This window comes from Harpia harpyja, chromosome 4 (genome assembly GCF_026419915.1).
Source record: "Harpia harpyja isolate bHarHar1 chromosome 4, bHarHar1 primary haplotype, whole genome shotgun sequence".
NCBI lineage: Eukaryota > Metazoa > Chordata > Aves > Accipitriformes > Accipitridae > Harpia > Harpia harpyja.
The window spans coordinates 58,862,156-58,980,956 of NC_068943.1; the positions used below are offsets into that span (position 1 = coordinate 58,862,156).

General features: G+C 45.1%; 1 protein-coding gene and 1 long non-coding RNA gene across 7 annotated transcripts; one reads left to right on the top strand and one right to left on the bottom strand.

Moving 5' to 3' along the window:
* Positions 1 to 12,963: 12,963 nt before the first annotated feature.
* On the bottom strand, positions 12,964 to 13,970 carry LOC128141113 (uncharacterized). Its single transcript, XR_008234915.1, has 2 exons — positions 13,909 to 13,970; positions 12,964 to 13,826 (listed from the first exon to the last, which is right to left on the bottom strand). It is a non-coding gene; the product is annotated as an uncharacterized LOC128141113 (long non-coding RNA).
* A 633-nt stretch (positions 13,971 to 14,603) lies between these two features.
* SERTAD2 (SERTA domain containing 2) lies at positions 14,604 to 100,687 on the top strand. Of its 6 annotated transcripts, XR_008234746.1 has the most exons (3): positions 77,627 to 77,902; positions 95,126 to 99,619; positions 99,740 to 100,687. XR_008234746.1 is itself a non-coding variant. In XM_052784192.1 (2 exons), exon 2 carries the CDS (start codon positions 95,130 to 95,132, stop codon positions 96,072 to 96,074), a length of 945 nt encoding a protein of 314 aa, XP_052640152.1. In that variant the 5' UTR covers positions 14,604 to 15,064; positions 95,126 to 95,129; the 3' UTR covers positions 96,075 to 100,687. The 6 variants fall into 6 exon arrangements, 5 of the variants coding, with proteins under 5 accessions (XP_052640152.1, XP_052640155.1, XP_052640153.1 ...); XM_052784192.1 differs by lacking the exon at positions 77,627 to 77,902 and adding an exon at positions 14,604 to 15,064 and having other exon boundaries at positions 95,126 to 100,687; XM_052784195.1 differs by lacking the exon at positions 77,627 to 77,902 and adding an exon at positions 15,487 to 16,923 and having other exon boundaries at positions 95,126 to 100,687.
* Positions 100,688 to 118,801: the final 18,114 nt, after the last annotated feature.

The window sequence follows — 118,801 nt, forward strand, 5'->3', positions numbered from 1 at the left end:
ATCATCATCATCAAAATCATGCATACTGCTATTATACTTTCAGGATAATAGTGAGAAGGACTGGGATATGGCAAAAATCAGTCATTAATCGTTGTCTTCTCAAATTGAGGGAAAGCGTTTCAAAGGCTTACTCCCCCAGGCTCTAATTCAGCAAAGCACGTATGCATGGTGTGCACGCTTATGGGTCAAACTCCCAAGGCTGTTTCATCCCTGAAGATACAGCGAGGAGCTCGGTAGAAGTTTGCTGTGGGATGGGAAGTTCCAAAAGCATCTAAGCCAGTTCAGCACCTAACTCCCTGTGCTGTCAGTGGGATTTTAGGCATCCATTTGCACTTCCAGGCCCCTAAATACACTCAAAGCATCTAACCCATGGTTACCAGGGGCTAACGTGAGGGGGATGGGATGGAGTGGGGGAGGTGTCCCTTGTAAGAGCAGGCGCTGGCTGCTTGCCTTCTCTTTTTGGCAAGGAGACAAGGATCTGAGTGTGCTCCCTAAAATCACAGCTCGCCCAGCCCAGAGAGGGAGCGAGCAAAGAAAGATTACTGCCCGCCCTTCCCAAATTTGCAGGATATCCCTATCTGTTTTGGGGGGTACCATCAGACCTTCAGGCAATGGAGTGGGTTTGCTGGGAAGAGCAAGCGAGGAGACCTGACGCCGCAGTTTCCCCTTGGCCCTATCCACGTCTCCTGCTAACGCTGATGGGATTTATCCCAGGTGATGGAGAAGAGCCTGGTGCCCATGTCAGGATCAGTCCCAGCTGGTCAGATGCGCTGCCCTGGTGTCCGGGACATGTGGTGTCGCATCAGCCGCAACGTAGAGGAGTAACCCATCAAAAGTGAAATGATTTGAAATTAAGCAAACAGGAAAATGGCTTCCAAAAGGCATGAAAATTATCTTGTTTCATGCTTAGAATAACCCCATTACCACAATATCCTGAATGAATTATGCCAAACTTCCCATGCACACACACACAAAAAGAAAAATCCCCCTTTGGGCTACTTAACAACAGTGAGAAATTTCAGAAGGGGAAGTTCCTGAAAAGAAGGAATTTGAATAAGAAGTATCCTTTGGAACGTAACTACAAAGTGGGCATCATCACGCTTTGATATTTATAATGGCGATCATTCTTCTCATTGCGAAATATGTTTCTTTTGTACCAGCAAATTCTTGAAAAAAGCTTAATCTTGCACACATTGTGCATTAGGAAACTACTCAGATTAAGACCTCTTTGAGACACTGATCAATGCAGCAGCTAAGAAGGCCAGGACAAAAAAAAAGCAGCTCGGAGAGGAAAAATTATTTCCTCCTGGCAAGAGAGGGCTATTTATTGTAAACACGGGTGGGGGTAGCTTACGCTGCATTATGAGAAATTATGTTTGTGTCTTAAGTTTTCCTATCCAGGACCATAGCTGGTGGATTTGCACCCAGGCAACGTACCCGTAGAGGTAATCGTGCTTCGAGAGCATTTAACATCCTCCTTGCATACCCATGTGCCATTAAACTCCGTGCATCTAACGGAGCTGATATCACAGAGCTGGAGAAGCGATTAAATCACAGTCATCGCTACAGTGTCTCAGTGGCCAATTGGGCTGTGATGACGGAAAAATGAAGCCCTTGCAAGCAGGCTGCAGAAAGAGATGGTCAGAAAAGAAGAACAAAATCTCACCTTGTTTCATTAGCTGGCTCTCGGCGGGGGGGGGGGTCTATCACATCAGCACACTTATCGAAATTTATAGGTGCTGCCCAAAGCTACTGAAATATTGACTGAGATATGAAAACATACGGGTTATTAACACAAAGACCTCCTTGCTTTGTAGAAAGCTAATTTGGGGGGGGGCTGAGAGTGCAGGTTCTCAGGGAATTGGCAGGCACAGCTGTGACCTCTTGGTTTCAGCAAAAATAAATAGCAGCAGAGGGGAGATGTCTTGGAATTAACATCATGACCTGACACAGGTAAAATCAACCCTTCAGGATGCAGGACGGATCTGGCTCCTGCATAGCCGGTATGTCTGAGTGGTGTGCGAGCCCTGCGCTGCACCCTGCTCTATCCTGGGCTGAAATACTGCCAGTGGAGAGGGATGGGCTGGGACCCAGGCAGCCCGTGAACTCCCCAGGCCCCTTGAAATCAGGCTGGCAAGCCGAGGGTTGGCCGGCAACCAGGGAGAAAGCTGCCTTCAGTGCTGCTCCTGATGGAGCACCTCCCATGGACTGCGAGGGCCAGAGCTAAGTAGCCAGGTCCCGCCAAGTCCCTGAGCAAGCCCACGGGCAGATCACACCAGGCGGGTATTCAGCTCATGCCTGGAAACCACATCTAAGCAGAGTGTCAGCACTATACTGGAAGCAGGGGTGCTGGTCCATCCTATGCTTTCAATTTAATGGAAGTATTCTGGGTTTCTGTGAAGTTTTCTCAAAAGTAATTGGGTTTCTTCCCTTTTTTTAGTTTTTTTTTTTTTTAATGTAGCATCTCCTTTTCTTTTTCAGCAAGGAAAACTGCAGAGGGAGAGAGAGGCCAAACCAGGTGAATAAACAGAAACCAAAATGCTTAAAAAGCTGTTCATGAACATTTTTTGTTTCAAAGCAAAATAAGCACAGAGTAAAACACTGGACTTGTATGAAATCCTTGCCTTTTCCTTGTTCTTGCTCTGAGTTTCTTCATCACGTGTGACAAAACCATGAGTCCACTTTTTTCATCAGAGTCATCCCAAAGACTGCGTACCATCTGGAAATGGCTGCATGTCAGCACAATCCTTATTAGACATCAGAGAATCCCTAACAGCAAATTGCCCCAACCCTGGAAAAAACTTCTGTCAGCTCTTGCATGGAAGAGACACAAATCCCAGGTGAATTTGGCTTTATTTTTTCCTCCACCTGCAGAAATTCGTAGTTTGGGTAGTTTCTCCCAAGTTTGAAGGAATGGGTGGCAAACGGGCAGAGAAGGCTGGGGAAGAAATGGAAAGGACAGGATGAGAGAACACATACAGCTCAGGGAAAGGGACGTAGCAGGAAAGGTGATGAATTGGTGAAAAAAAGCAAACCAACCAAAAAGTAAAATAAACTTACAGAAATGTGGAGGGGTTCCAGTAAAAGGGGAAAGAGAAACAATCTGGAAATGGCAGGCCGCGATGCGGACGGTATATTTAGTTGAGCCACTGGCACTTTCCTCTGGTGGGAAAAGTGACAATTGCAGGGCTTAGGTCTTAATCAAACAAGGGAATTTCAACATGGGTTTATTTTTAAACATGTGAGTAATCCTCATGATTTCAGTTCAGAAAGGTAGATCCCAGCTCATATCAAGCCTGTTGCCAGCGTGGACTTCACTGTTAGAAAAAAAGATGTTTTGAACCTCTTTTAAGTCACGTTTTATTTTTCCCCATGAAAAGACGTACATACCCAAATTTATTTGGATTAACAAGGACATGGAGGATGCTGCTGTGAGATGGGGAAACCAGGTGTGAGGTTTCCCCAGGACTGAGACAGGTCTGCCTAAGGAGGCTGCTCTTGCTCCTCTTTGCTTAGAGCAAACGCATCAGTGTGATGGAGACATTTCCAGCATGATGGAAAAACGAAAGCGGCCAGCAGGACATAGCACCCAAGACATCACATCCTTGGGAATGGGATTTGCCTGGTGCAGAGAATACAGGGCAGGGCACAACCGTCTCCGTCCCAGGCTCTTGCAACCTGTACGGAGCTTGGCTTGGGTGCAAAGGGATGCAGAAGAGCACATCCAAGGGTGACCCTGGCTCCCACGTTCAGAGCTCAATTTATAGTAATTATATTTTATATAACATGATATTATTATAATAATTTATTGACTATTCCCAAATCCACTGTCTCCTCTTAAAAGTCAGCCCAGGCAGAAGTTTCACAGCAGGAATTTTATTCACTGGATTTTAGGGTGGTTTTGGGCAGGGAGGGGGCAAGACCGCTAGTTCCTTCTGCACCAGTCCTTTCAAAATGCTCACAAAACCAAGTGTTTTGAAGCTTAAAATTTTTGGACACTGAGAAACCAGTGATGCTTGGAGTCAAACGCTGAGCTTGGGAGCAAGTTGTTCCTATGCAAGGATGGTCCCACTCTCTCTCAGTAGCATTTTATCACTTGCTGCAAGCACTCCAGCCTCCCCTAACACAGCAGAGCCCACCACGTGCTGCTCCTTAAGTGCCAGTGATCTCTGTCGATACCCAAACGGATTAACCATTATCCTCATCCCCCTCCCTCTGTGCTGGGTTTTGTACTGATAAACCCAATGGGTGTTCAAACATCCATGGAGACCTGCGCCTCCTCTTGCAGAGGCTGCTCTTAGCCAACTCCACGCTGCTCTGGAGCTTCAACTTCAGGAAATTTTGGAAATTAGGATGCCTGGAGGGGTTTCCAGTTGCTGAATACAGTGCGATTTCATGGAGAGATGGTTACTCCGCTGGACATTGATGTGGCGCTGGTAGACACCACAGAGAGCCCCAAATCTGGGAGAAATTGCCATCTTCCTTGAAAAGGAGCATATCTCATGGCATTGGCTCGGCAGAGAGACCTGCCTGTGACAGCCTGGCATCTTCTTGTTTAACAGGTCGATTTTTGAGCAAAGAGATCCAGACAGGAAGAATTCACTAGCGGGTTACTCCACTTCTTTCCATCGGATTGAGGTGAGCAATTTCCACAATGCTCCATAATGAAGAATTTATTTCGGAAGACAGTTGAAACCAGTGAGATTTGGCCATTCTGTCCTCACCCTTTTATTAGTGGCATCATAAGTCACTGAAACTGGTGTCTAATCAGGAGATCTCCATTAACTGTGCTCCCGCAAATATACATCAAATTGCTTCCGAGTTTGCAAAACCTTCCAAGGGGCATCAAAGGAATACAAAGCAGATGGAGAAGAGAAATGACTGATATGAAACAGGTCAGGATGCTCAAAAAATATAACAGTGTTGCAAAAAATGGGAAAATGATTGGAGTCTCATTTTAATTAGCATAAAAAGTCCTCCCCATATTTATGCAAGAATTTTATACAGTCTTACGTACAGGTTCTTTGCAAAGAGTGCTTTACCATAGCTTGCTGCCGTGGGGCTGATAGTGGGAGCTCAGAAAATGAAGGCACCAGGTCCTCTAACATCCCAGTCCTGAAATCTGGATTAGACAGCAGTGGTTTAAAAAGACCAGGCAGGAGCAGCAGCCTTATTTACAAGAGGGTTACCTCCAGTGGCGTGAGGTGGTGGTGACAGGGATGGGAAATTTGGGCTAGAAATCCCCTGTAACATCCTTCAGACTTTTGCCTTTAGTTACTTTTGAGAGCAAGGAGAAGGGATCACTGGCTGGTGGTACTGAACCAGCCTGCCCGTTTTGCCGAACTTACTCCATCACCTCTTCTTCCTCCTCCGACCCTTACTATGGAGTAAGGAGGAGCGAGGCGGGGGAGCGAACAGCACAGCAGGACTTCAGAAACCTCCCCAACATCCAAGTCAGGCGGAGACACAGACCTCGGACGCCCATTTATTCCGGGAAGAGGCATTTCCCCAGTGCCAACCAGGCAGCCACGAGAGCAAGAACTAGAATATGCTTCGCAACGCCCGGGCGAGGCAAGGAGGCTCGTAAGGACACGTGGCTTATTTCCCCCCCCCCCTTTCTTCCCGAGGCAGACTGCGGCAGACAGCGTGCAACCCCCTTTGCACCTCCTGGCCACCCTCTCCCAGCTCGGTCTGTGCCAAGCCAAGCCGCTCGGCTCTGGGTGCTGCAGCAGCTCCCGCTCCCACTCCCGCTGGCAGGGCTGCTGCTGAGCGGAGCCGCGGAGGGCCATAATGACGCACCCTATTGGTATTAGAAGACTTCACTGGCTATTTATAGGCCCCCGCCAACCGCAGAAGGCTCTCGGCCTCTCTTTTTCTCCCTCCCTCCCTCTGTCTGGCTCACTGGCTTTAGCTCAGCGCAGGAGGGGGAGCAAAAGAAATGCTGTAAATAAACCAGTGGGTCCAAGTGCGACATTCCCGAGCATGGCAAAGCTTCTGCCCCTCTGCTATTGAAATCACCTGGCAGATTCAGTCTGAACAAATTATTTCCAGCACACTAGCTTTTCGCTCTGGTGTTCTTTCCTCCCAGCTTTTCAGCTTGGATTTCTTTCTCTTTTTGCTTTTTTTTTTCTCTTTTCCCTCTCTGTCTTCCTGCAGTTTCACTTTCCAGTTCCTGGCATTGGCTTGGCTATTCCTTGGCAGGGCTGGATAAAGCCCAGAGAGGGGGAGACCTCTCTATTGAGCTTGGCAAATTTCCCCAATTCCTGCCAAGCGCTTCCCCGTGTGTCTCTTCCCATACCCAGGCTGAGTCCTGACCCTTATTTTGGCCCACGACATCTTCTGATGCTCTCCTGACCGCTGGGCCAGGCTACAGCTCCCATGCTCTCTCTCTCAAGGGCAGACCCACCGGTCCAGCACCCCATCATCCACGCATTCATCCAGCCCCTACCCTGTTCCCGTGCCGGTGGGTGAGTCGGTGAGGACCAAGCTGAGCTGTGGATGGATATAGCATCCGTGCGTCAATCCTGGGTACTCCTTCAGCTTGGATAATCACAGCAATAAGTTTTGAATTGCTGTTGCAGGAGCACAGCCTGCCCCAGCTCAGGGCAAAGGCAGCGTTTGGAAATGTGAGTAAAAAATTCAGTACACCTGGATATGGGCAGCGAGGTAAAAACAATGAATAGTGTCCACAGCAAAGATGTTGATGGAGAAGTAAAGCCATTTATAATCACTTCAGTGAAGTGAAAAATAGAGGTCACTGGAGGTGCACATCCATTCTTTTTTTAACAAAACAATACTGATTTTCACAATATTTATTGTCAGAAGCATTTCTAATAGAAACACTCCTGCCTGCATGCAGGCCCTCAGGTTTACAACAGAGGTAAAAGAGGACAACTGTGGGAATTAAATCTGTAGCAAGACATTTTCCTTCTGCTTTCTCGTTGAATTAACCATTGCCCTACCTGAGACACTCCATTCCTTGCAGCTCCATCAGCACCACAGAGATAAAGCGATCAAGGGGTGGGGGTGTCTTCTCAGGAGAGATGAGTCTTATCCTTAAGTAAATCACTTTACCTCTCTGTTTTTGTATGGCACCCTGCTCCATGCTTATCTGTTTGGACTTGCAGGCTCCGGGATTGTCTCCTGCTGCTGGGGAAGGATGTACAGCACCAACCCCAGCCACATCCCCTGGGGGGGTTTGAAGCTTGCAGCAATGCCGGCAAACAAATAACGGGGCCTGGGTCTTTCTCCTTGGAGAGGAGCCACATACCCAACTGCAAACAGCTAGTCTCAAAGCTAATGTATTATGCTTTTTTTAATTATTATTTTTATTTTTAGAAAATAGCTTATTGAAAAAGGATACAGATAATTCAAGAGGTATATCTGAACTTGGGGATGGTGCCTAACATTTGGACTCAAAACAAGATCATGTCACCTACTCTTGACAACCTCATCCCTTCACAACTTTCTGATCACATTTTTAAATCTCGATGTGCACAAGGCTCTTGCTAAAGACATCTTACTGGGAGCTGTGTCATGACCTGGTCTTATGGGCTATGCGGAACTGGGTCTGAAAATTGGGTAAGAGAAAGAAAATTCTTATTACTGCTATGCAGCTCCTTTAGAGGTCTCACAAAATTGTGTTTGCTATCCCTGCTAAGGTGAGCAGGCTGCCACCAGTTAAAAACAAGTTGATGGAAAGGGGATGGGAAGTGTCCCGGCACAGGGAAAGCACCCCTTCTCATCTGATGATGCTGGGTGGTGCACGGTGTGATACTGAAAAGCCACGTAACCCATCATCCTCCCTCCTCACACCATTCCTCTGTGGAGCTGAAAGCCTACCGACCCTTTTTCAGAGGCGGATCAGCACATACGGATTCCCCTTGGATTGCCTCCTGCACGTATGGATTCCCCTCGGCATGCCGAACACTGTGCCACAACTGACAGCCAGGACACTTGGGTTTTGCGTCCTTCTCAACTTGGAGATGCTCCAGCCCTGCCTTAAGAACTGCATGGTCACCCTGGAAATGTGGGGCAAGCCAGTAAAATTTCAGGATGCCTCTGGAAGGCTGTTTTAAAAGTGGATCAGAACCGACAGCCTACAGAGGAAAATTTTGTTTTATTCTCCAGTTCTCGGTTCTTCAGTTTTCGAGAGGCACATTCATAAACCATAAAAGCAAATTATCCCTCCACTGACACGGATCCAGCCTTGACCTTTCTGCAGCATAATTAAAATGTAAAAGAGCTTTGCTGGATTGTCACATGTCTAAAAGTGTTCCTTTCATTTATACCCCACTTTCTGCCAGCACCAATGTGTAAGGAACCGATGGAGAACTGGTAGTTCTCCTACGATAAAATCCTGATTTTGAGGGACTTGCAACTCCAGCTGGACAAACACCTCACAGGATATAATTCACTCTTGAACTCAGCGTGCTTGTCCACTTGCAGCTTACAGTTTTCTTGTTTGAAATTTTCTCACCAGTTATTTCCTACCACTAAATCCTGTTCTCATGGACTGCACAAAAGCATCCCTGCTACAAGTACTTGACACTTGGCATTTGACAGAGGAAGTGTGCTTGGTTCATTGCTACTATTTATTGTATTTTTGTCAGTGTTCCAGTTCTGCCACTCCATTCCTAAGCAGGAAAAACCATATGGCCCTTCTCCTGAACGGGCTGCAGTCAGGTGACAACTGGCAATACCTAGGTGCTGCAGGTAATCTTAATGCTTCTAGCACACTTGGCTGTGGAAGTCTGCAAACAAATACCCAGTAGGCATTTAAGAGGCCTGTGTAAAAGTTCTTCTAGTTTATGCAGTAAATGTAGGGACAAAAAAAAAAGAACATATTTAAACTGTGGTTTGGACTTTGGACTTAAGAGTGAAGTGGTCAGTATTGTATTTTAATATAATAAATGTCATGTGGTTTCTGGTAATGGAATAATACAAGCAACTCAGTGCATTATACATTCATGTATTAGATCAGAAAAGTTTGTAAACCAGGCAATAAAGGTATTTGAGCAGACGTACTTACAAGATATCAGTGAAGTAATTTCAGTTTTAAAATTACATGAAAAGTTGGTGTTTGACAGTGCTGTGTGGGGACACAGTGACACCGGACAGCCGAAAGCATTAACCAACAGAAGCAGCACGGTGTAAGGTGTAGGAGCAGCTTACAAACTTGTGTGTAAATGGCATGCTTTAGGGATAAAAACCATTACAGAATTTTTTTTCCTTTAGGTAAAGGAGGGTCTGTTTTCTTGCAACAAGAGCTCTGGATCTTCTCTCAGTCATCTGCAAAGCAAAAGGATTTGGAACGTGATGCTAAACTGCTGGAACCCGCACATTAGGCTGCTTATGTGATGGTAGTAATGACATTAAACTTCAATCTCAGTCTTTTAAACTGCACAATTATACTGTATGTCCCATAATAAACCCAATAATTTTCATAAAACTATTTAGAAAGATGAACCTCATTTAAGAAAAGCAAGTATATTACATTGGCATACCTTTGCTCCCAGTTCTACCTAACAATCACCAACAGAGAAAGAATAAAAAGTATCCTTTTGTTTGTTGTATCTGTATCTCAGCACACAGTATTGTTATTTCTTTGCTAAATTCAGATGGTCTCCAAGAATCTGTAAGCTTATTGCAACTGGGCAGTGTTTACAGACATATGGCAGAGGATGGTTTTCAAAGGAATTTAAATATTGCAGGGAGCGGTTTTATATTCCAGGGCCCCAAGTTTGCTTTGTGATAGTGGTTTGCTTTCACTGTTGCTCAAGAAAGGAGCCCTCTGTTCAGAGGGAAATGCAGAAGGTGTGAAGTGAACAAATAAAATGTTACATTTTCCATCCCTGGCATAGCAGCGGAATAGGAAGCAGCCCAGCAGAAAAAGAGATGAGACTGGATAAATAGGAAAGATACATGACCTGAACAAATCAGACATATAATACTGATTTGCATTCCCTGAGTTGATGAACATAAATTAACACCCAATAAGATGACTGTGTTTTTGAGATAAAATTTTGCTTTCCATGAATACCCTCTAAAATGGGCTTAAAATTCTTTCCATAAACATTTTCAGCTGCTAATCTAATTGACTGGAATGTTTTCAAAAAGCAAACACAGCTGAAGGAAATTCATTGCTTTTATTCACATATAAGTGAGTATTTGCAGGTTTTTAAAGGTATTCCCTGGGGCCAATAACTAACTAAACAACCTTATTTTGTAAACAACTATGGTGCAGTAAAAGACTCAGGCTCTGAGGTCTTTGCATGAAACTATCTGCCAAATCATCTCGATTATGCTCAAAAGAAAGAATATTTTTAGCAAGTGTTCCCTTGAACACGACACACACCTCCTGACACTCCCTGGAAGATGTAGCTGAAAGTGAAGTTTATGTCACCAGAGCACCTGCCTGGGGATCAAAGATTTCTGACTGCTTGAGATGCTCATGGATGCAAGTGGGGAGGGATTGGGCCCCTCTTGCCAGAGCCTGATTTGATTTGGGCTTTGAAACCTCAAATTCATGGGCTTCAGGGGAATCACTCCCCATTTACAAGAGTGGGAGAGCTGCATCAAGCTCCTGGGACCTAGCCCCGCTACAGGCACGCTACACACCTCGAACAGACTTGGTTGCCTGAGCTCCTTTTACTTCGAGTTTTGTGGTTTGTTTCTTTCTCTCTAATGACTTCTGTAGCAGCAGCTGTGAAACCTTCAGGTAAAGCCAGAGCCAAACCCAAGACGTGCAACCTCACTCCAGAGTTTTGCACCACACGCAAATTATGGAGGGCAAGCTACTGAATTTCCAAGCCAGGGACGACAACTATCCCTGCTGAGCTGATGCGGATCCTTGTCTAAGCAGCACTAGTTTTATTGTAAGCAGTTTTGAAGCAGTTTGGTAGAAATGCTGTAATTTCTAAACCCAGTCTAACTGAAGAGTAGCTTGGCTCAGTTCAGCTGAAGCAAGCATGCTTCTAAACAGCTGACCCTAAACAACCAAACTTGCAAAAACCAAAATAAACCACCTCAAATAGAAATCACCTTCGGCAGCAGGCTGTGTTTTCAAACTTTTCTCTGTAACTGTGAAATTGAGATTTTAAAAGTAAAAGCCGAGATCTTCATATAATCGCTTCCTCGCCAGCACTGGCCCTGAAGAAAACTGATGTATATTGGGAAAGCTGCAGCACCGTGATGGTATGAAATATTACCTTGGTTGCTGTCTCTGGGAGCACGCGCACGCGAAGGCCCCGTAGTAGGTTGTAGCAGCAGAGCAGGAAGATTGCATATAGACTTTCACCCTCCAGAAGCAATTGTGCCCAAATTCATGAGCTCAGTTTCTGTCTCAATTCTGTTAGAATACTGCTGTTGAAGATAAAACTACAAAAAGACAATCTACCCTGAAATTCCCACCCCTTTCAGTTCTTTGAAGACGGTGTGTACGTATACATATATATATTTCTCTATTATTGAACAGTAAATACTCTGTGCTTCATTTTATTTGCCAAATTGCACAGAATCTGATGCAAAGCCCTCTTTTGTGCAGCGTTCAGAAGTCGCTAAGCATGAATCAGGGCGTGAGCATTGATTGCTGAAGGTTGCAGAACCTTGCAAGTATTTTAACCTCTTACTATGGCAGGGGAAAAAAAAAAGACAGATCTTAAATTCTCTGCTTTTGCTATCAATTCAAATATGGGGATCACTTCTAAAAATCCTTTGTTATTTCCAATGATTAGCTGAAGCGAATCCCTTATGCCAAGGTAACTGTCCTGGGTTTCAGTGGAAACAGGTCTGTGCCAAACAAAATGCACGTTCGTATTCATAAATTTTAATGCAAAGAGCCAATCACTCAGAAGAAGAGCAAAAGGCAGTATGCGTAAAACAAAACGTAATAAAAGAACAATAGGGTAGATTCAGTTTGTTCTAATCCAACAGCAGTTAAAGCAAGAGCATTTACAATAGCAGAGCTCAGCAGATTCCAACAGGAAAGGAAATATTAGTCAACAAATCCTCAAAGTTTTATGAACGCACCAGGTGGGGTGAGGAAACCTTCAGATGATTTCAAAGCAGACTGAAGAAACAGGGAAGATGAGGTAGTTATTAAACAACTTTATTTTCCCAATATTACCTTAGAATTGAAAGATTCATGGCTTTAGGCAGCTGACGAGCAGAGCGGTGCCACCACCCAAGGAATTCTGCATGTAAGAAACTCCCTGGACCCTCAGCAGGATGAAGAAGGTGTTGGGAGAAAAACCCCAGAAGCATTAAGCCAGGTATGTTTCATAGTGTTGGGGGGTAAAATTGTAACATAAAATATTATAGCTAATTTCTTAAACTTCACTGCGTGCCAGTGCTAGATGCTCAGGAAGGTATAAGACCCCACTTCTGCTCGCTCTTTGATGAAAGAAAAATCCCACTCAAACCCTACTAAATCTGTATGCCACTACCTTTTTTTTTTTTTCTTCTTCCTTTTTCCCTGATATGATGGCCTTACTGGTCTTATTTTTCTTCCCCTTTCATATTAGCACAATCTGAGTACTGTCGATCCTGGATTTCTTGCAAGACACTATGGACTATAGGACAGCTGGTGGGATGATGCCTTAGATGCTGAGAGACAACTCTGAAGGCCATTTTTTGGGTGTGTGATTTAACATTACTGCTTCAAATGCGGAACTGTGAAATCTTCACTACAGCTCCCCGGATCTCGATAAAAGCAGGCAGGAAAAAAATGTAATTAGTCCCACTATTTCTAAAGTGAAAAACAAGAACAAATTATCGCAGGTAATAGTTTTTCAGCTCTTCAATTACTGTGGATGCCAAAATAACAAAAAAAATCTGTATTTATAGCATGCTGTCCAGGGAACAAGTTTTTAAAGCAAACAAAACTGTGTATTTTTGCAGCCTGGGAAAACGCCAATGTAGTCCCTTATTCTGATAGCATTATCTCATTGTCTTACAGAAGCCTATCAGCTATTTTATGCTTTTACTGCAAAAACCAGGTCTTAGTTTAAGAGTTTGTACGTAGAGATGAAGAGTTGAAACACAATTTAAGTATCTAATTTCCTTCACTGGGATTAAATTTTTGGTAAGGCTCCAGTATTTGTTGGAAACTCCTACTGGGCATTACTTCCTCACTCTACCCAAAAATAAATTCCTCCAATATTAATCCTTTGTGAAAACAGTGTTGCTTTTTTACACCACTGATACCGCTCCTATCTGTCAATTCCTCCTAGCAGCACAAGAGGAATTGCGCTTTGCAACGCAGCTGTCAATGCTTTTATTTTTTCATTCATCTGGTCAAATTTTGACATCATGCCGGAACCTGAGATGTGCTTTGTTCTCTAAAAATCTGTCAGAACAAAAAAAAAAAAAAAAAAAAAAAGAGGAAAAGGTGGGGGAGGGAGGTGGAAATATTCAGACCTTGAGCCGTGACACCTGTCAAACACAAGCAAACCCCAACTTCCCAGTTCCAAACCCCGGGGTCCTTTGGGGCTGAGGGAAGCCGAGGCTTTCACAGCCGAGCTGGCTGCAGTCAGCCCCCCCCCAGGCTTTTTACCTCCCACCCGGCGCCCGGCCAGCCCTTCCCCGCCCGGTGCCAGCGGGGCTGCCCCGGCTTCCCCTGGAGCAGGCCCCAGCTCCGGTCTTCTTCCTTCCGCAGGAAACGACCTTGGCCTGCGCCGCGCCGCTCTCCTCTCCGCCCCTGACATCTCCCGGCCGCCAGCCCCGCTCCGCAGGCAGCCCCGGGGCGAGCCCTTCCCCTCCCCGGGGTCTCAGAGGCGCCGGGCCCACTCCCTCCGCCCCGCCTCGCTCGCTGAGGTAACCCCGGCCTCGGCCAGCTCCGTGCCCACCCCCGCTGAGGTAACCCCCGCTTCGGCCAGCTCGGTGCCCCCGCGCTGAGGTAACCCCAACCTCGGCCAGCTCGGTGCCCCCCTCTCGCTGAGGTAACCCCCGCCTCGGCCAGCTCGGTGCCCCCGCGCTGAGGTAACCCCCGCCTTGGCCAGCTCGGTACCCGCCCCCGCCGCTCGCTGAGGTAACCTCCGCCCACGCCCTCACACCGATGCCGGCTGGGCGCTCCCGCCCGCCGCCCTCGGGGCCGCCTGCATGCCCGCGCCCCTCCCCCGGGCCGGGCCGGGCCACCCGCCCGCCAGCTCCAGTCACGCTCCCTCCCCCGCCCTCCGCGCGACGATCTCCCGGGGAAGAGGCGGGAGAAGGCACTTCTCCCCCCTCCCTCCCTCCTCCCCCTTCCCCCGCACCCTTTTGATTGGGCTGGGCCGAGCCGACCATCAACCCAATCCTCAATACTGGTTGGCCACGGCGGCAGGCCAGGGCGCAGCTCCCGCCCCGCGGGCGTCCCTCCAGCCCTCCCCAACACTTCGCGGCAGTGTCCTCAGAAGACTCATTGGGCCGAAGCGGCCGCTCCAGCGCTGGCGGCAGATCCGCGCGCCCATTGGCCGGCCGCCGCGCCAATCCGGCGGGCCGCGGCGCCCCGTAGGCTGGCGGGGCGCCCGGGGGGCGGGGCGGAGCGGCCTCCCCCCCCCCCCGGTCCCGCCCTGTGACTAACTCCCGTGTGTGAGTCACGGCGCGGCCCGTCAGCGCCGTTAAATGCCGTGTGCGGGCGGGCGGCGCTGCCTGGGCTGCCCCGGCCCCCTGCGCGCGGGCGGCCGCCTCCCCCGCCTCCTCCCCCGGTACATGGCTGGCGGGCCGTACTTGTCACGGTGTCACATCCTCCCCGCCGGCTGCGGCCCCAACTTCCCCCCCAGCTCGGCTGCCGCCGCCGCCCGGGGCCACCGCAGCGGCATGGGATAGAGCACAGCCGCCTCAGCGCCTGGCCGCCGCCTCCGTCGCGCAGCCCGGCGCCTCGCCGCACGCTCATTTTAAATTAATTCCCTTCTCCGGTTTAAATTCCTCACCCGTGTGTGTCGTTCCCCCCCCTACTGCTTCTTCACACCCTCCCCGGCGTCCCCTCTTTCCGTTGACCCCCCTCCCCTTTTGGCCGCCCCCCGCTCCCCTCAGCGCCTCCCTCAACGGTCCTCAACGGCCCTCGCCGCGGAGCCCCCCGGAGCGGGTGAGTGCCGGGCACAGCCTTCCCGGGCTCGCTCCTTTCTGCCTGCCGGGGCTGGGGGGTGTGTGGTGTGGGTGCGAGGCGGGGGGGGGGGTAGAGGGTGGGCGGCGGGCCGGGGCAGCCCCCGGTTGTCCGGGGAGGCGGCGGGGCAGGCGGGGGCAGCGCGGCGGCGGCGGTCCCTCCGCTGGCTGCCAACTGTTTGAAAGTTGGGGGCATTCGCCTCACAGCGCAGCCTGGCACTGGCCGGGGAGATACTTTCCCCCTCGGACTGGAAGGGGGGGGGAATAAAAAAAAAAATATAAAAACCCAGCGTCGTTGCCAGCTACAAATGCGTGTCATGCTGCCGATGACACGTTTGGTTGTAATTTCCCCCCCCCCCCCCCCCATCCCTGGTTGAGACCGCGGCTGAGGCTGTGGTGAATGTTGACGTGAGGGGCAGGGGGCTCCCGAAATCCACTCGGGTCGATTGGCGGGCCAGACCCCTTCGGACCGGGCTCCGACCACCGTCCTTCTTGGGAAAACCCACCTTTTTTTATTTCCAAGTGCACCATCCTCCTCCCCACCCTGTCATGCCTGGATGTTTTGATATTACCAGAGCTTGACTTGGTGTGGCAGGAAATGCATGTATTGTAGGGTGAAGCCGTGGTCCACAGCGGGGAGTTTTGGTGGCTTGGATTGATATTGGGAGCACTTAATGTAAAATGGTTATGTCTCTCTTTCATTGCTATTGATTTTTATTTTTTTTCCTCCTTAATGTATTTTTAGAAACGTGAATGTGGTGTATGTTCTCATGTGCCGTACGTTCAGAGTAGCTAAAATAAAACAGATACATGGAAAACCCCAGCAAGTACAGCAGTGTTTCCATACGCAGGGTGTCTGAAGTACTTTGCTGGGTTTAGTTATTAATATTAATTGCTCAGTCTTTGTAATTCATATCATATGGAAACTAATTGCTGAATTGAAGGTTTACCAAAGCTCACAGCGCTCCAAAATCATCTTTCTCAGACATCTGAAAAATAAATCTACTGAACTTTTGTTAAGAGGAAAGGCCAGCATCATTCTGAGAATCTTCCACATGAAGTTTCTTTTTTTAATCCAAGCACTCTTGTAAATGAGAAGTAGTAAAGTATGGCTCTAGTCAGTGACTACTTAAGTGTAGTCTTAAGTATGCTTAAGATCAGTAAATTTCTAGAGGAAATGAAGTCTTTAACACATCTTGTCTTGCTTTTATCTATAAGGAGAAGGAGGGAAACAAAACAAAAAAATCAGCCCTGAGATTTATCCCAAATAGCAAATTAATCCTTATCCAAAAGAGTACCTTGCCCAATGTAACCCCAAAGCTTCCTAAATGTCTGTTACTTTGCCTTTATGGGGGGTCCTTGAGCTGTGGTCTCTTAAATCAATATGAAGTGGGCCTGCTTCTCCTCTGGTACTAGTTTAGCACCAGTGTAACTTCATTAACTTTAACGGAGTGGATTTACATTAATGGGAAAAGTAATCAAGAAACCCATGTTTTCAGAAAGGCCCTTATAGTAGTGACGTGACAAGCTGTGATTCCTTCTCTCATCAGGCCCAATTACGCCACCCTTACTCACGCTGAGAGGTACTTTACTGCGCAAGTTCTCCCTGCGATGCTTGTATGACTACTTGTGTACTACAGTACCAATTTGGGTGAGGTAGAGTGGCGCTTATTTTCTTGATAATTATTTTTTCCCCTTCCCTTGAAATAAGAATATGTTGGATAACTATTTTTCTTGGGTCATGAAGAAAACTTCTGAGGATTAAATGTAAAGCTGCTCTGTTAAGTGACTGTATCAAAAAGACCCTGTTTAGGACTTCTGTGCTACCAGTGAAACAGGCAGGTAAGTTTTCTGTGTGTTTAGCTTTCCCTTGTTGCTATGGAAAGTAGGAAAAAGATTGTTGAAAAATTCATTCTCTTGTCCTGAAATTCCTTTATGCCTGAGGGAATCCATACCTACACGCGGTGTTCAAGTTGGAGGGTTTTTTTCTTCCTCTCCTTCTCCAGAACCCATCCAAACGTTCACATCGCATTGTTTAAATGTTTGCTGTTGAAATCACTGGCAGCAGGATCAGGCCCTCAGTTGTTTTTCTTTAAAGCAGTTGATAATGGCTTGGATGTGATGTTGTAGAAAGATAATATTATCTTGTGTGTCCACAGCTCAGATCCACTGTCTTATTACAATCTCAGAAGAAAGCTTCAAACTAAGCAGCCTGTAAAGAAAATATGTCTAACAAAGCAGAACTGTCTTCTGCCTTTATGTTCTTATTTATAAATCTCTTGAAAGTTTGCTTGATACTCTTTCGGAACAAGACACAATTCTTTCATGTTTGTTTCATGTTTTCACTTCCTCATATGACTGTGTTCATTGCTAAGCTTTTGTCACTGATTGAAATGTTATTGTAATTAGCATTAATTATGCATACTAGATTGTTTTTAGAGGCTCTCCAACTCTGTATTGATACTGTCAACTTGTTTGTTTGTTGAACAAAAATCCACACATTTCACATTTCACCATTCTCAGAGGAAATAGATTAACTGGTTCCAAATTAATATATTAATGGGAAACCATAGCAAAATTAAGCTATTTTAGCTCAAATGGCACACTGAATCTTGATGGAGATGGTGCATACAGTATGGTTGGATCTGAAATATCAAGGCAGGGTAAACGGGGGGAGCAAGAAAGAGGACTAGGTGCAACCATTTGGGGAAGGTGTTTACACTGCAGAATTCCACCACATTCTTTCCAGATAGACAGTACTAGATTAATTGGGCCAAATTCTGTAGCCCCTAATTGAGCAAAACTCTCACTGAAGTATACCCGAGCTGTCTGCTTGGTTGTAGACTGCTGAATTTGCTTGAGAAATGGAGAAAAATGGCAGAGTTTACTTCATTAATTATTTAGGACATTTTGGATTTTAGACTTAGAGAAGATATCTTCCTTTAATTTGGTTTAGAAGGTGTTCCAGGTTTGGTTTTTTTTTTAAAGAAAAACTTATTAAAAATATCTTTGAAATATACATTCACTTATAAAATATTCTCTGTAGAAATGGTAACATTTTACAGTTTTTTTATAATGTTAATTATAGTGACATTCACAAAAGTCCCTATGTATGATTCTGAATCACCCCCTTGAAACACTTATGAGCTGAGAAGGACTTTAGAATCTCTCCCTAGAAATTGTAATTGTTGCAATATTTATAAGTTGTATTGTTGTGTACTCTCAGGAAGAAAAAAAAGGGGTGGGGAGAAGAGTTTAAATGAGAATTTGTTGTCACGATATCAAATCTGAAAATATATGCAGACTGGCAGATTATTCCCTGTCTTAAAAATTAAGTCTCTCTAATTTCCCATTTAAATAAGCAAAATTTGGTTTGCAGTTTGCTTTGGGTAATGAAAGAGAGGTTTTTTGTTTCTACTTTTGGTGCAGTGGTCCTCTAGAAAGTTAGAAACAGCGCCCTGGGGCTCAGCGAAGTGGAGGGTGTATAATTATATGGGAAGGCTCCACAGCATCAGTGAATTAGCATTAGCAGCTGAGTGAGTTTGTTAAGCTGAAGAGATGGTATTATGGAAATCAATAAAATGCTGATTTCTTTTTCTTATTGCAGATCCATGTTAAAAGGAAAAGATGCTATTTGTCTGCCTTTCATGTAGGCTTGCTAAACCATTAGTTGATTTGGAAAGGAAGGTTTTTCAGTTCAGACAATAAGTAGTCAGATTTTTTTTTAACTCTTTTAAATCTTTATTAGATTGTCTTCCAGAAATTACACTAACATCCTGGCCTGCAAGTGGCTTCAAGTGTGTCTGTTTGTCAGCAGAGGCAAGAGTGAAGGTCGCTTATTTTTCTTATGACATGCTGGTGTGGCATTTTTTGTTGTAACCCAAATGCTCTATGTTCCTGACATTCCTGTTTCTGCTTTAAATTAAATTGTCTCAAGTGTTTGGAGGGTTCTGGTGGGATGTACTGAAATCCACGCTAAAAATAAAAGAAATAGTGACCTTAACTGTTTTCAGAGATGTGAGTCAAGAAGGCTGATATTAATCACTGTAAGATCCATAATATGCATTGGCCTTTATTTCTTTGTCTCAAAGCTTCTCCGGCTTTTATTCCAGAAAGACAAGTAACCAGATCATTCATCACATTAAGCACTTACAGAGAAATGACAGATCGACAGCCTTATGTTGAGCACTGTGTAACATGTATGATGCATTAAGTTCTGATGATCTATATAAAACATTTTAATTGGGAGGAACAGTAAATGGGAATGGCTGTCTTCTAATCCAAGGACTTTGGTTTTTTCCTTCTTCCTGATTGAAATTAAACTTAAGTTCATAATCAATTATTTTATTTTAAAATATCTGTATGCTATGACCCTTGATAAAATACTGTGAAACGTTTTATTCAAGCTAAGATACACTAAGCGCTTTGCGGGAACCGGGGAAACCTGTCTGCCTTAGTGGTGGATAGCATGACTGATGGTAATCTGGTGGCCTTTATGGAACTAGGATGGTCCAACTCAGCAGCTTCTTCAGGGACGCTGCAGTGAGGATGTTTTGTGACACGTGAGCAGCGTATGTATAGAGTTCAGATATCGTGAGGCATATGGAGCATGTTCTTGTATGAATAGAAACGGTTCAAAATGCTGGATTTATGATGCAGGCAACAGTAAAGGTCAGCAACTTGGAAAATTAATAATATGGTTTGTGTTGACATTTCAGAGGGAATTCTGGTGGGGGTGTTGTTCCAGCGAATGTAAACTTGCTGGTCCGGCCACACAGATAAAATAGGCAGCCTGTCTCTTATCTCTTTGGTAACCCAAACCTTTTTACTGAGAAACTGGCAAAATTATGTTTATATTCTCCCTATGGTTTATTGTTTCTGCTAATTTCTAATTAGACCCAGTGAGGGCCAGCGTGGTGCTTTTAGTGCTCAACTACAGCTTAGAAATGACACTCTGCTTTCTAATGATTATGAGCAGGTGAAATCACAGAAAGGACAGGGGAGTTGGAGTAACGTAGTATGCAAGTAAATTCCTGATTCTCTAAAATATTTGCCTGTAGTTGTAGTGATCCACAGTACTTCATGTCTCTGGCATTGCCGTGGGTGTCCGGTTAAGGACAGTTTAAGAACACAGAAATGAAAAAAAACAGGGATGAAGAGATCTCAGCTGAACCTGAACAAAACCTTTTTAGCTCTTACTAACAGGAGGAAACAGGGAGGAAGGTCCCAAGAAATAATGAGGATAAAGTCTTTCATAACTGCAAAATTACAGTAGTGATGGTGACTCTCAAAAAGTAGCTTCTAGATAGAGAAGGAATCGTAATCACTTTGCTGTCTTTTCATAAGCTGTGGTTAAAGCATTAGTTCTGAGAGCAAGTGTGTCGAGAGCTTGGGTTCTTCCTCTTTAAAATTTAAAAGTCTGTATTCATATATTTGCTGTGGGGCAAAATAAAATACTGCTTATTTGATTATCCAGATTCAACATTCTCATTAAAAAAAAATACACACCCTGTTTTTTGTTGAAATGAAGTCAGATATTCCTGTGGATGCCTTGTCACTTTTGGTTATCTTTTTTCAGTTTCCTTTCTTCTAAGTATATTTTCATTGTCTGCTTTCCTTCTTTCCATCCTACTGAATTCCTTTTCTGTCATTGTTTTCGATTCCTTCCACTTCTTTCCAGCCAACTTTTTTTTTCCATTTGTTGTTGTTCTTTCTAGTCTCAATCAACTACCAGTGTTGCTTCTTGCTTCTAGAATCACATTAACAGCTCGGAATAACACTGTTCTACACAGGGTACAAATAAATAGCAACCGATCCTTCCTTAAAAAGCTTACAGTGGGAATGTGAATTCGGGGGACTGGCATCCAGCTCCTGTTTTTTGTGGCCCACACTTCTTGGTTTTGGTATGGAGAGCAGTTGCGCTGCTGTCATGCAGTGCTAAGGCACGTGTTGAGGTATGGGATGCCAGTAATATTTAGCGTCCTCTGCCCTTGGCAAGGAAAAGGTTCACCACTGCTCACCCATAGTCCAAAAGGAAAATGTGAAGGGAGAGCATGTTGGAGGTGTGACATGAGTTGGTGCAGTCATTCAGAAGGAGTAAGGACCACAGCCAGGAATAATACCCAGGTGTCATCAGCTTCAGACATGTGGCCTGTGCTGTAGCAAAGCAGGGTTTTTTTCTTCTTCTATGCTTTATGGAGCTCAGTTCTATTTATTTTTTTGGTTCTTCTGCTTCTATTTATTTGGCTGTCTTCTCTGTTTTAGACTTTTCTTGTCTTTAATACGTCATGGCTACTAATGACCTCTCAGACTGCATCTCAGGGATGTTAGTAAGACTTAGTGGGTTTTCCCTCATCCTGTGCTGGAATATTTGGCCATTGCCAAAGAAATTGAGGTCAGAATCAGGGCCTCTTGAGTACTATGCGCCAAAAAGTATGTATGTGTTGAAGGTACCAAAATACTCTTTAAAAAAACCCCAAAAAACAAAAAACCCCGCAAGATTTGTAAAGTTAAAAACCCTAATATTTGGTTTGTGATGCAATGTGATAACTAAGGTATAAAATGAGATAGGTTTTCTCTGGTGATGTAAAGGTAGAAGGTGCACCGTTTTTAAGACAACCTTTAAACTATTAAAGCTTTTTAAAGGAACACACCAATCCTTTCCTGAACCTGCTAATTTGAAGGTTTTGGAAGGTAAGCAGTTCTCCTTCCTGTGAGAGGGAACGTATCTGATAGTAAAGTTTCTAAACAGAGCTGAAGTCTCTAGGCTTGGGGGTGATGATGGTTGTTCCCTGATATCAAGTGAAAGGGGTAGCAGCCAGATACGCAATGGGAAAATGCCCAGGAATAGGGCATCCTTCCAGCATTCAGCCAACACAAGGAGGCCGTTTTAACTGCCCTTTGATTTGGAGTAATTTTAATTTATTCCCTGTTTTCACATATTTCAGTGCAAATTCTAGGGAAAGGTAGTTTCTGTCTTTTTGGATTGGCAGAGTTTTGTGGCATTGCTACTTGGAAAGTCCAAAAGAGAAAAAAAAAATTTTTACAAAAAAAATATCTCAGATATAGTCTTCTACTGTCCCCCCTGCCGTGTTCAAAATGAGATAGTCTTCCCTTGTTCAGAATAAAAGCTGTGATAATCCATTTCCTTTGCTGTGATAATCCATTGCCTGAAAGTCCTGGTAGCATAATTTGATTGTGGTGCTTGGACAGCTATCATATCACTCCTATAGAACAACAGTGTTTGAAATGTTATAATCCAAGAAATCCAGAGTTAAAGTGCTTACAGCAGTGACTAATTGCATGCTAGTGAGTATTACTGTATCTGCCTGATTTATGTGTCTCATTGGCCAAGACAGACTTGCAGATGAGTTCTTAACATATTATTTAAGAAGATGGTAGTGCTCTGTGTTTAAATTGCTTGTTGTTACGGATTTTTTATTCTCCCTTCCCAATGTGGGGTTCAGACCTCCTTATTAGTTTTATGGGAAAGCCACAGATCCAGATTCTTTCTGGAGCTGTTGCAGCATGAGTGAACAAACTGTGTAGGGCTTCTTTCAAGAGCTACAAAAGTAGCCTGTGCTCCTTACCCCCAAAAAGTTAAGAATCTTTATTATCTCTGGGGCTTTTCTGTGGGTTTTGTTCTATTTTTTCTTTTTCCTTTCCCTTTCTTCCACACTTGAACCCTGATTCTGAAGGAGCTGGAGCAATTACCCGGCCTATCTTACATCTTTCCATTCAGAAGAGGGTGGGGTGAGAAAGAAGGTCTGCATTGGACTGCAGATGTTCTTTCTAGCCCCTTCGCCACTCCAAAGTCACACTTCTTAAACCTGAAAAAACAGCAGAGGAAAAACTTGTGCTTGAACACTTTTTCCTGGCTTTAATGAGAGATTAAGGAAAACTCCTTCTTTTACAAAGAGAGGAAGTAGCGTAGGTAAATGCATCTAGCACCCTTTAGGAAAGGGTCACCACCATGGGGGTACTGCTAAGAAAGGTTGCCAAATCGTCCCAGACTCTGCACCACGCTGTTGTGAAAGGGTCCTATGAAATGAAGAAGCTATATAGCCAGTGTGTGCATGTGTATTTCCAAAGGTTATGCTGGATTTCTGCCATGCCATAAAACTGATTAGAATAATTTATAATAAAAAGTGGGGCATGGATTTCAGAAATGGATAATGTGATGGGGGAAGGGGGGAAGCGGGTGGCAGGGAAGTCAAATCTGAAGGTTTTCCTGGTCAGTGGGTTTACCCCAAAGTGTAGATTTTCTATCACTGTCTGTAGGAAGAAGCTACCACCCTCGCTTTTGTTGTCACAGATGACTGCTATATGCTTAGCTTAATATACATATCGTGTGCTTATGTGTTGCTGTTTGTTTATTTACTTGCAGTAGGACTCAGAATATTCCAGGTACTTTCCAGGTGTGCTTACAGGTAACCTCCGCTCCAAGGACTTAAAAAATCTGAGAGGCCAGAGGAAAGTAAATAGGTAGGAATTTACAGGTTAGTACTGCGAAACAGAATGAGAGTCACAGGACACAGGGCCCTTGATAAGAATGTGAGTGTGTGGCAAAGGTACTGTGCAGCTGAGGTGAGGAGGAGGATATGTGCAGTGGCCTCCATCAAAGAAATGGGCACCATGCTGACAAGTGCTCTGACTGCTGAGCCTTCTGTCTATTCTGCATTTATCAGCCATCTAGGCCTAGTAAATGTGCACATTTTGGTCCCTGGTGTGTCTGGAAAGAAAAGAGATCCTTTGCTTTGCTTCTGCATTACAAGTTAGTCCTTGGTCAGTTTAGAGCACCTGACACCTGATCTGTCTCTTGGACTCTTTCCCCTGTATTTGTCATTGCGTGATGTGATGGCTGTGTAAGTGGAGTTATTCTGTCATGTTCTGTGCAGAGAAATGCTGTGAAAATGAGAAAGCAGGGGAATGAGGCATGTGAGGTGTGTGCGTGCAACATGAGGCTTGACAGGGCCAGTGAGAAGTAGCATTGGGGTTTTGCACATGCATTCCTTGGGGCACAAAGTGTCATCACCTTCAATTCAATTTTTGCTGTGATTAAGGCCCCTGAGCATGTCTGTAACATAAAACAGAAAACAGAAAGAAAATGTTTTCTCTTCAGCCATCATTCTAGCATTGCTTATGTGCGTATGAATCATTCTTCCTCCATCTGGAAGGATGAGATGCACAGCTCTTTTCTAAGGAGGTATCTAACGTACATCCTCATAGCAGCCAGCAATTGGCATGACAAAAGGGTTACAGCTAGTGGCTGGCACTTTTCCCATCCATCTTGCCACTGGAAACATAATGCTTTTGCAATGTGCTTGTTCTTCAGGCACCAGTGTGCAGAGCCAGTCCTCAGGACACGCAAACAGAGCAGTTGCATGTTGTTCGCTTTTGTTTGTGTTGCTTCCTCAGTGACCCAAGAACTGGGAAGTGGGAATAAGAGCAATGAACTGATTTTCTTTATTAGAGTGTGGAATGGAGTGGATGGGAACAGTGGGGTACTTGTAGAACATCCCCAGGTGTGGGAAGATGAGCAGCAAGGCATCTAGCACTGCCAGTGTAATATCAAGTGTGGGAGAAGACCTTGTTTTGCTTCTAACCTTGTATGCTTTGCACAGGGCAAGGCAAAATTTGGTAGTATTGAGTGCACAGGGAAAAAAATTCTGATTTTAAAAAGTGTCATACGTTGCTCATGTAAACTGACTACCTTGTATATATTCTGTCCTTCACTTGAATTCAAAGATGACCAAGGCCCTGACTCAAGGTAGTCTCAAGTGTTCCTGTGATGTCAAGAAAGAATTTTTTTTTGCCTGTCTTTTTGTAGAGGGGTGTTTAAAGTGGTGTCGGAATGGACAGTAGAAAGAAGGGCCCTTAATCTCAGTACTATGCTTTAACAAATCTGTTGTTATCTTTCTCTGGTGCTGAGCATGACTGGAAATGTCCTCATCTTGCAGCAGTGACCAACTCAATAGGCAGTTCAGACCTAAATGTAGAAGCTGGATGTTCTGCTGAAGTTCCTTGAGGCACTCTTGAAACTCACCAAATGCATGCCCATGGGATTGGACATGTCTTTGCTGCTTCCTTTTGAAGGACAGTTGGAAATGAGGTAGAGTCGAGTCCAGGATATGCTGCCAGCCCCCAGGGCCTTTGGTGCATTTAATGAGCTGGTGTTTGGACCAGTTGTTCTCAGAGCTGGGACCAGTGGCTCTTTCTCCCAGGGGAATGCCTGAGCAAACAGGAAGAGCCTCTCTGCTCCCCATTCCTGCTCTGCATTTTAACAAGTGTCTGTTCTGCAAGGCAGGCTCATTTGTGCTGCAGGAGCTGAGAGTCATCTTTCCATCTCACACAGGATATTCTGGAGGTTTAGGGCACTGCTCCTGCAAGACCTCAGCCAACTTGTGTTGGGGTGGGAATGGCAGGGAGGAAATCATCAGTCTGCCTCACCTGAGGGAGCTAAGTCCTCCTCTGCTTCATGGTTTTGGCTTTTTAAAGGACAGGTTCCTGTCTTCATGTGTGGATGGAGGAACCTCCTTTCTGCTTCTTTGTGATGGGTGGGTTTAAGATGCAGCCCTGTTCTTAACATCTCTTATTAGCTGACTCTAGACAGTGACATGCTGAGCTCAGGAGTGTGAAGTACTGGCTTGTTCCCTAGTGTACTTTGGGTCTGGGGGAGAGAGATGGCTGATGGGGTCTATAGGCTTTCTGCAGTGGAGTTCCTGTTCTGAGGTGAGAACAGCTGTGCTCCTTTCCTTCAGAGCTGTTGTGACTGCAGGCAGGGACAGTGACACCCGCCTTGAACCGCTGAAGCTGAATGCTGCATGAGACAGACTGTAGCTGTCTGCTCCCTCACAAAGTGCTTTTGGGAGGACGCTCTGGAGCTGGGATGTGAAATGGTGTCGTAGAAAGCCCTGGAGAGTGAAATACTCCTGTGTATTAGGGCTCAGTGCTGGACTTTGTATCTGGGGAGAGCTTTTCTTTTACTATGTCTCAAACTTCTGCTTTTATCTTTCCTCTGATACATAATAGCCTGGAGAAGACCCTTCAGGCAGGGATGCTTCTTTACCTTCATGATTGCTGTTTATACTATAATATAATAAACATGATTAGCATTTCTGGCTTATTTCAGGGTGTGTGCTTGCCTGTGAAAAAGATTAGGATATGTTAACTCTGCCATCTTTCTTACCTGTGCCTGAGATATTATCTGCTTACGATCTTTCCCGATACATAACGGCTATGGAAAGGAAATAACACTCCCCATGCTCTTGGAAACATTTCAGTAGCTTGCCTTCAGTAAGTAGTACAGTGGTAATAGGGATGAGGGGTGATACGTACAGTGTCTTGCTTTGAAAACTGGCTTCTGGATCCTGCAGAGCATGGTCAGCAGGCCAAGGTTGTTCACATTGCACCCTTCACCTGCGGTGTCCAGTTGCAACATGCTCCATGTATGTAATTCAGCTCTGCTTTTCTTTGTGTGACGGGTCGGAGTTCAAAGTCTGGGGACCCTGGAGGCAGAAGAATTGCATTGCTGTGTGTGTTTGTATGTGTACACTCAGCAGGTGTATTTTCTCTTGTAATGTGTTCAATATCTTCCAGCCGGAGTCAACTGTGTGTATTTCCACTTGTTGAGAGGCTGAAGACCAGGTTCTCATGGACTAAATTCCACCTAAGGCTCTGTGCTTGAAGGCCAGGAGTCAGCTAGAGGGACATAAAAGATACAGGGACTTAAGTGCAGTTTAGGGCATGTGAATCTGGCTCCTCCTCTGCTACGATATCAGTGTGTCATAAGCATCTAATGTAGGAAGCTGGTAGTGAACAGGCCAGGCCAATGACCATATTTTCACTTTTCAGAGTGTTTCTAGACATACCGAACTGGACTCCCCACCTCTAACCCAGGTCTAATTTGAATTCTCAAGCCAATCCCATCAATGTTAGGCAGAGCAAAGAACCTGATCCAAGCAGTGCTGCTTATTCTGGGAAAGGTCCTGACATCTCACAGCATTTACCTTCTGGAGGGTAACTGGAGGGGTAGGGGAGAGGCCTGGAGCTATGCTGGCACATATGTTCTTTTCTGGCTGTGTGTTTTTTTTGTTGTTTTTCCCTCTTATAAGGTTTGAAAGCTTGCATTGCATCTGTGGCCTAGAAGGACTAGGCAATGCTCTGTTACCCATCAGCACCAGATAGATCTGGTGTTGAATGAGGGAGATGCTTGGGCTCTTGGACAAGTGGCACTGAGGGTGCTTTGCAGCATTCCCAGGATGCTTGGCTAGGGGGGAACTGAGCCCTCCCAGGCTTGCTTGTGGCCATAAAGAGTGTGATCTCTCACTATGTTGGCCCTGGTAATCTCTGACTATCAATCATCCTCTTCTCGTTTGGAAGAACTTTGACTTAATAATAATGAGAGATACATCAGCTTGAGTAATTTCTGTTTGAAGATATTAAGCTCTGAGAATACTGAAGAGTATTGTATCCTAAGCTTTTGAGCAGTTCTGACTGTAATGCAGTGCTGTTCTTGGAATGATTTGTTTCAACTATAGGGCCAGTTTAAATAGAGCTATTTTAGTATATGTTGCTGTTCCTCATACATCAAAAAGTGAAGTTCAGTGAATAATGAGTTATCATGGAGCACCACAATGAGATAAGAACTCATCATAGCTTTGCAATAAATGGCAATGTCATTAAAGGAAAAAAGACTTTTTGTCTATAAGCTTAATTGGAAAAGCCAGAAATCTTGAGTGGAGATTTTTAGCATGCTGACCAACTGGAATATATTGTAGTAAGAGCAAATTTCTGTGTGCAGAGGGTGTCCGAGATTTTGATAGCTGTGTGAGCCACATGGCTGTGGGATATTTTCCTATGTGTGCCTTTTATGTAGATAAGTGACAGGACCTGACTTCTGGTCCTGGAGGGGAAATGTAGTACCTTATTATTGAACAGCTTTCCAAGATACAGCAGTTGTCATTAAAACTCAGCAGTGGACAATGAAGCTGTATTTGGCAGGTGTGGACTTTTTTTTTTTAACTTTTAATGGCAATGACTTGCAGTTATGTCATGCTGTAGTTTTAAACTGTGCAAGGCGGTTTGACTCGTTTATGTTCTCATTCAGGTCTTTAATGTGCACACAGAAGCAGCTCATTTCTGGGATTGCTGATTATACAGATTGGAGGTGGGGATGACCAGCCCTGGTGTACAGGGGTATTAGGCACTCGCTCTTTCACTGAGTTTTGTAACACAGCCACTATGCTTGGATTTCCCTGTCTGCAGAATATAGGTTCATCCTGGAGTTTATAAAGAATTTTAAGAGGAATGATGTGCAAGATCCATGCCACTTTTCTTCCCTTTGTGGTGCTTGCTTTAACTTATTGCTTTTAGTAAGTAGAATCATTGTACCGCTGTGGTCTCAGTGATAGTTAGCAGGACACCGTGATCTGCCCATCTGCAACAGCTCTGCTGGAAAGGTCTAATCTACAGGAGCCCTTGTTTGCTCTTAAGGATGAAATGCAATTGAGCATCTGGTAAAGTCTCCTCTATGGTAGAAATTAACCATAAATATATACCTGGGGATTTTTTAATCATTAGGCTTAAATTGATTATTTCCTACCAGTTGTGGGACTCCTAAAAACTACTTTTTCTCCTTCCATAAGAAAAATATCAGTTTGGTGGGCAAATGCTATGCTGTGGGTAAGATGTGGCAAGAATAATGCATGAGGAGCAGTGTGAGGAAAAAGGCAGCTTCCTGCTCTATGTTGTTTCTGATTTTTTTTTTTTTCCTTCCTAATTACATGGAGTTGGAAGAATGAGCTGGTAGGATATGAATGTTGCCATCCCATAATAAGAGTTGTCATGGGTGCCATGCAAGCATGAAGCTTCAAGAGACTGTGATGTGTTTTGAGAACAGACCAGGAATAATTCAGGCCTGCACATGGCTTTCTCAGGTAGAAGGTAAGCTAAGGGAATGTCTACAAAGCTAGTGCCCAAAGCTGGAATTGTGCTCCCTGTTCCAGTTAAACCAATACATAAACAAACCAGTTCACTTGATGTTCCCATTAATTTGGACTGCTTACCTTTCCAGTTTTTCCAGCTTGTGATTTGAGCAGAATGAGCCAGTAGGAAAAATGACAGTCTGGAACTGGCTTGACTTGTCTCTGTCTCTCCCCAGAAAGCCAGTTTCTTTTCTACCACCAAAATAGGGACTGGCTCCACAGCTATTGTTCAGGACACCTGAGACTCCACAGCAAAATCATCTGCCACTGCCTAGAAAAGGGACAGCAAAGGAAAACTTGCAATCCTTTGCCAGCTCCTTCTGTGCCTCTCTACCTACTAAGGCTTTTCTCCACTGTACAAATGGTGTAGCAGCTGCGGCTTGAAAATCACTGGGGCTTTCCCCTCACCCTGGGGTATTTAACTGTATCCAGCCTTGGCACCTTTACAAGGAGAAGCAGCAGAAGCTGTGCGTGGGGCCACTGTCATGTCTGTGCTGAGCACGCTGCTTCTGACAGCCGTGCTCTGCCAGTGTTTCCTTCTGACATGGCCACAGCGCGTGAAATGGGCTGGCCCATGGAAAGATGAGTAGCGCTGTTCTTACTTGAGGCCTTCAGGCCTGTGATGACCTTGATCTTCTTGTCCTTGAAGATACTAGGCAGCAGCACAAATAAAAGCCTTTCCTTTTTAATGGAGAACCAAATACTTCAGTTACTGAGGGCTCTCTGGGACTGGTTGGAGTGGGTTTTCCCACTGTGTATGTGTGTGAGAGGGGGCATGGTAGGGAGAAGGAGACTGGGTACTCAGTGCAACATTTAATTTGATTGTGTAACTCTACCACAGCATGCTCATGATGTGTGTTTCTGACTTAACCAAGAACCACTGAAGGTGCAAAGCCCATCTGTGTCCTCTCTGTTCCGGGAAGTCCTGACAAGCTTTTGGCTAAACAGTCAACAAGTCCACAGAGTCCCTTTGGTGCTTTGATGCCTGTGGAAAGACAAATTGACAGTGGGAGTAATTTTCTGGCTTGTGTTGCTGACTGTGACAAAAAAAATATTCAGTTTGCTTGAACCAGAGCAACGCTGAGCTGTGTGCAGGCTGGAGAATGCAGCCAGTGGTCTTTCCCTCATGCCTTGGGTCTTTTGAACAAGATTTCTTTGGTATCAAAGTAGACCCTAACCTTCCATAGGATCTTCTGATTGAATTCAGAGGTCCGTAGCTGAGATCCGAGGCCTGCCTTCTTTTCAGGATCACTTCGCTATCAATTTTTATACAGCTCTGCATGGGGCACTAGTGTAGACTTTGATGTGCTGTGTTCTCACCCATCACTAAGGGCTCCATGCTTTTGTATGCTGCCTGTGTATCGGTGGATACAGCTGGTATGCTCACCTATGAAAAGTGTTTCTTTTGTTTCCTTGATACTGCTAGAAGCCATTCTCAAGTATAGTCTGCCAGACAAAATAAAGCGAAACCTGTGAATCTCAAAAACTTAGAATCTTGAAGAAGACCAAGTAGGGAAATTGTATCTTTGGCAGCACCAAGGCCCTCTGACACAAAAGATCACAGCAGTGATCCATGTCTCTTGAGACTTTGGAGATCAGGGGCTGGATTTCTCTTCTTATGCTGAAGGTTGCCAACCTGTGACCAAAAGAGAGACAGCGGGGGGGTGGGGGAAGGAAAGAAAGAAATACGAGTTGGTTTCATTAGAAAAAGAAGAGAGATGCTGAAAAACTGCGGCTGAATTGGCTTGAGTTTATGATTGAAACACTTGCAGTAATTAGTTGTGAACTACTATAATGTTCACACATTGTACTAGGGTGGGTTTTTTGTTTGCTGCTGGCTTGCCTTTTAGTCTTGTGTGCATGAAGAGGAGGGAATAGTGTGTCAGGTGGCAAGAGGCGGGAAACAATCTCCTACATATGGATCTAAGGAGCTGACGTTCAATGACTGGAGCTGGGAGTAAACTGCACCTTAGACTAGGAAAAAAATAAACTGAGTAAATGAAGCCACTAGAGTTGTTTAGTGCACGGAACGGAGCCTGGCAGAGGAGATGCTGGCTGCAGCATTGCACATCTTCCTGGCCTGAGTGATGTGTCGGGGTATTGGAGAGGCTGAAATCCTCTGTGTTGGTTCTAAGTCTGGCATATGTGATAACTGAGATTTACTGTAGGCTCCAGTGGGAGAAATGGAGAGGATTGCAAATTCCCAGAAGGTGATTTGAAAACTGTGTACTCGTGTGAGGAATATCACCTGGGAAAGCAGTATTCCTCCTTCTTTAGAAGGAACTAGAGATCAGCTGAGGCCACTTGCTCTAGCATTACATAGTAGTGTAAAACTCAATCATGGGATTTTTATTTTTGAAGAGTTAGCAAACTGGGGAGTAGTGATACAGGTATTTAGAACCATGATTAACTGTGTTGATTTTGTGGCTGAACCAAAAATGTGGGTTGGTTTGAACTGAAAGATGAAAAATTTCTTTTGCTAACATGAAAAATCAAGATTTTGGGTAATCCTAAACACAAACTCCCAAACTCCTTTAGGTTAAAGAGTAAGTGATTGAAAACAGTTTTCTAGTTTTAGAGAAACAGGAATCTTAAGGGCTGTTCATTGAATTCAAATTGATTTCAGTCCTGAATCCACATTTTGCTGAACATAACATGGGACAGATTCACCTGCAGAGGGAAAGGGAGCTCTAGTCCCCACAGCTGCTCACTACACTGGCAGCCTGAATCTCTCCTGTACCATGGGGGTGTAATCACAACTGTTCAGCTCCCTTATTCAGAGCAGTGCTGTGCATACCCCTGAAATAGTTTTCCAGCCCCAAAAAATTCCCAGCATCTATAACAGATAAAACTGAAAGTCAGTCACAGTGAGAAATAGAGATGGTTTTTTTCCAAAGAGCAGTGTGCGTGTGGAAGGCAAGTGAGAATGATTCCCTAATGAAAAAGCAGTAAAAGAGCTGAAGAGCACAGCTAAACAAAGGTCAAACCATGTAGACTGAATGCAGACAGAGGCTAAACTTATTTGCAATACATACAGAGAGTGCAGTATAAAATGAAGGTGGCCAGCCCAGGGAATATTACCATGCATAGATAATACATATATATGTAGATAATATATGTAATCATACATTCTGAAAGCCTGTCATCAGAACAAATTGCAAAGCACAGAATGTGCACAGGAGTTCAAAAAAACATAGCTGGAGAACATAATACCATGGTCACCACAGAAACAGTGTTCCTTGGGGGTCACTTTGTTTAAAGCAACCCTTTAAGGCTGTACAATGCATTGGCAAGCAAATTCACATAAAATGAATTTCCAAATAGGTGCTGGAGCTAGGTACAGTGAAATTTCAAGCAAATGAATGCAGAAAGGATTGGTGCCAGCCTTACAAAAGCAAAAAAAATAAGCCCCCTCACATTCACCTGCTGGGCACAAGATCAGCCCATGTGGCAAAGCCCATATTGGCATGTCTATGTAAAGTTCGTTACTATTCAGTAGTGCTTTGCTATGAAACAGAAAGTCTCATAAGCCTGATTGGAAACACTCTGCAAATGCAGTTTTACAAATGTATGTGCTGAGCAGCATTTCTAAATAATACAAGAGGCATTTCAAGGAAGAGTGGGTAAAGAAGTTGTGTGAGATACTGATATAGCTCCTTGCATCCCAGCAGTGTGTATGATCCATGCTGTGTTCCCCTTGTCTCTGAGACATGAAGCAAAAAGTGAAAGTGTTAAAAATAAGTGTTGCTGATTCAATGTAGTTATCGACCAAGTTATTAGCGTATGGTTCTGGTTTAAAGAAATAAATGCTATTTTGAACTATTGTCTGCATACAGAAGGTCTAAATGAGGCCACCTTGAGAACTCTTTACCCCAGTGTGGTTACATGAGGAAGGTACAGAGATGAGAAGACTTCCAAAAGAGGAAATCATGTCTAGACTTCAAAATGCCAGTTCTCAGTTTTGTTTTAGGTGGTGATATCCTGTCTGGTATCTTTGAGCCAGTATGGAGGAGAAATAATTGACTGAGAGAAGGCAATAGTCAGTAACATAAGGAGATGCCATGTATTATTTCAGAGTAAAAGTTCCCAAACTTTCATATTAAAAATTGTCACCAGCCCTCAAAATTTTTCACAGACTAGAAAGGCAGCTTGTATTTTATTGTCTGATAGTATATCAATTTAATACCACTGGCCAGCAGTGATGGAAAATGTTCTTGTGAAGGCGGTCTGCAAGGTCTTGACTAACTTGCATGCTGTAGCCAATGTGCCGCCTTCATACATTTTATGTTAAAGGTTAAATATTTTTGCTTCTTTCATGTTTTAGCTGTCTTGGGTGTTGGGATGGATGTACTGATTCCCAGGTTTTTTTATAGGTGACTTGATAAATGTAAATGTAGAACATTGGACCTAAGGAGTTAAGTTCACTATTTCTGGTAGTTCAAATTAAGATCCCCCAGTTTTGCATATTTTCTGTGTGTACTGTGCCACTGATGTTGAGGGAGGGGAATCTCAAACTCAGTAGTTCCCTAAATGAGGAAGAAAACAATTATTTATATTGTTTGTGGTTAACCTACAGAGCAGTATTAATGGTCTGTAAAACCTCTTCAGATAGTTGACTCAATAGAAACTTTTGAGAAACTATTTAAACTTGAAAGAGAAATTCCATGAGAAGATGGGATAAGACAGAGTTAAAATCATCAGGAGAGTGAGTTGGTGTGCATTTGAAGATCCTCTTGTGATGCATTCGTGGGAAGAAAGAAGGCAGAGGAGTGTGTATTTAGGTGCTGAGGGGAAGAAGCTATTAAATGGAACCAAAAATCTTCAGTACAGTTACTTCTCTCACTCAGATGACAGTGGCGGTGCATGCTTGGATGCAAATACTGGAAACTTCACTTGAGGTGCAAATAATTGCATTTTGTATTTCTCAAATTCAAATATGCTGGAGTGTTTTTCCAGGCAGAAATGATACTGTAACACTTAAAACTTCAAATGGATCCTTACAGCCATCAAGATAATTATATTTGTAATGTACAAAAGTTGTGCTTGAAAACAGGACTTGATGCTGTCATGTATCTTCTGTCCCTTCCCATCTGCACACATTCACTCACAAATAAAGTTTGCCCCTTTACAGGGAATAATGTAAGTGAATAAATGGTACAAAAAAGTCAGACTTGGTTGTATTTCTTTTTATTTTTTCCTCTGGACTGTTAATATGGTTTAGCATATTTTCATATAGCAAATTTTAATTAAGTAATTTTACTTAACACTGACCTGGGACTTTCCTAGTCTTAGAAGAGGAAGGCAATGCAGTTACTCTGAAAACTTAAATAGTCCTAGTAAAACTTAGCTATTTCTTCTATGCTGTCAAGTATTCAAATTTTCACCTCAGTCCTTTTATTGATGGACAGGCATTGTTTTTTAAATTATTTAACTGTGTAAGCTTCTTTATAGAGATTTTAGGGGTATCCCAAGCTTTCTTTTACTCCACTATGTTTTCATTATTATTTTCATCCATACTGTGATAGCTCTTGCAAGAAAACTGTCAGTGTTTCCCTTTCTCTCCTTTGCAGTTTCTCAGAGAAGATGGAGTTGTTGCATTTTTTTGTTGTTTTTACTTCTGGTATCACAGTGGAAAATAAAAGCAAGTCGCTTTTCCCCCAGATTTGTTGTGCCCACAAATAGACACACATGCACACTCTTTCTCTCCCACATGTGTGCATGCATGCAAACACACACAAGGAGTTTGTTCTTGCTTGTGCACAGCCAAAAGAGGCCGGACAGGGCTGTCTTCAGCTCAGTGGAAATTGGCACCATCCCATCTCCAGTAAACAACAGCCTGACGTCAGCTCACGCAGCGGTGATAGCAGTATAACTTGAGAGATTTTTCAACTGGCTGAGCTGTTGAAAGGCTATCGCTGAGTTTGATAATCTCTGGCTGCACTTGAGAGGAATTGGTGCAAAGGTGGGGGAGGAATGGTTTGTTAATGACAGAAATAATAGAGCAATTCCTGATAACTTCATATGGGGTGGAGAGGTGATTTTTATGTCTTGCACCAAAGGGTATTTTGATTCCCACCTCGTCAGCTGCAGTCATTCTCTCCAGTATTATTCCAGGTTCTGAAATCCTGGCTGCTCTGTAGAATTCACGTTCATTCCGTGTTGGAAGTCGGAGAACAATTAAAGTGCCATATAACAGTCAATCAAGCAGATGATGAAATTTGACTTTTCTATTGTGTTGAATTAAGCACTTTCATTATTATTTTAATTCCTGATGTTTGATTTATTCAGTTGTAGATATAGTTCAAAGAACTGAGCCTGGCAATGCGAAGATTTTTGCTAGTTTCTGTATATTTGATTTTTATTACTGGGATATATGTATATTAAGTTGTTGAGGCCCCAAACTGTGACCACAACACCCAGAAAAGGTTTACTTGAAATATACTCAGTTATTAATCAGTCTTAATTTAGGCTAGAATAAAGGTACCATTTTGTGGTGCTGGTTTCAGATAAGGCCTTTAGAAAAGTAGCTGTTTTCCTGCAATGCTACAAATGCCTTGACTGCAAAGTTAGCGAAGCCTCCGTTGTATTTCTGAAACAGAGCCACTGTGACTTAAATTTAATAACAGATGGTTCTCCTCATAACCCGACAGTTGAGAGAGACTTTTCTATTGTTCAGTACTACTGCTGAAAACACATTTCCATTATGAACTTACAGTACTCTTATGCCAAAACCAACAGTTAAAAATGAATGGTTTGCTCTGGTAACAGGACAAAACAAACATGAAAATCATTGTGTTATGTGACAGAAAATCAGAATGTTAAGTAAAAGAACTTGATAGACCTACCAGAATAACTATTTGATGGGCTATTCTTGAATCAATGATGCTTCCAAGCAAATATTTCAAGGATATAAAGAATAGTGCATAAACTTCTGCTTTGTTTCTTGTACTGCTGCAAAGATAGCAAAAAGTTCATATTCCATTTAAGTCCTGTCATGAGGGATTTACAGAGTTTTGTGAAATCCTGGAAGGGAATGTGAATAATTGCCAATATTAACATTTTCTAATGTACAAATTTTTACATCTGCTTTTAGGGTATATTCAGACTAGGTTAATCATAAAATCTGTCTTAGCAGGGAGGGACAAGAATGCGAGAGGGGAAGAAAAATTGGGGTTTTTCTAGGATGGTGTCTGTCCTGGTAGTAGCTTTTGAGCCTTTTGACCAAATGTGATGGAGATGCACAAGTCTCAAAGATTCACAACTTCTGTGAAAGTGGGCAAGAAAGTGAGGGTCTGTCTGAGCCCATACTTCTCAATGAATTCATAGAGATCAAAAGCAAGTGTGGGATAGATCTGTGCATCTCATTAAGAGAATGGTACAACTAGGATTGCTAATCTTGCAGAGGGGAAGGAAAGGGTGAACAGCAGCTCTTTCAAAACCGGGAAAGTCCTGACTTTCTGTGAGTCTGACTCTCCTTGGAGACTCGTGTGGCTGCTTGACATCCTGCTCCCCAGAGGGGCTGGCATGTGGCAGGGCCTGACTGTTCTTGATTTATGAGAAAAGCCCAGGACTGTTTTAGAAGAGACCAGAAGCCAAGCCATCAGAAAGCTTGTGCTTGAGAGCTTGCAGTAGCACAAGAGTTGACAGCTCAGGTAAGGAATTTGTTCAAGAGGAATTGGCTGGAGCAAAACTTTCCAAAATCTCAGGCTACGTAGCCAGGCTGGCCATAGGTGAGCTGGTGACTGGCTGTGGGCAGAATCAGAACTCTGCTGCAGGGCATAAGACATGTGAGGTGGATGGTGAGGCCGTTGGAGCTGCATCAGTGTGGCGAGGTGACCTTTCCCCAGCTGCAGACTTCTTACACTTCAGGGCCTGTGGGCAACTCCAGCATCACAGGTTTGGCCCCACGCAAATGTGAACTTGCCAGTGTATAGGAGAAAGGCAGACCTCTTCAATTGCCCTTCCCAGGCAGGTGTGACTTAGGCTGGGCAGTGTTACCTGTGTACAAAGTTTGGAGCAGGTTGCCTTAGGTCTGTTTATCTCTTTCCTGCTCTGTGGTCTGGTGGCAGGCTGCTAGACTGTCAGTGCCTTCCCTACAGCCTGCCTCCTTTTCTGGGGTCTGGCTTGTGCCTGGGAAGGGTGAAACTGTGACTTGTAGGACTGCGAAACTCTTACAGCGGACTTAGCTGAGCAGGGATCTCGTCCTAGGTCACTTCAGCAGTACTGTGCGTTGCAGAGGGCTTGTCACAACCCCCAGCAGAACTTCCCCTTCCAAAAACTGTACCAGCAACTAGCAAAGGCAGTTAATCTCTCAGCTGCAGCCTCACTGAAGATCTGTTATGCTGTGAATGGGAGGAGATGTGCAGCAGGAAAGTTCCTTTATGTTTTGGTTTTTTGTTTTGTTTTGTTTTTTTTTTTCCTTCCTTTACTGTCTCTCATTTTGTCCAACCAGCCTGTTACTGCTTTAAGTAGGGAGATGAACTGGGGGGAAAGGCCTGTGCACTTTGCCTCTGCCTCTGAGTGGGTAACATTTGCATTTGCTCCCAGTGGTAAGAGTTAGCCAGAACTGCTCACGCTAGCCTTGACCTAAACCAGAAGTCAGAGACACGTTGCAGCATGTTTCCTCTCACTGGGAACCTGTAGGGCCTTTTGGATAGGCAGCCCTGCTTGGCTCTTTTCTTCATGTAACAAAAGTTTACTGGATGGCTGTTGAAGTTATGGTTCACTTTGTACTGAGTGAAGCATTAAGTTTAGCTTTAATGTGGCCAGGGATCCAATAATATGGAATTTTAACCGGTTGCAAAAAAATCTTGAATTTGCTTTTGGTTTTTATGGAGATGGTCCTAAAAATGTTCCTGAATTGGCTGGTCTGCTATCACGGTGTAACTTTGGTACAATTTTGTCACGCATCTTAAAAGGAATGATCCTTCCTCAAAGATTCAGAAAAATCTTGTGGTCAGGCCCTTCAAAGTAATGTTGCAAGGCTTCTAAAGAAAAGACATTAAGTATTTTTTTTTGTTCTCAGATTATTTTTTGATCCTTGCAGGTTGGTACTTTCAAGATTTCTGTGTAACGTAAGGGGCCAAAAACCAAAAGAAAAAGAGTGAAGCTGAAGTTCTTATTTAATCACTTCTCAGTACTTGGCAACACTGCATGCTCCTGCCTTTGCCCCTTCTGTGCTTCTATAATGGTTACAACGTTTCTGAATAGTAAAGAATCATCATAAGGATGGCCTCTCCCCATATTTGATCACGATGTGAGATGGGAACAGACTGCACAAACAGCTCTGGGCAAGACTGAGGGAGGGAGGATTCTTACCAGCATTTACCACTGCAGCTTTGCTGCTTTATAAGGCAAGAGCTGCTCCCTGACCTGTTCTGTGTCTGCTACAGCATGCATATCAGCGAGTTTAATGAAGTGGGCAGTCCCCTGTAGACTGGGGGATTTGGGGTTTTCTTGTTTGTTTTAAGACACTCTTACAAAGTGAGGGAGCAGAATAACTCTGCAACTTGCATTGGGTCCATCTAAACTCAAAAAGCCAAGAACAATTCCCAGACTTGGTTTCACACCTTGGCCAGGTCCTCACAGCTTATTGGCATAAAGTCTGGGTTTCCAACGGAAGGAGACCAGCAAGAGCAAAAAGGAAGGGAGTCACAGTGATCCTGTTTTATAGCTTAGAGATAGCCACCGTGCCCTGCTCATTCCTTTTTTTTTTTTTTTTATCTTTAATTATTATTATTTCACCCTCCCAGTGGGCACAGGGTCCTATGGAGCATATGATGCCTTTGCATCCCCTCCCTTGCTCATATCTCACTGAAGAGGAGACCAGTCCCAGCCAGAGGGATCCCAAAGTTCCCCACAGCCTTCTTTTCAGACTGGAAAGGTTCTCCTTCTTGTTTGGTCTTTTTAAGGGTAGTGTCAAGTAAACTTACTGATTTCTTCTTGTTGGTAATGCCATGAAAGCCCAATAGGGAGGAAGAAATCAAGAAAACTGGAGCAGAGGTTGGGGTAAACTGATGAGCAGGAGGAATTGGACTTTTATGGATCTACACAGAGCAAAACAGGTATTTGTGTGCTATTTGGACAGTCAGGTAAAGTACACAGCCCTCTGTTCAACTCCATGGTACTGCTGCTCCCTGTCAAGGCCCCCCAGTTTTACCTGTGCAAATGCCTTGTGGATTTTTTTCACCCTGAATAAAACAGTATGGTAAAAAACAAACAAACAAACTAACTAAAAAAACACTCAAAAACAGAACCAGAAAAAAACCCCAAAAAGGTCTTGCAACTGAAATGCCTGTTTTTACCACTAAACCCCTCAATTTTCTCATTACTACAATAATGTGTTGAATTAAAATGGCTGAAGACCTTCTTTAATTGTAATACTGCTTTTATTTTTCTTTTTGGTAGCAATAATAGTCAAGCAATGGCATGCCAACAAAGGCGTGAGTAGCAGTCCTGAGGGGTGCCATCCTGCTCCCTCGCCCCCAGCCCCATCTCCCAATTCTTGACAAAGAAAACAAGTTGCTGCCTCTTCAAGATTTTTCTTGTCCTTTCTTTTGGTGACAGGCGTAAGTGTTAGTAACATCTGCTGGCCCGAGCTTGCTTCCTCCTGCAGCACTGGTCTCTGTCAGGGCTGTGCAAAGAAGCCAGGAGCTGTGGGCACCCTGTGCCAAGTACCCAGTGTGGCTTTGCCAACCAAAGCCTTCAGCAGAACTGCGTCTGCAATAGCAGCAGCACAGGCTCAGCACAACTGGCAGGGCTCTGCTTATCTCATGGTAGTTTCTTAGGCCCTAACTCTCACAAGTGGCAGGGTTTTTCTTTTTCTTTTTGAATAATGAATGTTATTTTAAGCATAATAGCCAAGGGGGATAAACAGATCAACATGTGAATCTGAAAACATTTTCTATTAGCTTTGACTTAGAAAGTTACTATAAATGACAGATATTACAGAGAACACTTTTCTTTCACAATCCATTCTTTAACTTGTTTCTGTCTTTCAAGAACATTTTGTGAATCACTAGTTTTTCTTTTTTTTTTTTTTTCCGTTTGCTCTGTCAGGTTTCCTTGATGGTGGCAGTATTTTCCAGAGGAACTGGGAGGGAAAGTATATCTGTATATATTTTAACAGGGATATGGCATCTGTAAAGTCACAAGAAAATGAGCAGACTGTAAAGACAGATGCAGATCCTGCTTTATTTATTTTGTAGTTGTTTGCTCCAGAGTTGGTAAGGTTTCACTTTGGATGTAAGGGACAAAAAGTATTTTGGTTTGTTTTGCTTTTTTAAAGTAAGGCATAGGTTTTTCTGCTGCCTCCTAAGACTGGTTGGTTGTTTACTTTTAATTTTTTCATCAAATTAAGAAAAAAAAGCAACACTAAAGGAATATGTGGAGATTTGGTCTCTTTCATGTCACACATGAAGTCAATGGGAAAAAAAAGATTATGTGCATCCAGGACTAATATTTATCTCGTATTTGTCAAATCCTAACAAGTAGTGGTCTTACTGCTCCCTCTTAGGTTGTGCAGTGCCTGTGATATGCAGAGGGAAAATAGGCAGTAATGCGATGCTGTGCTTCAGATCCATTTTGGGGGGTGAGTGGGGCATTCCTGAGGTTATTATATGGGCAATTTCCTGATGTGAGAAGTGTTAAAGACTCTTGTAATGATTGATCTGGAGATTTTCTTCTAACAACGTCAAGAGGCAGCCTGAATTTGTGCTATCCTATACTTCACTCAAATCAGCCTTATACAATAATCCAGTTGTTTCTTCCTTCTAAGTACACACCAAGTATGAGCAGCGATGATCCTGGAGTCTGCAGGCAGCTGCAGCAGAAAAGGACTTTCGTGGTTTGCTTTTGCTTTCTCTTCCTGTCCCCTCCATTTTCATATAAGTTTTTTAGAAGGCTGAGTTTCTGATGGACTACTTATTGCAAGATCAGTGGAAAGTGAAACTGTGTTTTGGGGCTTGTTTTGTTAATTCTTTTGGTTTTCGTATAGTGCTCTATCGAAGGCACTGTTCTTAATATTAAAAACAACCCAATGGACTGAGAAATTAAAAATGTCAATCAATAAAAATGAAAACCTTAACTTTATCTGTAGGAAATATTAATGAGGGAGAAGCTGAGGTGTTTCCCCCCAGCCCTGCCGCCTGCAGAATGCCAAGTGTAGTCACTTTGTATCATTTAGGAGTAACCCTGAAGTACCTCTAAGTAGCTGAAAGTGAGAAGATTAGCAATCAAGTTGATAATACAGTTTCTTTTCAAATGCTTCCTCTAAATGTTTAATACTGTGTCCCTGAGGAAGTCCCATTATTAAAGCTGCGTGACTATGAAATCACCTTGTCTCTGAGGGGTAAGTATTTGAGAGTTCTGGGGATTTTCCTCAACTGACTCTTACAGCTTCTTTTTATTGCAATGAATACAAAGTTCTTAGCAAAACATGTCCCTCAGAGTTTATATAGCCTCCAGTCAAGTCAAATTGACAGGGGTGGCAGGATGTACTCTAGGCGTATAAACTCAATCATGTTACTAACTGATACTAAAGGTTCCTGTAAACTATTTCCAAAGGGGTTTAGAGCTTGTTCACAAATAAATGCTGAAGAAGAATTTCTGTGCTTTTCAGATACCTTTTTCCCCATGTTGCATTAGTAACGCTAACGAAAATAACTCAACAGTGCATACTTCTAACAGACTTAATCACGGCAGATCCTAACACACTTTGCAAATGATATATACTTGAACATGGGAACTGTTCCTCTCTCCTCTGGCACAGCCTGGCACGGGGTGGAACGCAGCAGCTGTTTGACAGCATGACAGCACGTGTGGCTGTGGCATTGGGACGAGAAGTAGAACTTCACTGTGTCCTGTAGAAACTGTGAAGAATTTAAAGTAACCCAAAATGGAAGCTGATCAGGGCATGAGGGTTTAGCAGTTGGCTGATTGAGAAGCATCATTTCTCTGCAGTGTGGACTGTTAGTTTGTTGGGGTTTTTTGTTTGTTTTGGGGTTTTTTTTTCCTAAGGTATGAAAACCTGCTTGTTCTTTAGTTCAACTTTACTTATTCCAGGTTTGGTTATAGGGCAGTTACTGAGCCAAGGCATGGGGTAGGCAAGGCGATGTACAAGGTGCTCTGCCTTATCCAATCCCATATGGATAATGTGATATCTGCTTTGAAAGTGGAGTCATCTGTGTTGCATCAGGGCATCTTATGTCTCCTTCGATATCTACACAGAGTTGTTAGGCTGTAAGATACTATGCTGCAGATACGCAGCTGCAGCCGGGTGACCGTATAGCAGCTTCCCTGGGGGTAGGCAGTCCATGAGAGAGAGCAGCAGCGCTGCTACATCAGTACCAGTTCTACTATCTGCAGCACTTGGGTCTTTCCCTGGGGGCCTCTCCTTTGCGTATTGACCCAACCTGACGCTGCTTGCCTTGCAGGAACTGCCTAGATCACAGCTAAAGGTGGTATGGCTGTAGGCATGAAAGTGTAAGTTCTGACACTGATTGTATCAATGAGCAGGAAGCCTTATACTGCTCTATGTGTTCTTAATGAATGCTGAAGCCAAAGCATTCATGCATTTCTCTTTTCATCTATCAGCAGTACAGCATGTTTAACAGTTGTTTGAAAACTACATGATTAAAAAAAAAAAAGGCCAAAACCCCTTAATTAAATCATTTCCAAAGCATTCTTTTATTCTGGATGGGCACAAACATAGGCAGAATACCCTCATGGTTTTCTGACAGGATCATTCAGCCTTAAATTGAAGTGACCTCATTCTAGAGGGATGCAAAGAGCTCAAGCTCTAAATTTTTGCTTGCCATGGTCACTGATGATTTTTATACTGTTAGCAAGACTTTTGGTGGGTGATGTACCAAAAGGTTTGCAGTGACAAAAATTACCTATGAATTCACCAAAGAGAAGCTATGCATGTGTAGGTTCCATGGAGAAGAGGATGTCTTTGGATTTTGGATATTTCAGCTTGGGCTTTGGTGTGTAGTTTCAGTCTGGTCCCTTGACCTGCCACACTCTGACAGTGAGTTCACATTTCAGCTTTTTTTCAGTTTATTTGATTTTGCATAACAGGTGAAATTTTTTCCTTAGTTATGACCAGACAGTGCTGATGGGCTTAGTAGGGCTGGTTTTGGGGTATAACTCAAGGTATAATGTGGTCCTTTGTGTTTTAGTATACATGTGCACAGAAATATTTTTAGTGAGATATGTTCCCACTTGAAGCGCGTGCTCTTCTTAAAGCATTGGTTTTGTTTGGTTGTATATACCAAAACCACTTTCTCTTCTGTTTTCTTCTTTCTGTTCCAGAAGCTGACTGGTCAAAGATCTGTTTGACTTCAGGTTTTCTTTTTCATAAATTTTCCATTACCTCAACATTCCCTGATGTGAATTGGGCAAATTTCAGCAGTGATTTAAATGAGCCTGGGGTAGAAGTTAGGCATAAATGTCACAAAATTCACAATCTGTGCATGATTTCAAAACTAAACCAAGCAAAACTGAGCAACTTTGTTTTCAGATCTGAAAACAACTCAGATTGCAAAGCAAAAAGAAAGTCTGGTATTTCTAATGCTGCTGAAGTTAGTGCAGCTTTTGAAGCCACCAGCCATTAAAACATGCTAATTACTCCAAGGGGATGATAATGTTTTTGGAAGTCAGCTGAACAGTTGGTATGAAACTTGGGCCCTGGAAAGCCAGCTGCTACTGACTGTAATGGAGTCAGTGTCACCTGCTGACCCTTTTTTAAAAGAGTTTAGACTCGGTCTATAAAGGGGGTAGAAGATATTTTACTTCACATAACTGGAGATACGGGTGTGTAACTGTAAGAGTTGCCACTGCCCAGAGGCAGAGACTTGGGGTAATTAAGCAGGAGCACAGACACCTAAAGAGAGAGAGAATTACCAATAATTAGACATACGAAATTAAACCAAACTGGTGATTCTAGTTTCAGGTAGTGACTGTACTGGTTTTGCATGGCAGACACAGTGTACACAGGGAGTGTTAGGTTATAGTGCCAGCAATAGCTTTCCAAGTACCACTCAGACAGCCACAATTGATTGATTTTGTGCCTCTAATTTTGACTTCTTTTGATCAGTAGGAAAAACAGATTCCTCTAGGCCAAGGGACCAAACCCCACTATCTTGCAGTTGCAAGTAAAGTCTGCTTCTCTCCAAAATGCATTGCGAGTTGCTGTATCATGTGTGACTCATGGCCTAATTAAACAGTCTCAAAAAGAATACAACCTCAGCGTTAGCTGTGTTTTTACTAAGCATATCCAAGTATTTTCTGTCTCTTGGAAAGTCAGATATGTGGTGTTAAATCATCTGCCTGTCTCACATCAGATTGCCAAACCATAAGTGATACCTGTCATGAACGTGTAGGACTGGGTTGTCCTGTGAGCACGCTGAATGGCTGCCTAGGATGGCTGTGAGCATGCTGAATCCTGCCTAGGATTTGGAAGGGGAAATTTCTAGGGCTTATCAACAAGTACCCCCACCTAAGTGGTAATTGGGCCCTCACTTCTTACATGTGTATGTCTGTGTGAGTGTATGAGAAAAAAGAGCTATGGAAAGTAAAGCTTTTAATTCTCTGTGCAAGTATAATGGAGGAAGGAAGCAGCAAAGTGTATTTCGCTTAGCAGAATAATGTGAGGAGGCTCAGCCCCTACCAGCCAGCTCCTCTCCATTTATATACTGAGCATGACATCCTATGGTATAGAATATCCCTATCTCTAGTTTGGGTCAGCTGTCCTGGCCATGCTTCTTCCCAGCTTCTTGTGTACCTTCTCACTTGCAGAGCACGGGAAACTGAAAAATCCTTTACTTAGGATAAGGACTACTTAGCAACAACTAAAACATTAGCATGTTATCAACATTATTCTCATATTAAATTCAAAGTACAGCACTGTACTAGCTACTAGGAAGAAAATTGACTCTGTCCCAGCTGAAACCAGGACAGTAGTGAAATGAAGTAACAAAAAATGTTCGATTTTGGGGGGTACGGTGCATGTAAAATACAACATTTTGGCATACTGCATAGGATGCCCCAAGGGATGCAGTCTTAGCGCCTTTTTTTTTTTTTTTTTTTATATATGGTCCTTGGTGAAAAGCCAGACTTACTATAGGTAAAATTTCCGTCTGTGATCCTTTTGCTTCTAACCTGGCTGAGCTCTTAGATCTGCTAACTTGTAGCTTTGAGTCTCTGCATGCGGCGCAGGGCTGTTTGTACATCTTGCACTCCTGTTCTTTCATCAAAAACCAGTTGGTGCCCACAGAAGTATCTTTCCAGGCCGAGGCACTCTTAAATGAAACACCTCTAATTTTTATTGTTTGGTACCTAATGGTCTATGAATACAAACTGTTGTGAGAGTATTGATGACTTCAAAGACTTTCATCCCTTTGAATTATCCTCTTTTTTGATGTGTTTGCTTTAACTCTTGCGTATGTTATACATACTTGCATCTTTTCTCTGCTGCTCCAAATTTGTGATGTCGTTTTTTGGCTTTCAGAGCTGGCTTGTGTTGCTTTTTCATTTGAGTTTACTGTTTTCTTTAGACGGGAAAATATTTTAGTTAATGCTTAACCTACCCAATAGCGTAGGTGCTTTGCAGAATAATTTTTTTTAAATCCCCCCAAAACAGGTGTCTTCCAGTGGACTGAAATATAGGAGAGGAGAGCAGGGGATGTGCAGGATGGGAGCGCAACTCAGGAGACGCAAGTTGAGTGCCCAGCCCTTAAACATTCCCTTTGCTGTATTGCATTTGCTATTCCCTTTGCTCTGTTTAATTCCTGATGATTATATTTCCTTTTCCCATGCCTCTGACATATCTGTTTACCTTCTAAGATATGTGGCACAGAATTGCGTGTCCAGGCATGGATGTATGTGCAGAGTAGGACCCCAGTGAATCTTCCAGCTCAGGGAGAGAACAGCAGTGACAGTGTTACCATCCTGCAGCTGCCGTGATTATATTCCCATCTTGGGAGCTCCTGTATTTGAGGTTGCTTGTCTCTAGGTAACTCAGTGTAGGAGCAAGAAAACAACACTCCTCTGCAAGTTGCTGCAGCGCATGTAAGCTCCTAGGAGCATCCTGCCACATCCAGTCCTCTCCTTCCCCGAGGCTCTGTGATCACTTTGGCCCACATTACACACGCTGTCTGAGGAGGTGCAGTGCTGGTTATCAGGGAGTCCCAAACTCCATTAACCAGACCCAGCAGGGTGACTTTGCTGTCACTCCTTTTCTGGTGACGTTCAGGGGATTTGCTGGCCTGTCTGCAGGTGTTAAAACGCTTTGCTACTTCACTTCTGTCTCGACAGATTTCCCCCTGAAAGCGATGCAGCACTGCATCTGCACCTGGCTCAGGGTGGCATTGCCTAATCTGCATGCTGCTGTGAAGCCGCCTGGCTTTTGCCATCTCTGGGAAAACTACCTCTGTAATAGTAATCTGTATCTGACTTACAGCTGCAGGATGCTTTCTTTTTTTCCTTCCTGCTGCATCCTTCTTACCTTTATTCAATAACCAGAGTAGGTGCTTTCTATAGTTGGTGCTTCCTTCCCCTGTTCCCTTGCTATCAAGCGCAGATCACATGATAGCAGGCCTCACCCAGACCCAAGCGGCTGCCTATCACAGTGTGTCGTCAGCTGGCACTGTTCCCAATTCTCCAGAGCTGGCAACTGTCCTCTTTTCTTTGAGCTCCGATAACGGGAACAGATTAGTGGTGGGAGCAGCCGGAGCACTGCTTTATGGGGCCTTACTCCTGTATACCTCTGGTTTTCCACAAATCTTGCCAAGTGAGTTTCCTGATCGTGGGCTATGTCATTTGCTATGCTCCCCTTCCCTGCCCCCACCCATTTCCTGACATCACTTTAAATCCTTCTGTAGCAGTGGTCCAGTTCTGCTGGAGCACTCCACCCAGGACTTCCGAATGCAGTAAATCTTGCTGATCAGGGGACTTGTACGGTGTATGGAGCTAGAAAAACTACAAAGCTTTGTTGAGCTTAGGAAAGAAATCCTAATAAAATCATGAAGGGTATTGAAGCCTTTTTTTTTTCCTTCCCATACTGTGTAAACTTCATTTATTGAGGCTGCTCTACCCTAAGTAGAAACAAACAAACAAAAATCTCAGTTTGTCTCTACTGCAATCTGCTGCAGCAATTTTTAATGATCTGGCATAAAGGAATAAATAAAATACATTCTCATTGCTTTAAGTGGTCCACTTGTGGTGCCTTTCTAGACTGTCATCATCATCTTATGATACGCTGTGGGCACTGCTTAGTTTGCCAGTGGTTACACTGTCTGGCCTCAGAGGTAGGTGTTGCTCATTCTGAGACTGAAATGGTCCAAAGCAAAGGTTTGCAGTGCTGGTGATTATGATAATCTCTTGCCAATCTTACTGCCATATACCATGCTAAAGGAGGCTTTTTATTCATAAGGAAAATGTTGGAGCCCCCAATGGCATTACGACCAGCTACTTTTCTGCTGGAGGTCCCTAAGATCCAGGATTTCCTTACTTTCCTGGCATTTGGGCTTGTCCCATGTGCCTGCTGATTCAAATCGTAAAAGTAGACACAGGCTGGGTTTTGTTCTTTGCTTTTCTGTTAAGCATGGACACTGGGAGTAAAAGGACATGTCAAATTTTGAGCATCGTTTTTCCCAGTGTAAAGTTGAAGACTTTCCAGCTGCATAACTGGGGGGAGGGATCAGATGGATTTGAGTCAGTTGTGTTTATAACTGGTCCCAGCATGCTCCTGTTCTTAAGAAAACTAATTTATTTAAACAGTGGGCAATTGATGGAATTTATAGCCCAGTACTATGTGCTACAGGATTAATAAGCAATGTCCTGTAGGACACCTGCAATTTGCTGCCCTGAAACACTGCTTGGGATCAGAGCGCCCTTCTGCCATATTGCCCATGAGCTATGGATGGTGACCAGACGCTCTTGCAGCCCAGGGCATGTTTGCTGTTCTTTCACAGGGAGGAGAGGAAGGCTGAGGGGGGTAACTTGTGTGTGAAATGCTCTCAGGTCCTTTCTTCCAGATCAGTTGTCTGATGCAAACGTAGCCACCTCTTCTGCCTACCTCTGCCTCCTTGGCTTTAGCCACAGTTGAATTTTTGCTCACTTGGTATCAGTCTAAACATACCTGCCATCACAGTGTAGTGTCAAAGCCCTGGAGAAAAACAGTGCCTGGTGGAAGAGATTTCTTGTGTGGATTTAACTGGCTTTGATGAATGCTGCAGAGGGACTGATGCTTGCTGGTGAAAGTTTTTAGGGCACCCTGCCTGTTTCTTGGCAGGGGACATCACAGTTAGTTCTTCTGGATGCTCCGCCATCATGATCAGGCAAATGTTCCTCTTCATTTTTGTCTTGCTGAGGCTTTTGCACCATTTTTATTTTTTTTTTAATCAGCTGTGGTTATCTCCCTCACACTGGGTTGAATTGCAGCATGGCACTTGATCTAAATTATTTTTATTATGTCCTGTGGCAGAGCATAGTGGTCCATCGTGAGCAGAGCATGTTTGCATGATACCCTTGACACCCTCATCTTCCATGCTTTACTGTGGCTCTCAGGTTACTTCCAGGGGAAATTCCAGGGACTGGCTTTTGTGAGGTGCAGTGTCACCAACACACTAGGACCAGTCTGCGTCCACAGCGGTCAATTCCTGTGTGTCCTCCCCAGAAGTGACACACAGTGGGGATTTTTCTGCTATGGATGCTAATTATGCTTGCAAATGATACCGACATGGGAGGAGCTCTGAGTTTTCTGGAGAACAGCGTTAGGATTCAAAATGTTGACCAAGTGGAGAAATCATATGGAAAAAAATAAGAGGCAATTCAGAAAAGGATGAGCACAAAGTTGTAAACTTAGGTGAGAATAACGGACTGCCCAGATACAAAATGGGAGATGGCTGGCTGAGCAGCAGCTCTGCAGAAAGGGGCTGAAGCTGATGGTGGCTTCCAGGCTGACTGTGATTCACCAGGCTGGTACGGTTGTGAAAAAGGCAAGCTGGGGTTTATAAGCAAGACGGTGCAGTGCTCCTTCCACTTAGTTCAGCCTGGGGAGGTCTCAGCTGGAGTCTTGAACCAGTTTTCTGCTCACAGCCTTCAAAAACAGCAAAATTACTCAAAAGTGGGCCAAAAAAAAATCTAGAGGAAAATAGCATGAATTGGTGATTTAGCAGACATGACCCATGAGGAGAAAATGAAGGTATTGGGGTTGTTCAGTCCATGGAAGAAAAAACTGAGGGAATGGATGGACATGATAGCACCTGTAAAATGTAGGAGGGAATAAACTGTTTAGCACGTACCTCAGGAAGAGGACTGTACACTTGTGTCTCGTGGGAGCTTTGTGCAGAGCAGTCCCAGTGACAGGCTGTCACCAGAAATCCATGGGAGCCTCTTTCTCTTTTTAGCAAATGTATTTATCTGGGTCTGTGTTTCTGTGGCGGTGTCCTTTCTTCTCTCCCGTTATGTGGTGGCGAGCCTGAGAAACGCATGGTGCAATGGGAGCCCGTGCTGCCCGTTGCAGGAGGGCTGTCTTTTGTCCTGTAAGCAGAGGAGAGCAGGTCAGCTGCAGAGCTGACCTGCACCTCTGATCAATATGTGTAATGGCAAAGGTCGCCCCATGCTTTCATGTTGAGAAGGCAGAGGATTAGTATCCAGGTGTGGCTCCACAAATGCTTGGTCAGAGGTATGCTCTGACATCAGGCAATGAGATTTTTGGCTCCTGATGCAGCGAAGTTGAACATTCGCATTTGGCTTGCACAAGAAGGCCAGTCATTTTACTCTGGGAGTCTGAAGGCAGGGGAGGTGACCAGGGTGAAAGCAAGAATGCTGCTTTAGACTTGCTGCAGGACTGGGTGGCAAGAGCACACCAGATATAAGCTCTCAGGATATGACAGATGCGTCCTGACAGATGACCCTTTAGCACCAGCAGCCAAAAGATGGTGGTCGTGTTGTTGTGAGGGTTTTGTTCCCATCTTTTAGGGAGATTTTTGCCTTGGGGACAGGCTCGTTCTCCTCCATCATGTGGCGCAGCAAAGCGATATTAGGAAGTAACATTTTATCTGTCTTCCACGTGATTAGTCCTGCTTGAGGGAGGGGGAAGGGCCTCACACTCTCTATTAATCATTTCTTCTTCCCTCCTCCCATCTGCTCAGTGATTCTCTCGCTCTTGCATACACCACTAATATTTGATCACTTTATTTCTCTCTTTCTTTGTCTCTCTCCCTCTCCTTGTTGGTTCTTTCTAGAGTCCCTGCCCTCCTTGCTCCCAGCTTCTTGCAGAGATTCTACCCAATGACCTGATTCTCTCCCCTAGCTCCCTTAAAAAAGGGAAAAAGAAAAAAAAAAAAAAGAAGGGAAAAAGGAAAAAACATTCCAATGTGTCCAGTGCCTCATTTACCTCTCCCTGGACATTATGCCTTTTCCTAGTGGTCAGCACCTTCAGCCAAAGTTGTGGAGCACATGTGGGCAGTGCCTGCTTCCCTCTCCTCCTCTTTGTGCCCTCCCCGGAGGCAGCAAGCCTGACTCCTCCTCCACCTCCTTCTCTTCCAGCTGCTTTCACTAGCCTCCTAGCTCTTCTTGGCAATGAGGAGCCCGGACATCTGTAGAAGCAGCTGGAAGCAAGATGGAGAGCCAATATCCTGCAGCTCACCAGATCTCTACAAACCTCAGCTCAGGAACCAACTGCTTAATTCACTGTGTTTTTGTACTATTTAGTTTGCACTGCACACTGCTCATTTCTCACCATCCCAAGAAAGCTATAGCTTTATTGATATATGTCATCTGATAGCTCTAGCATGTTGTTTTAGAAATCTTGTAGCCAGTGTGTAAAAATGAGTGCTCTTATGCTATAGTGGAAGAAGACAAAGTTAAGCTTTGTTTCCACCTGGATCTTCAAAATTACCTGCCAGTATCATCATGTGGCTCTAAGGACAGGATTTAATCCTGCATTAACTAAAATTTGACCTCTGTCAAACAACCAGTGGTACCACAAATTCATATTCCTAAGAACGCAGCAAAAGTATTTTCGCTGGTTCCCTGTCACTCTCCCACATGATTTACATCAAAACCTTCTTGCGAAGATGACTCTGGTGATGTTCTGAAAGGTGACAGTTATCTTTCCCTGTAAACACTGGGAGCCAGTGTTAAATCGAGCTCAGCAGAGCTGATCCTCCTACAAAAAGGAGTAAAAGAGGTGCAGGATTCCTGCTACTGTGCCCACAGAGGTAGGGGAAGCTTGTGGGTGTCAGGAGTTAGAGTACTTTGCAGCAGGCCTTTTGGGGATGGGCCCCCGAAGGGAAGCTTGCAAGTCGTGTTGCCGTGAAAAGCCTCACAGCATGTTACATGATGCAAGCCACTTGGCAAATGCTGTAATTGTGTCACTGAAATGGCTGAGCCACAATGCTCAGGGAGAAGGTTTTGCCTTGTGAGCCTGTGAACACATTATACCCTTCCCTCGTGCACGAGGGCAGTCTGCGAATGCTGGTTATGCTGCAAACTGCTGTGAGTGCTGTGTTTGTGTGGGGTTTCTTGTACTCTGTTTGGGGATTTGAAATTTGCTACTTGTGTGGCTGAGAGCATGTAACAAGACCTATAACTAGAGAGATGCTTTAAAAATATTTTTCAAAGGACTTGGAAGTTGAGCGTGATGATTAGGGATAGTGTTTTTATAAAGCCTCCAGCCCGGCATCCTTTTTGACTCTTGCGACAAACTGCAGTTATGCAGAAAGCAGCTATTGGCTTTTTTAATGTCTCATTCCCTTAGCAGCTAGCGGTAGCTGTTTGCCTTTAAATGTCATTATTTGCACCCACAGCAGTTGGAACCGAGAGGTACACAGTAAAGGGAATGGCTTTAGAAATCAGGCTTCAGGCCTGATTTGGGTTCAGGCTTCAAACCACCAGCTCTGACAGGGCTGAGCAGTGCTTTGTAGCATGGGCATAGGTACGTATGTGTGGGTACACAGAGCCTACATGTGTTGTTCCTGTCAGGTGTTAAAGTCCAGTGTAAAGCAAATACCATTTGCAAGTAGCCCTGAGGTGTCTTTTTTTTTTTTTTCCTCCCCCTGTCTCTAAACCTTTGCTGCGAAACAGAGCTCTCATATTTTCCATTCCTAATTCAAGAGCTGGAGGGATCGCTAAAGCCAGGTATCGAATTACAAGAGAAAGAGTGAAGACATTTGGTTGCAGCTTCATCGGCTCGCACAGCACACCCAAGTGATCATTTTCATCAGCCCCCAAGTCAGTGTTAAAACTATGTAAGGGAAATCGTCTTTTCTCTAAATCTGTCCTTGGGAAGGACAGTGTCTGCAAGGAAAGTTCCCACCAATAGAGGTGTGTAAGGGCTGGGAAGAGGAGGAAGGAAAAACCCTGTAATGTTCAAAAAAGCATCTCATCCATAGTACAGGAAATGTTGTTCCTACTTATCTGAGCTACTAAAAAAAAAAAACCAAACACCTCAACAAGTTTCAACAATAACAATTTTCAAATGAAATCCTTTGAATGGGTAATGTGTGTAGCTTAAAATGAAAATGTGAGTCAGCCAGGAATTGTTACTATTACTGGTACTGTTTTAGCTTTTAAACCAAGTCTGCTTCAGATATTTGGCATGTCCTTGGTTGTGATAGGAGGCAGATTAGAGGTGGTGGCAAAATATCCTTTATGGGCTGACTAACTCGAACTTGGATCTTTTCTGCTGAAATTGAGATTTGAGACTCTCTTCTTGAAGTTAGACATGAACTTGAGTGAAGATTTCAATGTGTAAAAGAAAGCCAAACCCCTGTATTCTGTTTTTCCCCTTCTCATTACCTTTTTTCCACCTCCTTGCTAGCATTTATTTTCCTGTTGGTGTTTTCCAGACGATGGTTTTTCCTCAGACAGAGCCTATTCTCTTCTGTGTTTGGATACTTTCTTCAAACCTTCAGCTGTGTTTCTCTTTCATTCTTAAACTGGTGTATGTGTTTGGCAGTTTCCTCAGTAGTTTGTCCCACCAAAAGAAGAGCCTCCTCACCCTCTTCTCCTTTCCTGTCTATTCTCTTGGTCTTTCCCCTGTGTGCTGGTTTTCCTTTCCCTGATCTCCATGTGTTATTCCTTTTTGTTCCTCAGTTGCACTTGTCTGGCTGGAAGACATCTGCAGTCAGCTCCTCTACCATTTCCCCACCATACCTTTCCTCTGTTAGAGCTGATGGGAAATGCTGTATTTCCCCCTTCCCTTCTCCCACCACCCCCTTCCTCTCTTGCTTATCTTTCTCGTGTAGCTCAGTGAAAAACGCTTAATGAAAAGGACTTTGGCTAAGAGAGGAGCAGAGCAAACTCAGGTTATTTCCATGTGTGTATTTTCTACTGCCTGCCTGTTCCTGCAAGCAGGCACTCAGCCTTTGAAGCTGGATATTCTTGGGAGTCAGTAGAGAGATTCATTTTGGAAAGGGTAGTAGTGGACTGACAGTTGATTTCCTTATTTAAGTGTGACTGTTACCCATATGCTGGAGACCGTATGTGACTTACAACACCCGCTCTCTGCGCTTCCTCAGTTTTTCTGCCCAACCTTCAGTTCACATTTTGGTGGCTATCTTCACCATGAAAAGAGGTAGAAATTGTGTTCCTTTCACACTGAAAGCTTAGGTTAAAATTAAAACACGTATAGAGCTGCAGAAGCTCTGGGGCTAACCTCCTACAGCCCCAAAGGCTGCCTTATACCCAACCCAGGGGCTTTTCAGAAAGCTGAAAAGGGGAATTTCAGAGTTGTACCCAAGTGTTTTGCTTCCTGCTGCTCATGTGGCAGTTGTGAAGGTGTCCCTAAACCACAGTAGTTGTCAGTGTGTAATTGCTATATTGAGATACTCTGTGAACTACATGAACCCTAAATGTGAACCAAATACGTAAAAGCATGCTGAGATGAGAGGGGAAACGTAAATGAATCTGCATATTTTCAGCTTATCTGTCTTTACTTTTCCCAGTGTAGCGGGCAGTGATTTGTTGTGTGTGCCGCTTGTGGACTGCGTAATATGAACAAAGAGCATCCATGCAATATGAAAGACACAAATTGAATTAAAACTGTCGAGCTCTTCCCCTCCTCCTGCCACTTCCAGGCCAATTTTTTCCTGTGTGGGCTGTGTGTTGCTTGCGTGCTTCCAATGAAGGGCTCAATGAAACACACAGCACTTCTGGATAACAGACAAAACAGAATTAGGTGCTTTGTTGCTACCCATATGCCCAAGACTAAGGATAAGAAAAGACTTGTTTCTTCCCTTCCTCCTCTCCACAGACCTTCAGCGCAAGGAGTCAGAGTTTGAAGAAGTTGAGTGAAAACCTCAAGGGAGTCCAAGTTGTTCTTACATCCGTGTACTTCATGGTAGGAACGATGTGATGTAACACTGAGCAGGCGCACTGTGCTCATGTAACTTTGGACCTGGGCAAGAGGAAGAAATGCTGTGAGACAGCCTCTTGTCAGGAGCTTTTCGCTGCAGTCCTCCAGACAGGCTGGCTGTATTCCTGAAAGACAGGTCCTATCCTGCCAGACATGAGAGACACTGAATGAGGCTGTACAGCCTGTGCTTTGCAGGTCTGCAGACTAGATAGGTCCTTTGATCCTTTGCCCACGAATACAGGAAGGACACACTATGAAGAGTCCTTTATGCAGGTGCCTTTGTATAGGTGAGGAAAAAGGAAGCCTAGGTAACCTGCCTCTTCTTCCATCTTGCCCTACAAATGCCTCCCATGGTTGCTAGCCCTTTACTGGGAAGCACAAGACCCTTCCCTCTAAGGGGCTGTGGATCAGAGGTGGCGAGTGCTTGCACTGGGGCAGCCCAAAGAGCCAAGTCACCTTTGAGAATAAGAGGAGGATATACAGATGATACTAGCATGCCTTGTTGTCCTGATTTCGGCTGGGATAGAGTTAATTTTCTTTCTAGTAGCTGGTATAGTGTTATGTTTTGGATTTAGCGTGAGAATAATGTTGATACCACACTGACGTTTTCAGTTGTTGCTAAGTAGTGTTTATATTAAGTCAAGGATTTTTCAGCTTCTCGTGCCCAGCCAGCAAGAAGGCTGGAGGGGCACAGGAAGTTGGGAGGGGAGACAGCCAGGACAGCTGACCCAAACTGGCCAAAGGGATATTCCACACCATGTGACATCATGTCCAGTATATAAACTGGGTGGAGTTGGCCTGGTGGGTGTGGATCGCTGCTTGGGACTAACTGGGCATTGGTCAGCGAGTGGTGAGCAATTGCATTGTGCGCCACTTGTTTTGTATATTCCAATTCTTTTATTATTGTCATTTTATTATTGTTATTATTATCATTATTAGTTTCTTCCTTTCTGTCCTATTACACTGTTCTTATGTCAACCCGTGAGTTTTACTCCCCCTCCCCCCCCCCCCCCAATTCTCTCCCCTTTCCCACTGCAGGGCGGGGGAAGTGAATGAGCGGCTGTGTGGTGGTGCTTAGTTGCTGGCTGGGGTTAAACCACAACACCCTGTTATGCACCCTGGTGCTCAGGAAGGGATATTACTGGAGAGCTCTAAAAGACAATGCTCAAATGAGCCAATACAGATGCCAAACATATTTTCTAGCTCTCCAGTCTGCCCCTTATCATAATAGAGGCATCAGAAGGAAATGTGTATCTGTACCTTCTGCAACTGAAAATGTAGCCCCAAACTCTGAATTGCTGTTTTAGCTGCTGTGTCAGAGGGGTAGTGTGAGATACAAGCACGCATCATCTCCTGTCAGTGTGGGAGGCTCCTGTTGCAAGGTGGAAAGGACGCTTGGGGTGGGACAGCTTAAATAAAGCTCCACAGAGTTTGTCTACCTTTGCTGTTAGTCACTGCCTGTCCTTTACTCATGCAAAGCTATGCATGAGTTTCAGGCTGGCTGCTGTAGCTCACAGTCTGACCCCAGATGTGCAAGGCTTGCCTCGTCCAAGCCAAATGGAAATAGCACCATCAGATTTCTTCTGTGCTACCTCTTGATGATTTCTGCACCAGCAGTACTTGGCTTACAAGCTTAAAACCCTGATCCTAACTACTTACGAAGTGTCAGCTGCTATAAGCAACCATCAGCTGCCTAAGCACAGCAGCATCTTTCCTTAGCCCTGAGCCTGGCTCGCAGGCTCTGCAAGCCAGGTTTTGCTCCCCGTTGGCCCCAGTGTCTCAGGCAGTGTGAAAGCAAAGTATGGCATGTAGGAGACTGATTACCTGTGCTAGAGATGGCACAAGGGCAGGTAGGGCACAGCTGTGGGAGGCCGTCCAGCTCTCTCCATGCAAAGATCACTGGTGGTGGTGTGGCCATGGGACAGGACACACAGAACAGCCACCTTGAAATGTGAGGGAGAGGTGGATGGGAGCAGGCAATAGCAGAATTGCATTTTAAGCTTCACAAACATTTTATGCATTGTTCAAATGTTTGTGGAGTGGTTTTTACTTTCAAACCCCTACAGAACTGCTGTGTTGGGTCCTAATAATTTATTTTCCTACATGTGCTGGCAGATGGTCGGAAGAAGAGCCTGCCGAGCACGGTGCATGCTTGAGGGCAGTGATTTTGAGGCAAGTTGTTGAGATTATCTGATGTTTCACATTTTCTGTAATTTAGAGTGTGTGTGTGTGAAGGGAGTATTTAAAACTTGTAGACAATAGTTTGCTGGGTTGCAGGGAATGAAACCCCTAATGAATAGTCCATTGTTTACATCCATTTGAGGCTGTTTCTTTGCTGAATTAGTGCCATGAAACATAGCTTGCAAGTCTGTTGTTTTTAAGTCCCCTCTCCTTACCCATCCCCCTTCCCATTCCCTATGGTTGCTAAATCCTGCTGTTATCTTCTCTACACAAGTTTCCAAACTTCCTTCTCTTCTCTTGATTTCCCTCTGCTTAAACCCCTTGTCCAAACTGGATCATCTTTTGCTTCTAGTTTAGCAAATTTTCCCATCCTTGGGTGGGGGTGTGTGTGTGTGTGAAAAGCCCCAAAACTGTTTCCTGCTGCCATAATCAGGTCTAGATCCCCCTCTTCCCTTTACCTTTCCTTCCTCACCTCCTTCCTTTGGAGCTCTTCCTGTGCCCATTTGCAGCTGTGTATATATATTTTTATCTCACTGCCTGCAAGACCCCTGCCCAATTTCTACCCCTTATTTCCCTCTCTATTCAGGTGCTTTCCTTTCCTCCCTTGCTCTGTCCATACTGCTCTGTGTTTTGATCTCTGTGCCTTCTTCTGGTGGCCCCTACAATTTCAGGTATGGCTCAAGCATACTGTTAAGCGTACTGGCCCTGTGACTGCCCCTTTGCCTGTCAGGCAGAGCGTTGGCACAGTTTGTTCACAGTGTTCATGGAGGAGCGCGGTCAGGACATGATGACTGCCTTGCTAAATGGTTTTGTCCCTGTGTCTGGTGCTTTTTCTGCGATTTAAACTCCTAAAAGTGGAACCTGGTCTCTGCTTGTCTTAGGCAGTGTCTGCTGGGGGGGAGGTAGCTGCCTTTTCCCCTTCTTTAAACAGATAACTCTGGCTGGTTGGCAGGGTTGTAAGCTTTTCTCTGTACTCGGTTTGTAGATAGCCCTTTTTTTGCTAATTGCGGCTGAGTAGCTGTCTACCTGCATGACTTGCTGGAGCGATTGCTCAGACCGATGCATACCACACTCTGGGACTGTTTCTTCTCTCTCCAGCCCTGATTTATAGATAACTGGAGAAGGGAATTCTTGGCTGCCCTGTTTTGAAAACTATTACACTACAGAAAAACTCATTTAATGATCACAGCACCTGATACAAAACCAGCTCTATTCAGTTTTTTGGTTTTCCCCATCAAAAAAGGCTTTACTTTTTTTATTTAAATAATAATTTCCTTCAAATGATATTGTAAGGCATGTAGGCACAAAGGCTTTCCTGCTTTTCCAGGAGTTCCTGGAAATTGGAACTGGGGAGATTTCTATAATCAATAGAGGGAATGGAGTATTTTGGAGAGGGTTTTTTTGTTTGTTGTATTATTTTTTTCTGGATAGGCAGTATGTACATGCCACATAGTACAAACCAACCACAGAGCTGTAGGGGTTGTGTGTGCAGACTGAAGTGCCAGGACAGCTTGTCCACAGGGGTCTGCAAAGACTTCCCTATGGCTGAAGGTATCAGTAGGTTGGGAGGGTTGGAAGGCCCCAAAGATTTCAAGAAAGTATGTACAGACCAACTGCGAGTCCCCTTTAATTAAAGGAGCACTATGTATTGTGCAAATCAACAGTTTTTGCTTCCCTTCTCTTCACAACCTCTGTGGGATGCCCTCTGGATTGTGACTTGAGGGCAAAATTTTGAAATACTGTTTGTGTGTGTATGTGTAAGACAGTGCTGGTGTGTCCTTTTGGGTCAGAGGAGCGGCTCTAAAATACGGCAAAACCATCAAGTGACAAGAAAACCAGTGATGCTTCCACCCATGCCAAAGAAAATCCTGCAAGAGGGAGAGTCAGCTGTGAAAATTTACCTTGTTGCTACGGTGCTCATTTGGTTGTGTACATCATGTGAGAGAGGAATGATTGAAGAAATACTCCACCTGGTAAATTAACAGAGAATACATTTGCCCCAGTTGTAGGACCGCTTATACATGCATAAAACCTGAGACATGCATGCATAAAACCTGAGACACCTGGTAGTGGTGCTGGGCAGGTACTGTCTGTTAATGGTCAAGTAGGGACACATTGTTTTGAATGAATGGGCTTGTTGGAAGGCAGGGGAGGAGGGAATTGCCTATCTGTCTTTAAAGTATTTTTCCTTCTTGATGCCATGTGCTGTTAAGGAAACCAGATTTTGGGGACATTAGTTCCGTAAGCAGCAAAAGTTTCTACTTCCCACGGTGGGGATGCTTTCTCCTCCTTACTTCCACTCCAGATTGATGGTGAGGTCCTGAGGCTGTGACACTGTGCTTTCACTTTGGCCTCTTCCCTCTGAAAACACAGAGCCAATACATAGGCTTTAGGATTCATTCCTGACTTTCTTACAATGATTTGCTCCTCCTCCCCCTTCTCTCACTAGACATTGCACATTCCTCCCAAACCAAACTTCTGTGGCCCAGAAATAGGTCACACACCGCCACCTGGACAACAGGCATCGCTTGCGTCATCTGTTGGTGTGACGTCCAGCGAGATGCAGAGCGTGCTGTGCGAGTGCTCGGTTAGCAGAACCGGCTCTCTCGGAGAGCGGGATGTGAGAACGCCCCTCGTGATACCTGCCATATGGGCGTTCAGAGATGATGGGGGAGAGAACTCTGTTTACAAAGGGAAAAAAAAAAAAAAAAAAGGAAGAAAAAGGTATAAGCTAACTCCATCAGTGCACGGATTTTCTGCTGGCTGGTTTGGATGATTTATAATGGCATACAGAGCTTTTTCACCTTTATGCTGACTTGTTCCAATGCTGCCCAGAGGTCAGCCCATTGGCCTGTAAAAAATGAGTTGTTGATCTATGTTGCTTTTCTTAGTGGCCATGGTACTGGGGCTGTTGTCAGTCCTACTGCAGAGCTCAACTGGGGACTGGAGCGGGCCACCCAGGATATTCGCTCAGCCTCTCGGCACTGATGATTTCATTTTAGGCATCCTTATAATGTGACCCTATGCAGGGCATAAACAAATTTCCTTTTTACTTAGTGGGTAGAAGAGCAGCAATGCCAGCAGCCGGACTTCTAGCCTTTGCACAAGAACACGACTTCTTGTCTACTTGGTTACTTTGGAAAGCTCGCAGGAGAGGAGCACGCTTTCAGGTTTTTTTTCAAATGGGGTTAGCATGGAGTAACAGGGCCTCTTGCTGCAACAGATTAGCTGCAAAGGGGAGGGATGCAATGCAATTAGCAGCAGAGACGGAGGTATCTGTGACCATGCAAACATTTTCTTAGGACACATACATTGTGCTTCTGCTTCCTGAGAAGTGCTGAGAACAAATTGTCATAGAAATGCAAAACACATTCAGTCTGTTTTGGGTTGAGGCAAGAAATGAGGGCCCTATAGCCTGGAGAGACATGTATGAGTGTGCGTGGGGAAAATGCACCTTAATTAGATGGGTTGACAGATCCTGTTTCTCCCGCTCCTTCCGCAGTTTGCAGTGTTCAGTCTAAGGAATGCCTCCTGAATTTGCCCACCAGTGCCCTTATGGTAGGCCTGGCACACTCACCTAGAGTTCTCCATGCCATATGGCTGGATGTCACTGAGACCTGGCTTGTGACCTGTTTGGCTGGATGGACAACTTCACCCTGGGAGGGGAGCCCAGCACATCCCATGCCCTCCGCACACCATGTTCTTTAATGCTTCTTCCTGGCAGCTGGCTGGGTTTTGGCATGGAGAGGACGGTATTTCTCCCCGTGGGGCCGGCCAGGCGCTGTGGCTGTGCCTGCACCAGGGGCTGCGTCCCTTCCTCTCATGCTGTGGAGCTTGTGGTGCTGCTGTTTTGAGCAGTGCTTCTCTGGAAGTTGCTTAATAGACACGCTAGGCTCTACTTTATCTTGACAATGCACCCTTTTCTTGAGAGAAATGAGAAGTTTCAATTTCAGTCACTAGCCTGTTTTTCATTAACCTGTTTTAGTCAGTAAGTCATGGCTTTACTGTGCCACTCTCTCAAACTGCCGCTCATAAGCCTAATGAGATGGTGGAGCAAAACTCCTGTCCTCTGCAGAAAATGCAAAGAGAGTAGAGGCAGTTTTACCCCAAATGTTAGAGGAGACTCAGTCAAATTAACGCTACACTAAATGTCAAATATTTTGAATTTACAGGGTACTTTAAGCCCCAAGTGGGGGGCGAGGGGGAGGAAGGTGGGAAGGGATTGGAGTGAAGTTAATAAACCTTTTAAAACTGTTGACTTAATCTTTTATTCAGTGTTTGTATAACTCAGTTATCTGCTAGTTAATACCAGTATTTTTGATACCTCTCCAGAGCCAATACACTGCAAACCTTCAGCCCTGTTGGGTATTTGTGCTACAGCATATTTAATAGCCATGACAACAATTCAACAATTGTACAGCAGCCTCCCCTCCCTGTCTGAGTGTTGCAGGCACCAGAGTGTCTCCATTGGAAAACCCCTAAACATACAGTTTCAGCCAAAACTGGTTTAATGATAGTCTACTGAGAGCTTGACAGGCTTTAAAAAAAAAAAAATTAAAGAAGGCACTTTTTCCCCTTTTCCCCCCCACCCCCAATTTTTTCTTAACTTCTTCACTTCTTTTGAAAAAGCTGCCGCTGTAAAATACAAGGCGAATTTAAAAAATAAATTGCTTTAAATTGCTTAACAGGCTTGATGAGACAAAGACTGGTGTGTTGGAGTGGCTGCAGGGAGCTCTGCGGCTGCTTTTGTATGATTTCAGAGGTGAATTTAGATGGCTGGAAGATAGATGGGTGCCAGATGCAGTTTGACACAGATTCCGGCAGCTGCTCCTGTGCGAGGTTTCATTAGCGGCGAGTTAGCCAGCAGCAGAGCTCCGGTGAGGGCCCCAAATGCTGAAATGACAGCAAGAACAGTGAAACAATACAATATTCGCTAAGTGATTTTAATCTAGGAGATTAAATGACACCCAGTCAGTTTCCTGACTTAGAAACCAACACGGTAGAAAGCTGTTCATGGCGCTCACTTTACTCAGGCCTTTGTCACATATGTTTATGTTGTGAATGCTTCCCTGACCCCCCAACCCTGAAGTGGGAAGAGAAGGGTTGATTTTATGTCGCAGTCATATTTTTCCATCCTAACTGTATAATGTGTTTTTAACTGCAACAGGAAATATTGGCCTCGCTCTGACAAATGCTTACATTGGACTGAAGTGCTCGTGTGCTCCTGCTAAGCACAGGCGTAACTGTTTGAAAGATTAGGGCCATGGTCTGTAAAGCGAATGGCTTCCTTTTTAATGGATGGGCAAGTCCCAAAATCAGGAAGTCATTGGTATTTACGGGCTTGGGGAATTGGGTTTGGTTTTAAGTAAATGAGTGTACTACGATGGATGACTTGATAGAAATGGCAGTGGAGCTGCTGTTCTCCAGGCAGCGGAAGTTTTATTTGTGGAGGGATACTAAAGGTTGGGATTTCGTGAAGGGTGGGAAAATGTAATCAAACTTATTTGCAATACAAGCCAGGCTGATTGTGGTTAAAGATTCTTCTGGGGGGGGCTTCATGGGCTGTGTTTTGGGAACCCTCTCTGTGGCACACTTACTATATGGTTATTTGGGCTTTGTATAAAGTTTGTGTATTTCTGATTGCTTTAACAAGTGAATCCCTGACTAGAAGAAGCTGGTTTTGCTCTGTTAGCTGGGGGAAAGTATATAGGGAAACAAACAAAATCTCTTTTCTTCCATACATGCCACCTGAATATTGCCATTACATATTTAACTGCTGATGTCAAACTACTCTGTTCACTTTGAGTCATTTACTATCCTCACAGCAAGCAAACAAACCAGCTCCCCCTCCCCCCCCCCCAATTAATATGCAAGTTGGATGTGTATGGGTTGGCTTTTGATCTCAACCATTGTTTGTTTGTGAATGTTACAATTCTGTGTCTAGATGCCTTTGGTAAGTACCCCATGCATGCCTTCAATTAAGCTTTCTATATCCAGAAAGTATGCCTTAATTTATCAGGTTAAAGATATCTCTGTTACATCAGTTTGTTCACAGTGTGTTGTGACCTAATCAACTAGGGGTGTAAGCCATTTCATGAGGAGTAATTACTCAACAACAAAAAATGTCTCTCTTCCTAATAGCCGTGAGTGAGTTGGCTAATTGGAATCCATTTTGGTAGTGGCAGGTCAGCAATCAGGAGGTGACTTCCTGTATGGGTTCTAGGTGGGAGGGAGAAGCTGGCAGAAGCTGAAACAGAGCTACAGTCTTCCCAAGGCCGCTGCGAGACCATTGCTGCCATTCAGGAGCTTCGCTGCTGTTTGTATTGGTGCCCCATGTGCTGAGAACGTGGTGCCCTAGCATTCTCTTTTACTGATGATGCTGTGATATGGTTTGGTCAAAACCCTTTCCTGGATGTTTTTGAGGGAAAGAATTTGTGAGTGGTTGGAAATCCAGATCTGCTCTCAAGACTTGCAAAAGAGCTCTGGTTTTCTTATTATTACCGGGGGTAGGGGGTTGCAGTGATGACGTTATCATGTGACAAATCTTCTTCATTGCCTGGTTAGGCCTTGGTTAGGAGATGATGTGAAGTTTAGGGATGTTGGCTCATTATGTCTCTACTCAGAATAACTTATGACAGTGACAGAGCAATTTTTGCTTTCAGTGCTTCATCACTCAGGAGCATGGGCTGCCAATCCTGCTAGAGGTGCCATGCCGAGGCATCTTTTAGATGACCCCACTGGTTGCTGTCCTGTTTTTCTACTTCACCAAGAGATAGATCATTGAGGTCCATTCTGATTATTTTATTTTACACACACACACCCCCACCCCCCCCGGCTTCAAACCTTGCTGAGAGGGAGGTGGAAAATCCTCATGAATTAACATTATTTCCCTGGTGGGCTTTGCTGCCATTTTATCTAATTACGCCTGCTGTTTTCCAGATCGCATTGTAAGCATTTGCATGAAGGGGCTTTCACTTACCTCCTCAAGTAAATTAAATAACAGCCCTTAGGCTGGGCTGACAGCATAATGCATTTTCATGTGGGAGATCAACAGCTCCCATACCTTGAGATGGGAAACGCTGAAATGACAGGGAAGCTCTGCGCTTTTGTCTTGAATTAGGGCAACTAGACTGACTTAGGGCTACTTTGAAAATGCCTGCTGCTGACTCTTGCGGTGTGTAGGGATCAGCAGGAAGAGAGGGACACACAGGAATCTGCAGCAAGGGCCGTGGAGAACAGACTGTGGTTTTCGGCTCTCAAGGATCCACAGGCTACGTGCAAGATGTGCAGGAAAGCCAGGGAAAGCAAGTCTGTTGTCAGCAGGTTTAAATGCATAGCCCTATTGGAAAGCGTGAAGGGATCTGCAAACCAGGAAAGATTGGAAGCCACAGACATAAAGCAAATGAGAGGTGCAGGCCCTGCCCTGAGGATGTTTACAATGTGACTTCGTGGATGAGGAAGGCTGGACTTGTGTTGAGTGCTTTAGAAATCAAAACACATGGCCTTGACTTTCATTTCCACAATAAGCCATCCTGTAGTTTCCCTGTGCTTCATTTCTTCAATTTGCAAAATGAGGCAGTAGCCTGTCTGCTGAAATGACAGTCCGCTGCTTGCTTTGCCTGACCCGTTACTCCCAACAAGTACCCACCCCAGGAACTATCCTTCTCTGAATGTTTCAGAGCTCCTAGAGCCCTTCATGACACCAGCTTCATGGGGTGATCCAGTTCCTTCCCAGTCATGTGTGGTACACATCAGAAATGCACATCAACCCTTCCCGGGCTGTAGTTACTCCTCCATTTCTTTGATAGAGTTGAGAGCTTCTGAGGAGGAGAAGGGAGTGGGAACAAATGACCATGAGGAAATATATTTCTTCAGCTCCTGATCAGCCCAGGCTTCTCCTGGCAGAAAAGAGGATGGTGGTGGGAAGGCAGAGAGAGGAACTCCACCTCCCCCAACCATTAGGTTTGGACAAACCTGGGATGGCCCAAAACTCTGGTGTCCTCTTGGGCTCTGCCTTTGCAGAATGGTTAAGTGTGCCCAAACTGGGGACATGCTAGTAAGTGGGTTGGTGAGCTGTGTGGCCAAACTGAGTGAGCGTTTAGTGAGTGAGGAAGAGGAGGAGATGGGCCCCTACAGCAAGTAGGGAATTTAATCTCTGCTCTGGCTTGCTCATGTTGCTCATGAATAGGGGTCAGCAACAGGAGAGGTTGCTTAGCTGGGGGTGTATCTTATGTGGTGGGGAGCCTTGCATACGTGTTTCATGTAAAGGAAGAAAGGCTGTACGTGTGCTCTTAGTTTGCTGTAGATCTGTGGTGACAGCGACCCTCTCAGTATTATATCTGTGATGTTGAAGTATTTTCTAGCTTTTGGTGCTAATCCTTTCCCTGTGTCATCAGTTAGGGATTAAGGAAATCATGCAGATCACTAAGATCTGCTTGAAGGAGTCTGCAGTGACTCACTTTTGTCTGGGGACATTTGCTGAAGAAATGCAGTTGACTTGTTTTTCTTCTGAAAAATCAAGATTTCTGCTCCATCAAAACATAGTTCCAGGTTGAAGGTGGGGGAGAGCTAGAAACATTAGTGTGATGGGGGTGTAAACACCTTTTAACTTACATGTTAAAACATCTTGGCTCTTCCAAGTAACTAGAGAACTACTTTGTGATGCATTTGTGTGTCCGAGATGAATTTTGAATGCCAGCGACATAATGAGATTTATCAAGTAAAAAGCCTGTCTTTCACTTTGTTCAAGCTTGGCCTCATGCCTCAAATACACGGAGTTTAGCTCAGAAGCAGCTTGTAATTTGTATCACAAAACCACCGCGTGTAATTCATGATGGATGGTAGCCACTGGATACGAGAGGTTTGCAGTTGGGATGTGCTAACGGCTTTCACTGACATTTGCGCTTGTTCAAAGTCACTGCAACAGGACAGAGGACAAGTGAATGGTCACTACAAGGGTACTGTGGGAGAGACTGAGGAGGTGTTTGCCTTTATAAATCAGGGATTCAGATTTAATGTCAATCATTTTTTAGCATGAACATGCATGATATTCACGATGCAAGACACATTGCTGCTTTTAATATGTTAGAGGAGATGATTCAGGATTGATACAGCTGCTTCAGTGATCGGGTAGTATACATCCCATTGTTATTATTATTCACTCCCTGTAGATCTTAGAAAGCTTTCTAACAATTCACGATATCTCTCAAGCTCTCATCCCCTTCTCTCTCTTTTTAAAAAAATTAATTTAATTTTATTATTGTTATTATTCAGACTCCTGCTGTACACATCCCCCAAGCAGGTGGGAGGGTGAGTTGGTGGGAGATGACTTGGCTTTGTTGGAACTTCACTTAATGCAGGGTGGGGGCAGAGAAAATGAAGCTAAATTACGCAGATCCTGAAGGCACAGCAAGCGTGCTACATCACTTGTGAGCATGACTAGAACTGAAAATGAATCACAGCCTTGTTAGACACTGTATGTGTCAGTGCATGTGGGCAGAAATATCATTCAGTGAGAGAGCGAAAAAGACAGAGAGACTACATCTTTTAAAGTGTGCTGGTCCCACTGAAATTGTTGTAGTATTTAACCTACTGGGTGAGAGCTGGGAAATGGTGGGACAGCTGCTCTAGGATCCTTTGCTACGTTGATTTTTCTTCCTTTCTGAAAGTTCAAGAGGAGTGTGGACCTCTCAGCAGTGACATCTATTTTCCAAACCAGAAAAGGCTATAATTGCAAGTTCAGGTTTGAACCCACTTTCGAGGACTTTATAATACAACCACCAAGATTTATTCTGGGCTAGATTTGAGCGCAGAGTTACTTCAGCCTGCGTGTTCATTTTGCATTAGGAAGCAAATTTGATTTGCTCTTCCTGCAAACTTTTGATGGTGCACGTGCACACGAACACACAGGTGCACACGAACACACAGGTACACACGGGTGCATGCTGAGCTAGTGCACATATTCCAACTACAAAAATCCAGTCTGGATCTGTAACCTTGATTCTTGCAGCTTTATAATTCAAACAGGTCTTACTTCTAAAATGGAAATTGGTTTTACAGTTAGGTTGTAATGTGACAGAGCCACATTAGGTGATTTGATGGAGAGATGCTGGAATCAGCTGACCACTAAAATCTGCTATATACATGTTTGTACTCAGAAGATAATTGCCACAAATGATAGCAACGTTCCTAAAGAAGCTCTCCCACCTCCTGCAGAGACCTATCCATGGCAGCTAACAAGCAGCAGCCATCTGAAAATTCCCCCCCCTCCCCGGGAACACCAAACCCGCACTTTTTCAAAGCCAGAGGGAGTCAACCAGTGTATTCTTTCAGGGATTTTGGTTACGTATTTTTTTTATGTTGTGCTCCATCCTGCAATCTGCTTTTTTTTTTTTTTCGCTAGCCCTAACCCTGTTACTTCTCCAGCAAAGCAAAGGGACCTGTTTGTGTATTGATCAGATTGCCAGGTTCTTCTCTCTTCTGGTCCGATACTACCAGTTTTGTATGGAGATAGTCTCTTCCTGTTTCTTATAAACTAAGGTGTGTCTGCTGCGTCCTAATAGAGATGAGAGAATCTGGCCTGAGTATGCAATATGCATGTTTTAGAGTTGTACTTCTCCACTGACGGGGCAATCTTACCTCTCCAAGAGGGACTGCAGATTAAGTTTCTTTGAGGGTGAAAAAGGGAATTTATCCCCTTTCTTGAAACCTGGGATCATCTTTGCTCAGCATAAACTGGAAGCTAGGGTAGGACTGAGGTATGTTCCCAAATGACACCTAATAGAAGAGCTTAGTTGTTGACAGCACCGTACTAAAAGTGAAAACTTTAAGGAACTAAAAAAAAAAGAAAACAAAACAAAAAGCCAACAAAACCAACAGATTGTTAATGCTGGTTTTCCTGAAAGCTCTGTTACAAGAATATAGAACTGTTTGTGTAGCTAATGTTAGCACTGTAGGCTAGGCAGGCTCCTGTGAAAGCAGCTTTAGATGCTGTTTCACAGCCTAAAGTTTAACCAGAACAAATTCTTGTGTTGTGTTTTGATTTTTTTTTTTTTTTTTCCCCCTCCTCTCGTTTATATTCCCTTGGTTTCTCATCCATCGAGTCCTGGTATGGCTAAGTTTCTTGTTAATTGGAGTTGTATGTTCTGTTCCTGGTTGGTCTGTGCTGCTTTTCTTCCCAGCCTGCTTTCCACTATCTTCTAAAGGCTTTTATCCTACTCGCCCTTCTGCCTGAGTCCATACTAGATAGGATTTCCTCCTAGAGCATGTCAAAGCACCTTGTCTTCAGCAGAACAAGGTGCATCTTCTTGTATTCTCCTGGCTGAAGAGGCTGAACACATTCAGCTCCAATCAGCTTTGCTAACAACTCAGCTCTCTCCCATAGCCAGGCACTATTGCTGTTTTCCTATTGAGAGGATGAACCACAGGCTGGGAGGAGGAAGAGAATTGAGGAGTGGGATCAGCAGGGATGCTGTAGTCCTATCCGCCTAACCTGTGCAGCAAAGGCAAGAGTAGCCCGTCAACCCAGGTGGGTTAATCTGAACTGTCAAAACTCCAGAAATCCTGGGGTTGTGGTTGAAAATATTTCCTCTGCAAAGCACAGCCAGTGCTTCCTGTGTGTGGCACTTGTCTTATGGCCACGTTAGATTCCAGTGCCAGGCTCTTCTGCTGAATTTGGGAAGACTGTGTGCAGAAGAGGACAGGTGGTCTTTGCTGGTAATCTTTGCAGGCACTGGCCCATGACGTCTTGTGTAATTTAAAAGCTGATGATTGTAGACGCTAGCCTGAGTTTTTAAGAAGTGGCTAGAGATGTGTGGTTTCTCCTTTATCCCCTTCCCCACAGACCAGGTGCTCTGTACTTTCTGAACATGAAGTGGTTTCTGAACGTTAAGAAGGATGTAAACTGTTCACAGCTGAGGACACAATGGTGCACCTCCCCCCGCTAAAAAAAAAAGAAAAGGAAAAAAAAAAAAGAGAAAACCCCACCATCAGTAACTTTTGAAAATCCTGGTCATCATGTGACGTTCCTAGAATGTCCTTACTTATTAAATGAAATGGGAGTAGCTTGTGATTTTTCAACTCTTAAATGCAACTGTTTTGGGCAAAAGGCAAGGAAGGGATCCGTACTTGCGACAAGAAAAAAAGTTTTAATTACTTAGAGCAAGAACATGTTCTGAAAAGTAAAGATTTTAGACTTAATGCGCGTGGAACAAAAGGCCGTTGTAAGCTATGTACGAGAGTTGCTGAGAGTTTGTATTCTGCCCTTTTTTTTTCTGTGGGAGTTATTTCCTGTTGTTGACTAGAGTTCTTTATTTAGAACCACCTAGCTACTGAATGACGGCTTGCTCGCAAGAAGAAAAAAGTGTGATTAAAACTTGCTAGGGCTTATTTCAAGATCTCCCCGCTTCCATTTATTTAAGGGGAATCTTTGCTAAACAAAAGAAAAAAGTTCAAAACAACAAATGCATTTCCTTCTCATGATTTCGCCCACATCAGCCATGACAGCTAGCAAAAATATGTTGGGAGTCTGAGGTCTTTCACCTGAACATCTCATGGAAGACAATGTTTCTCTAACAGAGGTGGTTTGTTTTAGGTTGTTCTGGGTTTAAAACCGAAACAAACCCATTGAATGCCAGGCCTCCCTTGTTGCTGGTAAGAGTAACACATACTGGTGTTCTTGGGGGGCAGCTCTTTCTATGAACCCCACAACTAGAGTAGGAGTGGGCACTTGGACTTTCCCAGCTGCTCAGATGAGAAAGAGTTTCCTTTGAAGAGCACTGCCAGCAAAAAGAGTTTTCTGTCTGTTGACCTGCACATAGGAATGTATTTGGGTATGTGTGTGGAGTCAAATTATCAGCACTTTGACATCTGCTTAACTTCTTCTTTTGCTCTTATGGCAGGGGCTGAACATCCAGTTAAGAGTAAAGGAAAGTTAGCAGAAAAGCAGGTTGGAAAAAAAAAAAAAAGATTTAACCTGAAGGTTAACACTACTGGACTATAGGTGTAGGTAAGCAAGCAAAGTAACTGGGGTTTATGATGACTTTTTTGCTTAGCAGGAGTCACACTAGGAATGTCCCCTGGGTGTGGATGATTAGAAAATGCTTTGGGGCATGAGGTATAGCAGATGAACAATCATCCCTCCTTGACTTGGCTGGCCCCTGGCTGTGACCCTCTTGCAGAGGGTGCCTATTTCTGCCCAGCTATTGCAAATAGGCTGGTGCCTTTCTGTGAAGTATCTGGCTGCTGGCTGCTCTTGTGGGCAGGCTGTGGAGAGTTACGGCTCAAGACAGCCATTCACATCTTTCCTTCTGTAAATAAAACTGATAGAAGCTGGTTCATAAAGCTGAACCTCTGTAGGAAAGTGGATCTCTGAGAAAGAGAGAGGGGTTTGGAAGCCTTCTGCCCATCCCTTTATGCTGGGAAAGTCTGTGGTTGGGAGAAGAAGCAGGGAGAGCCTCAGTGATATTCCTCATGGTATTTTCTTCTCCTGCTGCTGTCCAGAGGTCAAACCAGAGAACACCCTGGACTCCATAGCATTGCCATCGATGGGGATGCAGCTCTCCCTCCATGTTTCTTGGGTCTACTCCTTTCCCTTGGCTTGTTCCCCTCTGTACTCCCATCATGTCTCTGCTTTGCTCCCCTCCAAAGGCTAAAATTTTTAAAAAAGGGAGAATTATTACTGTTTGAGAGTGCTGCTTATGGCTGTCTCAGCCACTGCTGGCTTTAGGGAGCAGTACGCCACATGCAGCATCTGCTTCCCTAGCTCTGTGCCATCCTGCCCACAACATATCTCCCCCCAACTGCACCCCACCCTCCCGCCCCACAAATTCTGACACATGCTGTGTGAGATGAGGGTGACCAGACAGGAGAGCTGCCTCTCCCCTCTTCCAGACCCCCTGCCACATTTCAAGGACATTAGCACCCCAGCCACCGTGGGAGGAACAAAGAGAGCTTAAGAGGTGTGAAAGGAAGGGAAAGATGGACTGTGATGTGATGATAAATGGTGCATTTTCAGCTTTTTTCTTTGTCCTGGTGGTAGATCCTAAATACTGGGTGGGTTTGCAGTGATTTAGTGTTTCATCTTTGCTTGGGAATACTAATTAGGTGTAAACCTCTTTTAGCCTTTGGTTAATGGTCACTATAAATGAACAGCTTCCTTTAAAGTGAGAGCATAAAAAAGGTTAGAGGAGAACCTAAATTAATTTGTGCAGTTCCCTTTTTCTTCAGAAAGCTAAAATACATTTCTGACCGTTACAGGGGTGGTTTTAGGTAGAGTTAAGAAATACATACTTCACCCACAGTCTGTTTACCTGCATATATAGTACGAGCTTTTGCTGACTCTTAGCTGTGCTAGCACGAGGGAATGTAGAGAGGCAAAATGAATCATTACCACAGGCATAGTCAGTAAAAGCATCTGACGTACTCAATCACTCCCTTTTTTTTCATTTTTCTTTTATTTTTAATCTCTTCTTTGCACATAATCTAAGAAATCACACATTTTATGAAGGGTTAAAATGGAAAGACTTGTGCATTCACTGCATTGACTCAATGAGTTCAGTTCTATATGATCTTCATTTATTTGTAGTGGAACAGAATGGCAGTGGGAGTTTATGCTACATTTGATGTTCTTGTGCTAGGTTTTTTGCCAGCTCTTTTTTTTTTTCCCCTCTTCTAAATTTGGCCCTGCAGATTAAACTTCTGTTTTATTGGGGTTTGTGGTTGGTTTTTTTTTGTTTTTTTTTTTTTTTTTATAAAGAAGTGGTGTAGGTCACTCACTGTTTACTTAAAATTAGACCCTCAGAAACCTCTGTCTGAAAGGAGTATGGATAAACATCGTCTGTAAAGAACTTTGCACCTGGGACAGTCAGAGGAAGGATTTATCATTGCAAACTTGAATTACCTTGAAAATGCCTCTGTTGTAATTGGTAAGCATTCCTTGAATCTAGTGGCTCTAAGAAGCTGCAGAAACTAGTTTTAAACAAAATGCCCAAGCCCCCAAAACACTGTAGGAGTCTTAATATGCTCTGCAGGTTGTATTCCAGCCAGCAGAAGCAGCTAGAGGTGGGTGCATTCATTTGGATGTCAGTGTATTAACTCATGTTTTCATGTAAATAAGGATTGAAATAGTTTGTTGTTGGTTTTTTTTTTCCCAGTAATGCATCTGAGCATGAACACATTAAACTCCAGTGACATGGTTTTAAGTTCTATATAACCTATTGCAATGCTATATAAAACCCTACATCAACACCGTAGCCACAACACCATTTTGGTTTTGCCCTCTCAGCCTCTAACACATTGCTACTGGTGTACAATGCTTTCATGTGACAAATCTGACCAGGAACATCCACTTCTAGAAGTCTCTAGTCACCCAGCTGGTGGCCCCGTTTGGTCTATTGAGCCTTTGGCATCTCAGCAGGGTTGAGCAGTGCTAAACATATTCCACCTTGCCTATGCAGCCAGGCCTCTTACAGGTTTCAAGAGCACTTAAGAAGAGCGCGGTAGGGGGGCAGGGGGGAAATCTGCGCTCCAGAAATATATGGCTCCACACAGAGGTCTGTTGGAGTAGCTTTGCTTCAGAAAAGGGGCTGTAATATGTGCAGTGCACGCGGTAAGCCAAATCAGTAGAGCTGCTCTCCCCTGGTGAACCAGGAGCTGGCAGTCCATCAGCATAAAGGAGATGGTGATGACCTTTGTATTGAAGTGTGTGTGTGGCTCACGTTTGACAGCTCCATGTTGTTAAGATTTTCAGGCTCATGTTGGGTTTGTGCTCAAGACTAGTGGGTGGCCGAAGTCTTCTGGCTTGATTGCAGCGACATCTGTTTACACCAGTGGTTAATTAGGCCTGAAGACTGGCCATCTATCTGTATTTTTTTCCCCACCATTTCTGTGGTTTTTCTTTATTAAAAGTATTCCCTCCTTGGTTGTAAAACAGAGCCTTTGGTTTTATCTGCAGATTTTTTTTTTCTCTTAATCCACTGGCCCCAGTATGAGGTGAGTATCAGGACATCAGCCTAGCCTCTCTTCAAAAAAGTAACCAAGTGTTCCAGAAAAGAATGAGTTGTGCTTTTGATAGAGACTGCAGAGTGAGCACTGAAAGGAAAGAAAAGCAGCCTAAAATTGTTTAAAACTCAGCTCAATGCAAAGTACAATCCACTGTGTCTCGAGAAGCCACAGTGGAAAGGGGAGACTGTTTTAGGAGCCCATGTGCCGTACAGATGGCATCGGTGTGAACTGTCTGGCATGGCTCAAAAATGAAGCACATCTTGCAGGTGATACAGCCTGTATGGGATTTCGGAAAGAACACGGATATTTATGAAAAGGCAAAAAGATGTGAGAAGATATATGGCAATGGTAGGCAGCCCAAACAGAGGACAGAGTGTTTCAGCTGGAGCAAGGATGATGCACACCAGCAGTCTCCAGAGGACTGGGAGTGCACAGGGAATTACAGAGGGAGGGAGTCATCTCCATGCATGAGGAATGCAGCAAAACCTCCTCTGACTAAGCCAGCTAATGCACACTGTTTGTTTTTTTTTTTTTTCTTTCCTGATAATCCTGTTCCATAATATTTCCTTAATAATTTAATATGTGAAGGGTAGCCTTTTGAAAAGCATCTAAATCACCAAGTCTTACTTTCAGATGAAACCTTGCCACCCTTGTCCTTGACACACACTGGGGATTTTTACTGGGTATGATTATTTGAGACCTATCTTGGAGTTAAGGGATTTTTTTCTTGATTACTTAATGAATTTACCATGTGGCACAATCCTTGGTACTGCCAAGCAACAGCTTTCTATTACTAGACTGTATGGGCCCAATCCTGCATTACTGAAGCCAAAAGCAGTATTTGGGAACAGACGTTGGCATCGAAATCTGTAGGAAGGCTTAGAATAACTATACAAAAGGGGTTAGTTGCACTCAGAATATTGATTCATGAGCTCTGTGGTTTTTTGCATCTCTGTTCATTTTACCCAAGTAAGATCAACTGCCCAACTGGACATATAATATATGATACTGCATTAGAACTAAGGCTGCATTTGGTCATACTCATTAATTAAACTGATTTCTCCTGTAGTTTTTTTTTCCTAGAGAACTAACGGAGAATGATAATTAAGCATATTATGCATTCTAGGGAATGGTGTTTCTCCTACTGCCACAAAAACATTAAAGGAGAAAAACATGAACTAAAGCAGAAAATGAAGGGAAAAAAAGGAGCTAAAATTGGAGCGAGAAGGGGGGGCATTCCTTCCTTCAGTTTTAACTGATTCCTCTGTGCCTTGGGACGTGTGGGGCAGCCTTGTTACAGTGGAAGAGTAGCACCAGCAAAAAAAGAAAAAAAGCAATTGAAATCTCAAGGAAAGCAGCCCAGCTTACAGGTGCAGCTCCCTCCCTGCTAATGTACAAGTGCAGACTGCAGTAATGCAGCACCCCCCCCCCCCCTTTTTTTTTGAGGGGCTTGCTTTTATTTGTGGCTGAGCCTGCATGAGAAGGGCCCCACTTCAGAAGGTCAGTATTGACCCCTGAGCTGGCCTGAACGGAGATGCTATGAGGTCTTAGCAGTGTTTAATCACGCCTTTGCTTGTAGTGTGCTTGCTTCTTACCCATGAGACCTGCATTGCTCGGTGGGGAGTGCTGCTCTAGTGGAACGAGCATCCTTGGCTGTAGACAGGCCCTTTGTTTAGCTTTTCCCAAGTTATCCATGCTGATGGGGTCTTTATTTGCAAAAAGTTGTCTGCTCTGGGGGCAGTATTAGGTATTTGCCTGCCAGTTCCTGCATGCACTGAAGCAAAAACATCCAGGGAGAAAATGAAGATGTGTTGTACAATTACATGATGAAATCTCACAGTATTAATGTGTACTGAAATTAGAAAGAAAAAGGCCAAGGATGCAATTAGAAACATAGGAAGCAGTTCACTGCCTCTTTTTTTGAAAAACGTGAGGGATGCTGGTGTTCCAGCACACCAAATGTTGCCGCTCTTTCCTAATTAGCACACGCGTTGATAGGCAGAGGTTACCTGGCAGTCTGTAGTATTTCTAATGAATTGCCCTATGTAGGTCCCGTGTCTGTTTCCCCCCTCCCAATCTTTCCAATCTTTGATTTCTGTTTGTTCATTTATTTATCTTTAACACCAGCAGGGTTTTTGAATGATCTACAGGGGATCTGGCGTCAATCAGGCAAGCTTTGACCGTCCTTGCTCAAAGACAAGGCTGCGCTTAGACTATGCCTGTGGCCCACGTCTGATCAGTACCACTGTAGAAAAATGCAGTTCAGTTCCTTCTCTTCTAGCGTGTCATCTTCATGTGTGCGCAGTTTGAGGGTATGTGTCAAGGCTACAACTGCACAGTTACATCTGTGCTACTGCTCCTTGGGAAGCCCTTGCGTGCACTGTTCCAAAATGGGATGCGTTTTGGGTGGCACCTCCTCGCAGACACGCAGACTTTTCCCCCTGCTCCTGCAGGCTCTGGAAGCCTTTGCTGACATACTTCCTTGTACAGTGTTTTGTGGCTCAGTTGCAGGCTGTTTCTCTGCGCTTACTAACATGTTTGGGCAAACCGTGTTTGGGCCTTGCAGACACCTTCTGGTCAGATTGCTCTGGAGCTGCAGAGCAGAGTTTCTTGGCCAGAAGGGTCTTGTTAAATCGGGCGCAAGGCAATGTGAGGAGCTGTTGGTAGTAGGATTATTTGCCTTGTGTGGCTTAACCTTGTCCCGCCACGATGGAGCCTCTGCTGTGAGCAAAGCGTAGGAAGGAGCTCTACTCATATCGATTTGTATTGTGACCTATGCTCAGTTGAGGGTGCTTCTGAGTGTGGATGCAGGTTGTACTAGTTGTGTTCGGAGGAATAATCTGAGTTACAGCGTGACTATAAACTCCTGCCAAGAAAGGCCCAGGGGAGTTACAGTAGGAAACAGAAGGGGTGGTGAGTTTTCTCTTTTGCTAGTGTAAAATTGGAGCAACCTAACAAAGTCAGAAGCATTTAAAACTCGGATGATACAGGCTCAGATGTTTTACTGCCAAGTATAACATGGCAACACTGGGGCCGAGGATATCAGACTGGAGCCCAGCTGGTTATTTAGCAAATGTCTGTGGTTATGCCTATGGTGCTGGTGATAGCGTGCACACACCCAGGCATAGGGACTGTAAACCTGCTGCGGACTTTGAGCTCCGGAAGGCAGGCACTGCTCGGCTGGGTGCATCCACAGCGCAATTACGCAAAGCCAGATCCTGCTGTGTTACAAATCCGGTGTAAAGGAGGGCAGAATGTGGCCCTGAAATTCAGTGGGTCTGGCATGCAAAAAAACCCTGGTCAAAAATGTACAAGTATTACAAATGTTCTGGCTGGCTTTTGAGTAGGCTGAAGCCCACTGAACAGGTACTACTCCACTCAGGCCCTAAAGAAAATGAATCTTTTCCTTTTATTTAGTGATTTTTATTATGACTCTTGTAATTTTAAGAAGAGACAAGTTTTCCCAAGTAGAAGGACCAAATTTCAGCGCTTTGCTGCTGGAAAGCATCCAGCCAGGGGAAATTCTAGTTTTAGTTTTTGCCAGCTCCTGAGCAATTCTCAAGTCGCTTGTCAAAATTCAGTAAAGGGTTCGTGAATTGCTTTGCAGTCTGGTTCAGAGCTACCTCTGTACCACAGACAGAGGATGAGAGAGTTTGGATCTCCTCAAAGGAATGGCTGATACCATGGGTGGAAAGGCAAAGGTGTGCCGAGGCCTCCAGAACTGGTGAAGTCAAACAGCAGTTTTTAGGTCTGATGCCCTTTTCTCCCATTTTAGTGACTTCAGCAGAGTATTATCTGAAATACCAGTCTTGGTGTTTAAACCTCAATTAGATGGGGTCTTTTCAATTATAGTTTTAAAAATCCATAAAATCATCGCTTGATGTCCTTCTGTTTTGGCAGATTCACTATTTTAACTGTTGGTTTTTTTCTTTGTGGATTTTTGACAGATACAATTTCTAGCTTAAAGAAATCTTCCCTCTAACAGTATCCTTCTCTTTCTTTTCGGTTTTCTAGCTAAAAATGGAAGTTCATTTCTAATAAGACCATCAGCTTGATTGATCACAAATCATTACAGACCATTTTGAGCATAATACCTAAACGAGTCGTGATATTAATGACTAATAATCGCCTTTATGTTAGGTCTTAAAGCTTTATTGTCCCGAAGTACAACCGGTTTAGCGGCACATGAAAGGCCAGAATGATCGGAGTTGCCGCTGGGGCTGCAGCCAAAACTGTAAGGTGTTTGAATCGCCTTCTACAGTGCTGGCCGGGATTACAGTCCCTTTCGAAACACAGTCATTGAGGTAACTTAAAATAATCGTCTTCTTTCCAGATAGCGCCTGGTGCCGAGCTCTCCCCCCCTTCCCCCAAGTCTTCGTGCGCTCGAACATCTCCGTTTGGCCTCATTTTTGTGCTTCGGTGGTATCTGTACAGCCCAAATTAGCAGCGAGGATCCCACGGAGGTGGGCCGCTGCCTCCCTCGGCTCCCAGGTGAGCTCCCGGGGCGGGGGGCGGCCGGCAGCGCTCCGGGTTTTCTCCAGGCCCCCCCCCCCCCCCCGCCCCGCTCTGCTTGGCCTGGCCGGGGGCTGACCGGGGGGGTGGGGGCGGGACGACCAGGGGGCCAGCCCCACGGGGGAGCAGGGCTGGCCGGGGGCAGCCGAGCCCCGTCCCCCGGCCGGGTCCTCGCCGCTGGATAGCAGGGATACTTCTCATATTTGCGGTCGGGGCGCGTTGGCACCCGCCTTTGTCCCGGCCCGCGGCTCGGCGCGGGGCCCGGCGCTCCCCGGGGAACCCCCGGCGGCGGCGGCCGCGCTGCGGGGGTCGCGCCGCCCGCCCGGGGCAGAGGCACGCGTGGGCAGCGCGGGGAGCCGTGCCGGCAGCCGCGGAGCGGGGGGAGGAGGAGGAGCGGGGGGCGGGCGGAGGAAGGCCGGGGCCGAGGCGGAGCTTTGCCGTGGGCCGGAGGGCGAGGAGCTCGCCGGAGCCGCCCCTGTCGTCAGTGCTGGCGGCAAGTGCTGGGAGCCGGGGCTGGTGCCGCCTCCCTCTCCTCCTCCTCCTCCATTGTATAATGCTGCGTGATCGCAGCCGCCGGGGCAGAGCGGAGGCTTAAATCCTCACGCCGCCTGCGCCTGTCTCCTCCTCCTCTTCCTCCTCCTTCTCCTCCTCCTCATCCCACCCGGCCCCTCCCCGGAGCGGCGCGGCGAGGGAGCGACATATGGAGCTGCTCTAGGGCGAGAGTTTGCGACCTCCCCCCCCTCCATGCGTTAGTTCTCAGGTGGAACTGCATGTGGTGAGTGGGGCTGGGGGGCTGCGGGGCAGCGGCGTCCGTCTCGGCGGGAGCGGGGGGGCCTTGACCCCGCCCCCCCCCGGCTTTACGAGTCATCGGGGCTTGTTTTATCTCTACCTTTAAATTTGTGCCCGGGCAGAGGAGCTCGGGGCGGGTGTCCTCCCCCTCTCCCCCGGGGGGTGATCGTGCTGAGATGAGCAGAGGAGGGAGAGCGGAGGAGTTGCTCTTCAAATACCCCCTCCCCCCGCCGACGCACGGGGATTCCGGGCCGAAGCAGGTGCGTGCGTGTAGTTGGAATATACTTTTTATCGGGGCTGCTGTGCCGCCCCCGGTAGTGCGGGCGGTTGCGCTCCCGAGAGCCGTGCTACATCCGACTCGAGGAAACCGGCTTTATCCCGGTAAGTTAGCGTGTGTGCCGGGGAACCCCTTGAACCGGGAGGCTGCAGCCTTGATCCGTTTTCCCAGCAAGAGCGGGGACTTCAGGGTACCCCTAAAAGTGCGTGCCGTAGTGCCAGGAGAGCTAAAAGGGCCTGGGGAGACTCTCACGCCGCTGGAGCAAAGCTGACATATGGCTGGGCAGGACCCGGCTGGCCCCGCTGGCTGGACCTTTCCAGGGGTTGGTGTTAGGGCGGCAGCAGGGCAGGGGATTAGTGTGTCTTTTCCCTGAGCAATAGCACACTTGGGTCTTCCTTGGGAGCACCGCCAGCACGGAGAAACAGGCATCTGGGGGTCTTCTGTGAGCAGGGTGGTTCATCTTTTGGAAACGATGGTGAAAAAACTGTTTATTGGGACTTCCTTCAGGGTGGGGGAACGCTTGAAAAAAATCCTTTTGTGATGCCACTTTCATTTAGAGCATTTTCTGCTCTACTCATGTCAGTGTGTCAGGATCTGGAAAGATAAGTTATACTAAAGTGTGAAGACAGGAGTGCAGTCACCTGCTGTTATTTCTTGCATTTTGTGAAGCACAGCTGGAAAACCCAGAGCCACTTTTGTTGAAAATCTGTGGAGGGGTTTCTGTGCAGTCCTCTGGGACCCTTGGTGGCTGATTAACAGCTACGGGTCAGCTGCCAGTGTAAAATAAAGCGAATCTGCCCATTTCATCTGCATCTGGGGGAGCTGTCAGCCCCTTTACCCGAACTTCAGCACAGTACGCCAGAGCTGTTGCATGTGGCAGTCTGTGTTCAGACAAGTCCAAAGCTCTCGGGATCAGTAAAGTCCAGGCTTTTTCAGCTAGTGCCCGGTGAAGTCAGCAGGGTGGCTCTCACTGCTGTCAGTGGGTGCTGGATTTGGCCACCGTAGGATATGCTGTTGCTCAAACAATGGTGGTAGAGGGCTTGGCTGCCCCCTAAGATCAGTTTTATGCTTGTGTTTCTCAAATGGAGTAAACAGTTTCTATTTGTGTGAGTTGACATGACACTTCCTACCTTTTTATTCTGATTTTTTTTTTAGGGATTCCCCTGCACAAATGAAGGTGCCTGTGTCTTACAGGCTTCTCACAGGGTACAAAATTGACAGAGGCACCTCAGTTTCCATGTAAGTGCATGGGAGGCTTTCACATGGTAAAATGAACTGTAGAAATGAATTGTGCTTTCTTAAAGATTGCTGCTGCTTGTACTTATATTGCTGTAGAAATTAAGCAGTTGATTAAGCAGGGTAAATTGAAAGTAGCCCTTTCTGCTTGAAGTTAAAATGCATGCATTTTTACATAATAAGATGGTATCTTTGGAATCTGATTTAACATAATGAGCTAGTGGTGGTGGTAGAGATAGGAGGAGGATTAGCAGTTTGTGCTGCCAGACAGGTATCTGAGAGTGTGTCCTAGGGAATACTTCCATTGTCCAGGCAAGTATTGCAGCATCTAAAGTAACAGCTGTAGATCTTCCTCCTTTCGTGACTGATCCTACTTCCATTTAAGTTGGTAGCAAAAACCACCCACTCCTTTTCTGCAGGAACTGGATTGGACTGCTAACGAATGAAGCTAGACTTTGTGCATATTAAAACATAGCTTTGATTTTCGTGTCAAGCTGATTTCTTTTTCTCTGAAGCTGATTAAAAACAAACAAAAAGAAACTTGCTAGCCGTAGGTACTTCAGGTTTTGTCTGTAGATGAAGCAGTCTTAAAGAGCATTAAATACGTCTGTAGGTGCTGATTTATTAAGAATTGTAATTGTATTCCTTTATACACCTGCTCTTTTTAGTGGGAAAGATGAAATAATGACAGTTTCTCAGTGTTTTGGTGGAAATAATAATATAAGTAATCCAAGCACTTGAACTGTCTGCCTGAGAGGCATCAGGGAGTTTGAGATCATGTCCTAATATCAAGGAAAACCTCAAATTTCATATTCTAAATTTTTTTTTAGCTTCCATGAAGTACAACAGATCTTATGCAATATCTAGTTTGAAGGATTTTGCCATCATTTACAGAAGCTGCTTTTATTTTTCCAATAAATAATTCATAGGGAAAAAAATTTTTTTAGGAACTCTGACTTTTTTCACAGTGATGTAAAACACTCCTGGCACAGTTAATCTCTGGCAGTGCTAACACTAAACAGGTGATCCAAAATACTTGTGACTATTTTTGCTTTTATGTCACATCTTACAGTGTAATCTGTCAAGCAAGGAGAATGCAGTACTTTGAAAGTGTAAGTAGTCTTCTGGTGATCTACTTTTTATAAGGGCTGGGTGGCAAGAGAGACACCTTCTTTTAACTCAGCTTTATATGTGTAACCGGCTCATGAGAAGACAGCTCCAGTTGCAATGGTTCCTTAACATGCACACGCACACAAATTGGTGCCAGAAGCGGCAGCTTTCAGTTACCAGGTCCAAAGATCAGGAGTGTTCCAAAGGAGAGAGCAAGGTCCAGCTTAAATGTAAGCAGGTTGGCAGTAAGCACAGATCTTCAGTGTAGATGAATCTTTTGCTAATTAACAGTTTGTCGAAAATGGAATTTGCCAATCTGAGAACAGCGCTCATTCTTCAGGGGGATGTAATTGCATGTTTTCTGCCACTTGTTTTATTTCTAAACTTCTGTCAGTCAGAGCAACTGTGCTGTCATGAAGGAATGCCTGTTTTCTGTAAATGGAGAGAGACCCTCAACATGTGTTAGTTCTTTAATTCTTTTATGAACAAAGTCAATTTTTGTGTTTGCTGTAGTGGAGGCTTCAGGTTTGTTCAGCATTACCAATGCAAACACTATAACAAAAAATAAGATAACAATGCTGACTGTTCAACACAAGTGGGGAAAGAAAGCCCTGTAAATGCAGTGCTAACTTTGTGGTTCGGTGCGCTGAAGTTGAGCAAAACAGCGTCCAAAGCAAACGTGTGGCTGAGAGACAGCAGAGGTTTTGTGGAAGAAATAGGCCTGTATGTCCTGCAGCTGTACAGCACCGATCACAGCAGGGTCCCTACCCGCTGTCTCACGGCTGTCCGAGTATTAAAAGGTGTGGTGTTGTGCAGAATAGAAACTGCACAGTGGCATTTGCTTCACTGATGGCTCCTGATGAATGTGTCAGATGCTCAGTGTTGTTGCAAAGTGGCCAGGAGGAGCTGTGAAGACGTGCTAGACCTGCAGCTGGGAGATTCCTCTGGCGCAAAGGGGAATTCCTGGGTGGGGAAGAGCTGATTTGAGGGACGATTCCAAGGGAGAGCTGGGGGAGTCTCCAGGGGCATTGAGCAGCTGGCGGTACAGCCTCATTGGTCTTCAGGAATGGCTTTAAGTTATGATGATGAGCAAGATGGCTTGAAAGGACCGAAGGCTGCTGCAGTGATATTAAAACCATGCTCAGAGTCCTGCATTGGGCGAGTTCAAACCATTATTCTTCCAAATAAGGGGCTGGGTTCTGTACTCTGCTCTGCTTGGTACGTAAAATCGTAGGTGTTGCCATATAATGTCTGAAGTTCCCAACCTATATAACATGATCAGTGTTTTGAGGAGCAGTGGGCTTAAAGAGGAATTTCTCGTTAATACCGCTCTGGAATTGAGTTTTAAGTGGCGTTGAATGACATGAGTCTCAGTCTGTGTAATTATTAGGAACCAAAGCCTGTTTACTTTGCTTTCACACCAGTAAGATATATTGGATTTCATCTGACAGCTTCTCTTCCCAGTGAAGTTAGAATAAAAATTGTATTCTTAATATAGTAGAATACAAAGAGAAAAGTGCAAATGTGGGTTGTTTTCTTTTATTGTTATTTTTAAAACTGGGCAGTATATGGAAGTAGCAGAAGAAAGAAGTTCTCTTTTCAAAGGAACCCTGAGTTGGTGGAAAGATCTCAACTCGCTCTAAAACTTGCTTGGATGATCTGTAACAAATACAACTGTTTTCCTGATCCTGTATTTTCCATTGCCCTGGGAAACCCTTGTGCTGTTTGAGCCACACTCACCTTTAATGGAAATGTGACAATTATTGGCTGTTTTCTTACAGTTTCTTACAGTAGCTGGTAACATTAGTCTTTAAAAAACTCCTGTCGTGCCAGGCAGGCAATAAGGTTGAGTGAACTGCACTATAGAAAGAACCACCCATGACTGGAGGTAAACTATGCGGATATATGTTGGGGTGGAGGTTGAAAGGAGCGTGGAGGGCATATTTGAAGCAGACTGCAACTGCTACAGCAGGTCTGACTAGTTTGAGATGCCTAAAGGCAGCTTTGTCTTAACTTCAGGTAGCTGCAAAATGAAGTTTTAAAACCTAATTCAGAAATACATCATCATCTTCCGGTGCCTCCACAAACTCTTTACTTTTCATGTGTTTCACAGGCACTCTTTCACCCTTGGAAGAAGTGTTTAATAGATACATGTACACGTGCATGCATATCATTTGCATATTTTAAAAATACACATTTCATCAAGATAGGAGACTGGCGTTCATGCACAAACCACAGTGTTTTTTTAAACAGTGGTAACATTTTGCTTTCTTATCGCTCTCTGTGTGTGTATTTGTGTGCATGTGAGAGAGAAGCCACTCTATTTAAGCATTTTTTGGCATAGCATGATTTGTTGCCAGTTGGTTCTTGTGCCTTTGCCTGTCCCTGTGTAGGAGGAGTGACTTACACTTTATTGGTCTGTGCTGCGGTCCGAGGGATTTTGACCAGGGTACTTTCATGCTGGCTGTCCCAGGGGTACAATAACCTGCTTAGGTTACCCTCCTGTGATCTAGCTCGTGGTCTCCCTTACCCTCCTACTCCATCTGTTTGGCAAAATTGGCTCTTCTAAACAACCCTTTCCCCTTTCCTCCCCTAACTAAAGTATTCCACAAATAACTTGTGAATGAGTAGAAGAAAGAGAATATTTTCTGTGTATGTAACATAGTGTAAAGCTTCCTGTTGCTGCTGTGCTTCCCTTTGCTGGCAGGGAAACATACGTGATACACATGTGCTGTGGTGTGGGTTTTTTTTAATTGTGGGGAGAATCAGTGTAATACTATCTTCGGTGAGGTGAATGGGTTGTGCCTGACTGAATATGAAATGAAGTTTAGGACATTTAATTTCAGTTTCCTGATCTCTTCTCCTTCTGTATTTTCCACTCCCAATTTCCAAAGACTTAGTTTGTGGTTAAGTTTGTTCCATGTTAATTGACCTGTACTAAGCCTGCTTCGAAATACAGGTTTAATACACATGTTGTTAAGATACATTATTAAAAAGGTGTCCCCATAAAAGTTTAAATTTATTTGCGAATGTTTAAATGACTACACAAACGTTACGTGGATCCCATGGTGGCTGTTTTAAAGGGTATCGCTTTGGTGTAGTAGTTTTTATTGTGAAATCAAGCAGATGCTACGAAAAATGGGATCTCTTTTGTCTCTAATTCGTAGCTGTTACAGGTTGAGAATAGTTCAAGGCTGGCCAAAGTTCACTTTATCAGTTTTCAGTAGGCTCCTTCGTAGGACGTGAAAACACATGCTGTATTTCAACAAACGCAAGAGCTTTTAGTACACTGGACTGAAAGGCCAACAGTTATCATCTTGTCTAACATCACTTAACACCGTCTCAGCAAACTTTCATGTCAAACTTTAACTACCTTTTTTTTTGTTTTGTTTTCACTGGTGGTGGAGAAATATCCAACAGCTTTTCTACCTCTTTAAGGGAAACTTGGGGGTGAGTGGGTGCTTTTTCACAGAATATATTTGTTTGCAGGGCTGTGTTCATTTCATTTAAGCAAAAATGTTGAAAGCAACTCATATGCTGCATAGCTGCTTTAAAAATGCCAGGGAAACACCTTTCTTTCCTCCTCTTTTAACTCTCAGTAGCGAGAAACTGGTTAGCAAATAAAATCTGCAGGCCAGAAACTAAAATGACTTGTCATTGCTGGGATGTATGTTGCATTTTGCAGTATACATTTCTTTAGAGTTTTTTTTTTTTCTCTCCTCTTCTTCCCCCCTGCTATTCACTGCTTTTCAGTTTGACTGTGATAATTTATTCAACACTGTTTTCAGAGCAATAACCTACTTTTTGGCAAACCATTCAATTCTTTCCACAGTAGCGTGGGTATTTTTTTCCCGCATGTGTTTATTAAGGGTCTATGACAAGGGGGAAAAACAAGGTATCTTTGGGGAAGAGATGCTACGATATGCTTGAAAGCAAGGATTCAGTCCAAGTAATTATACCTATGCGAGAGAAACTCTCTCTTATCATACACAAAGGGGTCTCGTCTCTCTTGGATGCACGCACAATTCTCATTAACCTTTGTAGGAATTACACGCATCCAGTGAAGATGGGTCTACAATACTCAGTCCCTACATACGCTAAAAATATCAGCTGGGCCGTGACATGCATGTGCCAATAGAGATGTCTTGTACAATATAACACAATGTTGCCATAATCTATTGTTCAGAGCGATGTTGCAGGGGAGGAGGGATGTATAGCCAGTCTTGCTATTTCATCATTCTCCCTTAAGAGTCTGACCAGTAGCATCTTGTCATTACAGGCGTGTAATTTTAGCAGTGAAAAGGGAGCGTGTGTTTGCTAGCCTGTGTGACTTTCTGGTGGCCGCGCTAGCTCTTTCAGGTTGTTTTGAATTTAATTTACAAGTAAGGTGCCTCTTTTTAGCCAGCGCTTTCACTGTGCTGATGCCTGCTGGCTCTGCAGTAGGAAGAAATGGAAGGCAGTCAGCCCTTGGCTGAATTGGGCCCTGAAGCAGTACACAGCCGTCTTAATTGCTGTTGCTCCACTTCTCGAAGAGATTATGGCTCTGGTTCTCCCAGCATGGAGCTGCACGCACGGGCTCCAGCATGGCTCTTTGCCGACTGGTGGGGAGATTTCATTGTGCTGTGGTCCTGCTTGTGGGACCAGCATCTCCTGCTCCTGTGCAAGGAGGCCCAGATTGCCAGACTTGTGAAAAGAAACAGCAATGTGGAGCAGGGGGAGCTTCTTGGCTGATCCCAGGGAGGTTTGTGCGTAGAAGCCCTCGCATATTTTTCGGGTGACAACAAGCAGAGTCTGCTGAATAATCAGCTAATCACGTAGTAAAGTCAGAGGATCTGGCCTAGCACTGTGCCTGGTTTTATTTACTGCAGCTCTGATTTCCTACTACTGATACCCAGGTGTGTAATGCAGCTCCTAGTCCTTGAGCTTTTGATATTGGCAGCAGAGTTGCTCAGCCTGTGTGTACACAGCACAGTATAATTTGATTCATGCTTGGCAGGCCTGGCTGCTTCCTTAACGCTGCCACGTGGAGACCCAAATTTCAGAATAACCTCAGCCCAGCTCTTGGGTGGCTCTTGGAAGCACAGAATCTCAGCCCAGCTGATCCCCAGTGAGGAGGCTCCTGTGTGGTAGCATGGGTGCTGTTGTGAGTAGACGGTGCATGCAGCCATCCTGGGGAAGGATGTAAAGAGGATTTGGCACAGAGGTGACCTGAGGGAGAGGGCAGCTTTGCCATCTTGCTGAAAATCTCTCTCCCCACAGTGACTAACCCTAACAAAACAGCTCCTGGTAGTGGAAAGGGGGGAATCTTCCACCTTGGTCTGGCTCAAAGCAGGTACTGCTGGGGTTGGTGGTCAGCAGGGCCTCATCTGCACCAAGCCTGTGAAGGGCTGAGGCAGCATTAGCAGTCATAGAAAGCTTGTTTCATAAAACTTCCAGTTAAGGACAAGACCAAAAAAGGGCTGGCTGGGGTCCTGTTTGCATCTGCTGGGTGCTGTTGTAAGGATGGGAAGTCCTGTCTGATGCAGAACATTGGAGAATTGGCATTTTGGCTGTGAGACCTTTGAGATAGAAATTACTTCTGCTGGGCAATCCAAACCTGTTCTTTTTTTCCAGTAAAGACAACTGCCTTCCTGTATGTGAATAAAACCTATTTTGAATAAATGTTTTTTAGGCCTGTTATGTTACAAAGCTATATCCCCCCTCTTGCTTTGTACTGAAAAGAAGTTGTCAGAGTTGCTCGGAGCTTTTGCTTGACTTCAGCCTCGCAGCTGGTTTGAAATACACCTAGCTAGCTTTCCACATACAGAACCTGTGCGGTCTTGTTCACCTTCTGATTCTGCCGGGGTAGTCTTTAATGGTTTAACGAGCTAACAAGTGCTTGTCTGATTTAAACTTGCATTACGTTCTGCTACCCTGATAGAATTCCTAATATTATAAACACCCTTAATAACACAGCTATAATCTAGAAAACCTGCTCTCCTTTTTCTAAACAATTACTTAATGAGGCAGTAATTTATTCTAAGCTATATTTATTGGAGCCCATTCCAGCTTTATCAGACATACTCTGTTTGGTGTGTGCAGTTAGTCAAAAACATTAAAACTGCTCCACTTCTTCCAAGGGAACATGTTACATTTAGCAAACTGACAGCATTAGAAACTGTTTCCAATTTAATAGAAGCATATGTTTCCTGCAAGACTTAACACACTACAGAGTTGGAGATTGCCTTCGATTGTGGCTTTGCCTTTTTTTAGCATGGTAAAAAGGAGCTGGAAACTGAAGGCAGAAGTGGAGTTTGTAGTCATGTTTTTGGTTGTTTTGCTCACTTTTGTTTTTCAGAGAGCCTTCTAGCAGGGCTTCCATGGGCTGCAAGTTTAAGAAACTATCAAGAAAGTAGTGTGGGTGGTGCACGTAGAGCTCTTGCTCGAAACACAGTTTCTGATCATTAACAAACAGCAAGAGCTTGCTTTGCCCTCTGGGCCTCAAATAGTACAGTATGCAACAAGGGAGAGCAGGCAAGGCACGAGGATGGAAACAGTAGGATCAGATTACAGTTTCAAAATATCGCTGGAACACGTTGGCTGGCGTTACACTATTGACTGGTTTTATAATTGCATTGCTTATTTGCTAGGGAAGGCTTCACCTTACTTTCTGATTAACATGGACACTCCTCTGGGGACCTGGGGACTCCAGGCTCTGAATGCCAAAGTCAACCCCCGTGAGAGCGGCATGACTTCAGATGCTCCGCAAATGAGAGTCTGAGCTTCCTCTGATGTCTTGTCTTGTGTTTGCCAGGAGATATCCTTGCACAGTCCCTAACTAATTCCTGCTTAGATTAGCCTCTGAAAGTCACCCACTATGGTTTCCCTTCTTACTTCAATTTTAACTTGAGACTAGAAGAGACCCCTGTGACTCAGCTTGCTAACTGCTCTCCCCCAATCTTCACTTGCGGGTGCCTAAAGCAGGGGGCTAAGGCTGCATTTCTGTAGGGAGAGGGAAGCTGCCTTTCTTGCTAAATGCAGGAGCGGGGTGCAGAGCAGCTTTGCTTGCCTCTGCTTCTTCCGGAATAGCTGAGGTTCACCCATCCACCACAGGAGATGGGAAGAGTTAGGTCCCTATAAAATATACAGGAGAAATACCTGCCACTTACAGTTACTGCTGGCACCAACAGCCTTGCAGCGAAGACTTGCAAACATAAAAACAATTCCCTGTACTCTCTGGAAGCACAGAGCTACCCAGGAGGCCAATTTTTTGATATAGCTCTAAAGGAGAGTTTTGTAAGTGCTTATTAAACCTCATTCAGTTTAAAAAAAAAAAAAAAAAAAGCTGCCAGAATTAATGTACAATGTAAGTGTCGGGGAAAACAAACCTTGTAAATGGGGAACGTCTGAGTGCTGGGTCTGGAGAGGACAGAAACCTCAGCACAGCTCTGTTCCCTGTACCTCTTGTCTAGTGTTGGGGGTTTTATTTTTTAACTCACATGTGACATGAGACCCAGTTCTTACCAGGCAGCAGTTGTCAGGAGTCCTCTCTAGCCAGGCAACATGGACGCATTACACTTGAATAAGTAAAATCTGCATCAGAGCCTGAGAAGCAGCCTTGCAAAAAAAAAAAAAAAAAAAAAAAAAAAAAAGGAAAAACCCACACCACCCGTCAGTGTACAAATTGCGAGCCAGCTGCAGCATATTGAACGTAGCCGTGCGTTACTGCGTGGTACATGCTGTACTAGCTCCCGGGGATGCTGCTGTGCCAGGATTTAAAGACCCCAGTGTCAACAGATGAAATCTTCAAGGAGGGGTGATTTTCATCACACTGTGGCTGTCACCTCTGAAAGTCCATGTTGCTTATTTGCTCCAGTCCTGGAGTTAAACCTTGACACCAAGGCTGTTGAGCTTTCTTCCTTGTTTTTAGCGAGGCTAGAAGAGGGTGCCAGATTTATACTGTTGTTCCCCTCCACTGTTTCTTTTCCTTTCCAGCTTTGAATGGGAGGAGGATGCCTGCGCTCTCAGAGAGCAGGCTGGCTCCCAGCTGCTGGGGCAGGTTGCTCTGCTTTGCCAGGATCCTGCAGGCCAAGGAGCATCATTCTGCGGTGGCTGAGCCCATGGTCCTGCCCCGAGGGGGTCTTCCTGAGATGTGGCTGCTCTCCATCTCTCTGCCATGGCCTTGGGGATGTGGAAACAGGGATGGGGAGAGAGAGGTTTACCTGTTTGCCTCCCTACCTCTAGGGGACAGATGCTTTGAAGTCGTGGGGACTGGTTACAAGTTCAGGTGGTCCCTCAGGCTGGATGCAGCAGCACTGAAATGTCTCACGGCAACCCAGCCTGCCTCTGCTAGCTCAGAGGATCTAGCCCTCGTCTTGCCAGTTAAACCCAATTGGCACAAAAGGCCTTTTTATTTTGGTCCTGCAGCTATCTATGCCAAATCCTGGTCCTGCTGAAGTCAGTAACAAAACATTCATTGACTACTGTTGGGCCAGAATACAGCCAATGCAACCCTCAAGGATGAGGAGTGAGGGATGGAGGAGAGGAAAATAATATTTCATGTGCCAGAAGCGACACAGAAGGCGCTTGCGTAATTTACTGGATAGAGTCTCCGAGAAACCCTGGTGGGGTTCATTTACACCTGAAGTTTGGGAAACTTTGTTTTGGGAATGAAACGTGCAAATTCAGTACTCTCTTTGCGGTTTGGGGGGCTTTTATGGGAGTGTGTGTGTGTTTTTTGTGGGTTGGGGTTTTTTTTGTGCATGTGTATGTGTGAAGTAGTGTTTTATTTTAATTCCACCAAGTTGCCTTTTTCTTTCTCTCTCTCTCTCTCTCTTTTTCCTGTGGTTTTAATTACTCAAGATTTCAGAAAGTAACCAGTCCTGCTTTAAACTCCACTTTTTGCATGAGCCCCTGCTGTTCACGTCTGGTTTTTGGCATTTGGCTGTGTGGAGAGGAATGGTTGCCTGTGGACTCTGGGGTTTGATGCTTTTACCTTTTTCAGCAACGTGGCGTTTGTTCTAGAAGTGAACCTTGCTGTATTAAGCTGTTCATCCTTTAGGCCTACTGATAGGGTGGCGTAAATATGTGAGTGGAAATGTGACTTCTTAAAAATCCTTTTCTGCTGTCCCTTTTGGTGTTTGGTTCCTCTTTTTTCCTTCCTGTCTGCCTTGATGAGTGGGGAGGGACTAGTGGGTTGTGGAATTGATTTCCAAGGGAAGCCCTCAGTGTTGAGAGACATCTTAAACTAAACTGTTAAAAGCCTTTGAGAATTAATGTTAAAGGGTATTTTTATTATTGGTGAGATAACCAAATCACTTTTCCCCTCTGTTTTTACATATCTAGTGCTTCCCTATGCTGAACTCCCAATTATTAAAGACTTCAGAAATAGTCCAGCAGTGATAATGTATAACATCCTAACTACAATCGATAAATACAATACTTCTCTCGTGATGTGTGTGTACCTCTGTCCTCTGGAGAGCGAAGGATTCGTCACTAAGTGGGCTCAGAGACATAGTCAGGCATTGCACAAGCTTTTCTGTGTTTAATCGATGATGGTTGACTCCAGAGAACCACCCGCTCCAGACTGATTATCTCTTCTACTGAGCCCCAACTGCATTTTTTTCCAGCTCTGTCTGAAGAGCATGCAGAGCTAATAAAAGGAAGCTAAATGACATGCAAATGAAAAAAATATATATTACTTTTGTTTTTCAATTAAGAAAAGCCAACTCCCAAACAATGCTAGGGTTTCTCTGGCTCTGAGGCGCGTGCAATCGCCCTAAATGGGCAAAAAAGCAAGTTGAATCTCAGCAACAATGGTTCAGCTTTTGGGTCTGGGTCTTCCAGAGCCGGAGCCAACTGGTGCATAATATTGAGGAAGACTGCCAAGTAACTCCCCCTGCCCCAATCCCTGGATAAATGCAGTTTTTCCATTGCCTTTCTTCAGCTTTCTGGTTCCACATACCTAAGTAACATTGAAAACTAACTTGCATACCAAAACCCTGCAACACCCTTTATTAAAACAACAACAACAAAGCAACATGCCATCTCAGCTTTTAATGCTTGGCCCCAAAATTATGTTTGCTGGCAGATGGATGGAAATGCAGCAGAAATACATCTGGCTGGGATTGCTGCTCAGCCAAAATAGATGCACGAAAGACCCTCCATGGACGTGACCCTTTGTTGCTGCCTGTCCAGTCTTGTGTTTTGGTGGGTTGATGTTGTCTTGCTGTCCCCGTTAGGGCCATATGACTTGGTAGGCCAACTCTGTCTTCTGACACTTGGGAGGGTGCGGGTATATCTCATTTTGTACTGATCTTTGGCCAACCCAATCTGTAAGTTTGGCGTTTTCGTTTTCCCAGCAGGAGCTTTGGCTGGAAAGGCTAGGAGCAAAGTTTTTGAGATGAACAGAACTGAACCAGATCAAATGTTGGTATTGTACAGCTTGGGTTTTTTTTTTTTTGATGTTGTTTAGTATCTTAAGATGTACAACATTGGTCTCTAATGTAGGCATGAAACTGTTGGTTGAAGGCAGGAAGAGATGGTTTGAACTGTAGAGAACAAACAGGCAAAGTTGTCTTAAGTTCTGATGGTCAGAAACTATAAAATTCCTTTATGGAGATCCAGAGAAAGGCTTGCAAGCCTGAAAGCATGTCTGTTTTTACCAACTCTATCAGTTGGTCTAAAAAGATACTGCCTCCTTGCTTTACTTAGAATGAATAAAGTGATTTATGGAAACTGGAGGAAAATGTTTTTACAATTCCCATTTGCATGCCTGAGAAGGGAATAAAATAAAACTTTATAAAGCTGAGAGTCTAGCGGTGCTCATTTGAGCCCCCTGTTTGGGGGAATAAAACCCCCTTGCTTAGGCTGGCATCCTGCTTTGCTGCTTTAATGGTTAAACCTGCTTCACAGAGCATTACTGGGGAAAAGGAAACTGAAAGCTGTGCTGAAAAGCTAGTAGGTGAAATTGGGAGTTGCTTGAACTATTTCATCTTTTAAAAGGGCAAGCTCTGAACCAAGCTATGTGAAGATCGAGTGAGATGTGAAAGCTTGACAGTCATGCATACAGGAAACCTTGAATCATTTCTAAGCTTCCTGGAAGATGACGTAGTGAGGTTATTGTTGTGTTTGCTAATGATTCCATAGCTCTTACTGATCAGCTTAAAAAATGTCTTAACTACCAGCACCTGAATCTTGGATGCAAATGGGCTCAACTGGGTTCATTCGAAATGCCTGCTGACGTCCCCTGACAATAATAATTAATAATTGAGCACAGGGAACAGAGCATGGCCACCCGAATGGTCTGTTTTCTTTATCACAGGGAAAAAGGTTTGCTTTGTACGGTTAATATTTTTATATATTTCTGGCAGAGCCTGACAAACTTCAAAACTCTCATAGTCCCCAAGCCATTTAAAAATTTCTCCTAGAGATAGAGCATTGCAGAAGGAACATTGGTATGTCTTTAGGACAGAGTCTGTCTTTTTTCAGGAGGAGGAGATAGTAGGAAGGGATGGAAAGCTGCTAGCTTTCCTCCTAACCCATTGTTGCTTTGAAAATGTGCTGGACTTGGGCAGGGGTTTCGATTCTTGCTAGCCTGGTCCTCCCTTTCTTGCTCTATCTGTCCGAAGTGGAAGGAAGCGTGTCCGTCATGAACATTTGAACAGCAAAGCCCCCCCTCACGCCCCAAACCCACATGCACAGATCTGGAGTAGTCCATGGAAGTGACACTAGGGAGCAGAGAAAAACCAGACTTCGGCAGTAGTGCTAAATTTCAGGGGTTTTGTTCACCCGAGATTCCAGGCGCGGGGATCGCTGGTAGCTGGCCAAGGAGCTTGGATGGCAGCCTACCCGTTCCTCAGCTCTGCTCAGCTTGCTCCCTCCCCCCGCCTTTTTTTAATTGCATAATATGCTAGAAAATGATCTGGATTTGGGACTTATTTTTAACTAGAAGAGGCTCACTTCACCCAATCTGATTTTGGCTTTAACATCCAGCAAATACTTTCTGAAGCTCTTTTCTTTTTGCACTGAAACCCTGGCTTCTTTTGCCCTCTCTCCCACTTTGCAAGGGCTCTTTGCTTTTAAATGTTTGTCAGCCAGTCTTGGGGATGTTTGCAAGTCCTTAGCTACATTGTCTGTCTGCAGAACTGGTGTATGACAATCAAATTGGTGTTAGACCTGCCTGGTGCAGTCATTTTGCAGGCACGGATCCCATTGGGGGAACTGGGAATTGTACTCAAATAAGGAAGGTAAGTTTTGTCTCCTAGACGATAGCTGCGTAACAAAGCTCATACGAGAGGAGTCAGGTTTGGTGTTAAAGATATATATGTCTGTTGCAACTTCTCTTTGGGTAGCTGGGGCTGGAAAGCATCTTCCATTTTTTTTTTTTTAAAAACGAGGCAGAAATCTTCATGCCACTTTATTAGCGTTTTGTTAAATGGAGGGAGGGATGCAGGGATAAACAGGGAGCTGTCTGATCCTGTTAAAAGGGCAACTGGGTTAGCACTCTAGCACCTCACCACTCTACCTGGAAAAATGAGAGAGGAAAGCCAAACATTTGCCCTAATATGTGGAAGCAGGCCAAACGTGGGCTACTCCTCTGCAATGCTTGTGATCCTGCCTGTCTCCGCAGGACTTTTCCTCAGCTGATTTGATGCAGCCCATGGGACAGGCAAGTGAGTGTATTAACGGCCTCTGCTCCTTCTAGTTTTGATTTAGATGTGATAAAACAGCCTGTCTGGTAAACTGGGTCCATGCAGGTAGTGGGGAAGAGAGTCAGAGGGAACCTGCCATCTCACAAGCACTGAAAGAAGTGCCTGTCACAGGGACTGTGCTGTTTCACCCAAGTAATCACGGATATTTCAACAAACCAAACCCTGGCTACTCACCAAAGGTGGGTGGTGGTGTGGGGCAGAGGGTTTCTGACCCTAATGCCCTCCCAGTTCAGATGCATAACATTAGGTTGTGCCTCTGTCACAGCACAGCGATTCCTTCATTCTTCTGCATTTGGGGGGATCTTCGTGTCACAAAAATAATGGTGACAAAATGAGGCTGGGACTGTGCTGTGTAGAGGAGCACTTCCAGGTGCTCTGAAACATCCTGGAAGAGACAGCACTGAGGATTGAAGTGCCCTACTTACTCTCAGCTCAGAGATGATTTATGATGTGGGGCGAGTTTGGTAAAATTCCCTTTGTTTCCTTCTTCAAAATCTGCCATCTGACCAGGAGAAAAGCACATGCATTTATGCTGATTTTTGTTCTTTAGAAAGCCCTATGGCATTCTTTTGTTCTCAAATGAAACCTGACATGGATGTAGTCCTGAGTGAGGAACATGCTTTGCTGGGAGAGAAGCAAAGATAAATGGTGCATCTGGAGTGATGCATCCTTGCTGTGGTGCAAAAGCTATTCTGTCTGTGGCTAGCAAGCTCCTGAAAGTCTTATGGGAGGAAGCAAAGGCTGTTGGCATTGCCTTAGCCAGTCAGAAGCTGAAGAAAGGATTTCAAACACCGCCGTGTGAAAATGTTTCCCATACCCAGAAGAGCAGGCGGTGAGAGCACAGCCCACCCCAGCCCTCTGTCAGAGCTGCGATTGTTTCATGTGCAGGTGGGGACACAGCAGATCCCCCCCGCCAGTGCAAGGGGCAGGCAGGGCCCATGCTCCCATGTTGATTCAGAGTGTGGAACTAGGGGTGATCCTGGGGGCCCAGTTCCTGGAGTGGGGTGCTCAGTGCTTCAGGAGACACCAAAGTCCTTTGAAGCTTTCTGAGGCAGATGTCCCCATCCTCAAACTGGGACCCAGGCACTGTCAGGATTGAAGGCCCTGGCTGCAGCAGCAGAGCATAGTGCAGAGAATGGTCTTGGGGATCAGACTAAAAGATCTGATGGATCATCTTCATCTGTAATTTATCTAAATCCTAGTGAAATAACTGCATTTCCTGCTCTAGTAGTTTAGTCCTTAGGTGATCAGTTAAATAAACCCACGAGGTCAGCTATGCATCTATCCTGGTGTGCTAGAAGGTTGAATCTCCCGACTTCACCAGGAAGGTTTCTCTCGGTATACAATTGCTTGAGCCTTGCTCCCCTTCCCCCTGTGCACACACTTTTGAATAAAAAGGGAAATTCGTTATAAGAACCTCGGTGTATTATGTCTGTATTCCCACGCATAGTACTGCATCAGGCAGGAAATTTAAACAAACGTTCAGTATGGTATCTGTAGCTTGCGCACCTATGTACAGATATTTGTGGACCATACGCTCAACGTATGCAAGAGTGAAATTTGCTGCCAAGCGTGCAAGGGCTTGAGTTTTATAGAAGCCGTTTGAATTCCTGCTTGGAATTTACCAGTATAGCTGTGCTTAAACATGATGGGCCACAGCACTGTGTTAAGGCGGCTTCTGCTTCCTCAATCACGCTGCTGTGGGCCATGAGTGAGTTATTTACGTGGACAGATTTCCACTTGTGACTGTTAGGGGTAAGCGAGGAGGGGACAGAGCGGCTATTCTGTCCATGCTGCATGCGCAAGGGAGTAGATGGACTGGGATGGTGATTCAGGTGGGAAGAACAGGCTTCAAGCTTTGATGGCTTCATTGGTCTCTTCTCTTTCCTTTCAGATATATGTTGGGGAAAGGAGGAAAGCGGAAGTTTGACGAGCATGAAGATGGGTTGGAAGGCAAAGTGGTGTCTCCTACTGACGGTCCCTCTAAGGTGTCTTACACCTTACAGCGTCAGACTATCTTCAACATTTCCCTTATGAAACTTTATAACCACAGGCCATTAACCGAGCCAAGCTTGCAAAAGACAGTTTTAATTAACAACATGTTGAGGCGAATCCAGGAAGAACTCAAACAAGAAGGCAGCTTGAGGCCCGTGTTCGTGACCGCTTCGCAGCCCGCTGACCCTCTCAGCGACAACTTCCGCGAGGCCCAGCCGGCGTTCAGCCATCTCGCCTCCCAGCCCCTTCTCCCCACTGACTTCGTAAGCACTACGCCCCTGGAGTCTTGCCTCACCCCAGCCTCTTTGCTTGAGGATGACACTTTTTGCACTTCCCCGACTGTCCAGCACGATGGTCCGACAAAACCACCACCTCTTGCTCTCCAACCAGTAAAGGACAGCTTCTCCTCAGCCTTGGATGAAATCGAGGAGCTTTGTCCAGCACCTACCTCTGCAGAGGCAGTAGCAGCTGAAACAGCAGCCGATGACTCTAAAGACCACCCCAGCGAGTCCAACGTTCAAAAGCCTGAGGGCCTCCCAGAGAGCAGAACGGCCGAATCAAAACTCATGGACTCGCTACCTGGCAACTTTGAGATAACAACTTCCACAGGTTTCCTCACAGACTTGACCCTGGATGATATTCTGTTTGCTGACATTGATACGTCCATGTATGATTTTGACCCCTGCACGTCTGCCACAGGGGCTGCGTCAAAAATGGCGCCTGTCTCAGCAGATGAGCTCCTAAAAACTCTTGCTCCATACAGCAGTCAACCAGTAACTCCAAATCAGCCTTTCAAAATGGACCTCACAGAACTGGATCACATCATGGAGGTGCTAGTTGGGTCTTAAAATATAGAAATATAGCAACTTTTTTTTTTTTAATTTTAAGTACCAGTATATACACTTGGTAGTATTTCCATAGTCCCTCCCACCCCCGATTCACAGCACTGTGCATGCGTCCTTGCTTGCCTTTTTTGAAAAGAAAAGGATCACACTAGTTTTTGCTTCAAGCAGAGTTGGAGTGCCTTCATCCGTGTATGACCACTTCTAATGTATTTTTTTTAAAGTGGTTCCTCAAGGAAGACCGAATATCCTGGTATAGGAAAGAATATGTATTGTAGACAATGTTATGTTATTACAAAAAAAGAAAAAAAAAAAAGAAAAAAAATTGTAAAAGCTAAGCACAAGGATTATGTTGGGGAAAGCTGTAAATTGCATGTGCATATTTGTCTATTTTTTCTATAAGTTTTATTGCAAGAGGTAAAAAAATTTATTATTTAGATAATCTCAATACCATTTTAGCCCTGTATAGGTTGACTTAGCAATTCAGCCTTTTGGAGGCATTAACCTGCTCCTCTTTAAGTGTTGCATTTACATGGCTGTTTAGAAACTGCTGCCCAAATTTATTTTATATTTTTGTACAGATTCTGCAGTTTATGATATTGTTTTTTCTAAAAACAAATGCTGTTTATACACACAAAAAAATAGCTATTTTGATAGGATTTGCTCACATAGTTCCTGCATAATTCAGATGTACAAGAACCACTTGTACTTTTATACAGAGTTGTAATGTTTTATATGTGTATGGTGCAAAAGAGAAAATTGGATCAAATAAGCCTGCAGTAGGTTTCCCTGAATGCAAACAAAAAAGTGCTTTAAGAAAGGGCTGGGAGCTGCTTCTGCAGGAGTTTCACAAGTGTTTGCTCCCTGCTGTACCCACTGCGCACTACTGTGATTCCTGAAACTTAGAGCCATGTCCTTTTCCAACACGTATGTGAAGCAGTTGGCAGGAAACAGTTGTGGAACTTCACCTGAAGAGGTCCTGAGCACCACCACGGCTGCAGCCTCCCCACCCCAGCGCCGGGGCGTCCATCCCACGTGACGTGGAGCGCCTTAACATAGCGGCAGATCAGCACTTCCTCACCCGAAGCTCCGGGGAATGGTTTTGAGGGGGAACGTGCCCATTGCCCACTTCCTGACCGACGGGTGTATGCGCGGAGCGGGCAGAAGACTGGCGTTGACAGCGTCCACTCACCCTTTCTTGGAGCATTTCTCCTTCCCTCTCCCCACCTCACTGTGCTAAAAGTGCTGAAAAAGGCAACTTCAGTATTACTGCAGTGAAGCTCATCTCTTAACTGCACTGGATGGACTTGCTTTAATATCCATTGCTGTTGAAACTGGAGCCAGTCATTTTACATCCCTTGGCATCTCATATAGGGTTGGTTTCTTGCATCAACTGTGTTACCTGCTTTACACTTTATAGACCTGTTTTACAATGAACATACAGACACAGCTTTCTATGCATGGTCCCGTTTCCCCATAACACCTGAGAAGTCTTCTCATTACTGCACCAATAGCATTTTTTAAGTTCATTGTGGTGTACATTTAATTTAAAAAAAAAAAAAGTTTGCGATGTATCATGCCTATTGCTGAAGTTGCTATGGCATTTTAGTTTTTCAATGGTACTTTAGCTGTTGAGCGCCGGTTACAACCTATATTGTTGACATGCCTATGGCTTCTTTAGGAATAACTTTTATATTTATTTAAGAAATTTTAAATTATGTTTTACGTCATTTGGCAATGTTCAGTCAATTCTGCTCCCTTCTTGTCATGGATGAAATTGGGTCTTGTCTGCCTTTTAAGGAGGCGGCTTTTTATAAATTGGCACTTTAAAACAGGCCATGTATATTTATTAGTATATAGCTAGATAGATGTAACAGATATGCACACAGACACAGTATAAAAGCAAATATGTTTTGCAATGAAGGAACTCCTAATCAAAATGAAATGCATCATGTACAATTATGAAATGCACTTCTGGCTCCTAATTCATCTGCCAGGGTGAGACGTGGGGCTGATGGGGGGAACTGGCTGAGGGGGTGGGTTTGCTTTCTTCTTTTTTCCAAGCCAAACTCAGTGAAGCAGTGGGATGCTGATGGATTTGCAGTTGTTTCCTTACACAGACTGGGGGGGGGGAGAGTAAGTTACCACTTCAAACAGAAAACCATTGACCAAGTGTAGCTTTAGGGACCATCGGAAGTGAGGGGGTGGGGAAGGAGGGGGGACAGCTCCATCTTGCACCCAGCAGTGACTGGACTTTGCTCAGCCCTTGTAGGAAAACAAAACAGCCCTGCCGGATTCTGCATCTCTTGTACCAGGAGTAACTGGGAAGGCTAATATGCAAGGGTAGTGTGTCTGGCACAAACCTGTAGGCACCTGGTAACATCAACAGTTTCACATGGTAACTTGGTAAGCACTTACCTTACCATGGTTAAAAACTGATTTACAGTATGCTGGAGCTGCCCCTTTTTTTTTTTTGGATTACTTATGCATTTAAACAAATACCATATGCTAGGCAAGAGTTCACATCAATGCCATTTTTGGAGAGCTGTGCTGTTAAGCAGGGTTAGTTGAAGTTTTGTATCCACAGAACAGGAGACAAGCTCTAAATCCACTTACCACTCAGAAGACAATGTCTGTGTATCCTTGGTGCTGATGCGCATATCCTATGGCAGAGTCCTTACAGGAATCCCATAGGGCATAAACATACCTGACTTATGGGACTAGGCAAAAAGTTAGCAGGCTGGTGCTGCTCTGTAACCGCGGCAGGCTACGGAGGGAAGGGCTCAGCTGTGGCTTTCTCCCCGCACAGTCTCTAGCGTGGCCTTTGCCATGGTCCTAACAGCAGCCATGCATGGAACGTCTCTGAGACCTACACCAGGGATGGAGATTGACATTAATGTGCAATGAAGTGACAAGATGGGAGCAGAATAAAAGAGCTTTGGATTTGAAGTGATTTTTTTTGTTTTTCATAAATTATTTATTCTTTTTTTTTTTTCCTTCTGTAAATATATTTATTTTATTGTGAAGCTAACAACATCTGGATTGTAACATGTACAGAATGTATGGTAGGAATGTATTCTCTTGTAGGAATGTAAATCTGTATGAAAAAGGGTATGGGAGCCAGATTCAGAGAAAATTAATTGAGTTCCAGTCAGGATATGCATGGTTCACATGACTTTTTCCTGCCTTCCCCCTTTTCTAATATGGGTCTGGTTGTTTGAAATATGCAAAAAAGGTATAGATGAGGGACAGTTTAATGTTCAAAATTAGTCCTAGTCAGGCTCCTACCCTGTCAGCTTCTTGAGACTGGCCTCCCCCAGCACTCTGCTAGAATCTGCAACAGGACACAGGAGCATATGCAATCATCTCCATCATGCTGGCCTGGTAAATGTTTGAAAAAGGTGATTTTTTTTTTTTTTTTTTTTTTTTTTAAAAACACTCACGGAAAGCCCAGCTGAAGTCCCTGGGGCTGGACAGCTGAAGAAGGTTGCAGGATGTTACTTCCAGCCCCAGAAGTTGCAACAGAGCTGACACCACCTCATTGCCAGAAGGTAAGGCCAGACAAGAAGTCATGACTGCACTTTGCACGTGCGGCAGAGGGTTTGCTTGCTCGAGTTCAAGCTACCTGCGTTGCTCTGTGCATCTGACCAGCCCGTCCTTGGACAGCACAGGTCCCCTTCCAGAGCCCGACGGGACCACACAGCCCTATATGCAAAGGAAGGGGAACTTCCCTCTTCAGGAGAACATCGTCAAGCAGTGTCCTATATAAATTCATCAATCTGGCACCTTCCCTGTAGCCAGCTAGAACAGCAAGACAGTAAAGCCACCAACTGAAGCAATCGCCAAGAATAAATTTGGACCTTGTGAAAGGTAATTTGGTTTTTCCTCTATGCTGTGTGGTAATAGCCTGAGTAGTTTAAAACCAATGTTTTGAATCCAAAGTTTACACTTTTATCACCATTAAATTGGTTAGGTTGTAATGGGTCCTGTCTGACAACGGTTTAATTCACTCCAGCACATCATGAATTTCTTGTTCTTGTTACTGGGATTCTTCTGGTTTTGTTTTGGGTTTTTTCCCCCCATCAGGTTTCAGTATCCTGCTTCTGTGCGAGTTGCTTTCAGTGCTATTAATTAATGAGACTGAACATTTTTGAAGAAATTAGTTCTTTTTTAAGCACTTTTTCTTTTTCTGAAAATAAGCCTAATGCAAGTTCTGGAACCTCTTTAAAAACACAAATTGCAGATAAAATCCCAACCTCTACTCCTATCTAGTTCTGAGCATAATCCATACTAGCGCCTGTAAAGGCTAAGATTCTGGAAAAGGTGTAAATAGTGTGACATGTTCAGTGCATGGTTGTTTGAACAGGGCTTGTTATTGTCAAAAAAAAAAAAAAAAGGAAAAAAAAAAGAAAAAAAGGCTGTATTTCCCCTTCCCCTCCCACAGACCTTAGAGCTGTGCCTTTTCTATGCAATATTACAGACATATACATCTGAAACCAGATTACTGTATTCACATGTAGGTATGGGCTGTAATCAAAAAAACAATTGGACAAATGTACATGGAAATGAGCAGTCTTACTTTTGTAGTTTTATATTATACAATAAACAGTTAAAATAAACTCTGGCTTTGTTCTTTCCCTCCACAAAAGGGGACGGTAAGGGGGACAGACCCCACAGGTCAGCAGGAGAGGGGTCTCTCCCTGCAGGGGGACAAGGGAGGGTCAGCCCAGTCGGACAAGAGAAACCTCACCTTGTGGGAGGCCTGTTCCTGGCCTGAGGCTTTTGTCCCCAACACAGAGAGGTGCCCTCGGTGGCCGCGTCCTTCTGCGGCCGTTCTTGGACTACGAATGCCAAGGGGTGCTCGGCTCTGCTGTGGCATGAGCCGCAGCTCCGAGCCGGGCTGTGTGGTTCGCGCAGCTCACCTGGGTGCTGCTGGGCTAGCCGAGAGCGGAATCTATCCAGTTTTAATACCTATAATGCACTGTCCTTTAGGGCATTAAATCCCAGCAGGAAACATCTGATATCTTAATCCACTGCTTCATTTATCAGTGCCCTCTTCCCCCCCTCAGGTGACTGGTATTTGCTTTCAGGGCCAGCCAGGAGGGAGATCTCGCCCCTGTCTTTGGCTCAAGCCTTTTGTGGCAATAAAGCAGCGAGCGCAGCCCGGGAGTGCCATTTGGGCTGGCCCCGGCTGCGGTGCACAGCACATGAGTCACCCCCCTCCCAGCCCCCCCAGCGCACCCTTTGCCCAGCCTCCTACACCCACAGAAACATGACTGCTCCATTTTGGATTTACAGCAAACCAAAAACCAGACAGAAAAGCAGCGAGTTTTCCCCGTCCCAACATGCCGCACATAGCATCTCAGCTGCAGCAACTGGCTCATGTTACCGGCGCAGCAGCCAGCAGCGGCAGCGCGGGGCACAGGCCTCTGCGCACCAGCTGCCGCTCGGGGACAAATGGCTGCAGGGACATGGGGCACTGGAAACGCAAAGAAAGGAGAAGTGGAAGAATTAAAGCCAGCCCAGGGATTGAATTTCTGTCTGCTCAGCAAGCGCCACGCTCAAAGGGGTGAAAAGCACCTGAGACTACTGCGCGAACACTTTCCCCAGTGGCTCTGCTCCCTTCCAGGCTACAACGGTGCTCGCCTTGCACCGACAGACTGCTGGCTCCCATACACACATTTCCAGTTGTCAGTGCATCGACCTGATGCAGGACACATGGAGATGCCACTGTTGCACTCCCAAAGCTGCTCCAGTTTTGTTGCCACCTACCTTGTAAAAGCTCATTTTCTCACTTGTGACATGTTAGTAAGAGATGCCTCCAGCCCAAAATGTCAAGGCTACACACAGAGCCCTACTTACCTCTTCCTTAAGTGAGTGGCTTCCCACCCGCTCCAACCCTCCAGCTCAGCAAGGGCAAACCATTGCTGTGGGCTTTTACAATGGGGTACCTGTGTGGGAAGCTGATGAGCTGGATCTCCCTCTAGTGTCTGCCCCCGACCCAAGGGCTCCCTGGCAGCTGCCAGGCATTTCTCCGCAACCAGCCCCTGCTCCAAGCTCGCCTACACAGGGGGCAGCAGAAAGCAGGTTTGGGGTTCAGTGCAGGCACTGACCTGCGGTGGACGAGGTATCTCACACCGACACCACACCAGAGGACTAAGGCACTTACCCGTTTCTTGGGGTGACAGGAGTCTGGGGTGCCCTCAGGACTGAAGGACAGTCCCTTCCTCTCCGAGGTGCATCTGCCAGTGTGCCTCACGAGTGGGGTTTCCAGACAGAGAAGTCACCGCAGCGCTGAGCAGCAGCTCCTGGCTGGCAGCGATGGCCCGGAGCTGGCCCAAGTCTGCGTTCAGCTCTACTGCTGCTCAGTATCGCCACAAGCCAGTGCAGCAACTCCACAGCTGACAACAGCCACTAAGATTCTCTCTGGGCCCAAATAATTGGAAGACTGGGGTACTGCGGCCAGTCAGTCACCCAGCTTACACAAACCTTGCTCAAGTATATGCCATGTGGGCAGAAACACACTCAAACGCAGAACTGAGGTAAGGAGGGGACAGCAAAATGCACCCTTGTCCCACCGTGCTCCAGGTGCCCTCACCCAGGAGGGATAATGCTCCCTGCGTCTAACCTGCATATCCGACCCAGGCCCGGAGGGACGCATGTTCCTCCCGGGGCTGGCAACAGGAGCGAGCCCCGCTCCCAGCCCTGCCCGCACGGCAGAGCCAGCTTCCCCAGACCACACGCATCTTGTACTCGCCAGAGAAACCACAGAAGGGAAAAGCCATTGGAAAAAAAATCCCTTCCAGCCACAGGCAACACTTTGTAGAGCTGCTCTGAATCACGGCTCACTGATCAGCTGAGACAGGTCCGTAGGGATGCTGGCTCCATGGCGGAGCTGTGCAAGGAGCTGTTTCTCCCTGCCCCTTTCCACTTCACCCCTTTCCTCCAGGCTCCTTCACCTCCGCTCCCACTGAGCCTCCGTCCCGCTGAGCCTCTGTGGTCCTGCTTGCCTCCGTCGCTCGGTTGTTGCAGGGTCCTCTCTCCACCTGGTCCCCGCATGCATCTTCTACCTCCTCTCCAGGCAGCTCCCTCCTTCCACAGCTCCTCTCCCTTTTGAAGAAACTGCCTTAGCAACTGGCAGCAGGCCAGCAAGATCATGGGTTTTTCCTCCCACCCCCCCTTCTCCTCCAAATAATGAGATGGCCAGGGAAGGGGAAGGAGCCACAAGATATCGTGTACTGTGGCCACGGGAGCCCTGTGTGTGGCAGTGGGCTGGGCACACATACCGACTTTCCAAAACTCATCCTCTGGGACTGATGCTCCAGGTATGCCAGGTCCTCTGGGATCATGGGCAGGGAGGTTTCTTTCTTGTCCTCCTTCCCTCTCCCTTTTCCAGCCGACATGTCCCCAAAAGCCAGCCAGTTCCCCCCCAAACATCTCCAGATCTAGAGCATCTGCCAGGGGAAGGCACATCACAGGGCACAAAAGGAACAGGTTTCAAATTGCCCATTTCTGCAAGGATTTCCTTCCATTCTTCTGGCCCTGCCTTAACCACCTCATGCTACTCTCCCCGGACTATTTCCTCTCCCGCTTCCTCTCCTTCTCCCCCTATTCACTGGGCTTCCTCCCCCTCCCCCTGTTCCTCCCCTTGCTTTCTCTCCTTTGTGCAGTTTGGCCTACAGCCTTCATTACTTGCTGCCTCTACATCTCCCTTCCTCGTGCAAGCAGGGATGACATGGATTTTGTGCTTGTGCCAAGCTCTGCATTTATTAGAGAGGGGAAGAAAAAAAAAAAGCAAAAAAAAAAAGCCACAAAACCCTGGAAGTTTGCTAGAAGACAATACTCGGGCAGGGATTATTCAGGCTGCTCCAAACAGAGTTTACTGTATTGCTCGCAATCCCTCGGCAGAGCAAATGTGACCAGCCAGCTCCTGCTGCCCACTGCTGCCTGCTGTGGGGGGTCTGCGCTGGGGTTGGAGGCACAGAGGGATGAAACCCCCTTCCCTCTGCTCTAATGTCATCACTTACTACTGCCTTTTCCTGCCTCAGGCCTGCCAGGGGTTAATATGGTGGCAGGCAAGGTGGCACCTTACTTCAATCAAAGGTTTCCTCCTAAACCCTTCAGCATTGTCACACTAAGCGGTCTGCATCTCTTCCCCTGCCTGCCCTGTTTGGTGGGAAAGCTTGGGGAAGCAGATCTGCCTAATAAAACCTTAAATTAAGGGGGGGGGGGGGAAGCAGGAGACCCCACTGGGAAAAATCCAGAGGGGAACTTCAGCATTAGGGGCCGTGAACCCAGGGGCCACAGATGAGGGGGGCTTTGAGTCCTGGCTGTTTTAGTAGACAGCAGCATTTTCAAGTGAGGCCAGACAGCTGGCTCACAACATGAACGTGAGGGGCTATTGATTTCAAGACAGCCATTTTTAAGCAAAGCCCTCTGCTTTTGCACCTCTCGCCTCCAGCAAATGTAAAGAAGCTGCTTCTGCCACCCTGAATGGGACCGAGGGTCACTTCAGCCACTGATGGCTGCCCCCAGCTAGAGAGAGACTAGGTAACGCTCGCATTTCGGGGCTGAGGAGCACCTATTCTCAATTTGGAGAACATCCGTCCTGTATGTAACTCCATTTTTAAAGCAACAGACCACCTGGCGCAGGTGCACCAGAACATCTTACTTCCCTCCAGGCTACAGGCATGGACCTCCGTGAATACGGCTGCAAGGACACCGCTTTAGGCTACACCAGGGTTTGAGGAAGGTCTGGTGAGCTGAGCTGCCAGCCCTTGGCTTTCACTGGATGAAAGCAAGAGCGGGGTCTGGACCCAGATCATATCCCCCAGGAGGAAACATGTACAAATGGAAGGAGCAGTGATACCCAAAACCCACCCAGGGGCTGACCAGTACAGCCCAGAGATAATCCAGGTCCAGCAGCAAGACTTGATCCCAGCTGTGGACCTTTTGTCCAAGGAGGGGCTTGGGGGTCAGGACAGGGGCAGCTCAACTCCAGGATCTCAAAAAGCCTCTGGGGGTTACCTGTGGATCGTAGTGGCCTCTGCAAGCAGCAGCTGCTCTGTCTCCTGCCCTCTGACGCTGTCAAACAGGGAGAAAGCAAAGCCCAGGGTACACCATCAGCACAGACCCGAGCTGGCTGTGCTCCAACGCCATCACGGTTCCTCAGACCAGTTCCTCCTGCTGACGAACCTCGCGAGCACACTGACTCACAGCTGCCTTAGCCACAGAAGGAAAACTGGATTTTGCTGCTCTAGGAGCCAGGTTGCTCCCACCTTGGAAAGGAAAAGGATTCAGGGAAGCAATAGGGCAGGGGAGCTGGAGAAGTGCTGAGCTTGCAGTTTGGTCTTTTTGACGTCTCAGATGCAGGCGATAGCTCTGGCAGAAGCAATGCTGGCAGCAAGGCCACCCCTGTTTAGATGACCCCCCCACCACCACTTGGCTACAGCCTCAAATACGGAGAGCAGAAGCAGCTCTAAGCAGGGTTCAAAACACCGCCTCCGTCCCTCACACCACCTCTGTCCCTCCAGCGCTACAGATTACTCCCCAAATGCTGCGTGGCCTCACCAGTCTCACTGCTTATTACTGTAAACCAAATTCTGGATGGTTACATTTGTCCAATCTAAGTGAATAACCCTAATGCAACCAAAAAAAAAAAAAAAAATCACCGAATCACCTCTGCCACTCAAATTGGGTTATTGAAAAGCCTCGACTTAATGGCTCAGGGATCACGAGGACACCCAGAATTACTTGCAGGAAGGAGTATGATTATGATTTGTACATCCCCGCTGCCTCACGGGGCAGCGCCTGCTGCACGGCGGGGGCTCCCGGGATGGCAGCGATTACAGAACGACAGCTAGCACGTCTGTAAAAATCGCAAGCTGCTGACAGACGCTGTGGGAACAAAGCGAGGGCCGAAACGCGTCCAGTGAATCACCCGCTATGAATTGGTTCAACCAGTTTGAAGTCCCACACCTGAAAGCAAAGACACCCCCGGACTGTGTAATCCCAGGCAAAGGAGTGGGGGAGAAAGAGAGCGAAACGTGCTAGGCCGGAGGGACGGCTCTCCAGTACGGCCCTGGGAATGAGCTCAGAAAGGCGGCGAGTCCCAGCTTGCTCCCTCCTGCCAGAAGCTTATTCCTGCCTCCCCTCCCACGCCCCATGCTCCTGCCGCGACCTTCCTCCCGGCACGGCTGCTGTGCTGCTGCTCCCTCCAGGCAGGAGCTGGCACCCGGAGATCAAACTGGAGCCTAGAAAACAGGTCCCCATGCAGGACTGGAGGCACAGGGGATGAAGTGAGTAAGACCGGGGAAAGCAGAAGGGCTCCAAGGGCACGGGACTTGCTGAACTGAAGCGTCCTCAGAAGGGACGGGTGAAAAACTGACCTTTCCACAGTCCACAGGCTGCTCCTGGGGGGGTAGCGAATCTGCTTGGCTCCAACCAACTTCATTTCATGCCTCAACCTGAGCCAGGGCCAGTGCTCTCCAAAGGTGAGGATTAAAAAAGAAAATAAAGAATATTCCTCTCCAGTTAATCCCGGCCTAGCCAGTGCCTTCCTGGCGGTGGCCCACGCCCAGCCAAACCCAGCTTTATGCATTATGGCTGGGCGCTGAAACGCACGCTGGCTGGCTGGTAAGTTCTCAGTGGGACAGCGGCACAAAGGAAAAACTGCAACCTCAGGAGCACTTAACACACTGAGCGTGTTTTCTTGGGTTGTTCTAAATGCTAAAGGCCTTCACCTGAGAGGCATCAAGATTTAAGCTTAAATTAAGATTTAAGATGAACAGCAAGATCAAACCTATTTAGCTCGACTGCTTTCTCTCTGGCAGACTTGCAATCTGTACCAGGTGAGCAGGACCAACAATTTCTGGTTATGGTCTCTGGTCTGCAGGAATTAATCTAAACTTTATTCCATCAGCTTCAGTAAAACAGGCAATTTGGCCCTGTTGTTCCAGAATGCCCTGCGCCATCTGCAGATAACTATTTATACAGGGAAAACGCACCCTGCTGAAAAGGGTTAAAACAACCTGTTTTAAATAAATAGCTTCATGTTATATATAATCTATCACCCAGAGTAACCATAGGAAAAGCACATTTTAAATGTGTTTTTTGACGGTGGTTAACTCTGAAATTAGGGGCTTTGTTTTTTCTTGATCATTGCACTCATCTTTTTCAAGTACAGCTATCCCCGAAGCTGAGCTCAACTCCGCTGCTTTAAAACAGCTCCTAACGCGACGCCTTCTCCTAACACAGCCAAGTCTCCAAAGAAGTTAACTTGCGCCTTCTGCATAAAACAGGTCCTGCAACTGTACATTGGCCAGCAAAGTTAATACCTGCCATGCAACAAGAATAAAGTTAGAAACATATTTTGTAAAACACTGCCTCCTTGTTAAGCCAAGGGAGAAAAACCAGGCGCTTACTGATGGTTTATTATCTCACACAACCCTGAGAAGCATAATAATTTACCAACATATAAATGGAGGGCTTAGTGGCAGCTGCACTACATAAACAGTCACTGGGGTGCTCTGAAGTTTCTATCAGTATATGGTATATAAAGCTGGGTGAATAACTGATTTTTCGGTTCGCTGGCAATCCTGAAAAAAAGTTTCAAAAAAAAAAAATTCATTTGGGGTCAACTGAAACAAATGTTTCACTTTGACTCTTCAGCCCTTTACAAAAGTTAGCTCCAAAGATCATTCAAAATGAAAAGTTGCTTCAAAGAAAAAAATCTCAAAGCCTTTCATTTGGAAATTGCTGAAACAAACTAGTTTTTTTTCTTTTCTCTCCAGAAAAAAAGTTTGGCATATCTAAACAACTCGTAAAATGTTTTCATTTTGCCAAAATCTGTCTTTTTTTCTCTCAAGATTTTACCCAGCTCCAGCACAACCAATTTACACCTATAACAACTTAAACGGAGACATTAGTAATGCTGACGAAATACAGGCTTTAAAAAAAAAAAAAAAAAAAAAAAGGTCTCAGGCACTGTACATATGTCCCAAAACTGAAACCCAGAAGAAGAAAGTAAGCTAAAAACCACTAAGCTTTTCTTGGCTCAGCAGGAGAATCTTATTAAGTCTCTGAATCGTATAGCCACAGATTTGGGACGCTGTAAAAATTAAATTAGTCTTACTTCTTATTAGCAAGGCAAGAAAGGAACCAGGAGATTATGATACAGCAACTGCTATTGTGAGCCAATTTTTGAGCGTGTTTCTGCTTTTCTCCTGTAAACCAACAATTAGTGGGCATTCTCGCTGCTCTCATGAAGGCAGTTATTTTTAATCTCGGGATGCAGGTTTCTGACTTTCCACTCAGACTAATGCAATTGAAGGATTTAATGCCACGCCACAGTGAGATTCTCATTTCAGTTCCTGATTGTTTCATTTGAAGCCTCTGCTTATTTGTGCTCTGTAGCTGCACCTACCCAGGCAGCAGGCAAACCTAAGACCCAGGGCAGCCAGGAGTTAAACCCTTGGGATACAGAGGAAGAAAAGGCAGCCATCCATATGCACTTCCAGAAAGCAAAAGCGGAATGGCCTCACCCCCCTCCTGTTTTGCCTTTTGCTGGGAGTTTAATACTTGAGTTCACTGGCTGCTCCATGGTTTTGACGCCTTGGGGGACACAGCCTGGCCCTGGGACAGGCAGAGTGCCCTACCCATGGGCCCAGAGAAATAGATGGGATTTATCCATTCAAATTCATTCAGAATATGATTGCTTCATGAGCTAGGGGAGAAGTGGGAGCGAGGTGATGTGTTTTTCTAACTGCTGTATTTTTAAATTAAGCCGGGCTTTAGCGCAGCTTGCCTTCATAATTCACAGCTTCTAGACATCCCACCACACTCCTCAGCAGAAACAGTAGAAAGCAAAGAGCAGATACTACAAATGTCACACCCAAGCCTGGTTTTAAAACAGCAGAAAACAAAATAAAGGTGGTTTTTCTATTTCATAAACACACAAGGATGGGCTGCGACAGTTTGCTGGAAATTGTTTTAACAGCTCGCAACTGAAAGTGGTTTTGAACCCAGAGAAATCTGTGAAAGAAAAAAAAAACGAAAACGAAGCAGAACTTGGACCATCTCAAATCACAACTACACTATGAAACTGTAGCCTTCCCAAGGGCAAACTCCAAAGCAATATTTAATGAGCCAATACTTCCATTTATCGTGAGTTCATTTTAATACTGGAGTCCCTACATAACACTGCAGGCAGGTTTGATTTTTTTTTTTTTTTTTTTTTTTTAAAGAGCACCCTTAATCCCTGAACAGCTGGTGATCAGTACTACAGGGGCACAGCGGGGCTAGAGGCGAGCAGCTGGGCAGCATGGCACCTCTGGTCCCTTAGGCAATGGTGTTTCCAGCGGGTCAGGTGCGAAGGGTTGTCCTGCTTGTCCATCCTCAGCTCTCCCGGGAAACAGCACTCACACCTGGGAGAAACCAGCCATCTCCAACCCTGCTCTGAATAAAAGGAGCTGGAAATCCCTCCAAGGTGGTTGTTGCTTTTAACCCTGCGCACTCAGAGCGGAAGCCCAGGGAGCTCTAGCACCAGATAGCTCCAGCTACCATTTCTGTCCTTCAACCAAAGAACACAGGATCTCATCCCTTCCCCCCTCCAGCTTACAGCACCCCACAAAACACCCAGGTTTTACGCAGTGGATTGCTAACCTGAGTTAAATGAAAGAATAAGAAAACTTGGTTCTGTGCAGAACAGTACGGAGAGCTGGGGCTCCTGCACGCCAGCACCTCTGCAGTCCTTGGCTGTGTTCCAGGAGGAGAGACGAGCTGTGGGGAGCTCCCAGCACACACACACTCCTTCCCCCTCAGACAGACAGGCTTGCGCTTACTCCTGGTTTCACACCTCCTATCCTAAAGCTGCTGCTGCACGCTGCGCCAGAGGAACAAAGACATCCCCTTGCTCCAAATCTCCCCTCACAGCCTTTTGGAAACTAAGCTTTCCCCTTGTCAGAGGTCTCCAGCCCAGGGCGAGCACACACAGCCTCCCAGGATCAATCAGAGCCCAGAGACTCACTTATTTCTTGGAGAACTGCAGGCCTTGAGAGTACCAGCTGCTGAACACCAGCAGGTGAAACCTACGGGAGACATGATGTGGTGCCACTGGTTTTCCTCTCAGCATCCTATACACCGCTGCAACACAGAAGATGAGCATCTCCCATGTGCTGCAAAACCCTGAGCGGTGCACTCGTGAGACACCTCTGTACCGGACCCTGGCACCAACCTAAACAGCATCCGGTACCTCACAGAATAATCCTGACTGCATCAAATGTCACATATATCTATCTCTACGTATCTATCATTGTGTGTGTGAATAACCATATATAACTATATATGACCATTATATAAAATAAGCTCCTAACAGCAAACTCTAGACAGGGAAAATGGTCTGGGCAGCATACATTCTACAAACAAAACCAAATGCAAAATCCCTATTTAGACACTTAAGTTGAAGTGTTTTGCTAGAGAAGCCAGTCTTGAATTTATTAGCCTCTTTGACCAACTCCAAAGAAGCAGGAAACAATCACACTGCGACTGTAGCATCTCTCTTGACCCTAGCATTTGAGCCAACTGTCCTTGCAGGGAAAGGGCACCTGTAATTTGTGAGCTGCACTTCTGCAGCTACAACAGCAACTGCAGGAGAGTCTTTTCCTCCTCCTCTCTAGTTAATTAAGAGTTTCCCACGTGTGGGTTTGTTTTGCAGGAGAAGGGCAAGGCTCACCTCTGTCTTGTTTTCCTCTTTTCCAGTAGCAGCTCTATTTTTGGGGAACCTACGGCAGCAGCAGGGTCTGCAGTGCTCCATCGGGCGGGAGAAAAAAGCACGCCACATTGAAAGTAGAGCATGAACTCCCTTGTGATCCTGCCAGTGTTCCCTCGTCTGCCTCTACCCGTTTGGGTTGCCGAGAAGAAACTAGAGCCTATTATCAGGCCTGCTTCTTTGTCAGGTGTTTCTTTGATGTAAATTCAACCATGATCAAATGTGCTGATCGCAGCAAACAGCCAAAGAGTAACAAACATGCAAACTGCACCGTGACCTGCAGAGATTAGAGCAACCAAGGCTGTAGACAAATCGGGAAGATTAAACACAAATGAGCTAAGAAGTCTTGGGAGAAGTACCCAGGGAGACAAAAATAAGCAACACAAAAAATAAGAGAACAAGGCAGACCAAAGATTGAACAGACCCTACTAGTACATAAATCAAAGTCTTCCCCCCGCCTCCAAACACTTCAGCTTTACCCTAATGCTTCTGCTCCAAGGAAGTCAGCGCTAGGCTCGCTGCAGGGAAGCAGGCTCAGATAAACCCTTAGTGCATCTTTGCTGTATTCTGCCTGTCACACCGTTGTCACTGCAGAACCAGCTCAGCCCTTACAGAGGAAAAAACAGGCTTCTCCCCCCCCCCCCCCCCCTTTTTTTTTTTCTGTCCTTTTTTCTTTCTTTTTTAAAAACTTCTGGAGAGCTGCTGACAGGAGTTCCTTGCAATCAGAACCACCCTGCTAATCTCAGGGTCTGCAGAATCCACCTTCACTTACAACCCTGCAAATTCAAGGAAAGCCTACCTGGAGCTAGTGGCACTATTGATACCTGTCTTCCAGCAGTGTAACTTTCCCAAGCGTAGAGGACCAGGAGGCTTGCAAGGCCAGAAAATCACATTCCCATATATAATGTGATGCAATCCCATTGCTGTGCAGCCTCCCCTCCCACTTTACATTGGGAACATATGTGCTAAGGTACAGTTTGGAGCTCCTCGCATGCCTCGTGCTGTTCCAACACACCGCAAATATGTCCCTCCCTGCAGCACAACAGCATCTTGAAAGGTTTCTTTAAAATTTGGAGAGTAGGGCTATTCTTTTGAAGGTGGAAATATTTAATTTGGGGCAGCATAGTATACCATTGCCTTACTTCATTTTTCATCTGTTGCCAGTAGTGAGGTCATCACCCTGCAAGCTCTCAGATTTGAGGATCATTACTGATTTAGGGACCACTTAGCAGTGTGCCAGGCGGCAGAAGGTTATTAGACACCCAAAATCATGGAGAAAACAGAGCACCTGAGAAAGAAGTACTTCTTCCACTAACCAACCTTTCTGTAGCTAAATGAGATCTGCTGCCTTATTACAGGCATATTTATCTTTCAAATCCCATAGCCATAGACAGCACTTTCTGTATCCCTCAAAAAATGAACTTCTCTAGCAGCAACACTAGGAAATCTGTAAAATTCATCCTGTAAACGTGCTAAAATCCCCCTTGCCACTGCATACCATGGCTCTTTCCACCATCACTTGTAAACCAGGGCACTGGCATTGTGTTCACACTTGCAAAACAAGAATGAATTTTCAACTCTACTGATCAGAAGTGGCAGAATAAGATCAAGATGTCAGCGAGGCAGATTTCTGCACATAAGGCCTATTATTTGCTAATGAGATTTCCAGCTGCGATCCTCCCCGCTCACATCCCTGAGATCAGAACACACTTCAGAGATCAGAACGCTCAGAAACAGGTTGACAGCAAGTCCTGAACTATCTCCCCTAATGCTGCAGTACCATTAAGGCTGGCCTGGGCAGTACTACACCTTACTGGTGCTAGTCAGGGTCTAGTCTAAGTGTGTGTCAGTCCAACTCTGGTCTGACTATTTTTACCTGGGGGTTCAGTATATTTTCCAGTACATATAAATGACACAATACAACCCAACATGCAACACACCAGCGTAGCAGAGCCACGATCCACATGCAGTTTACAGGAAAACTGCAAGGGGATAGGCACACATTTTAGAAGGCAAAGGCAAATGCCATCTTTCTCACCAGGACTGAGGTGAGGTCTGCAAGTCCTGCAGAGATCACAAAAATATTCACCATCCCTGTCCCTACATGCAGGACCCCTGGCTGCTATGCTGCACTGCCCATGCAGGTCAAAGGGAACTATGGTACTAATAGCACCTGAGGGGCTGACCCCATCCATCTCATTTTCTTAAAACCTGCTCAACTCAGAGGTTTAACCCGAGCAGGGCTTAACCGGAAAATCCACATCTCCTTGCTACATCCACTCCTAATCTCAGGCGAAGGTGGCTTTCACAAAGAGGAGGAAATTCAGGCATGCACAGCACATGCTGTTTTCTGAGTTTTCTGAGACAGGCTAACCTCCAAAAAGTGCCAAAATGGTCCTCCAGTGCACTGTGTGAATGAAACACTGGGAATAAGAGCCTGTGCCAGCTGCAATGGTCCTACAAGCTGGAGAGGACCAAACTCCCTACCTCTTTGGTGCTGGACTCGGGGAGAATTGGCTCAGGCCACCTCCTGAATGAAAGAGCAGCTTTCCTAATGACTGAGCTCACACTGCCAGCCTGCTAAGGAGCTGCATTGATTTGAAACCTGAAGGACAGCTGTTTGTTCCTCCCTTCCCACCCTGCTTCCTCCTCCCTGGCCAAAGGAGGAGGAAAGTTGCCAGAACAGACTTCATCTAGGTGGACAAGGATGGAGAGAGAGGGAGAGGACACCCCTTCAAAATGAAAAAGGAGGGGAAAATTGTACCCTTAAGAGCACAAAGCAGCCATACAACCGCTCGTTTTGCCATTGTCAGAGGGAGGCAGCTCAGTCCAAGAGAAAGTGGAGTAACCTGCAATAGTCCTAACAGCTGCAAAACACCCATTGCCAGCTGCATGTTGATTCTTAACTTGCTTCAGCATTAAGTAAGTGACAAAAGGCTTTAGTGCTCCTAATGAAAACACAGTCCCTGCACTCAGTAAAATAACACAGCCATGAAGAAAAAAACCAAAAACCCCAAAAAACCCAACCAAAACCCCCCAAAAAGCCAGAAGCATTTTTGGTAGAATTTGTGTGCAAACAGGTTTCAGGTCCAAGCTGTTGAGATTTGGACAAAATGTTTGATGATATTTAGGGCTGGGGAGGGAGAGGAAAGGGAGGGTTTGAAGGGTGTGTGTGTGTATGGGGGACACACTTCATGTCTGCTTTTGATTTGTTTCCAAAACAGCCATGCTTTTGTATTTGTGCTAAGGCTCCCTGTAGTTTAAAAGCCAAAATGTGATCAGAAAAGGCCTTATGGATGCTGAGCCAGCCTTTGCATTTTTTAAAGAGCCTGTTAGATACTTTCTATTCTGCTCTGAACTCCTGCGGAAGCTGCTCCCAGACTCTTCTCCACGGCTGCTGTGAGGAGCTGAAGAGCCTTAGGAAGAGATCCAGCAAAACTCGTTACCTCATCTTCTGTAAACTCCTTGGACTGGTGAGCATAAAGGAGTAAGAAAATTAGCAGTCCAACTACTCATGGAGTGTCTGCACACAGCTGCCAGCATTCACTTGTTCTTTCCAGGCAGTCTCCTCACACCCTTTTCCCCAGCTGAGAAAGACCTGAAAAACCAGCTCCAACCACAGCAAAAATTACAATTCAGTCAATATCACAGCTCTGCAGACCTGAGTGACAGCCCGAGGGGACACTAGAATAGACACTAGACAGAGCCAGTTCTGCCACGACCACACACGTCTTCTGCACATCCCACCGTACATCAACCTGCTCCTCTGACCATATAGCTGTCCACTGACTTTGGAAAAGCATGCTGAGATGAAGTTGTGTGGCAGGAGCAGCAGAACTGCCTTCCCTTTCCCTGTGTCACTGTGGCCAAGACTTGTTGCTATTCCAAGCAATAGGGCAGATCCCGACTAGCATGTTCTTTTGGATATTTATACAAACATGTTGCAGTTAACAATTAGAAATATCACTGGGACTCACACTAGAGAAGCCAATTTGTCTGTTTCTTTTCCTACTAGAGCTGGACTCTGTTACAGATAAATTCCCCAAAGAGGCACAAGGTGCTGTAACAATGCCACCAAAAGTGGCTGGGGTGGAATGGGAGGGCTTGCTCTTCCCACGATACAACATACGAGTCCAAAAGGCTTATCCCTCTGCAGAGCCAGGCCAGGTCTGACACAGTGCGGCTCATTAGGATGGAGCCAAACACCACAGTGGTCTTCAGGATTTGTACTGCAGCAAGGTTTGCAGTGCTCTCTGTATTACAGCACAAGGCCACAACTACCCAAGGTATGCTGGACAACTCCTTTTCCTATGAGCCATCCTCCTGAGCAGCTGGAGGCCAGTCAACAGATTAAGGTCTGATCCAAAGGACTTGCTTTTCTCCCCTTGTGTAATGCCTTCTGAAGACCAGCTCAGGCAAGACAACACTTCCTGCCATTTATAAGATTAAGGCCATCTTGAAAACCACACCTGGCTTCAGTAAGCTGCCCTCACTGCAGTTCTTTGCTGTCTGAGGGAAACAAACACCAAGTGTTTTATCACTTAAAGATTTAAAAACAATTGAGACACATTTCATTGGAAAAGCTGAGACAAAGGCACAGATGAGGCTGCTGAGCTGAGCTGAAACTGCCCCTCTGCTCCCCCTCCCTCCCCATTTAATAACTTTATTGCTTTAAATATGGGAGGTGAGGCTCACACAATGACAACAATCCCAGCAGGAAACCTACTTGTGTTCTGAGGGGATTTGCTTGCTAGACTTGGTGTCAACCATGCAAACACTTGCAGCATGGGACTGCGCGTGCATATGTACTAATAAACCCCCAATGATCCAGCCCTAATGAGTAAGGATCAGTCACAACAGCCCAACTGACAGCATTAGTACAGGTGTAGCAGGTCAGCAGCAAATACCACCTTGGTCACACAAACAGTGAGGACACAGGTAGAAGCCCAGCAGAGCACCGTAGGGCATATAGCCTGAGGGTCAGCTTCATTTTGGTGCCTCGGTTCAGTTTATTGCACACATGCATATGTGGGTACATATTCTAAACATATAAAACTATACCAAAAAAGATCACTAAGCATGTGGAAAACTATGCCAGAAGGATCAGTAAGTCTGCTTAGGCAAACATTCAAAAATATCTAGCATACCTTAATTTGACTCTCCTTTGAATTAGTCTCTAGCTACAGTCTCATTATTTTGTTTTCCACAGGACCACAGTGCCTTTTAGTTCAATGAGAAGCAGTTTTTTGCCTCTTCACGTTCTACAAGTAATCCCAAGGCTTATTTAAGGCACACAGTCCAATTCCTATATGGAGTATAGTATTAGGAACCTCTGCAGATATATGCCCTAATGTTAGGTGAGTACAGCCCTGACAAAATCAGTGAATCTGCAGAGGAAGATTCAGAGCCCCTAAACTAGGAACATACTTTTCTTTGGTGACCATACAGTGAATCCAGACCTAAGACAGTGAGCATGCCCCCGTGCCTTTGAGATGTGTGTGATACCTGTATCAGCCGAGTCTTTCTCAAATATCACTGACAAACTACAAAGAGGAGCATGAGGAGCATGGCATTTCAGAGTTGGTCTTTGCAACCCTGCTGTAACACAGGGATAACAATGTATATTACAAGTTTAAGAACAGGGTGACAAAATGAAAACAAGAGCTCCAGCAGTTTCAGGTGCTTCACGCATGCACCTGACCCCTGGTGTCACTGAGCCCTGATGGTATGTCAAACAAGCAAAGCTCCTAACTGCTTAAGCTACATCCTGGAGAAATTAGCATTTCTGCACATCCCAATCACACAACTCATGCTGGGCACCAAATGACAGAAATGCACAAAGTGACCTCCTGCAAAAAAGCTGGCATAGCCAGCTGCTTCAAGCCAGGAGAGCGTCGCACTCCACTGTGCCTTCTGCGTAGTTTCCACATAAGGCCATCCATTCTCTTCAGCTATATGAAGCAGGGGCCCTGCAGAGAAGAGTTTCACTCTCAGCACTACGCTGATTCAGAGAATAAATCTGCACAGGGCATGAGGCAAGGATCGAGTGAAGACAGGATGATACGTAAGTAACGACTGTCACATTGCAGACGCACAACAGGACTGAAGCTGCAGTTCCAAATCACAGCAGTGGAGCTTAGGCTTTTGAGGATTTGGTTTTATACCTACTGTCTGGATTTATAATGTACCTCCTAATTTAAAGATCATTTTTAAAAAAGGTCCTCTAACATCTGGACTTGTATCAATGCTAAAACAGGCACCAGCAGCTGCATTTAAACCCCTTACATCTGCAGTCCAGCTCGCTACCAAAAATAATTGATAGCAATAGCAGGCTGTTGCGATGCATGCAACTTACACTCACCCAATGGGTTTGACACATTTTCTCTGCAGTATAGTAACACAGAGATTTGGGTCTCTGAGGCTCAGTTCCAGATTTTAGAGAAAAGCAGCCAGTGGGCACAGTGTGTGCGCCTGTAATCCATCCCAGGCCTTCTCTCCTCTCCAAATGCCCCTGCTCCTCATGCCTGTATCCCACTTTCTCCACCACCTGCTCTTCCTACACCTGTCCCAGCTGCCTCCACTCCAAGTCCTGCTTCACCTTCTTATTTCCCCTACTCAGAGCTTCTCCTGAGCTCTTGCTTTATATTTTCTCCCAGCTCTTCCTCACCTTGTTTCTAGCCCTCTGAATTCAAATGTGTTGTTTCTCCCCATCTCCTTTCATGTTCCAGGTTCACCTAAGGGAGCAGACCAGGCTGCTTGCTGCCTTTAGTGGCTGTGCTCTTCAGCACAGAGGCCAGATTATGAAAACTGTCTCTGCTTTTGTAGCAGACACTTCTAGCAGGTGCTATGCAATTATTAGATGCCATATGCTTTTATAAATTATATTCAAGTGTGTTTTGTAACTATCCTGTATTTTCAGACTGCTCTAAAATCGAAAAGATAATTATGCAGAGATGCAGAACTGGCACAAACGAGTTGCACCTAGATGTAAGCGATTGGGCCAATGCTGATCCATCTTACATGCACTGAGCTAGGTCTCCCTCACATCCTGTAAAGACTACTAGATACTCAGCCCAAGTGCAGCAGTCCTGCAGTCCAACAACAAAAGCTTTCCACATGCTGATTTCGTTACCAGATAAAATTCTGTACAACAATCCAATGTGATGAAGGGTTAACTTCAGTACACACTAATTGCATTTGAGGGCATCTACATACATTATTTGTAAGCTTTATTTTTGGCATCTCAAAATGAATCTGTCAAGCTAATGATATTCTGAGAAGGTCTTAACGTTTCAAGTGCTGTGGGAAGTACAGCACTGCTAACACCTGCAGCAGGCGGTAATGCTCCTGGTAAGTCAGCGCTGAACCACTGAGCATCAGAGTGCAGTCTTTTGAATAATACAAGCAGAGTCCAGCTCTTCTTAGTAGTTATTCGGGGGCCTGCAGCTCGCCTCACAGTGGGAGTTTTGAACTTTGCTTCATGGCCATGTTCCAGCTCAGGCAATTGCATCTGAACTGAGTGTCCTCTGCTGCTTCTGTTGGATGGGCACAGAAGCGCCTCGCTATTAAGTGACACTCGTTCTCGAGTGAATGTGACACACGTTGACATGTCTGATGACAATGCACAGCAACACGTATGTGCAGAAAGTATCAATTACCATCCTGCCCATAAACCTACTGGCAAGATTAAACTAGATAAGGCATGCCGTGTCAATGGGAACAGCATGGAAGGACAACCCTGATGCAGCTGGATCTCCTAAACAAAACTTTCTGCCTAAGAACAAAGCTGCCTGTACAAGACAGGAGGAGAGAGGTAGAGGAGCCTGTCTGTCCATCCCACAATTGACAAGAAAGAAGGGGGCTTAAGCTAGGAGACAAAAGGTAATGCTATGTTTTAAGGCAAGCAGCATCCACCTCAATCAAACGATTGAATTTAGATGGAAGATTTATGTCTTTCAGCAGCGTA

Bases quoted from the DNA above. Each gene is read 5' to 3' on its own strand.
- SERTAD2 (XM_052784192.1), top strand. From the start codon at position 95,130: ATGTTGGGGAAAGGAGGAAAGCGGAAGTTTGACGAGCATGAAGATGGG.